The sequence below is a fragment of the Thermobia domestica genome, chromosome 4 (assembly GCF_964235325.1).
Source record: "Thermobia domestica chromosome 4, izTheDome1.hap1.1, whole genome shotgun sequence".
In the NCBI taxonomy this organism is placed as follows: Eukaryota; Metazoa; Arthropoda; class Insecta; order Zygentoma; family Lepismatidae; genus Thermobia; species Thermobia domestica.
The window spans coordinates 269,651,323-269,795,501 of NC_137457.1; positions in this window are offsets into that span (position 1 = coordinate 269,651,323).

Below are 144,179 nucleotides of genomic sequence, written 5' to 3' on the forward strand. Positions count from 1 at the left end.
AAAAATAAACGTATTTATATGCAACCCGCATGACCGTGTCACTCGGCGGGTTAACATACATGACAGGCGTTATAATGGTTTTTATCATATCACTTGAAAGCGAAAAAGTAAAAATTATCTAAGTAACAAAGTTTATTGCGTTCGGGGGTGACCGCAGCGAAGCGGGGCGGGTTAACATAAATGACAGGCGATATAATGTTAACATTTACTGCAATCTTCTATGTTTTTTATCATATCACTTGAAAGCGAAAAAGTAAAAATTATCTAAGTAACAAAGTTTATTGCGTTCCGGGGTGACCGCAGCGAAGCGGGGTGAACGCTGCTAGTCAATGTATAAATGAGGAGTTGAATTTCAGTTTAGCGTCCCTTTCAGCAGCGAGGCTATGTGAGACGTGGACCTACTAATTAACGTTGAGTCCGAACCACATGAGCTCCCGCTGGGAATCGAACCCGGGTCTCCCGCGCCAAGGGCGCGTACGCTAACCACTTAGCCACGAAGGAGCTCGTATAAATGAGGAAATGCATTAAGTTTACCATATTAAAAAAAGGAAAGAAAATCTCCCCTTAAATGAAGCAAAAGCGTGATCTGACTCCATTTTAGTAAAATTTTTCTATTAGGGCCCCAGAAATAACATATACTTCTTAAGATTTTAAGTTGTATCGGATATTGTCCCTTAATTGAAGTTGTGAGACATCGAATCGGCTCACCATACCATTTCTGAAAGAACTAAAATAATTTGAAATACTGCTACTGCTCTATTATCTGAATAAAATATTATTTCTCCGAAGATGAAGCATAAATGTATTTCGTGCTCTATATCTCAGTAAAACTCTAAGCTTCAACCCTATAAGAAATAAAAATGTTTATTGAGATTTAAAATTCTAGGAGAGGACAAATTTTTAATTTCATATTTTAATTGGGGGTTCAATTTCATATTTTTCTACGGGACCCAATTATTAATGTTGATGCTCTTTCAGGAAAAGTTCCAAGTTATGTTACTTTCTACCGTCTTGAAAAGTGTATTTATTTCTATTGGAAGAGCTCTGTCTCGTATACCAGCACCTTTTGTCAAACAAAAAGATCTGTCTCGCCTCGTAACTTTTGTCAAAAACGTCTCCGCTCGTAACTTTTGTCAAAAAACTGTCTTGTCTCGCACTTTTTGTGAAAAAAATCTGTCTCGCCTCGTACCGTTTTTCAAAAAATCTGTCTCGTCTCGCACTTTTGTCAAAAAATCTCTCTTCTCGTATCTTTTGTAAAAAAAAAAAATCTCTCATATCGTACTTTCTGTAAAAATCTCTCGTCTCGTACCTTTTGTAAAAAAAAATCTGTCTCGTCTTGTAAATTTTGTCAAAAAATATGATTTGTCTTGTACCTTTTCTAAAAAAAAATCTGCCTCGTCTCGTACGTTTTATCAGAAACATCTGTTTCGTCTCATACCCTTTGTAAAAACATCTGTCTTATCTCGTACCATTCGTCAAATAATCTGTCTCGTCTCATATTTTTGTAAAAAAAACGTCTCGTCTCTCATCTTTTCTCAAAAAATCTGTCTCGTCTCGTGCCTCTTGCTAAAATCTGTCTCGTCTTGTAAGTTTTGTCAGAAAATCTGTCTCGTCTTGTAAGTTTTGTCAGAAAATCTGTCTCGTCTTATCGTTTTGTGAAAAATCAGTCTCGTCTCGTACTGTTTGTCAAAAATCTGTCTCGTCTCACACCTTTTTCAAAAATCTGTCTCGTCTCACGTTTTGTCCAAAATGTTTCTTCTCGTACCTTTTGTAAGAAATCTGTCTCGTCTCGTACGTTTTGTCAAAAATGTCTCGTCTCGTACATTTTGTTAAAAAATCTGTCTCGTCTCGTACGTTTTGTCCAAAAAAAATATGTCTCGTCTCATACCATTTATTAAAAAAATGCTGCCTCGTCTCGTGGGCACTTCTGATTGTGAGACAATTTAGGAGCTGCTTGCAAGATGTCAAAACTCTGGTCGTATAAAATACGAGAATGGTGACGAGATGACTATATGCAAATTCTTTCATTAATAATTCACTTTCATCTGTTTTAGACTACAAGAAATATAGACCTACTGTACTTGAGATGTTAATGAAGTTAGAAGGTATAAAGTGAAGTTAACACTATAGTGAAATTAGAAGGTATAAAGCACATTCGTTATATTGACACATCAAGACAGAGTTTAAATCACAATTCTGTTACAAACTTTACTTTGAATCAGAGTTCAAGTGAGAGTTGTGCGAGCGTCCTCAACACCAAAGGATTGTACCTAGTTTAAGGTGGAGTGCGTTCACATTTCTATACGTATACAACAATTTTGGGGGGAGAGAAAATGGTAAATTTATGAATATTGCTCCCAAACAAAGACGCACCTCTTAACTTCCAACTTCAACATACATTTATACACTTTTGCAATAAAACTATACTTGTTTAATAAAAAAAATGATTGATATAGCAAGAAAATTTGATCTTATACTCCATCTGTACCTTTTCGTATATATATATATATACAAGGGCGGATCCAAGGGGAGGCTATAGGGGCTCTAGCCCTCCCCCTTGACCCTCAGGTATACACTGGATAAAATGGACTTCAATTCTGTTTTACACTGCATAAAGCGGCAAACTATGGTTTAGCCCCTCCCTTGGTCATATCCTGGATCCGCCACTGTATATATATATATATATATATATATATATATATATATATATATATATAATTATTTTTTCTTCTGAAAATATAGATGGAAGTATTTTATAATTACTTATCGTCTTTTCGGGTGCAGAATAATACTCGCTCAATACTACATAGATGTAGTGACTTGTAATATTGGAGTCCCCAACAAAAACTTCTGGGTGCGTGCCTGCTTTCAAGCATTTAGGTGTATGATACGGACATGTGAGTGGCATCGTTGGAAAGGGCTCGTTTGACTGAAGAAAATGACGTTTGAACCATGACTCTAGCTCAAATCGCAATGACGCAGTACATTTTTGAAGTGTTCATGTATAAGTGTTCATATATATACTGTATATACATGATAAAATGGGTCATTTCGAGACTCAAAAATTTCTCCCAGTCTTAGTTTTCAAGATATAAGGTTGGAATTTTTTACCCATATTACATGACACCGTTAAAAAAAAAAAAATCAGATCCCTTCATGAACCCAGGCCCGGGCCAGAGGGGCACAAATATTTCCAATTTTTTTTGTCGAAAAATATCTAGTTTTTTCCTAATTTTCCCATTTTTGGTGTATAATACGGACAAGCGAGCGGTACCATTGGAAAGTATGCTCTACCCTGAAAAAAAAAAAAAAAATATATGATCCTATGATAAACAGTAAGAAAGCAGTAGCTGTTTGAGTGAAAGTCTAAAATTTACCTCAAAAAGTGGAAAATCTAAAAGGGTTAATATACATAGTGTGCAACCGATAATCAAAATAGTAATACATCTTGTTGGACATTAGTTTGACTAATTTTTTTTAAAAAATCATTATTATTACTGAAAAAAATACTGAAAATGTTATATATATATATATATACTCGAGCAAATTCTATTGCAAGGAGGCAAAAATAACCCTAAAGCTATTTATATTCAATGTTGTTTCAAGCTGTGAGAATAATTATTTTTTTATGACAAGGGATCCACGCCCATGTGAGCAGTTTGATGAAGTTGCAAAAAAGTTTACTAGCATAGAGGTGGGTGCTGGTAGTAGTAAGGGAGAGGGAGTAACAGGATATACTAACGACTGACTGAGAGTGGCATCTGGTGGAGAAAAATCACAGCAGGAGATTGACAAACGGGAAATGGCGTCGGCAGGGGGACCAAAATGGAAGAGCCGAGAGGGCGCCACACCCCCTTGTCACTTGTTGTGGTGATGAAAACAGTATCGAACCGAACTTTTGTACTAGTCATCATGTATTTCACTTAACTGTGGCGACGTCAGTTCGCCAAACTCATTATCGTTATTTTACACAAATAGAAGGGGGAGGAGGGAACTGGACCGCCTATCCCGAGAGTCACTGGCTTTAATTTTTCAATTTAATAATAATAATAATAATAATAATAATAATAATAATAATAATAATAATAATAATAATAATAATAATAATAATAATAATAATAATAATAATGGGAATGCCATATAGCTAATTAATCGGATAAGTTCTTATTTTACAAACATTGTGAAATGTATGTTGCTTATTCTATGAAATTACTTTGAATGTATGTTACCGTATGTTGGAGAGATTTGTTTGGTCACAGTTTGGGATAGGTCTCTATGTTTGCAGATATATCGTGTAAGAGTATGCTTGAATAAAGCTATGTATTTATTTACGTGTTCAGTAAAGCAAATTAAATATTACTATTGAATAAAGTGGGTTGCTGATTTAACCCTATTGGATTTATTGTGGTAGGCTTAGTGGATTGCGCGCAGGGCATCATTAACATTTTTGCCAGCATATGCCATTAAAAAATTGCCGCCCCCTTCAGCATCAACCAAAAATGATGTCCAATGAAAGTGAAGAAAAATTCATCTACACAATGAATAAAATAATACGTAAATATTAATAATATATATATAGGGCCATGCCGTGGGGGAAAGCGAGCGGGGCGACGGCCCCGGGCGCCAATGTAAGGGGCGCGAAAAATTCGGGAGAAAAAAGGAAAAAGAGGAAAAATTACTTGGAATATATGTATGGGGGCGCCGTCGTATACTCTCGCCCCGGGCCCTGATATTCCACAGCACGACCCTGATATATATATATATATATATATATATATATATATATATATATACATAGATAGATAGATAGATAGATAGATAAATAGATATAGATATATATTGTGTTGGGAAACAGATTTTGTAAAAAAAAAAATGCATAAGATAATTTAATATGTGCTAAAATGAAGAACTATTAAAATGTTTTGTTCAAATAACTTGGCCTAAGGGACAAGATAAACAAACAAACAAGGCCTCTTAATTGTTTAAAGAGAGATAAAGTGGGGAATATAAGGAAAACATCCAGGCTGGCTAGGGGAGGACGGAGGCAGCCAAAGACTCAGTCATGTGGGTGAGAGGACACCTAACATTCATGTAAGACCTTTTTCTCTTTGTAAAATCTTAGTTGGAGAAGAATCTAAGCCAAGTATGGTCTCTCGTGTATAATATTTTGTAGTTACTAAATTTACTTTATTTCAATGTAATTTTATTGTGTTTTTACATTTTCATATAATCTCTCTCAATGTTAATAAAGTTTGCTTACTTAAGTATTCCTCCAGGTTCTTTTACTTACTTCCACAAAAAAAAAAAAAATAAAAAATAAAAAATAAAATAAAATAAATAAATAAATAAATAAATAAAATAAAAAAAATAAAACCAAAATTTGTAAATTGACAGGCAGTGGATACTCATCACTGCCGATACTATAACATTCTAACATTTTTATTAATCAATATAATAACATACTGTATAACAATATATTTTGCCGGACAATCTTGGTCTGAGAAAATTTGCCAACCTGGGCTACCCTACCCCCTACCATGTTGATCAATACGTAAATACTGCTCTGTCTACAATGTAAATCAAGACTAATTTTTTCTAATTTTGAGACAGTATTGTCAGTTAATCGGCATTGGAAATTGTATATATATCCTTCTGTTACGTTCTCGTCCTATGTTTTTGACATGTTTTGCGTGATCGTCAGAGAGATGATCTACACCAGTTACATTAAGACGTATAGATATTTTTGTGAGAAACGGCATTTTTATAAAGGGAATAACATTAAGCATTTTTTTAAAAATATGAAAACAGTGATTTTAGAAAATGAGCTAAAATGCGGACTTTTGTTGTGATAAAATAAGGAAATGGGACTCAAACTAAAAACATTGGTGACGTTTCTATTATCGACCATCATTCCTAATATATTGGGTAAGGTTAAAAAAAAAAAAAAAAAAAAAAGGACACACTAAAAGCATTGGACACGATTTAAAGTAACATTTCAATTATTGATTATCATAGGTCTTTGATTATGAATATGTGATAAGTGGGACGCAAAACCCTTTGGGGGAGGGAATTCCATTACTAGATATTTTTGAAAGAAAATTCCCTTCCTACTTATACCTTACGAGAAGTGAACAAAATGACACTATTGTCACCAGTTTGCAAGTTAACTAGAGTAATTCATATGTAATTATCATGTATTTCATACTCTTGTTAAAAATCCTCATCGTCCACCTTTGTCGCTAGCTATGCTAACGTCTTCCTAACGCCAAGACATGCTTCTAGCGTACCTGGTGGGAAATTCTCCCACACATTCTAATTCAGACCCACAACCAGACACAGAAGTTTGGGGGGGCATGAATAAGATAGGGGGGAGCAAGTTATTAAATATTCTCTTACAAGTATCTAAATTGTGATTTTTGTATTAATAATAGCATTTTGTATTGAGGTCTGGAGGGGCCATGAAAAGTTGAGGGAGGGCAGGCCCCCTGGCCCCCCTCTAGTTGCGGGCCTGTTCTAATTTAGACATGTATGGCATATATTCTACATAACCTTGCAGCTACATATTTTTAGAGAATATCTAAAGTCTGACATCCCAAATTGCCAAATATTTAACCGTACTAATCTTGTTAATTTTGCTATACACAAATGCTTAAAAAAAAAAAAAAAAAAAAAAAAAAAACTATTAGCAACACTATTCTAGACTAACTTTACTGGTAACGTAAATTCCAGTTGGGGCCGCGGTGGCTCAATGGTAGAGCGTTCACCTCTGGTGCTTGGGGTCCCGGGTTCGATCCCAGCCCCCGCCAAGTGAACTTTGTGGTGGACAAACACCGTGTGCGTGGGTTTTCTCGGGGTTCTCCCGTTTCCTCCCACTTTCTTCATTCCACCATTTCCTTCATTACTCATCATCACTGTCTCCTTTAGCCTAACCGGCATAACCGTGGGACGTAAAACTCAAAGATTTCATTTCATTTTTTACATAAATTCCAGTTATATTGGTTCAATTTAATTTTCCGCCGTATCTACGCTCTTCTGCTAAACTTGTGGAATGCGCCGTAGAAGATCTGCACATCCATCTTAGTAGATGTTTTGTATAGATCTTCTATAGCACCAGCAATGGCTTTTCATGTGCTGTAATGCTTGCTACAAAGTGATTCTTTCATCTTGGCGAAAATATCGTAATCGATAATCATATGGACTTATACGGCGTGTGTTTCAATTCCTCCCATCGCCAATTACTCAGAAGACTTTGAGCACTAGCACGATACATGATAATGAACGTTGTCAGCAAATACCGTTTGATGATGCGACAAAATTGTGATAGCAGACTGCATCAACTGTGTGCTGTGATAGACAGGATTATTCTACGGATGTTGTACGCCAAAATGAACATCACCTTTGCACTATCAGATTGCACACGGCAGAACATGAGGAAATTCAGGATTTTTTCCCACTGGATTGTTGGTTCAAGCGTGATTCACATGAATGAGCAAAGGGTTCGTCCAAGGAAGTTGTCACTTGCTTTCTAGTAGCGGTACAGTGAGTCGTAAAGTTGCTTAGTGTCCCCTTTTACACATTGTCCCGCAATTTTGTGGAAACAATGTTGCACAGGTTATAAAGCACGTTTTTCTTCTTTCTGGCATACGCCTAGTTTTACTAATTTAGTTTTATGGCTTACTGATGCTAGGCCCTCAGCAACTCGACTTCTGCAAGGAAGGAAAGGTGCTTACGCTAAGAATGTCAGTATGGGATTGTCCTGAAGGGCATCTCTACCTTCCCGGAACATTATCGCGTCACTGTTGGATACAACTCTTTGTTAGCTCATGGTCTATCCAGTCTCTGAAAGCAATCCTCCTGCACACTCTGACCACGTGCTTCAATTGTAATCCATGATTGTTATCCCACTTTCGGAAACATCTTGTTAGAGCTCCTCCTGTAGAAATCCACGCATTTACTTCACGGAAGTACAGTGTTTAACTGAAACAGACAAAATGATGTTAGTCGCCACAATTGATCGTCTAGTCTATCGTTATAATCTGCCATATACCTGACTCACGTTTCTTACGAGTTTTATACCCACACATACTTATATACATAAGTGAATACTCACGTTTGCTCATAACTGTACGTGCAAGAGTAGGGCTTTGATTGGGCTTCACAAGTATGTTTTGATACGAGTATCAACAAACTAGGTTAGAGATAAATTATACTCTTTAGAAACTAAATGGAAAGGCACTTAAGCTTTTTTGAAAAGATAAATAATACCTCGTTTATTTTTTGGTATTATGCCTGGCACGCTGAATCCACATCAAAGAGCCATTGTTCATTATATCTTTGTATTTTGGCTTTGTGCTGATTAATATTGATGCCAAAAGTGGTCGCCTTTGGTTGCAATAGGAAAATAAATTCGTAGATGAAATCTATTTCTATGGTACTGAAGTAATGTATAATGAAAAGTTACTTCTTGCTTTTATTATCATTTCTCACGTTGACCATCAATGTTGGAACTAGAAATCATAGATTTCCACCACTTTTAGCTTGAAACGTCATCCATATCAAGAAACCATTTTGTTATCTTGTGCCATTTCTGTTCTTGGAGATCATTATTTAAAGATTTTTTTATTTTAGTGTGTATTCAAAGAACACCATGGTACTGTTACTATTTCCGCGTTCGTTCACTTAATTCATTAACACTGTTGCAGTGTTATTTTTACATCGCTCAAATCCGGCTTTCTTTCAAACCAGTGACGCTGCGTCTCTGTTAATCGCAACACCGGATTTTAGTGTTGAAATAACAAGCTACAATTGCCCGTCATGTTGGAATCAGTGACACATGTTAAAATTCAGTTATATAAATCCCATTTTGTTTTGTCTTGCTGTGCGCTTGATAAAGGAGATGCGCCGTCGAAAATTACGTCTAGAGGCGCAACGTTCTGGATCCTGTGGATAGCATAGTTTCTGTCATCCCCCAGATAAAAGAAAAAATACATAAGGAATAACTATCGAAAAGGAAGTCTCCATTAAAGGAGTTAATGGACAAATAAGGATAAAAATGGATCCTATTCTTGGAACGCTGAATCCATATCAAGAGATTGTTTCTCAGCGTATCTTACCGTTTTTGCACTATGGTGACCAATATTGAAATCGGAAGTGGTACATTTATATCATTTCTGGTTTCAATTTAGGAATTAGGATGGAGGAGGAATCTGTTCTTGAGACTCAGAATCTACATCTTTTTCAGAATTTATCACTTTCTCTTCCAATTTTGCTCTAATATGTCAACAGACCTATGGACGTATTAATAGCTCTATACAAGTAGAAGGGTAAGTCAATAAGTAACTGCAATATTTTGCTATTTCTTTTCAGGTTGGCTCTACGACATTGTGTGCTCACCAGTCGCTAGATATAACCGTTGGTAGTAGGTTGCAGCGTTATCACATCAGTTCGCTTTGCGCTGTTACAAAGTAAAGATGGCCGCGCCATTCTCTGCGTGCAATAAAGAAGAACAGCATTCTGTCATACGTTACTTATGGTGGAAATTTATATAAGACTTTCAGCACAATATGGGGACAATGTGTTGCCACAGCGAAGTGCTTATCTATGGATAGTACAGTTCAAAAGTGGTCGAACGACTGTGAAGGATGACAATGCGCATCCTCATACCTCTGCCCATACTGCTCAAACTCTTTAGATGCTGCGTTTCGAGGTGTTGATGCACCCTGCATACAGTCTCGATCTCGCCCCGTTGAATCCACTTAAAGATGCTCTCAGAGGCCGTCGATTCAACTCCGATTAACAGATAAAGGATGCACTGCATTCGCATCTTGCTGCGCAACCAAACCGTTTTTGCAGAGGATATCGGATAGCGTGTGCAATGGTGGACCAGGTGCATCGGAAAGCAGGATGACTATGTTTAAAATGATATGAATAAGAACATTCTACTCTTGTGGTAATAAATAATAAAAATTGATTGCATCTACTTATCGACTTACCGTCATAGATAGAGTCCGTCTCTATCTTTTCCCACACTTACCATAGCGCAGTTTGGAAACTTAACAAGGTAAGAATATTGGCTAAATTTTATTATATGGTTGCAATTTGAGCTGGATGCACGCCTTGTATGGATAAAATTTTGGAATTATTGGCAGCAACATTATGTAGAAACGGGTTAACACACAAACATTGAAATATCCAGCTCGCTATTTAATAGGCGAAGATGAAGTTTGATTCTAAAATCAAAGACCTGTGAAATGTTCATTCAAAGATGTAAATATCTTTCCATTTTACATGTGTGCGTAATTTTTAAGAACTGTTGAACTTGAAATGCAAATTTATCCACTTTATGTGCGTTGATCCGTTTCTGCAGAAACCTGTCCATATTTAAGGAACTTACAATTTATATATAAAAAAAAAAAAAAAAAAAAAAAACAATATATGTTGGTAGTATGGCTACACTTTGGCATTTAGAAAATTCACAGCAAGAATAAAACGGAGTGCAGCAGTTTCAAACAACTGAAGATATTGTTACGTTCCATATTCTTACCTTGAAATTACCTGGTCAGAAAAACATAGACTTTACCCTTACCGTGAGAAACGTGAAAAAGAGATGAACAAAAGGAAGATGGCGACGAGAACTGTCACTTTCTTCATCATTCTTCTCAGAGTTTGAAGAAGATTTATGTCACAAATGGAGGATTCATGTTTCTCCTCCCTGCAAATCATTTCCTATCTTTTTTCACTCTTTCCTTATGGTTACAGACGAAGGGGCGCCATCTCAGTGACGTAACAACTATTGACAAATCGCTTAAGCTGATTCCCGTTTTACAGACTCGCTTTAGCCGTCGGATGTCCAAGTTCATTCACTATAAGAGAAATGAAAAAGAAAGAAGAAAAAAGAGAAAAATAATAGAAAAAATGAAGATCGTGGCGCGAGGTAGCAGTAGTAGTAGTTCCTTCAATTTCCCGCAAGAGGCGTCGAAGTCGTCATCAACTTCACTGAAGAAAACAAATGAAAATCGATTGCCGCTGTCAATTTCCGGTTTTCGGTTGTCCAGTTTCACTTACGAAATTGCTGCAGTGATTTTTTTCCCTTAGCTTTCAAGACCTCCTGCTGGAATCCATTGGAAGGGTTCGTTTCTGTATTTTCTTATTGTAACCAAACACAGAAACACAATATGGTGAGGGAAGTGCTATTAAATCTTTCTTCAATCCGTAAGAAAGCGGGAAGTTATCAGCAGCAGGAATGATGACACATCATCATCATGTATCATATTCTTCTGTCTTCGATCATCATTGTAATGGAGTCAATTACAGGGAATTTTCAATAATCTTGACTATAAACTGCTGGATTTTCTCGAGTTCGAGTTGCTGTTTATTGTGTAGAGGGAAATTAATATTAAAACATATTTTATCTGCATAATATTAATAATAATCAGTGGCGTATTTAGGGAGGTGGCTTCCGGGCTTAAGCTCCCCCCCGAAATCTTACTTAGTGTAGTAAAGTAAATTAAATATCTTGCAGAATTTGCACATTTCCAGGCAAAGCTCCCCCCCCCGAAAGTTATCAAAGCCCCTCCCGAAACAAAATCGTAAATACGCCACTGATAATAATAGTAATATAAAAATATATTCAACATTGTTTTTCTTTTTCTTTTTCTTTTCTTTTTTCTTTTTTTTTTTTTTTTTTTGGAAAGACGACTACAAATTCTGAATTTGAAAACCAGATAGCCGAAAAGTAGGTGTACAAATAGTACACTTTGTGCTATTAATTTTAATTTTTATCTTTGGAGGTACTACTTGTATATATGATAGCGGAAAACTTAAGTAAAGAACAAAGGAAGTGTATTTTGAAGCAATATTAGAAGACTGAAACTACCGAAATACTACGCACTGCATGTGTAGAATCTTTGATACTCTTCTACTGACATCTTTGATCATTTATCGCGTCAGAGAAAAGTTTGACGTAACAGGTTTATTGGCGAAATTTCACAAATTTGGATGTCCTAGAAAATTCATGATAGAGAAAAATGAGATGATGGTCCCCATCTCATACAACGGGTAGCACAGGAACAGCCATTGCCAATAATGTCACTGCAATACTTACTGAAAACGTTTTACTTTAAAGGCATATCGTTCGAGAGTGCCATATCGTTTGTTGTAGAATGATTTCAGACCGGTGCTTGCAATTCTGTGTAATCTTGCGTAACGAAATTTCTGAAAAATAAGATCTAATTGATCAGAATTTCTCGGCAGATGAGACCTGTTTGAAGTTACTGGCCCACTTGATCAGACGTAACTGTGTTTATTAGGACGACAAGTATACCCATTTGACTATCTACAAGCAAATAAACTTCCAGGTGTCACGATGTAGGTACAATCTCCAATGAAGATTTGTAGGACTAGTGTACTTTCGTAGAACTGTTGATGGTAGCAATTATCTAAACATGTACGACGTGATAATGCGACAACTCAGAACTAGGACGAACTTCAATGAACTGTTCTTCGAACAAGAAAGTTAAATTCTTCATTATGGATTGATGGTAGGGACCTACTTTTACAATATCTTTCCATAATACCGGATCGGACTACGAGGTAGTATTGACTAGTCGTCACGTTTTCCTGATGCTACGCCAATAGACTTCTTTTTCTGAGACGTACGAAAGATAAGGTTTACGAGAGTAACCACGGACAGTGGACGAAATGAACGAGTTGATATCACAAGGATCCATGGATATTGATGCAGACCGAAATTTGTGTCAGTGTGTGTCAAAGTGTTTCAGATAAGTTGGATATACGTTGAGACGTCGATGGATGATATCTCGGACACTTAAAGGATTGAAAAAGGGTTTTGGGTTTAATGGTAAACAATTAGTGTCAATATCTGAGTCACTATTGTCTGATTACTACCTTTTGTAGCTACACTAACCTACCATATACCTATCCTAAAGCTACTGTTAGAAATTTAGAAAGAACGTACAGACTTAATATTCTCCACTACAAGCTACTCTGGTGTGAGTGTTTACATCAGAGTTTATCTCTCTATCAATGATACGCTTTATATCCACCTACCAATTTCAAGCTTCTAACCAGATACACTATTTTCCGTCATGTTAAACGCCTTTGTAGTCTAAAAATAAGTTCACATTTAATATTAAGAAACTTCCAGATGCAGCTAGAGAGACCAGTGCACACTAAATTTATAATAATTATTAGCTACAATAACAATAGAAAAGGACCTATATTTAAAGGCAATACCTTGACATATCCGCCTGAGAACCTGAAGGAAAAGTCTGGAAAATTCAGTCAGGATAGCTGGTAACCAAATTGGAGCCCGGGGCCTCCCGATTGTGAAACGAGAACGCTACCTTCCCTTCGCCTGCTTGGCTTAATTTATTTTGGTAGCATCCTTCCTAGGTAGTCTTTTAGGTAGTCTTTCTCTAGACTCCTTTTGGTAGTCTTTCCCTAGACTTCTTTAGGTAGTCTTTCACAGGTAGTCTTTATAGCTTCAATTCAAAAACAATTCAGCTAGTGCCGATTTCAGTTTTCCCCAAGGTGATATTCAATACCCGGGGGAGCGGCTAAAATAGTACTGTGCATCTACTGGCAACCCACATCAAGTATGAAAGAATATTTGACTTCGAAGGAAATTTTGCAGCTTGAGGCGATGTTGGCTATAAAATAAAGATCTTATATTCAAACTATAGGTAAATAAAAAGAATAACATTCGTCGTTAGTGTAAATGTTTATTTTTATGTTCAATTCCAAGTCGGCAATTGCACGTTGAAGAATAGATAAGTACACAGTCTTATAGTGGCATAGCCCTAACCATCTTAACTTTGTGTGCTTCCATAAAATTCAGCTATGATTGTAGGTACAACTTTACGGGAAGTACGTTTTCAGTTCAATACATCACAACCGTAAGAATTTTTATATTTATTACACAAAATATATTAAAATACCCTTAAGTAGACCTTCATTATTATTGTGGAATTACCTTTCATACAGAAAATAAAGTAAGTCGTAGCAAAATTAGATACTCTCTCATTATAAATATAATTAATAATTAATTATAATTATTAAGCATTTGTTTTAATTATATGCTTTTTCTAACATACCATTCCCCATAAGAATTAAGTAATACGTACTTTTATTGAAAACAGACAGTTGCACAACGACTGCATAAATAAATGCTGAGTGACTAACAAGCTCTCTTCACCGGTTTAATTTCTCGGATTAAGTGTCTACGTTCGGTTAAAAGAGGAGATCCAGGAAAGGATAAGTACCGGATCTTACTTACTGGATTTTTAATTATTTTTAATGTGAATATCATTGTGGGTCTAATTGCAATATCTGATGTCTCAAACATATACTTTCTTGGTATTAATTTATTTTATTCGTGACGAGAATGTACAGTACTTATGCTACGGCGTGGCACACTTACTGAACTGAATTGAGGAGCCGCTCAGAGAGAACCACCGAAACCACTGCTCCACAACAGCAACTGACTGAATCAAGATCGAGAAGCAAAAGAGCGATTCGCGAGTGAGCGACATACAATATCCACGTTTCTCAAACATTTCTGCTCCCAAAGAATCACGGCTCCGAAAGAATCATGACTCACTAGAGCTGAGCCGCGATTCACTCACTGATCTGAAAGGGCAGTTCAAAAGATCTGGCTCATTCGTGAACAACACATAGCTAGTCATAATTGTTGAGACAGAACAACATTCCGTTATGCGAAGAAAGTTAAATATGATGTCTTAATATTGCCATCTGGAATAAATTGTTATCACTAGAATAATTCTAGAATCGCATAGATAAGCAAATGTGCCAAGAAACCTCCCAGTATTCCCTCCTTACGATGAAATACTTGCAAACTGGAAACCGGGTGATTAAATTACAGTAGCTCGATTACTGACAATTTCTGTAGCCATGATTTGAATCTGTATAAACACAGGATTGGTTATTGGCTGCCATGGAATCTCTTAGAGAAGAGCAATTTGAAACAATTTCGTAGACCAATAGGGCCTATTAGAAATGAAAAAATAGTAGATTTTTCTTTCATAATATACATTTAGTCACAATTCGAAGGTCGTATTTAGTCACAATCGAAGAATGGGAACTACGACTGGACTGGGAATCAAAGCTGGGGAGTGGCTTACCAACTAGAATAACTGACTATTGTATAAAGAATTGTCGGCATCTCTTTTATCATCAAATGTGGATACAGAAAGTCACTATCGAGTACCATTGCGACACTCCTTAATGCATGTATACCATATGTCCTACTGCCTACCGTATGTACTAGCAATTTTCATTCTGCATGTCTTCTGAATTCAAATAATCTATGTGGTGAGAATATCAGCGGCGTAGCGTAAGGGAACGCCGGTACGCCCGGCATCCCCTGTTAAAAAGAAAAAGTACGTATTTCATTATATATAAATTGTTTGCTTGTAATTATCACAATTATTTCCACTGCAATCTTCTGGCGCGCTCTCTCGACTTACTTTGACAATAGGAACCTACGCATGCGCGTCGCTCAGATGCATATTTTCTGTCTTTCCTCCTGTCGTACGCTATTTTCCTCGGGCTTCCAGGCCTACTGAAAGCATCCGGGTTTTCGTCTGCTTTCTGTTGAATGCGCATGCGCAATACTTCCCTTCTCACTCCTCCTCATCCCTTGCAACCCTATATTTGCTTTAGATATACGCTGGCATATTCAAGTATTTCCAACTGTATATATTTTGAACTAAGCTATAGTTTCTGAACAGAACGTACGAACCCTAATATACAGGAAATAGAACAAAACGGAAATTGTTAGTTCAACGCATTTTTGAAGCATGCCGGTTATGTAAATAAGAGTATTAAAATAGTTATGCCTTAATCGTAACTAAATGCATCGTAATTGTAATCTTCATCGTAAAGGAGCTCACAGACACAGGCATAAATTTAAAGCATTCTGTAGAATTACGGTCACCGATCTGGTAGGACAAGAGAGCCACCACTCCCCGTCACTCGCAAATCTCGGGGACATAAGGGGAACATGTTCCCTACAATCTTGTCCCCCCCAATAATCCGATTTGAGATTGTGATGATGATGATTTCTATCCGACTGCCACAAAGGAAACTGATGTCCTTTGACTTGTTTCATTTTTAAAAAAGAATTGTATTCTTTAATATTTCATTGTCATTAATTATTAGTAGTCTATTTTCAACTATTTGTTTAATTCCTGTAACAATTCCTATAATGCTATTGTGGTAATCATAATTTTGCTCAGATAAGAGTATTGTTGCGCCAAATATAGGCCTGATTGATTTTCTTTCATAGTTTTGGGGAAGTCATTATTTGTATTGTTATAAAACAAATGTCCTAAAATTTTAATGTGGATCATTGTGGATGCGTAAGTAGAAACATGTCAATTATTATTATGCATATATTCAAATTTCAGAATGTGCTCACGACACTGAAATGAAAAATGAAATCTTTAAGTTTAACGTCCCACGGTTATGCCGGTTAGGCTAAAGGAGACGGTGATAATGAGAAATGAGTGAAATGGTGGAATGAAGAAAGTGGGAGGAAACGGGAGAACCCACGAGCACGGTGTTTGTCCACCACAAAGTCCACACGGCGCGAGCTGGGATCGAACCAGGGACCCCAAGCACCGGAGGTGAACGCTCTACCACTGAGCCACCGCGCCCCCTTCACGACACTGAGTTGTAATAATGATATATACCACTATTTCATCTACATCATTTGGTATATAATATACGAGTACAACAGATTTACCTCAGAAATCTGATTCATCTACTGTAATATGAGTCTCTTCTCCCCTCCCCCCACAATAAGCCTTAAAATGTGCCCTCCTGCCGATGTTATAGACAACTCTGCTCCCCTAATCCTCCACAGCATTTTTTTCAACTTCATAAATATTTTGAACATCGTTAAAAAAAGAGGAAAGGATTATGGGAACAGTCTTACCCATCCCACGAACGTTGAAGACAGATTTGCGCTCTTGACTTCAGTATCTGGATACAGAAACAGGCCCCCAGAGTTGGTTTAAGTGCTTTGTATTTACATCTTCAAATGATATATACACTCAGGCCCATATTCACGAACGGGCGTCTGAGTTCCGGACCCAAGATGACAAATTTCTGGGCGATATATATATATATATATATATATATATATATATATATATATATATATATATATATATATATATATATATATATATATTGAAAGAACGAGATTGACGTGTGGTATGTGGAGAAAAAAGCCGCCCACGAGAAAGAAATGAAGGGAACGATACTGGAAACAATGTTCATACAAAAGTGGGGCCTAGTTTTCTCGTCACAACGGTAGTGGCAAGAAGGAGCTGAGACAATTGGTTATTAAATTCTAACGTAATCCACGCATTCGCTTCTCTATGGCCCACTAGACCTCCAATTAGGGGGGCTTCCTCCTAAATTTTGTATAACCCTATATTTCCATTCGGAATAGCTATGTATTGCTGCTTGCAGTAGTACTATATCGTACAAATGACTAACTTTGGCATCCCCCTTTCGGAATATCACGCTACGCTACTGGAGAATATGTCCTTTGTTGGGATTTTAATCTTTCCGGAGGTTTGTCCATGCCTTCATTGTTGTTCTAACATCAGAAACAACTTTCTTGTTAGATTTGAGAACTCCTCGAACTTCAGAATACCCGCAGGCTACCGAATGGGTAGGATTACATAAACCGAAATATGAATTTGTGACCGGATACAGTGCAAATAATTAAACCAAGGCGTCTACAAAGAACGGAAAATGTTACTAAAACGTGAGTTGTGGACGGGTGTATACAACGTTAATTGGAAAGCTTTTGGAAAAATGTTTAAGTAGGCCGTTAAGAAAACGACAGTTGAGAAATTTTGATTAGATCAGTTTGTCACGCATGACAATGTCCCTGGAAACAGATTGTTTCTGTAAACATAAGTCTTCGAGTTCTTAGGGCCATATTGTTTGTAAGCTACTTATTTGGAACTTTCCTTTTCTAGTACTAATGCTACATAAAAAAGAAAAAAAAATCAGCAGCATGAAGAATATGAGGCATGAATTTACAATATAATAAAGGATGCGAGGTGCAAGTATTACCTTCAGGAATCGAACTTACTAATGGACTATCCGGTTTGCCATAAGGAACAAACTGCGTCACATGGTCAGGTCAAAAGTCACGTTGCGTGCTAAAATCGAGTCTGGAAATTCCAAATCCAGATGTAAGATATTTCAAAGCACGTAACTCCGAGTAGGGCACTCTGGGTAATCCGCAGAAGAAGCATATATTTTATCATTATTATTGGTTGTACTCAACTTTTGACAATGTTCTATCCATATTTACATTACGTGCTATACATTATTTTCAAGCTCTTCGTAATGTCTTTGCAATAAGCTTTCAATAAGCCATCTCCTTATTATAGTTTTTGAGATGCATGGACGACTTCATTTTTTCATTGACTTTCTATTTACATTAACGTTAATGTTTCGTGCTATTTTTAAACAATGTTCTATTCATTTTAGGACAATTTGCTTTTGGAATATAGTTTCTACATAGCCTCTTCTATATTTAAACCGAATTTCAGCCATCTCTCTCTTTTTGGTTTTTTGAGATAAGTGGAGGAATTATTTGTTTTTCATTGATTTTCCACTGACATTAATGTTTCGTGCTTTTTTCCCACTATGTTCCATCCATTTTAGAACAATTTACTTTTAGAATATAGAATTTACATAGTCTCTTCTACATTTGAGCTGAATTTCATCCACCTCTCTCAAAGTCCGTTTACATCATTGCAACCGGATATGCCCTTTGTCCAAGATAAAGTCCAAAGACATTCCTCCAGACAAGAAACATTCATTTAATATTTCGACAAGCGTTAAGGCAAAATTTTGGGCTCGACTTTAATGTTAAGTTTCCGCTTATATATAGTATGGTAGTAGGAAGAAGTGAAGGAAAAAAAAGTAACAATATTCCTTTCAACCATTTTTTTTAACTGAAAAGAAATAAAATCTTTCCTCAATTCCCCCTTCTTCTCTTCCATCGATAGCGTCACCTCTAGTTCCTTGTCTATCCTCGATGCTTCTTCACATTTCTCTTGAGTAAGGGAGGAACGTCCCCAAAGGAATACCTCAATAAGCGGGATCTCGCTATTAGAACCTTATAAAAGCTCCCGCACTTATCCCCTGTTCGATAGATTTTCGGGATGAATCTTCTTTCTTGAACTCACTCCCCTCAAAGAAAATCTCTTCCCTTTTTTTTCAATTCGCTTTTCATCCATCTACATCTTTTACTAGAAGGATCAACATTTCTGGATATGGAAGGGGAACAAAAAAGTGGGAGAGGAACCGACAAGAAAATATAATATTAGGTCCAATATGTTCGTCTATATGTATGGATTCCCAAGTACTTTATTCTTTCTATTGTTGTTGGCAAATTAACTTAACGTGTCGAATAATAAGGTTTTCCTTTCCTATTTAGCTGCTCAAAAATATTCCTGTAAACTATTTGGGCTTTATGCAGAGTCATTTTCACATATGATTAGAGTCATACTAAAAGCCTGACTACTGCAGGAAAAAATATGCTAGTCGAACTCTTTAGTATGGCACTAATCACGCGTCAGAACGACTCTTCGTAAGGCCCTTAGAGAATTTAATACAGTATTTGAACTGGTCAAATCTCGTTCCGGCTGATTGTCTGTATCGAAAGAATGAAGGAATCAGTTTTGATTTGCTTAGTGGAAAATCATATTTAATTAAGTTGAAAGATATTATTAAGTCATGAGCAGGGATGTGTGCGAGACGAAATTGAGGAAGTCTTGTCTCGAAAATGTGTTGTGGAAGCAGCGTTGCCAGATCTAGTATAATGATGCTAGATCTAGCATAATTTGCATGTCTTTAGCATCTAGCATCTTGCTTTTAGCATCCTGCCCAAATCTAGCATAACTTTAGCAAGTTTATAAAAAAGCCGCAAAACCTGGAGATGAGAAAGAAGTTAGTCGTGGGAAGAAAAAGAACAGCAGAAATGTATCCTCTCCAATTGATTCATACAGTCGGTAAACCATACAGGCAGTCTTATTTTCCGAAGTAAGTTACAAACGGCTTTGGATTTTGTGTGTGTGTGTGTGTGTCTCCACCCAGGGTTTTCTAATCCTCTAACTGCGAGGCATGGGCGGAGCTATGGGGACCATTCTCCCACCAACTTCACTGTCTTTATTTCTGACTTCATGACCATCTTTATTCCTGAAATGAAAGGTCCGAGACCGACCAAAAATCTGCCCCCCAGCAAACAATTCCCAACTCCACTTATGCTGCGAGGTAATTTTCTTTCAAAATATGTAAACAAACACTTTGCATTCATTTATACGATACTAGCAGCGTTCACCCCGCTTCGCTGCGGTCACCCCGGAACGCAATAAACTTTGTTACTTAGATAATTTTTACTTTTTCGCTTTCAAGTGATATGATAAAAACCATAGAAGATTGCAGTAAATGTTAACATTATATCGCCTGTCATTTATGTTAACCCGCCCCGCTTCGCTGCGGTCACCCCGGAACGCAATAAACGTTGTTACTTAGATAATTTTTACTTTTTCGCTTTCAAGTGATATGATAAAAACCATAGTAGATTGCACTAATGTTAACATTATATCGCCTGTCATTTATGTTAACCCGCCGAGTGACACGGTCATGCGGGTTGCATATAAATACGTTTATTTTTACCTATGATGAACTAACAAAGGATTTGTACGTTATGGACACTTGAATGGTCAATTATCTCAAGACACTGGTAATTAAAAATTAAAGTGATATGATAAAAACCATCTAGGGTCCAAATCCTAATAACCCCCCAAAAATGAAAGAAATTGGTTCAGCCGTATTAGCGTGATGAGGGAACAAAGGATTTGTACGTTCTCTTTTATATATAAGATATACGCCATTGAGTCTGGCAACGACTGCACTAGTTTAGTTGAGTTAAAACTTTGGTGCGTGAAGTATTGAGTTCTATCCACGCATTCTTGCACTCTGCGTATTTTAAGTTACGTTATCGTATCTCAACTTCGTTTAAAAAAAAGGAAAAAAAAAAACTCCTGAAATAGTAATTATGAGGATCTAGCATAATTTGACCGAATCTAGCATAATTGATTAGGTTTTGGAATAATTCCGAGCTGTGAGTCTGACAACGCTGTGTGGAAGTAATATCTCGTCTTGTAAAATATGTCTGTGTTTGTTTTACGAACTTTGTCTCGCGTGGAATCTCGTCATGAAGATTCTGTCTTGTTTTGTGCACAACATTAGTTGTGAGCTTTTGCGCTCAACCGGCCTCTACCTCAATAATTGTGTTGAGCATGGGCCTTACAAGTGGATAGAGTGCGAGAAATTTAGTCCAAGCGATCGCAGGCCCGAAAGAAGTTAGATAGTTACCTAGAATTGCTCAATAGGTGAGATTTGGGACTGTTTTTTCTCGAAAAAGAGCCCGGAAAGTATTGTATTGTTTTGTCTCGAAAAGCATATTCGCTTCTATACTTAGTGGCTCCAAATTTACATGCTCTTTTTTTCATTTTCTATTCGCATTTTCATTAGTCGCAATTGAATAATATTTTTAAAAGACTATTATTGTTGCAGAAAAATCCTTTTTCTTTTCCAATGCTCCTGTTTTATTCAGCCACTTTTATTGTCAATACGAAAGATCGTTAATATTGAGCTTTAACTTTTTGCCCTTTGTTGATCCTTTAGGCAAATAACACAATTAAGCCTTCCTTCTTCCTATTTGAACAGTCACAATATAGAAGCTTATAAAGATACATGCCAACATAAGTATTAAAAAAGTGTTTTCATATCAATCATTATTATATGTTATTATTCTTTGACATCAGTAGTTTTGGGTATTTTAGAATGTTTTTTTTTTAATCTTTAGTTATATGTTTTTGATTCTTATCTATTTAACTGATTTGTTTGTCAGTGTGTGTTCCTGTATTTATGATGACATGAGTTTCTTTTAACTGATACGTTTTATTAATGTGAGAACTTATATTGATGATGAAATGTTTAACCATATATCTTTCTCTTCATGTCATATTTGTATACATATATGTATATACCATTGTAATACTTGATTGTATATTACTTGTCCCGAGAAGGGTACTCTACACATACACATTACAAGAACATAGTACCCTTCAACTCGCAGCCACACATGCACATCACTCTACACTTCTTTACGTGACTCCGTACACTTAATGCCGTCTTTTGCTTATCTAAGATGATGTGTATCAATCAGACTCCTTCTAAATATCATTATGGTTTCTTTGAAGCGGCTCTTACTGCCTACGCATGTGCGTACAAATTACAATTTTTCAGAGATTTTCTTATATTTTACTTTCTCTTCGAAGGAATCTCAGCTTATTGTGCATGTTCGACCTCTGAATTTTTGTGCCGAATGTATCTGCATTTGCTACATTTTTGCTTCCGGGCCAGACTGTGTATTGGTCTCATAAGCATCTTTGCATCCGACACACATTGCAGCGTATATAAGCTCACGCGTCGAGTACCTCAAGTCTCCTTATTCACAGGTTACTAGTGGATGTTGTACACTGAAAAGAGTATGCAATTACCTATGTACGATTGATACAAGGAGGCTTATGGCCGTTGCTTCTTATTCTTTGGATCAGATCCTTACCTTACCCTTTTTGGCCAGGTATTTAGGCAATACCCCTGCCTCTTTTTGGCCAGGTATCAGGACAATTTCCTTTTTTCTCTCTGTTCATTGAACGTATATACTGGGTGTTGCATTCTTATTTTTAAAAAGTTACCCGATTACATTATGAACAGAGGTTACTGAGACCATTGTCGCTTGAACGAGTAACTGGTGGGTGGATTTCTTGTAAGTAGACACCAGTTATAACCAGGGCTATTTGGTTTTCAATTGAGTCAATTTGAACATAATCTTTATCAGACTTCGGTCTTGTAAATATGACTAAGCTGAATAGACAGTATGACACTCTCGCCATAGCCAGGTATCAAGGTAACACCCTATCCTTTTTGGTTTTACAGCCAGACTTTTTGATCACGGAGAGGTATCAAGGTAACATCCTTTCCGTTTGGGTTGCAGATTATCCTAGTTGTTTGGATGAGAGACCTAATAGCTCTTTGGTTGAATTAAGTTTCTATAAATAGCGCCAAAAGCTGTGAACCATTGCGGTCAAAGGTCTGATACCTGGTATATGATTACCTATCATAATCCTTAGATCTTGAACTCCCTCCAACTTGCCTACAGTTTTCTTTTATCTTTGCAATGATATCAAGAAGCTTCTTCATCTGCAGATACGTAAGTTGTCATTTTTGTTATATACATCAGAGATTGTTTTACACAGTTCATTCACCCTAATCGTGAAACCTGTACTTGTTTGCAGGACTAATAAACACAGTCACTCTCCAAGGAACTTAATATATTTAATTTTCTGCTAAACTGTCCGCTTTGATTCGGTTACTGTCAAGTTTTTGTCAGAATAACGATTTCTAGCTTCTCAAAGTCAAGTCTTGATCGAGGCTAACGCTATCCTGTAAAGTTAAGATTTTCCAGATTGGTTTGTAGCTGCGTTGCTGTTCCTGGCTGTGATTTTGCTGTTCGGATTATAATTCACAGTTTGCACAAACTTTTAGTTAATCAGTTGTAAGAAGAGCGTTAATTCGTTATTAAACTTGTGCGTGGGCGCCAGCTTCAATAGTAATCATATCGCCGGCCGCCACATATTGGAAGATTTCTCCGGTTTTGTATCTCAACCGAAATAAAACATCTCGTTGGCAACACTGTTCACAAACAAGTGCAAGATCCACTGAGGATAGTGAGTTCGAGTTTTCATTTAAGTGGAAACCAATAAGGATTATGAGCGCGAGCGAACACCGAGGTTGAACAAGTGCGAGTGTAACCTAATAGTAATTTCCTGCAGGATATTCTGTGACGTCACAATTTGCTGCTTGATGTGTCAGGAAGCGCCACCACATCAGCTCATCCTTTCTTCAATATATTTAGAGAGTTTGTAAGCTTTTTGGGCAGCTGGCAGCACGGAGACCAGCCAAAGGGTTATATAATCGCAAGAGAGAGAGAGAGAGAGAGAGAGAGAGAGAGAGAGAGAGAGATGCTTCTTCTTCTTCTACTTGACTATCGCTCGTTCATCACCAGCAGCACAAGAGCCCAGATGGAGCGAGATAGGTAGAGGAAACATTCGGAAAACAAAGACTTTTTTAGTGATCAAGTGATTGATTAGACCTCAAGTATGGAGAAGTGAAGTGGGCGGAAGGACTTATATTAAGTATCTTTTCTATTTTCCTAATGTACCTGTACAGTCAGTCACAGTGTTATCTGTATAACAATTTTTGAAATATATGAAACTTTTTTTTTTTAATTTTCGTTAATAATTCTCATAGACGAGACCACCTTCATAACACCCTACGCCATATGTGCAATCGAAATGAAATGCACCTTCTCATTTGCTCGGGCTCAAATGCGACGGTGACATCGGATTCTCAGTAAACTCTTTAAACATGACAAGAAGTTGGCAGAAGACCTAGCGTTGATACAAGACAATGGTGACAGATAAACAAACCGTAGTCAATGGTTTTACAGATATATATTATTCGTAGATTCAAGACTTATCAAACAGAGCCAACATTGTTTCATTCTGTTTACTTGCTTCGTTCCCTCTCCCTTTTTCGATAACCTATTCAATGTGTCTTGGCTCTGAACATAAAATCCAGTTCCTACGTCACATATTGATGAGTTGGAAATGACTGTAAAACATGAGCCTCATTGAGGCTTCTGAGCACGATAGACATTGTGAATAGTGAGCTTGAGTTTACACGAATCTGAGTGATCTCCGATGGCAAAGTAGTTATACTTAGAAGGACCTATATAAAGTTATAGCTTATGAATACATCACACAAGATAGATCACTTGTTACAAGTTGAGAAGCCAACATATATAAGAAGTATAAGAATATTTTCGTAAGTAAATTTTCATACTTTATAATATTTCATATTTCGTTTATACGAATATCCTAAAGTACAGAAAGACAAACAAGTTGTTAAGATTTGTTATGATAGACTATTTTTGTGATTCATTCCAGTAAAGAATGTACGAACTCAGTAGTATAGTATCAATCATAGAGAACCATATAGTCAAGTTTTCCAACTACCATATTGCACAATCGTCTATTTTTTTGACCTAAAATGTATTTGAAGTATTAAAGTACCGTTTCAATATAAGTAAAACTTCGCTCTTCGACGCAAGGCATATTGACGCATCTAATAATGTTACATTTATGGTTGTATGAGCGCTGGAGCCACACTCAATAACATTAAGCTTATGCATTAGGATGTTTCAATTTCTTAACGTTGAAGAATACATTTCTATTGAGTACTTTTTATCTTCTAGTATCATAGTCAGCGGTTGCACTCATTTGACAGCTTCCAACCCACGTACTTCCATAACATTTATTATGGAAGTATCAAGTTAGTGGTATTTACCTAGTTTTGCTTACAAGACGTAACGATAAACATCTCTTTCAATGGAAGCACACATACTTCGGAAATCACCTTTTGAAGACAAGACAATCTGAAATCTTGTCTAGTGGGCAAAAATAGACTTTAAAAACATCCCTTGTGAGTAATTGAAAGCTAAGTGATTCCCAGTAACCTTGAAGAAAGAGGAGGATTAATTTTTGAGAACTCACAAATGTGTTCCTTAAAAAAAAAAAAAAAAAAAAAAAAAGTAATGGTGATGGACACAATTGATTTGGAATTATTTTAAGGTGGCCAAGAGAGGTGTATAAATGTTCCAAGCCCCTTTTCTCAACCGTCGTATGAAAAGGAAAGAGTCACTTCATTTTTCCTATTTGATTGCAAGTATTTGCACACATTGTTGCATAGTGCTTTTGTTTTTAATTTCGTAAATAAAATGGGACATATTTAATGATTAAAATTATTCATATACACCATATGTAATCTTTCACCATGTACACCATACGTAATCTTTCACCATATGGTGTAATTCATATACACCATATACGCCATAGGAAATCTAAATAAATTTAAGATGGATGTCGATATTTTGGATAGAAATAACTTTGAAGGTTATGGCGATCACTAATTGTTCACTTTCTTTGTATCTGAACAGTAACTGAATATTATAATTATAATAACGAATATGAACTTAAATCAATACATATAAACATTGAGAAGGTGGTGGATTTCTTTCCGTATATTCTGTATTGTAAATACGCATATTGAAGTAACACTTTGAGAACAGGATGCACACCTCATATTACAGCCGGTGCTTTTACAAGTTACGAAATGTCACTTCGATTAGTATCACTTCCGAATAAAAGATAAGTAATGCAATTTATTTATACTCACCCTAACACTGGAGACCATCCATGATCAAGCTTCATACATTTAAGTTAGGTCTGTTAATAGCTAGAAAAGACATTGCTCAACTTACATGTTGGTAGAGTTTAGAAGCTGCATTGATACTCGTATATCTTTAAAATTATTACAGGCTGTTAAAGTTGATGCTTGATAGCATGAGTGAATCTCTTGAAGAATCACTAAGACTAAATTGTTGTTTAAATACCCCAAATGTATAGTAATTTCTCTTGCTTATTATATTGGAGGAAGAAATACAACTCCATGAAGATGTTGGAACACCCATATCTCGCCGGCATGGACGAAATCTAAAACAGGAATTTCACTAACTTTAAAACTTTCTATATCTGTTGGTTGAAGTTTAGTGTTTTTTTCTCAGCATCGCGGCTATATAAATACATGAACTTAAAGTAAATAATTTGAATTTTTACAGTACAGGATAATTTGAATAACCTATAATTTACGAATAACGAAAATAACAGTAACTGAAATATTTAAAAGAAAATTCAATATTCAATTATCAGCAGTAATCCGATCAATAACCTTGGTTGTCTAGAGACAGCATGATAATATACTGTAGTAATTGGTGAACAGTCCTTCCTTCGTTTTGTTTACTGAACGTAGTTGTCAGAGGCCAGCATTTCTTAATCGTACAATAATAATGGTACGGGTTCGATTGCCGATGGAACTAATGTGATTAACTGTAGGTCCACATAAATTTCATGGTAATTTTTAATTTAGATACTGAAAAACCGAACTATCGAAATTCGTTCAAATTTCAACGCTCTTCCACTAGGACTCAGTACACTAAAAGAACAGGAATTAGTCCATTATTCTCTTTCTTCTTAAATCACCCCAAGCAGGACATTTGTTTCAATAGTCTTCTACTTAATTTTAAACAGTTTTCTACTTAATCCAATGCAACAGAGACACGAACACAGAAACTTCGAGGACAGTTAAAATGTGCCCATGCTTTACAGAAGAACTCGAATAGCCAGTGGGTATCATCACATGATCGCCAGGCTAACGCATCAGACAGGTCGACTACATCACATGGACTAGGCCAGTGAAAGGTGTTGTGTGAATAAAGAAAGCTAGAGTTTGACAGTTGAGTAGAAATCGATGTAGTCTTGCTGTACACTACTGTGGGGTTACAACCACAGTTATTTGTTCAATTATCAGTTCTTTACTGAAAGAATGTGGGGATAGCACTTCGCATGGCAAGAGAGAAAGTACGTGGGGATCTGAGCAGTACAGCGCTGAAGTAATTAATTGGGGATGAATGAAATGAAATGCATGTTTTCTAATCGAAGAAATCACAGAGACGCAAAGGTTAGGAAAGGAAAGGGTTTTACTGTACCTCAGCCATTTCGATGTGATGAGCCTCTTCAAATATCGGGTGAAGCCTTATCCTCCAATCCGTTGAGTGTTTCCGTCTGGTATCGATCCCGGACCTCACGTTCGAGAGTGAAGAACCTCTCGACCTCAGGGCAACAGCTCTTAGATGTCCTGGCCTCTTCAGAATGACACCTCTGTCATGCAATGGTTGGCGAGGGCCCAGGCGTGCCGACCGTCTCTCAATTGCTGCTACGACGACTCTTCTGAATAGGGGTCCAAAGTGTGTTTCTGGCGGCTTCTGTCACACTTCTCACCTGGAGGGTCCCGTGTCCCCTGGTTTTGTTCTACTTCCTTGCTTTCGCTTCTTCCTGGTGATCCGCACGTGGGTCACTAGCTCATCACAATTATCTTGGTCAATAGGAAAGTTTGTTAATTGCTGAAACGGCGTGGCTGAGTTTGTTTTGATGAAGTTACGGAAACTAGGAAGAGAATGGTAAGCATGAATTTGTATTGGGATGAGGTGACAACATAGGGAAGTCTCTTCTTTATTATTTAATAATTACAATTTCTTGTTTGAAAAACAAAATAACAACATACAGGGAGAATTCAAAATAGGTGCTAAGCCTGATATCCTCTACAGTAGCACGTTTGGAGGCGCTGTTGCCAAGGTCTTTGCAACAATGCAGGTAACAGCTCTGGCAACAAACTTAGAACTTTAACAAACCATACTTCTATAATCGTAATAATATTACAGGATAATTTGAATAACCTATAATTTACGAATAACGAAAATAACAGTAACTGAAATATTTAAAAGAAAATTCAATATTTATTTATCAGCAGTAGTCCGATCAATAACCTTGGTTGTCTAGAGACAGATGATAATATACTGTAGTAATTGGCGAACAATCCTTCCTTCGTTTTGATTACAGAACGTAGTTGTCAGAGGCCAGCATTTCTTAATCGTACAATAATAATGGTACGGGTTCGATTCCCGATGGAACTAATGTGATTAACTGTAGGTCCACATAAATTTCATGGTAATTTTTCGTTCAGATACTGCAATAAGGTACAGTAAATAAAGATTATTAAGTGCTACTGTTACACGAATAGCACTCCAATTGGTTCGTTCCAGTCATGGCATGGGATATGGGTCACTGATATTACTTGTGTTCAACTTTTGTCCATGTCATCCGGGTTGTCTGAGTCTCACTTCTCTGTGGTCGGAAGTACATAGAAAATAATATTATCTCTATTACTACAAACTATTCTAGCCGCTTAATGTTGATCACTATTCTAGCGGTTTAATTATACTCACTAGTCTAGCTGCAATATTTACGTTATCAATTCCCAATGTAACATTTCTTAGTCAAGATAACATATATAGAGTATTTCAAATGTAGTTTCATGTCGTGTTCTGGTCAAGATATCATATCTAGGGTATTTTATATATAGTTTCATATCGTATTCTAGCCAAAATATCATCTTTATAGTTTTTCAAACCAGAGGAGGCTAGGGAAGTCCTGGCCCCTCCAGACCTCAATACAAAATGCTATTATTAATACAAAAAAATTTGTAGGAGAATTTTTAATGACTTGGTCTTCCTAACATGTTCATGGCCCCCCAAAATTTTGATGCTGGTTTCGGGCCGGTTTCAAATATAGGTTTATGTCATATTCTAGTCAAGATATGTATAATATATAAGGTTCATGTTGTATTCTAGTCAAGATATCATGTCTGCAGTATAAGGTTCATGTCGTATTCTAGTCAAGTTATCATGTCTAGAGTGTCTCAAATGTAAGTTCATGTCGTATTATAGTCAAGTATCACGTCTAGAATATATAAAATATAGTTTCATGTTTATTCGTAAAACTATATATTGAAAAAAAAATACAATGGGATTGAATGCAGACTATACAGAATTTAACAAAAATATTAGCTGTATCTCTCTTATTCTACACAAGCATTGTAAGCCCGCTCGCTTAATCTTTTACATCCCTCATAAGAAAAACAGAAGACTTTACTTTTTTGTGATTTTTTAGTTGAGTTGAGTTGATTTGGAGTTTAACGTCCCGTTCAGCAGCGAGGCTATATGAGACGTGGACCTACTGATTAACGTGGAATCCGAACCACATGAGTTCCCCTCGGGAATCGAACCCGGGCCTCCCACGCCAAAGGCGCGTACGTTAACCATTTAGCCACGGAGGTTCTGTGATTTTTGATGCGCTTATACTTTATAGATCTTCGTGTCCTGACTCATGGCTGGTTTCTTCTCATAATTTCATAGAAGAAAAGTTGTAAACAAAATTAGAATATAGATGATAATTAGAATATAGGGATTAACTATTAGAAACAAAAAAGTGAAGAAATATATGAAATATTAAACACATAGTCTTAATTAGTACTTACGAGAACAATTTTCATGTTTATAACTCCAATGTTTTACTACTATAGTTTAAAAACGCATTTTCTAAGAAAGTTACGTCTACACACTTATCGAGTTTAAAGGAAAAATACTCAATTATTGAAACGAGTACAGTGTAAATGTTTGTTTGAATAATATTCGAACGAGTAAATAACTGTTTGAATGAATACTTGAATAAATATATAATTGTTTGAATAAACTCTCGAACCAACAAACAACTGTTTGAACAGAACAACGAATAGTATAAATATTATTCGAACAGAAAAAAATGATTATTTGAATTAATACTGTCTGAATTTCTTTACATAATTACTTAAATGAACAAATAACAGTTTCAATAATTGTTTGAATGAACAACTAATTCTTTGAATAGTTAGTTAAATGAATAAATAATTTTGAATAATCATTTGAATGAACAACTAAGCCGTTTAATAATTTTAAATAAACATGTAAATTCTGAACAACATTTCAATGGACAACTACCTGTTTGAATAATTATTCGAATTAATAAATAACTGGTTGAAAATTCACTTGAATGAATAACTAGCTCTTTAAATAATCATTTAAACAATAGGTAAATGTTTTGACAATCATTTTAATGAACAATTAACTCTATAAATAGTTGTTTGAAGAAAAAAATATGTGCTTGAAGAATCATTTAAATGAATAACTAACTCTTTGAATAATTATTCAAAGAATAAATAAGTATTTAAGAAATTATTTGAATGAACAACTAACTCTTTTAATAATTCTTGAAAGAATAAATAAGTATTTGAGCAATTAGTTGAATGAACAACTAACTTTTAATAATTCTTCCAATAAATAACTATTTGAGCAATCATTTAAATGAATAACTACCTCTTTGAATAATTATTCAAAGAATAAATAGGTATTTGGGCAATCATTTGAATAAACAACAACCTCTTCGAATAATTACTCAAGGAATAAATAAGTATTTAAGAAATTATTTGGATGAACAACTAACTCTTTTAATAATTCTTGAAAGAATAAATAAGTATTTGAGCAATCATTTGAATAAACAACAACCTTTTCGAATAATTACTCAAAGAATAAATAAGTGTTTGAGCAATCATTTGAATGAGTAATTAATCCTTTGCATAACTATTCAAAGAATAAATAAATATTTGAGCAATCATTTGAACGCACAAGTAACTCTGAATAATTATTCAAAGAATAAATAAATATTTGAGCAATCAATTGAATGAATACCTAACTCTTTGAATAATTATTCAAAGAATAAATAAATATTTGACCAATCTTTTTTTTGAGTAATTATTTGAATGAACGTCTAACTCTTTGGATAATTATTCAAAGAATAAATAAATATTTAAGCAATCATTTGAATGAACAACTAACTCTTTGAATAATTATTCAAAGAATAAATAAGTGCTTGAGCAATCATTTGAATGAACAACTAACGCTTTGGATAACTATTCAAAGAATAAATAAGTGTTTGAGCAATCATTTGAATGAACAACCAACGCTTTGGATAATTATTCAAAGAATAAATAAATATTTGAGCAATCATTTGAATGAACAACTAACCCTTTGGATAATTATTCAAAGAATAAATAAATATTTGAGCAATCATTTGAATGAACAACTAACGCTTTGAATAGTTATTCAAAGAATAAATAAATATTTGAGCAATCATTTGAATGAACAACTAACGCATTGAATAATTATTCAAAGAATAAATAAGTGTTTGAGCAGTCATTTGAATGAACAACTAACCCTTTGGATAATTATTCAAAGAATAAATAAATATTTGAGCAATCATTTGAATGAACAACTAACCCTTTGGATAATTATTCAAAGAATAAATAAATATTTGAGCAATCATTTGAAAGAACAACTAACCCTTTGGATAATTATTCAAAGAATAAATAAATATTTGAGCAATCATTTGAATGAACAACTAACGCTTTGGATAATTATTCAAAGAATAAATAAATATTTGAGCAATCATTTGAATGAACAACTAACTCTTTGAATAATTATTCAAAGAATAAATAAGTGCTTGAGCAATCATTTGAATGAACAACTAACGCTTTGGATAATTATTCAAAGAATAAATAAATATTTGAGCAATCATTTGAATGAACAACTAACCCTTTGGATAATTATTCAAAGAATAAATAAATATTTGAGCAATCATTTGAATGAACAACTAACGCTTTGAATAGTTATTCAAAGAATAAATAAATATTTGAGCAATCATTTGAATGAACAACTAACGCTTTGAATAACTATTCAAAGAATAAATAAGTGTTTGAGCAGTCATTTGAATGAACAACTAACCCTTTGGATAATTATTCAAAGAATAAATAAATATTTGAGCAATCATTTGAATGAACAACTAACGCTTTGGATAATTATTCAAAGAATAAATAAATATTTGAGCAATCATTTGAAAGAACAACTAACCCTTTGGATAATTATTCAAAGAATAAATAAATATTTGAGCAATCATTTGAATGAACAACTAACCCTTTGGATAATTATTCAAAGAATAAATAAATATTTGAGCAATCATTTGAATGAACAACTAACGCTTTGAATAATTATTCAAAGAATAAATAAATATTTGAGCAATCATTTGAATGAACAACTAACGCTTTGGATAATTATTCAAAGAATAAATAAATATTTGAGCAATCATTTGAATGAACAACTAACGCTTTGGATAATTATTCAAAGAATAAATAAATATTTGAGCAATCATTTGAATGAACAACTAACGCTTTGGATAATTATTCAAAGAATAAATAAATATTTGAGCAATCATTTGAATGAACAACTAACTCTTTGAATAATTATTCAAAGAATAAATAAGTGTTTGAGCAATCATTTGAATGAACAACTAACGCTTTGGATAATTATTCTAAGAATAAATAAGTGTTTGAGCAATCATTTGAATGAACAACTAACGCTTTGGATAATTATTCAAAGAATAAATAAATATTTGAGCAATCATTTGAATGAACAACTAACGCTTTGGATAATTATTCAAAGAATAAATAAATATTTGAGCAATCATTTGAATGAACAACTAACTCTTTGAATATTTACTTGAATGAACAAATAACTGTTTTAGTAGTTATTAGAGCGAAAAATTACCATTTGAATAATTATTTGAAGTAATAAATAACTCTTGGAATAATTATTTGAATGAGTAAATATTTAACCGTTTGAACAATTATTTAAATAAACAATTATAGTAACTATTTGAATAATTAGTTTAACGACTGTTTGAACAATCATTTGAATAAATAATTAACTCTTTGAACAATTGTCCGAATGAACCAATAATAGTTTGAATCATCATTTGAATGAAAAACTGTTTAAACTATTATTCCAATGAATAAACAACACTTTGAGTAATAACTTTGATTAAATACTTGATTCTCTGAATAACTATTACAATGAATGAATGAACAATAATAACTATTAGAATGAACAAATAACTGTTTTAATTATTCATATAAATAAATTAGTTCCCTCGTGGTGCATTTGGCCTAGTAACCCGAGTTTGATTCCTGGAAGGAGCTCATGCGGTTCGTATTCCACGTTATGTTGTAGGTTCACGTCTCATCTAGCTTCGCTGCTGAAAGCAACGCTAAACTCAAATCAAACCAGATGAAATCACGTGAATAATAACTAAACAATTATATGAATAATCAATGTTCGGATAATGAAAAAATTGTTTTTTTAGTATTATTGTACTCACGAATACGTTGTTAATTATTATAATCGTTTATTGATGGTACGACCAATGCTTATGCATATACCGATATAACTTCAGCCTTTTCAAACTTTGTTTCTTTCCAAGTTCTTCATATGGCGTCATATGACATCACACAAGGCTATTATTGAGTTACATTAATTTACATCAATTTATGAACTTAAATTTTAAGTTCATTTCCCCATTAATTTGAAGATTAAGTAAGGAAAGTAGGTGCTTTGAAGTTAAAAGAGAAAAAATCAATCGCAAAGCCTTATGGGAAGGGGGAGTAGGGAATGAATCTAATTGACCTGAAAGCCTGTCGATGAGATTTGTGATACTCCAATTAGGCGAGAGTGAAAGCTTTCTTGAGTGGATATTGCGTACGCAGAAGAGCAGAGGGTTCGAGAGATGGAGTTGCCAATGGAAGAACTGACGCCTATAGGGTATAATATTAGGGTGATCATTTTTATTCAACTGGAAAAATGGAAGGTGTCAAAAAATGTGCATGTAGTTTACAAAGGCAATTCGCAAGTACAGTAGAGTTTGAGTACAGTCTTGAAACTACGAGCCATGATAATATGAGTTTTGATAATACGAGTCTTGGTAATGCGTGTCTTCATAATATATATTATGATATGAAAGTGTTGATAAATGCGAGTATTGATAATAGTACTCTTGATAATGCGTCTTGGTAATACGAGTCTTGATAATATGACTCTTGATAATACTATTCTTGATAGTGCGACTCTTCATAATACTTGTCTTGATAATACGAGTCTTGATAGTGCGAGTCTTGGAAATTCGAATCTTGATAATACGGGTATTGATAATGCGAGTCTCGATAATAGGAATCTTGATAATAAAAGTCTTGATAATACAAATCTTAATAATGCGAGACTTAATAATAGGAATCTTGATAATAAGGATCTTGGTAATACTAATCTTGGTAATACTAATCTTGATAATGGGAGTCTTGATAATAGGAATCTTGATAATAAGGATCTTGGTAATACTAATCTTGATAATGCGAGTCTTGATAACAGGAGTCTTGATAATAAGAGTCTTGAAAATACTAATCTTGATAATAGGAATCTTGATAGTCCGAACCTTGATACGAGACGAGAAGTATAGCACCGTTTCCGGTTTCCATATTGCTCTCCATTGATCAAAACCGATAAAACATAGCAAGTAAAATAGATACTGTTTGATTTCAGAGTCCCAAAAATAAAATTAATTTCTACTTTTATTCCATTATTCAAACTGGAAGAGGTGAAAGTCCGTGATATATGATTTCAACACTGATTACCATGATTAAATAAAAGAAGAAAAGTAGTTATTGAAAAGTATATTTTTTTATTTATTTCTATTCAGTTTCTACTTCACTATTATAAATAGAAAGAACAGAAATGTTTTACTTCCGGTTCCATAGTGACTCCCGCACAACTAAAACGTAAATAGGAGGCGACAAATAGGTTTTTGATACAAATTCAGTATCTCAAGAATAGATTTCATTTAAGCTCTTATTCTTCTGCTGAGGCTGTCACCTATAAAAATTCCGGTTTCAAAATGTTGATTCCTAATTAGTAGTAATTGTAAGAGATAGAGAAAAACAATTTTTGATATGGATTCTACGTCCGAGGAACTGGTTCCATGTCGGACTTTATCACTCTGATGGAACCAGAACTTATAGAATTATTACGTTCGACTTCAGTACTGAATTCTCGTAGTATAGGTTTTCTGTAGGTACACAAAGTAAAACGAAACTCACTTGGATTTAGCTCTCGATGTAAGCATGCAAGAGCTTGTACTTTCACTTTAGATGTCTGTGGTACTTCATTTCTTGGTATCTACTAACCAAAGGTGAACTAACTAAATTTGGTGGGCAAGTAGGTCATTGTCTTCCGAATAAAGATTGCTATATTTGGTGGCCGACTTCGGCCAATGACAGGCTTGACTTGATAATGTAGTACTTTGTTTTACTATAACTACTGACCGGATCTAAACCAAATTTGCTGGGAAAGTAGCCCATCACCTAAGGGATAAAGATCGTTATATTTGGTGGTTGACCTCAGTCAGGGACAAGCTCGGATTGCCTTGTATGTGATACTTTAATTCTGTAGCCTATCATCTGAGAAATAAAAGTCGCTATATTGGTGGTTGAGCTCGGCCAGGACCAGGATCGCATTACCTTGTATGTGGTATTTTATTTCTCTGTAACTTCTGATTGGATCTAAGCCAATGTTGAGTTTGAGTTTAACGTCCCTTTCAACAGCGAGGCTATATGAGACGTGGGACTACTGATTAACGTAAGATCCGAACCACATGAGCTCCCGCCAAGAATCAAACCCGGACCTCCCACGCCAAAGGCGCGTACACTAACCGCTTAGCCACGAATGAGCTCTGGCTCTAAACCAAATTTGGTGAGAAAGTAGCCCATCATCTAAGATAAAGATCGTTATATTTGGCAGTTAAGCTCGGTGAGGGACAGGCTCAAATTGCCTTTTGTGTGATACTTTGTTAACTTCTGATCAGATCTAAACCAAATTAGGTCTGAAGGTAGCCCATCAGCTGAAAAATAAAGGTCTCGCTATATTTGGTGGTTGATCTTGGTCGGGAACAAGTTCGTATTACCTTGTATGTAGTACTTTATTTCTTTGTAACTTCTGATCAGATCTAAACCAAATTCGGTGGAAAAGTAGCCCATCATCTGAGGAATAAATATCGCTATGTCGGTGGTTGATCACGGTTAGGAACACACTCACATTACCTTGTATGTGGTACTTTATTTCTCTATAATTTCTGATCAGATGTAAACCGAATTCGGTGGTAAGGAAGCCTATTATGTGAGGAATAATGGTCGCTATATTGGTGGTTGAGCTCGGTCAGAGACAGGCTTGCATTACCTTGTACGTGGTACTTTATTTCTCTGTAACTTCTGACCAGATCTAAACCAAATTTGGTAGCCAAGTAGCCCATCATCTGAGGAATAGAAGTCGCTATATTTGGTTGTTGAGCTCGGTCAGAGACAGACTCGCATTATCTTGCGTGTGGTACTTTATTTCTCTGTAACTTTTGATCGGATCTAAACCAAATTTGATGAGAAAGTAGCCCATCATCTAAGGGATAAAGGTTGTTATATTTGGTTGTTCTTAAGCACAGTCAGGGACGGGCTCGGATTGCCTTGCATGTGATCTTTATTTCTCCGTAACTTCTGATCGGATCTAAACCAAATTTGGTACGCAGATAGCGTAACGTCTAGGGAAGAAAGATCACTATACTTAATGGCCGGGCTTGGTCAGAATAAGTCTCGATTTGGCTTTCCTCAGCTTGTACAAGGTATGTGTTATTTTATTTCTCGGTGATTATTATCCGAATCTGAACGAAATTTGCTGGGCAACTAGCCCGACAACACAGGTTGTGTTCCACAGCTCACAGCTTTGCGTGCCTAGAACTTCAAAGTTCAGTTCATCGAATATAGTAATTTGCTTGTGGCTTTTAAATTCTTCAATACACTCACAGAGGTAATAGCTTTTGTATGAGGTTCATATAGAATCAAATAGCACTCATTTCCACATTTAATTTTCTGAAATATCTTCTTATTACTTGTATTAAAAGAGGTTATGGTGGGGCAGAGACAATGTGTGATCATCACAACCATTACTTCTGCCTTTGTAGACCAGCATCAGTCATTCCTAATTCTCGTAAATCTCCGATTGTTTTAAAGTACTTAAGAGGCCTTATCACTGCGAAATTAAAATACCGCTAATTTTACAGTAATTATGTGATATCTTCAAATAGATAAAAGTGAAACATCTCCCTAGACAATATTATTTTGCGTGAGGTACCGTTATTACGACTCATTTATCTGCTTTCGATTTCCTGCCATTTAGAAAATCGGCATTTATTTTCGCGTTTCTAAGTAACTGCAAACGGAAAGCTGCTAGGTGCCTCGTCATAACGGTACCTCATGCAAAATAACATAGTCTAGGGAGGTCTTGATCCACTTTTCGATTATCTTTTATCTATTTGAAGATATCACATGATTACTGTAAAATTAGCGGTATTTTAATTTCACAATGATAGGGACTCTTAATCAACATAACTTTCTGTAGCCTCTCCAGAGATCGAACCAAGGATATGTAAGCCAATTAATTTCTTACACAAGACCATTAAAAAGTGCTCGAAGGGATTTAAATTTATTTATCTTCAGAAACCTGAAGATATATATATTCCAAGATTTTTCCCTTTTATTATTTCCAATTTTAGTTTTGCAAACGAATGCTCAATATAATGGTACTAAAAGGAAGATAAAATTATAAAAAAAAGTATAGTAAAGAGTAATATCCCAGGGTAAAAGTGTAAGATATAAGGAGATAGCTACGTAAATTGCTGTATCAAAGAGCAACTAGAAAGAGAAAAGAAAGAAGAGAAAAAGAAAGGAAAAAAGATATTCCAGTAAACTATTTGCTTGCTTTCTTTCGTTAAGACAAAAAAAGGAAGAATAATAAAATAAAAATAAAAGAGAAAAATTTTACCTTGGCCCTTCTCTCTAACTTTGTAGATGCGAATGTTATAAGACTTTCTTGTCAAGCCCGCCTTTTTTTTTTTTTTTTTTACTCGTTCCTGGAAAATAAACGTAAAGGAGAACTTGTTATGTACCTGTAATGATTTTAAAGCTTTTTAGAAAATCGCCGACATCATATAAAAGGAACAATAAATAATAAAAAAAAAATGTTCAACAAGTTCTCTGATAGACTGCCGATATTAAAGGAAGGAAAAAAAAGAAAGGTAACGCAAATATACGTAGCTATATATGGTAGAACGGGGCAAGTGAAAGTAAGTGGGGTAAAAGATCTAAAGGGAAAAAGGATAGGGGAATGTTACGTTTTTTCTCTCTTTTCTGAAAAAAAGTTAAAAGGAATTTGAGAAAACAGCGGGTAGAGGGGCATGCAAGAAGGGAATGAAGGAGAGACGTGCAGGGCAAAGGGAGGGAAGCTTTGAAAATTAATAGCTTGAAATAGGTCCCTAGTGACAAGGGACTCGCTTTCGGGGTTGAACGCCGAATACAGAAATGTTGATAGAACCCGCTTTCTGTAGTCATAGCAACGATGAAATCAAATCATGGGGACGAAATGGCATTTTCCACGTGTTTATACAGTCATTGAACGCGCATGCGCACAGGTCGCTTGTTTTTCTGCCTCTTGTCTTTCTCTATTTCTATATTCTCTTGTTCCTTTGAATCATTTCTTCATTACGCTTTGTTTCTTGTGTGCCTTCTTTGATCATTCACCATCTTTCCTCCTCTGTATACGGGCTATTATTAGCGCATTCAAAGTACAGTTGATTACAATATTGTTATGAGTAGAATATCGCTACTTCCTGCTTCCTGTAATAACTAAATAATGAAGAAGTAACGAGTACCGTAAATGAACGGTAATAAACAATAAATTGGTGAAGTGGAATATATTCCTCAGGATAAAACAAAATATTCGGTATAACGTTTCGTGCTTGTGCCCCGTAGGTAAAGAGACAAATTGATTAATGTAAATATGTGATTAGAATTTTGTGATGGACAACATTGTATCAGTGGGATTTCTCGAGATACTCAAGTTTTCTCTTACTTTCTCATTCCACTAATTCTTTAATCATCATTCACTTGACTTAATCATTATTTCCCTTAGCCTAAAGGACATAATCCTGGGATATTCGCTTGCCTTAATCATTAGCCTAAAGGACATAGTCCTGGGATATTCACTTGCCTTAATCATTATCTCCCTTAGCCTAAAGGACATAATCCTGGGATATTCACTTGCCTTAATCATTATCTCCCTTAGCCTAAAGGACATAATCCTGGGATATTCACTTGCCTTAATCATTATCTCCCTTAGTCTAAAGGACATACTGGGATAATAGGCAACAACAAGCGGTTCTTAGTATGGATTCTGAATCCGAAGAGATTCGGAAGTGAGAAAAAACTAATGTCAATTTCCCCACGAGTCGCCTCTGCTGGTACTTATTGTATTTTATCGTACTGAATGAACAATTAACAAAATGACAGATAAACATTTTTTTTTAACTGCTTCAGTCAAATCTGAGCCTGAATATAGGATTTAGATTTCTAGGCTCTCGGCATCTAAGGCCATTTAATATAGTACGTCACGTTGGAGGAATGACGTTCCTCGGCGAGCACACCAGCCGGGGAAAGTGAAGCGGCCTGGGACCTATAAGTTTGGTACTACCCCGGCCAGAGTTGGCGTGGGTCAATGAAAACTTGACCCACGACCCACTGACCCACCACCCACCATGACCCACTGTGACCCGCCGTGACTCACCACCCACCATGAACCACTCTCATCCTCTGTGACCTACTCTGACTCATCAAAATCCATCGTTATCAACTCTGAACACAATTCACGGCCTCTTCTGTACTGACTAAAAAGTTTACACTTGTAATAAAACAAGACTGCGAAATTGTCACTAATCGGAGTTTGAATTTCTAGTCAATCGCTCAAGCACCACTCTGTTATAATAACGGTGGATCTGACGTTTACAATATCAAATGGTAAAGGGTTTGTCAGGAAGAAATTGAAGCACTTCGAGGTGGGGGGAAATTAGTGTGTGCCTAAAATATACTTGTACTAAGAAAGTATTCTTGCGAGTGTTAATTTCTCAACGCATTCCAAAAGAAACTTCTATTCACAGGAAAATACAGTACAATATAGAAAAGGTTATGGTTTCTCAGTTCACAGTATTTTTCTCACAAAATACTTGAAAAATCAGTTTTTCATAGTGTATAAAGGTGCTCGGGTATCCTCTGTGAGAGCATCTCCATAAAGTATGCTCATAATTGTAATTTGTGTAATCACTAGAACACCACGTTAAATTTAAGTTAGAAATATGCATAATTGCAATTATTATGAATATTTATTCAAAGTAGTTTGCCTAAAGCAAAGAAGAGACTTACTAAAAATTAGGTACAAAGTTGAATAACACAAATAAGCCATTAGTAATACAAGTATACATTTTCCATGACTCGCAATGTTCCACCTTGAAACAAATCTGAAATCGGGTTTATTTCCTGTTGGCCTCCAGAACTTTTTCGTGGTAAAACATCCGCAGCGAAATGACGTCCATCCTTCAGCCAAGAAATAACTAGCTCGTCTACTTTGAGCTTGTCTAGCGGTGGGCCATTAACATTGATGAACAACAAGTTAGACAATGTTTGAGCACTTAGTCTATTTCTAATATCAGTCATCTGTAAATTCATAAGGGGAAATCCCCGTTCGCACTCGTGTCGTGGAAATTGATAATTTTTCTACCCGATTCTGCAATTCCTCATCGACAATCTACTTGTTAGACTTAAGTCTGATAACGATTTTTCTCGGTCAGTTTTGAAATACTCAGCAAGAAGTGTCATCTCTCTATCACCATACAACATCTTTTCCATATCGACCATGTCAGTTGGCAATATCTACTCATGGAGAAGAGAAACTTCATTTACCACACTTTCGATAGGGAATCTTGTGCACAAATGATCAATTAAAGCCTGATAAACTGATGATTTCTTATTTGTTTATAAATTTAACTTTTGTAATTATACATGAAGGTTTGATGCCATTACCAAATTTCCTCCCCCTCTAGAAAGCGAAAGGGAGCGAGGTTTCTCGAAAGTATTCAGAGGTGAATGGGAATTTCCCTCCTTCTTCAACTTCAATTACCACACTGCTGTTTGGCATGGGCCAAATTGCGATGAATTTCAATTAAATTATAATAGTATAATTATTTCCTTGATGAATTATCGATACTTTCAGTGGAAAAAGGATTAAATTTGAAAGTCCCAAATCAAAGGTAAGTAGACCAACGTAAAAAAAATAAATGAAATAAAATAAATAAAAATAAAAAAAAATAAAAAAAAATAAAATTTTCCATATAATTATGCGTACAGTCCAAACTTAAAATTTCCGTGTAATTAAGCTTACAGTACAACTTTTATGTCTATTTTATTCACAACTTTATGGGTTGATTGCCTGTGCTGTAAGCGCTCCATATAATAAACACAAGCTTCAGCAATTATTATAGTAGAAAGCAATGGATATATGAAGCAAAGCACTGTACTTTTTGTTTCTGAATTTTTTTTCTTAACTAATATCGATCGTTTTTGATTATTTTTACAAACCAACTCACTTCCAACTTTCCAAATATAGAAAGTCCCTCCCCCCATAAAGGAGAATTTTAAAAAAATGCTAGGACAGATTCTGTTTATTTTTAATAAAGAGTTAATACACTGAACTTCAGCTTCGTAAGTTTAACGGTCTGCGAGATACTAATTTTTTTTCGCAAAAAGTCGGATTCTCACTACCTCCTAAGGATATGTATTACAATGAAAGCAATATAACATCCCAGTTTGGATTAAGGCCTAATTATATACCAAAAGTGATTTCATTTGACTTTGAAATTTGACCGTGATGATCAGGCACACATAGTTAAATTCTATTTTTTTTTTATAATAATCTATATATTACAGTGATTCAAAAATGTACTTTTCCAGTAGTTAGCTCCTCTAAAAACTCTCAGTCTCGAAAGCCAAGTATTAGTATAAGCCCTATTGCTATTATTACAATTACAAATATCAAACAAAGTGCCTGAAGTTCTTTTTTCACTTGGTTAGATACTCACCTCAGGTAAGTAGACAGAAACAAATGGAAAAGGAAAGGAAATGAAGGTCTTGAAAGTAAAACGAAGACAAATTTACCAGCCTTCAGAAGATAGTGTCTACAATGCAGTGAGCAGAGTGGGTCGGTAGATCAGACTGAGTCGGTGGGTCGCAGTGCGTCACGGTGGGTGGTTGGTCACAGTGGGTCACATACTGTTGACCCACGACCCACTGACCCACACAGAAAACTTGACCCACTTGACCCACTGACCCACTCCATCTCTGACCCCGGCATTTGCCTGTTATGAATGAGACAAACTTCATTCCGGGGGGTTGGCCTGAAAAAGCGTTTTACACTTTCTCGGCCAAGTACGCCCACCGGGAATCGAACCCGGGACAGCTCACACCGAAGGCGAGAACATTAGCGACTAAGCGACACGGGGCCACGAGTCTGTATATAGATATTGATATAATGGAATTTTACTCAAACTTAGAGTGGTTTGGATCAAAAAACTATTTCTAAAATAGATGTGTCCGGGCTTCGGAGTCTTCATATATCCTTTTAGTACTTTAGTTCATGCTGTGTTGGTGTTCAGGCTGATACATTTCCGTGGTTCAACCAAAAGATTGCGGAAGTTAAACCGAAAGAGTTAAAGGACCACTGCAGTTCTTACTGCCATTGCATAAATCAATGAGCAATTGAAAAGGAAATTTTCGATTCTGAAAATGTCGTCCCTGACTTTTTTTTTAAAGAATCTTTTTATGGGTTCTGAAGTCAGGAAGAGGGAGGGAGACTATCAGAAAGGGAAACTATTTTCTCTGTGTTTATGGAGAAAGGGAGGACGTGAATGTCACCAAAAATCACCCACACTCAAAGTTTACAACCTTCTCTTTTCAACCTTTGCTATCTATGCTGTACTTCATCCTAGCATCTCATTGCAAAAGGGAGTTCTTAAGAACATCTGTGGAAACATTCGAAGGCGATGAAATATACTGTGTGAGCGAAAGATATAGAAAAGACGTTCTTAAGACTGTATGAAACAAACGAGGGGATTTACGACAGAGTTTTGATATTTTGATCCATTATTACACTGAAAAAAAAATCCGTTATCCTTACAGCGGTATATTATACAAATATACGGAATCCCTATGTTTCCTAAAGAAATCAGTACAGAATATATATTATCCATATGCTACGTACGTACTGCCCTTAGATGTTACATCATGCCGTAGCAGGATATCTGACTTTTAACAGTCTTATGTATATTACACACGTATACGTATATTACATACGTCAGCTATATGTTACATACGTCCATCTGTATGTGAAATCCTGATCGCCAATATATAGTTCTTTTGTTCTTACGGAAAGTATGTTTATTCGGAACACTTATACAGAAGGATGTATAAGATATATACGTTTGCTTACGTTAAGTCCAAAAACTACAGAATTTACACAGGTAACCTACGTTTTTATGTACGGTACATACATTTTTCCTCAGTGTATAGTTCATCATTTGATCCATTTGATGCATTACACTAGTTAACAAAGGTTTTGTTACATAAAAGGAAATACCTGTTCTTAAAGGAACTTTTTGCGCTGAATTCGAATATGCACTCGGTTTTTCTCCATCACGTACGATTTTCCCGTAACAGAGGGATTTTCGGGAAAATCCCTCAAAAATTTCCCTTTTCGTTTATTTTACACCCCAAGATCTTGTCCCCTTGCATATACTAACATAGAAATTATACCTAAGTATACTTTGATTCATATTTAACAAACCCTCCAAGTTTCGTAATAATCGCTTTATTCTTTCTAGAGAAATAAATATGTTTGTATGTATACTGTGTGTACTGTTTATTGCACCTTATAGTAATGCCTTCAGATCTCTTAAGTTGAGGTAAAACGTTTTGCTTTATTACCACAAACACATATATAAAATATAATACAATATAATTTACAAGTGTGACAATTTACAATAAACAATAATACAAATGTACCAAAAGGTCATGAAAAGACAATCAAAGCTATCACAATATATGAAACTTCCATTGGGTTACAAAAACGTACACTACTTCCTTCTTTTGTAAATGTTGCATTCTCTAACAAGACCCCAACAATAGTCCCCCATCATTGAAGGATCCCATCGTCCCTGGTACCTTTTCTCCATTGCCGTTATATCTTGGTGGAATCTTTCCCCCTGTTCGTCGCTGAGAGCACCTAGGTTAGCAGGAAAGAAGCTGAGGTGGGAGTGCAAAAAGTGGATTTTTAAAGACATCCTACAACCCAACTCTTTGTATTTCTGTATCATGTCCTGTACGATTTCTGTGTAACTCTCAGCTTTGTTATTGCCCAGAAAGTTGCGCACAACACACTTAAATGCTGTCCAGGCAGCTAGCTCAGCACTGTTGAACTTGCTGTCAAAGCTATCATCAAGCATTAATTTCCTAATTTGGGGACCAATAAACACTCCCGCTGAAATCTTAGCATCACTCAGGTTAGGGAACTTATCTCGCAAATACTTGAAACTTTCACCAGATGTGTCCATGGCTTTGACAAAGTTTTTCATAAGTCCTAACTTGATATGAAGTGGCGGTAGTAATATCTTATTAGGGTCTACCAAAGGAGCGTATTTGACGTTGGATTCTCCAGGTACGTAATTCACTCTAGGTTCCCATTCCTTCATTTCATAATGTTTGTCATCAGCTCGGCTATCCCATAAACATAAAAAAACATTGGTACTTCGTGTAACCGCATTGCAGTCCTAGTAAAATACCAACTACCTTGAGATCACAACATATTTGCCAACAATGGTCCTTGTAATTTATAAGATTTAGCAAAGTTGACATGGTGTCATAGGATTCCTTAATCTTCACTGAGTGCGCAAGTGGTATAGAAGGTTTTTTATTTCCATTATGTAAAAGGACAGCTTTAAGGCTGACCTTTGACGCGTCGATAAATAACCTCCATTCTTCTGAAACGTAAGGAATTCCTAGCTCCGCCATCAACCCATTTATATCCGTACATACGCACACATTATCTTGCATTGAGAAATAGCTTGAAAATTGAACATGCCTTTTCCTGTACACTGATATGTTCGTTTCTGCATCCAATAAGTTCCACTGCTGGAGCCTTGATCCCAGAAGTTCCGCCTCTTGTTTTGTCAGGTGCAAATCACGGACTAGGTCATTAAGTTCACATTGCCGGATGAAATGTGGCTCGCGAACACAGTCAGGGATGAACGTTGGATCCTTGGATGTACATGTTGATGTCGATGGTTCATCAAGGTCATGATCATCATCAGAGTCTTTTGGCCATATCTCTTCCCAGTTGGTAGGGGGCTCGGGAAGTGGAAGTTCTTTTGCATTCTGTTACATTTGATAACAAATATTGATAACCATTTCATGAACAAAACGAAAATACTTGGAGAATTGTATATATATATATATATGTATTAAGATATACATATACTGTACGTTTAAAAAAATATACGTTGGAAGTACATTCTATTTTTATACACGTTTCTAATTTTTACAGAGAGCAATACAAGTGTGTTGTTGACTATTGTAAATATTCATTTTTATGTCTGTGTTTGTAGTAATAAAGCAAATCGTTTTTACCCCAACTCAGGAGATCTGAAAACATTACTATCAGGTGCAATAAACAGTGCACACAGTATACATACAAATATATTTATTTCTCTAGAAAGAACAAAGCGATTTTTACGAAACGTTTAGGGTTTATTAAATATAAATCAAGGTATACTTAGGTATAATTTCTATGTTACTATATGTAAGGGGACAGGAGCTAGGGGAATAAAATATCTGAAAAAGGGAAATTTTTTAGGGAATTTCCCGAAAATCCCTCTGTTACGGGAAAACTGTACGTGATGGAGAGAAACCGAGTGCATATTCGAATTCAGCGCAAAAAGTTCCTTTAAGATCAGGTGATTTTTCTCATGTAACAAACAAAAAGTTTAAATTTGTTAACTAGTGTTATTGATAGCCATTATTTGATTTTTCTAATAATAATAATAATAATAATAATAATAATAATAATAATAATAATAATAATAATAATAATAATAATAATAATAATAATAATAATAATAGTAATTACAAGGACATTATACACATATTGTAAGAGGTCAACCAAACTCATCTGAACTGGATTAAACAGGATGGTGGTAGGCCTTGACCAGATATTCAAGCTTGTAAAATATTATGGTGCGCAGAAGTTTGATGAAACATTGTGCGCAATTCAAATTCTAAATAAATTCATTTCCTTCAACATAGATGTTGACACCTTTTTTTTTCGGCAGACAACGGTTATAGACAAAATTTATACTGCTCTAATTCAAGAGTTGAACCCGAAGACTGTTTCATTAGATAGGTCAGTGAAACTTCACCGTGTTTATTGTCTCTCAGTTTTACAGGGTGAGTCAAAAGTTCCGTTACTTGTTTCAATTTTGGATAGTGATGAATCTAAACTGAATGAAGTATAACTGAAGATACATGTTGTCAGAGGAAGCTGCAGACAGTACTTTATTCAAAGTGTTTAAATGTAAGCCATTATTTTAATATCAGAGAATTATTCGCCTCCAGATACGGCATAAAATTCTCTGAGGTATTGCTGGAGTAATTGTTGCATATGCACCTCGAACGGCTTCTTTAAAGTCGTCACTTGAGTGGTGACAACTTTCTGTTTGATATACGCTTACAATGGTTTACTGCACGATGACACATGGATAATTTTGGGATACCAATCTCGAGGTGTTTGTAACTGTGGAGAACCACAGCCCGGATTGATTGTTGAAAAATATCATTGAAATATTCTCTGAAAGAAATAGAATATCATACCAGAGGCCCTATCTTACTGAAAAAAACAAACTCGATCAATCAATTCTTACGTTGAAAGTTATCCTGATCGGAATCTGCTTTGACATATCCTGATTTAGGAAGCTTCTTTTCCTTAAGGAATATCATTTGTTTGTATGGAGAAGACTTGTTAAACCTTGTAGTAAAATCGCTTTGGATGCCCATCATTAATTTTTCCTATGTGAAACTACACATAAATTCTTCGCGGTAAAGGTGATTCATCGGTAATCGTTTACACTATTTGTAATGAAAGGATAAAGACACTAACTATTGGGTGCTTGAATTAATTCCCGCTGTTTTTTTTTATACCAGTGATAAATTGTCATTCCACAAGAACAGAAAAATTTCTTCTACTGAAAGTACTGTCTTTCGGCAGCTACAACCTTTTCCCACTTTTCGGGTAATAAATGTATTCCGCGATAGGAAATTGCGGGTTTTTGTGAGGCAATCCATCCATCGAACCAATTTTGGATATCTTAGAGAGTTCTGAAATATTAGTCAGAAAGGTCATGCTGCATGGATCGAAACAAATGGTAGTCGGAAGGTGGGGCGGGGCGTCTGGTGAATATACCGGGTGGGGTAAAACATTCCATCGCAATCCCTCTAAAGTTTATTTTACTACATTTGCAACATGTGATCTGGCATTGTCATGAAGTAGAATCACTTTGTCGTGTCTCTGGTCATACTTCGGTTGTTTTTCTTGAAGTGCTTGATTCAGATGCAGTAATTGCATTCGGTAACGATCAGCATCCATCGTTGGACCCGGTTTAAGCACATCATAATAAACCACACCGACTTGATCCCACCAAAAGCACAGTATGATTTTCATTCCATGAATGTCCGGTTTTGGCGTTGATGTTGATGGTATTCCGGGCCTCACCCATGATTTTCTGCGCTTGGGGACACGAATCCGTTTTTCATCGTAGGTTACAATGCGATGCAAAAACGACTCCCGTTTATGTCTTTGAAGAAGCACTTCACAAATGGTTAAACGTTTCGCAATATGTCTTTCCGTCAATTCATGTAGCACACAGTTTCTCACTTTCTGGATCATTACGATGTATTTAAATGCTTACTAATAGTTGATTCATCAACATGTAGAGTTTGAGACAACTGTTTAAACATCTGAGATGAATTTTTTTCCAGCAGTGCCTCTAAGTCTCCATCTTCAAACCTTTTCGGCTGACCAAGATTCACTTTGTCGCTCACTTTGTCAAAATCATTGTTTTTGAATCGTTGAAACCACTCTCTACAAGTTGTTTCCGATAGAGCATGCTCTCCATACGCCTCCACTAGCAAACGATAACTTTCTGCAGGAGATTTCTTAAGATGGAAGCAGAAGAGTAGCTCTTCCAGCAAATGTTGTTTCTCAGGCACAAAACCCGCAATATTCGAGACACTGAAAACAAATGTTCCTTTCACTTCAATCGAAGGTCAAATAGTGCTCTGATAGCCCAAGGATAGCACTTCCAAATAGATATCCAATCATAGTCCGTTGTATTACAATAAGACAACTACTACTCTATGTTCATCAACAACGAGAATTAATTCAAGCACCTAATACAACCAATGAAATACAACAGTAAGAAATACCTTCTTGAAACATATAACAGTTACATCACTATCTCTGATTTGATTTGATTTTGAATCTAGCGTCTCTTTCAGCAGCAAGGCTCTATGAGAGCTATATGAACCTACAGCTTAACGTAGTATCCTAACCGCATGAGCCCTCGCCAGGAATCAAACTTGGGTCTCCTACCACTATTTGTAATGACACACGTACAAGATAAGTACATATATCTAACGTACGTAGAGCTAATTAGGATTTCGACTCATCGAGAGAACAATTGACTGCATCTAACAAAGGTTCGTGAACATTAAAAAAATAACTTTTTTGTTCAAGGAGATTACACTGATTATCAGTTCTCAATTAGAATTACTAGGACTGTATCTCGTACGAAAATCATCTCCAAACAAAATAATGAAATACATGAGTAATCGCAGGTCTATTTCTTTCTTTTTTTTTTTTTTAATCTTATAAATACAGATATTACATGAATGCAGAGACTTGATGGAAATGTTTAAGAATTTAATATTATAACTTTATTCATTAACGAATTTCATCAGCCTGTTGACTACTGGATCCAATCCGGAATCAACTTTAGGACAGGCAAACTATTGTAGGAAGTGTTTACACATACTTGTGAAGGGCATCTGCAAACTAAAAAGAAAAAAAAATCATTTATATGAGAAAAAAATTAACAAATATATTTTCTTCAAAAGTGAAAAGTGGACACCAAGGATCAAACCCACCAAAAATGCATACGTTAACCATATAGCCACGAAGAGCTTTACAACTCAGTGATAGAACCGGTGACATGGAATTAGTTATCCCGTGACTTAGCAGATTCGGTGACGCGATCTGACACTCTATCCGAAGAGACTCTTGACCAGATGACACGAATAGTATAGACTCAGAGTGACCTATCTAGGTTCTGTAATTCGAACAGAGCTAGTGTAACCAGGAGACAACGAAATACCATCATACATATTACCACAATGTAACCCTAACTCCACTATTTGGTTGTGTGTATGTGTGTGAATATCTATTTACGCATATGCGTGACAAGATAAACTACACTTAAACTGCAAGAAATCTCAAAGTATAAGCGCATGAGTATCACGGAAATGGAAAGTTACATATACCAAAGTTTGAGGAATGTCAAAGTTTAACCAAGCTAGAACAGTAGTTCTCAAAGTGGGGTCCGTGGGACCTAGTCAGGGGGTCCGCGATACCTAAAGCTTGAAATGGGTTGTAATAAAGTGGAACTCATAGCTGTTATGAAAAAGTTTTTTTTTTTTTAGTTACTAAAACGGAAACAATTAGAAATTATACTTACGTCCGTAAATTTAAATGTTTTCCTACTTTACTAAATTTCTAACCCCAAATATTTCTAAATTACTGCTTTGTAGACCGTTATATAGGAGTTGTCTAAAAATTCCTATATAACGGTTAAGGCATTGCAACATTTGATGCCTTTCCCTACCACTTACTTATGGGAGCAGACCTTTTCTGCTCTTTGCGGTATTAAAACCTTAAAGCGAAATCGTCTTAATGTGGAAACGGAGCTGACATTGACCAGGCACGTAGCCAGGATTTCGTAATAGGGGGGGTCCGAGACATGAAATACTGTGGTTATCACATAGTTCGATTATTCTAAACTATTTTACTGGTAACATATAGGGGGGTCTATTGGTTCGTTTAGTCAGAATTTCGTGATGGGGGAGGGGGAAGTTTGATATGAAATATTGTGGTTATCACACCAGGGGCTTGATCAATTTAAACTATTTTACTAGCAACATATATTGGTTTGTTAAAACTTCAAAATTAGGACATATTAGCAAGGGCGCCGATTTCTCTGTAAATTTCGGGGTGTCCTTCAGATTCAGAAGGCATATATGAGGATTTTAAGACAAATTGCATTCAAATATGCCAATATATTGTAGGCCCTATATTTATAACAAGGGGGCCCACATGACTCTTGGGGGCCGGCCCCCCAGGATCGGCGCCTATGCATGTTAGTAAGTATTTTAGTAACAAACTATGAAGAAATCTCGAATAAAAGAATATTTATAAAAATATGTTTTTTAAAAATTACAATATCTACGTTCCTTCTTCTGTTCATCCAAACACAGGGTGCGAATTACCGGGGGGGATGAGGGGGATTTTCCCCCTCAATCACATTTTGTTCCCCCCCAAGAAGTCAGCTGAAGTATCCCCACCGGGGATGCTCGCTTTCCCCCTCAAACTATGCTTAGTATAACTCCAAATTTCACTGATTTTTGTTATTTCTTGTAAATTTAATCTTCTAGCTGTATTTCGAAATGATCGATGTAAACTGTTCCGTTTTGGTCATTTCTACTTACCACCTAATTACCCACTATTTTCAACGTTGTTTAGTAGAACTATATTATTATGACTACGGTTGTTACTTACAACTGTACCTTCGTACCCTTCAGTTCGTGATCGTTTGTGAATTTGAATGTACTAATTGCGTATAACAAAGCCACATATAGATTTATAAATGTTCTTAGCGGTTGGCCAAGAAGAAGTAAACAAATAGCTTCTTCTACCATACTTGGCGAAGTTCGGATATGTCATATTCATCCTCTATATTTGTATCGATTATCATCTTATTTTAATTTTTGTTATAACATGTTATTTCATTTTCCAGTGTACTCTTTGTTAGCACATGGTCTTCATTCCCTAGTAGGTTGTGTGTATGCAACTCAAAAGTTGCATTTAATTTGTGATAATTAGCATAGTAATCACTGCTTTTACAGTTTACGGAAATGAACTTTTGAAACTGTACTCAAAATCTGAGATATAGGTATTCTCTCGTAACTACGCTGGGGGATACGCTCCTAGTGAGCAGACATGTTAATGAAGGTGATTTTTAGGTGAATAAGCGAATAATTCAAGATTTGTTTCAGCATTTGTTAATACGACTGGTTCTCCGTGTCATTGTCCGTGTCTGTATAAGCATTTCAACTGGAGCGGTTTTTTTTTTTTTTTTTTTAAGTTAACCCTTCATTTTCCCATCTTTTCGCTGTACAGTTTGCTGTCCACGCAATTAATGTTGTCTGAAAAACTTCAGAAATTTTACTTTATTTGAATAACGTAGCCCATAGTGAATCAACTTATCTTCAACCTAACAGTAAAGTAATTTTTAAGTGTTGACTTTCCGTGCCCATCACGGAATCGATATTTGGAGAAAAAAAAAAGTCGTGATGAGCACTTAACCTTTAGCGGGAAGTAGAAGCACAAGCTCGAAATTTGAATTGAGAGATTTTAAATATTTGGCCTTCGATTTGACCTTGATGTGAGAAATCGGGACCAGCAACAATCCATTTCTTATTTGATAGGCTAATATCTAGATTTTCTTTTTAAAAAAATGTTCGGTTTAACTGATAATTTTAGTGGTTTTCACAAGACTGAAGTAGGTTTCTTTTCGCAACCTGTATGTATTAATACAAAATGGAAGCTTTCAATATGAGTGGAAAAATTAACATATGCTTGTGATCATGGCTATTGCTGGAGCCAAATTATGAACTAAATAAACCTTAGAGAGCTACGGGGACAAGAGTGAGTACAACATTAAAACACGTTCAGAAAGGTTTAGTGGGGTGTGTGTATGTCAGACAATATATTGTCGGTAGATTTATTAAATTAATAAATCTCTTATTTATTACAGATGTCACACATATATATATATATATATATATATATATATATATATATATATGGGGGGTAAGGCATTTATTGTCTCATTTTGAAATTTGAACCTTCAGACTATGTCCTTTGGCCTAATTTTATCCCCCCCAATATAGATTATCTAATTCGCACACTGTCCAAACATAACAATTTTCCTTTCACTATGACCTCAACTATTAAAAAAAAGTACGTATCCAATAATGCCCTGTAAAATATTTTATATTTGCGTTCCTTTCTCTGTTGAATCAAATGTTAACAGGACTTGCTTTCCACATAACTTTTTTGTTTTTATTATTCCGTCAATTACTGTCTGTTCCAAATGACAAGTTAAAGGAGCAGTAGAAAACCGTTTCTGAAATAACATGTTTGATAGTACAGGGAAGCGATGATAAAAATTTATTTTTATTTTAGCTTTATTTTTATCTTTATTTTTAACGCTGATTCTTCCTATTTCTTGTTTCTTTTTGTTTCGTCCTTCCTTATTTTTTTTTATTTCTGGTCTCGAAGGGGGGGGGGTCCGGACCCCCCGGACCCACCCCTTGGCTACGTGCCTGCATTGACGGTGACAAAACTTATTCCAGATTTCAATGAAATTATGGAAAAATACAAAAATTTTCATTTCTCACATTTGAAAATATTATTTATCAAGTTGATTTCCTTTTAAAAAAGAGAGAGAGAGAGAGAAAGAGAAAGAAAAGAAAAACAGATTTTCAGTCTTGAAAGTTACTGTATTTTTAATTAAAATTTCGTTCACTAGGGAACAATCATGTATCTTTGGAATAAATTACTTATTGCATTATTTTTCTTGATCTTTTTCTTGTCAGCCGTAATTCTAATTAGTATATATTTTTTTAAAATACCATATGGAATTTCAGATAGCATTGCAAGGGGGTCCGCAGATCATTTTCCAAATGAACATGGGGTCCGCGTTATTGAAAATTTGAGAACCACTAAAGTAGACTATAAACAGAGGAGATGGGATATACCGCTGATCTCAAACAGCATGTTGTTATTTTTTTTGTATAGTCTGTAAAGTCTGTATTATTTCTTAGTATGGTAAGATAAATAACCATGATATAACATTTGAAGCATTCAAGACATGATACCTTAAGAAATGTCACATCGTGAATTCAACATTTGATTATTTGAGCCTGACATTAAATTATTAGGATGGTTGTCATGGAAATCCATTGCAAACATAGCACATCTAGGAGAGCATGCTGAGATACAGAGATCACAAAAGTTTAAAGTGCTATGGACCATAGAGAGAGAAGCTAGCAGTCCTGGAACTTGAAAAGTCAAGAAGAAATGAAATCTTTAAGCTTTACGTCCCACAATTACCGGCCGTCCACATATTACGTAACGCTATTTTTGACCAATTATTACCCCTTCCCTCCCCTTTTATCACACTTTGTAACGCAAGGCCGAACCCCTCCCCCCTTCGTTACGTAGCACTTTTTTTTATTTTTGTTTCCTCACCAAATTTCCTTATTTTGGGGGTTATTAGGATAAAAACTGTTTTTAATGGTAGAACTTTTTATTACAAAATGCTTGTATTCTGAATATATTTGCAGTATTTTTCTCCAATAAATCAAAGTACGTATTAGAAAATAGTAGAACCGTAATACCCCATAAGGTTCTCACCAGTCCTAATTCTTCAAAACTGCATACTGTCATTTTCCCAACGAGGTCACACCCATCCTTTTAGGTCACCAATGATGACAAGGAGGAAATATTGTCCGAAGATGCAGGTGATACAGGATCTAACAAACTGACATCGACCCCTATTTCAGGGATCCAGGATGCTTCGTGCATTTGAAGTTCGCCAGTGTCGACGATGCAAAGTTCTCTTGCTCGTCGACCCCAGATTCGAACTGACTACACACGTGAAGGAGCAGGGACATCTCGTTTGTGACAAGTTTCCGAGCATCTTCTTTGGATTTCAGTTTACCAAATCCAAATTCTTCTTTGTCCTAAATCAGTGCAAGAATGCGAATAAACTCGATTTCTTCAGAAATATTCAAATCCAAAAATAATAATAATAATAAAAATTAGTACGAGATGAATATCCTACGAATTAGGTTTTTAATTTATTATTTTGATCTGCAAATCGTTTATCGTGCCGTCGCGAAAAATATTATTTCACGAAAAAAAAATCGTCTGTTTCACATGCGAAACTCCTTAGAAGGAAGGACTGATAATGATTGGAATCAAAGGTTTTAGATAATATTCTCAAAAATAGCGATACGAGTGGGAACACGAAGGCATTTTCAAACGGTGGTTACGATCACTAACAACTAACTCCGGAAAAGCGTCTTCCCTAAATCCAATGCTGCGATAGCAACTAAACGGAGTTTTATTGTGTTTTAATAAACGCAGGGTTCGTCACAAGTTATGCTGGTGTCTAGTGAGTCTTCGAAACCCTTCTGTATTATTCAATTTATGTAGGCTATAGTTCGCAATTTTCCAAAACAATACAAATATTTATTTATCTATAGCCCTATATATAAAAATGAAAGTGACTGTTTGTAACTTAATAACTATTAACCACCAAACCGATTTCTATCAAATTTTCAACATGGATGAAATTCTGGCCTGGGACGTTTTTTTTTATCATTTCACTTTGAAAGTGCAACTTGGGGGAGAAGGAGATATATAAAAATGATCGAAAATAACCGAAGATTGCATATAAATCTGAGAATAAAAATAAAAATTATAGCAAAAAAACCTGTGTTACGTAACGAAGACCTAAACCCATTCCTCCCCCTTTGTCACTCTTCGTAATAGGGCCCATACACGGTCTACGGTTTGTGCAAACAAGGCTGTTTGTGCAAACAGTTTGACCGTGAATGGTACTGTATGAACTGTTTGCGCAAACATTTGTGCAAAACTTTTTCACATCGAACTCGCTCGAAAATTGTTTACACGAACATGATGTTTGTGCAATCACATGGACCGTGTATGGGTATGTTTGTGCAAACACAAGGTTTATTTCCGAGTAGGAGGCCTAGTGTACATACGCTTATTTCTTGCGCTATGGCGTCAGTAGGCTTATGGCTATATGTGCTCAAAACAAGGGGAGGTAAACACAATAGAAACCTATTGTATTCGTAATAGTGAAGCACCAGCGGGTTGCACCACAGACAATGGGTAGAGAGTATAGTTGTATAGAAATACACTATTGTTTAAATGACATATGATGACAGGTAATGGCTGGTGTACTATTGTATGTATAGGAGTGACACAAAAGAGAATAATAAAAGAGAAACCTTGTAGTTGTATGTAAAGAATAATAAAAGAGAAACCTTGCAGTTGTATGCGTTAAAGAATAATAATTTAGGTGTTGAACAATAGCGGATTGTTATAAAGAAAAAGAAAAAAACTTTTTAACCGGGGTGGTGGCGGAAACGCGGACGCGGCGCGGGAAGGCGCGGGGGCGCGAACGGAAAATACCCGCGTGCGCGGGCGCGAGCGCGTGACGTCATTTGAAATTTTTATTTAAATATTGGTTTTAAAAAATAGACATGTATAGTTTTGTTAGCGATGGAGAACCGTCAGTTTGTAGAAGACATTGATGTGAAGCATAAGTTAGACGGTGAGAATGAATATCCAGATTCTCCAGATTGTACATTTGATGAAAATGAATTAGAAAGATATGAAAACGAAAATATAAAAGTTTATACAAGTGATAGTGAGGCTGGAATAGATAATGAAGTGTATGAATTTTCGCAAGATAATTCAAATCTTGAGGCGGAATCAAATGACGAAGTGGTATCAAATGTGGATACGCCGCCATGTTCACCTGATTTATCAGAATTAAGTTGGAACTGTGAATGTGGTGTTAACTATGTGGATGTGAACTGTGTAAGAGACTGCATTGCAAAATGGAAACCAAATGATTATTTAATATGCTATGCATGTTATTGGCATGATACGTGTGAATGGTCTCATGAATGTTTTTATTGTAATGAAGACGTTTTAGACATTCGTGTTTGGTCTGTGTTAGTGAATCCTCGTGTACAGGAGGAATTATTTGATATTTATGCAGAAACACATACAGTTATTACAACATTAACAAGAGATTATTTTAATATTACATTTGGTGAACTATCAGTGGATGTGAATGTACGAAAAGAACTTTTAAGTATTTTCCTTGAAAAAGACAGATCGAACGAGTATAGTGAGGTGTGTTAAGAAAACGTACTGTACATAATGTATTTCGAAAATAATTTTTGTGTATCATGTAGTGAAGAACATATTAGTGAAGTTTGTGTTTTAAAAACTTTAAGTACATACTTACGTTTTAATAATAATATTTCTTGTGAACAATGCTTGCTGCATCTTGAACATCAATGTTTATTTCATGATGATATTGGAACTTTTGCTGTAGGATATTTATCCAACGACATAACTCTTATTGATTTATTTGAAGTGTTTGAAGAACACCATAGTGAAATTTCAAGTATAAACTTTATACGCAAAGTGCGTGATTGTTTAAAGAACACTGAATTTGTTGGACAAATTATACCATTTTTCTTAGAACGTAAACATAAAATTTCACCATGTGTTAATGAATACATTATTGACATACAAGGTTTTAAGATTTCAAATAATGAATTTATTATACGTGAATTTTGTTTAACTGCGTGTGATGATACAGTAAATTTGCATTGTTTAATAAAGTCACCAGTAGAATACAATATACTTCCATTAGGTTGTCAAAAACAAATTGAATGGTTAACATTAAACTTACACGGATTAACTTGGAATGATAAATGCGGTTATACTGTATCACACATACGTAACCTTATATATCAACTTTGTAAACAAGATGCAACCTTTTATTGTAAAGGTGCAGAAAAAACACTTTGGATTAAAAATATTTTTGCACTAGCTAATGTTATTGATTTGGAAAGTAAACAGTGTCCACCATTAAACACAATGCATGCAAACGTATTTAATGATTATTGTACTTTTCATGAACAAAATATTAAACTTGAGAAAAAATCAGGATGTGCATTTCGTAATGCACAACAATTATGTTATTGGTGGAAGTTTCAACGTACTATAACATTAACTAATGCATTTGCAAAGTTGTAAAAAGGAAATGATATGTTCTTGTAAATAAAAATACAAGATTTTAAATTGTAAATAAAAAAATTTTATTAAACTAATTTACTTGTTTTTCTTTTTCATTATATTGGATACATGATTGAATACAATTTTATCATTTTGTTTAAGATTATTTTTTCTGAATAAATTTAAACATTCTTGAAAGCTTTTTTTTCGTACAATATGATGCAGAAAGTACAACACAAATTGTCCACACAAGATTGAATTATCATCTTGATATGCGGAACTATTTGTAAAATATATTTTACAATTTTTATTTAAAAAAGTTTTTATTTCTTTTGGAAATGGTAAAGCTAGGCTATCGAAATAGTATCCTCTTTGATTTTCATCAATGAATACACACACCCAGTGTGTGCCACCTGAAGATGAATTGCTTAAATTTATAATAAGTCCAGCCGGTGGTTGTACAGTTTTTGGTATTCTATCAATAGGATAAATGCCATGCACATTTGCACCAGTAAGTTTATCACGAAGTAACACTTTTATTAAATCATCCGTGTACATAACTTTTGTTTTTAAATTTACATCACTTCACTTCACTTTACATCACTTCACTTCACTTCACTTTACATCACTTTATACGCGTATATGTTGGAAGACCTAGTGGAGTATATGGAATATTCTCATAAAACGAAATAATATGTTTAAAATATTCATGACAGAGTTTTTTATAACTTTTCCAATAACGATGAATGGTGCTAACGCATAAAAAATACTTTTGAGAAACTTCATAGTATGATACCTTGCAACTCTTTGAATAATCAAGCAAAAATATTACAATATACAATGTTTAACGCACTTTGTACCAGTAGGGCGCATGTAATTCATATGCTTAGAAGTGAACAGTTATACTTCTTTTATTAAAATGATACTTTTAAAAAGTACTATCAGTATATATATTTCTATCTTTATCAATTTGAATTAAAGAATCAAACTGAGCGTAAACAATACATGTTATAGGCTCAGTTAAATTTTCAGAAAAGGAAACTTTAACATTTACAGGCGCATCACGCACAAGGTCCCAAGTACAATCATCTAATGTTGCTGTAGGTGATAGAATAAATGCATAAAGAGTATAGCTGTGTGGATATTCTTCAGGAGTAATAGTATGTGCAACATCTTTATAATATAAACCAGTACCGGAAAACAGAGAATGGTAACTTAGAAGGTACAAATTGTTTTGAAAATCGGGGGTGAGGGGACTGGGAGGAAAAGATTTTGATCCAACTTGTAGCTGCAGTTTGTTAACGTTAAAGTGTTGAAAATGAAATGGATTTAGTTCAGATTTTCCATTAAATGCCGAATTGGAAACAAACCCGATAACAACACCTTTAGGTACGTTACCCAGAAAAATATTATCAAGATTGTATGAATTAACGTTTGCAGGAATAGTATACGATCTTGTTTGTACTCTTGTAAGGGGATATTTTGCTGTTTCATGATTCATATTAGTATTGATTTCCATTGCCAAATGAGGTGCAACATCAATGCGACGTATATGTAGAGTAACATCTTCAAGTTTTACTTTATAAGAAGTATTTGCAGGAGATAATAAACAAAAAGCATCTTTACTACGATGTAATTTTATACGAAGACCTACTTTATTTACAAGTGCTCTTGGTAATCCAGCAATATCTGTATACAGACGACCATACATTTCAAACGATTTACTATTTTTAATATAATTAGCACGTTGTTGAAAACCTACATTAGCATTACCAATGCTATCAAATTGTTTAGCGGTATCTTTATACCACATACCTAATTTCAAATGTGTATCAGAAGCATCACGGGAATAATTTAATAATGTTTCAAGGTACGCACGATAAGGATAAAATCCTGATGAAGAAGTAATTAATTTATCATTTAATGAAATGTCAATTTGACTAAATAATGAATGTAGGAAATTATTTGTTGGTGCTACAACATCAGTGTCAGCTAATGGTGTATCATCAGGTTTTGTAATTTTACAACGTACGTAAAGATAAAGATATGCAGTATGAATAAATTCTCCTGTTTCACCGGGAATAAAAAATTCAATAGGTCCATCAGAACTTAATGTTGAAATTGGACGGTATTCAGCATTAAAGCAAGATTCAATTGCAGTTTGTGTCATTGGAGTACTAAATAAATCGAAATCGTTGGTACAGCATTCCACACTGTTCGAATTAAGTAGTGCCATAATGAAAATATATCTGTAACACGACTTATTTTTCTTTTTACTTTTGTTTTGCTTTTGCTTTTGTTTGTACGCTTACGTTTAGTTGGAGGTCCAAAACGAATAATTGCCGGAGCTTTACGCTTGCGTGGCCGTCTCTTACCACTTCCAGTTAATAACTGACCAACTTTGTTAGCAGCTTTTGTCTTTAATGTTTCACCAGCTTGTTTTACACGTGCACGAACAGATTCTTTAAATGGTTTATCTTCTAATACATCACCCGCTACTTGTATTCCCGTTTGTAATGCTTGTCGACCTAAAGTTTTTGCACCCTGTTTAAGAAATGGTAATGCAAAACGAAATAATCCTTGGAAGAAACTACCTATACCATGTCCCCGTTGATATACAGGTCCTGAAAAGTATGGGATACCATGTCCGTAATGTCGTCTAAATTTCATTTTTAAAATATAATTAATTAATTACTTTTTTATTAGGAGAGCGCTTAAAATGAAGTGTAACACTTAGTGTCCCAGAACGAAATGGCAAATTTCGTCCTGCATGGTCTTTTAATAGTATTTCAATACTGTTAAATGAAAACTTTGCAAGTGGAAGATAATGAATATCTTGAAATGTTAATGTTTTCACTTTACCGTATTTTACATTTGATATTGTTGCAATACGTAATAAAGGTGCTTTTGTATCACCTAGAAACTGATATTGTATGATATCAGTATAAATAAAAATTTGATGAGGATATCCAATATCAACATATGGTTGTTTAAATCCACGTTTATACAAGACAAGATCTTTATGTTGACGAAGTCCTAATTGCATTGCTAATGTTGCTGATAATAAGGCCGATTCAACACGATCACTACAATCTACTTGTACAATATTTGATATAGAAAATTTTATGTCTTTTGATATTTTATTTAATTCATCAATGATATGATGTGCAGAGTGATAATATCCACTTACAATTTTACCTTTTTGTGCTTCTTCATTTTTTATTTTATACCACATAACATTTTCTCCATCGTTAACATTATAACATGTTAAAGGAACATGTAATTCACTTATTCCTACATGCCAATCGGTTTCTGATAATTGAATATTATTTTTTAGTTGATTAATAAAATGTGTTGGACTATTTGTAGGATATACATCAGTACTTGCGTTTGATACAAGTGTAATGTAAAAACTATCATCAATACTTTCAGAAATCATTTTCGTTTAAAGTGAAGTGTTAAGTTTGAAGTTCCAAATTGAAATGGCAATTTTAAACCGTGCTCGTCTTTTAAGTTTACTTCAATCGTGTTAAAATAAGATTTTACAACTTTAACATATTGTGGTGTGTGAAATAGAAAACATTTTACATCCCCGTGCTCAATATTATATGCACTAACTTTACGAAGTACTGGTCCAATATTTTCTTGTTGTTTTACAATATCAACACAAACATTAAAAACGTTTGGTATATTATATTCTAAATTGCATGGAAATTTTGCGCGTGTTACGGTTGGAACATCTTCATTAACTGGTTTTACAAAAACAGCATCTGTAAACTCTGTTGTATTTTCATTTATAAATCCAAGTAAATGTTGTAACCCACGTGTCATTGCAATAACACAAAAATCTTTTAATTTTAAAGAATGTCTAATTCCAACTTGATTTTTATTTTTATAATATTTTAACATGCGTAATTCTTCAGGAATCATTTCTAAAATGGATGTAATAGAAGTATAGTATCCTGGTGTAATATCAACATCTACAATTTCAAGTTCATCATTAACGATGGTTTCAATTGTAATTTTTTCATTTTTACCAACATTATAAAAACTAAAAGGTACATTAAGTTGCGTTAAGGCAACATACCATTCTCCTTCACTTAAGTGAATAGGTTGTGCTAACTTTACTATAAATGAAGAAGTTGTATTATTAGTAAAAATTTCACTATAGGCCGCATCTCAGGAGGTTGCAAGTCTACGGAATTCGATCTTCGCGACCCTTCCAGCTGAGTTTCTCCACCCACTCCCGGCTGTGAAGATTTTTTTCAGGGTGGCCAGTCTTATATATACAAACACACGACTAACTCTATTTCTTGAAATGGAAGGGTCTTGGAGAAAACGAAGCAAAGGAAGGGCAGATAGTGTTAGGTGTGTGCATTGTCCATTCTCAACATGGCACTTGACACAATCTGTTTCACATTTATCACATGGCTACTGGTTCACATTTGTAAAGAATACTCTCATTTCACGATAATTTAGAACTCGTTTTAAGTCCTCCCAGTGAACTTTTTTAAGTGTGTATCCATTCGTGCTTCAAGATAAAGGATTATCTTCTCACTTATTGACAATTCATCCATAGAAAGTATCCTACAATATAGAAAAAACTAAGAATACTAACTGCAAATTTTTCGTTTCATTTGACCGAGATCCCGCCTCTATGTTGGATACCAAATGCCCAAACTCTTCCTGTTTTCCTTTTTCATATCAGACAAATACTGGGACCGACACTTAAAAAAAGCTTGAACCACTTTCTTCCTCATTTTATGTCATAAAATGTAAGCAGGTATTTAGACTTGAGATAAAAGTATACGTGCAAGATGCCAACAAAGGAAACAATGTGAAGTTTAGTCTAGTGGCATTTTGATGTCCAACAATCGCAAGTTTTCTCACCTTTCTACATATGAACTTATACATAAGAATATTAATTAAGTAGATAAATGCAAAACATTTTCTAAGACACCCCCCTTCAAAAAAAAATTGTCGATCCCGGTCGTGTGGTAAGAAAGTTCTTTAGAGAACTCTTTTTATTGCACTTATTAGACATAGCTGTCCGTCAGATCGTTGCACGGGTTTTGCTCCATCGTAAGTTCCTCTTAGTTATTTTATACTTATCCAAGGGCGTCTAGGAGAGCCGAACCCCTAAAATGTTCACGGTAGGTTTGCAAATGAACTATAATATGTAGATGAACTATAATATGGTTGGATCGAGCCTCCGTAATTTCTACCGCCCACCCCCTACATTTTTGGTCTGGCTACCGGACTGGCCTTTCCCTTTAGTTATGATTTAGTCTAGAGTTGAAGAAGTCTTTGGTTTTATGTGAGTCGCAAACTGAAACAACATAACCTAAAAAGATGAACTCGAAAAAGTTTTCTAATTACTTTTCGTTAATCATCAACAAAGCACCACTCCATAATCGAAAAAAGTAGTGTATATTATATTTAAGATAAAGAGGCATATATTTAAGATATGATGGCTGAAATTAAAAAAATATTTTTTTTTTATTGCTGCGGGTGGGGTGGTTATAATGTATGTAATTGCTTGCATTGTATTCCATTTTTAATCCTTCTTTGTTCATCCATTAAAAAGTGAGTATTTTTTAAAAAGTACTCTTAATATATCAGAATGTTAGTAAATATATAGTTTGTACGTTAAAGGGCTTATATTTAGAGTATGAACAGAAATATAATTTGATTGTTACCTTTCTGTTTCTGCTCGAGTTTTTTAATTACTGTTTTTCACTAATCTTTCAGAATGTCTCATTCCGTTTATTACTAAATTCTACTGCTTGTTTGTATGCCTGATAAGTATTTCTATTAATGTGTATATAATTTTAATCTGTGTGAAATTTGTTCAGATTCCGAGTCAAATCTGATCAAGTGCCCCTAAATTTGCCCTTATTAACCAAATGGAAATGAAAATGATCAACTGAAATGGATAATATTGGATCAAATCGCTCACGTTGGTAAATTGTTGGATAGTTGTTTCATAACCGTAATTATAAGTATCTCGATACGATATTAAAAAAGAAAGGAAGTTATATTTTGAGTAACCATTGACAATTAGTTTGAAATTTTGTTAACAAAACTAAAACTATTTTTTAAAAAAATGTTTGGAAAAACTTCCTTTAAAAACTGTAGGCAGCTGTTACACCGACAAGATAAACATTTGTTGACAATTTCCTGTTTTGACCAATCAAAAGCAAAAATTTGCATTCATGTTTCAACTACATACTATATGTATCCCAGTAACTACCCTTCAGTTTTGTATAAAGTATCCCGATTTGCATTTCCATCATTAATGTTCGTAAGTGCTGTAAGAAAATTTTGGGAACTGTAAGAATAACAGCTAATTCCTTTAGGTAATAAACCATGATGATATTCTTCTTCAGGAAGAAAGCTACGAAATTAACAAACGGGTAATCACCAAGAAGGACAGTTATCACAGATCCTGTCAAATTTTTAAGTTTAAAACTACTTTAAACTAAAATATGAGATAATAATAATAATAATAATAATAATAATAATAATAATAATAATAATAATAATAATAATAAAGTTGTTCGAGTCGATAATGAATGCTAGCTGCAAGAAGTATAAATTCAATGGTGATGCGAGGTAAATTGATTTATAATTTTATTTTCTGACTATGGAAGTATCGAGAATGAAAAAAGTGTCAAATAATTTGTATTTATTTTTTCAAACAATCTCTCCAGACTCTCCCTGTACTCTAATAAATTAAACTAGCGAAATGAGTAGCATATTTACTCTCAAATACAATAGGCTATATTCATTGATGTTTGTCAAACGCTTTTTTTTTCTCCTTCATTTTAAAGACTAACAGGAAGATGGAATTTCTCTGCTCTTTAACTGCTGGCTAGCCATGTGTCAGGTGTCACTGAAGCTTGATTTACAGCATCTCCTCCCTCCAAATGATCAGAAGGGAACATTTCTTTGGATTTCTACACAAACATGGCATTCACCATATACCTGGCAACTCTGAAAAAAAGTTTGCTTTTGGAGAATAATAAACTATCGTAGAACTTTTCAGAGCGCAACAACTATACCCTCTGCTCCCCGCTTCCTCACCCCGCACTTGTATTCTCCTCTGAAGGGGACAGTACTAGCATTTGAAGGAAGAGTAACATAGAAATCATGTTCTATCATTGAACTCATTTTGAAGACTGAACAGAATTTGTTTTAATCCATGAATTCATACTTGATGGATATCCCAACCACTTTACATACATCATATCTTTTTTTCGTTTTAGTACTTTTTCAATTAAAAATGTTTTGTTTGAATTTACATTTACTTTTTGTAATTCTTCTGTGTAAAATATTCCTTTAATTTCCTCATCATTCCAATCTTTTAATTTATATGTAATAGGATTTGTCGGAATACATTTATCAACAATAAAAATTTCTTGTGACCATTTTGGTAAATATCCCTTTTCTAATTTATGTTTATATTTACTAACACGCACATAATCACCAGGGTGAAATTTACATGTTAATTTGTTTTTATTCGTTTTATCACCGTACAACGTATTCAAAACTTGATCAACATTAGAGTAATTTACATTTGCCGGTGCCATTTTAATACTACTATGATACAAATGATTATAATTTTTTACAAATTGATCTAAGACATCTATATAACGGTATGTATTTTTAGCCGTAAAATAACGATATAATTTTTCTTTTAATGTTCTTATAAAGCGTTCAGCTAATGCACATTTAATTTCTGAATGTACACTGTAGTGATTAATTTCGTATTCTTTAAATAAACGTTTTACATGCCGATTATAAAATTCTGTACCTAAATCCGTTTGTACATTAAACACAGGTAGTTTAAAATGTTTTAAAATTTTTTTGATTGCTTTTGCCATTTCAGGACCTGTTTTTGTTTTTAAGGGAACACAATACGCATACCGTGAAAAAATATCAATACAACATAATATATACTTATAATTTTTGTTATACTTGGCAATATTTTGCATATCTGCTAAATCCATTTGTAATGTTTCATTTGGTGCACTAACATAATATTGTTTACGTTCAAACACTTTACGTGCTGGTGCATGTAATGTATATGCATCTTGAGATGCTAACCAATTTTTAATTTTCTTTTTTGATAATTTTGTTTTTGTTTGTAATGTTTTAATACTTGATAAAGAAGTAGGATTCGTATAATCATAATATAATTTTGACAATTTTCCCATTTTTATTTACATTTTATATTCTTTCCAGTTTTTAAAAATATTTGTTACTAGTGTTGGACTTTGTGATTTTTTAACTTTGCTATGTGATTTCACTATAGGAGTAGAAATAAATTCACGTGGTACATTAAGATCATCCAATAAATTTTTAAACTCGTGAATGCCTATCGGATTTCTTGAATATTTTCGTGTACGAACAACATCATTTATTAAATCAATAATATTAGAACCTGGTATTATTTTTCCTTGAATACGTACTGTTCCTGATTGATCCCAATGAATTTTATTAGAACTTGTTAACTGTTTTAATAAGAGATCTGTTTTCCTTCGTTGTGTTTTTGGTACTGATTGTAAAATGTCTGATACAAAGGGTAAAATAGAATTATTTTTTTCTTCTTCTTGAGATAATGATGATGATGATGTTTGAGGAACATCTTTTTCAATAATAGGTAATGTAATTGGATTTTGTGAAACTGATGAAGTATAATTTAAATATTGTTGTAATGCTTGCTGATACAATTTCCATTTTTCTTCAATACTAAGATTACGACGTTGTAAAATACTATTCATTTCTTCATCTAAACGCGATTGATGTGAATCTATTGATTTTATATTTGCATGCATTTGTTGCATTGCATTTTCAGGCACTAATATCATTTTACGAAATTCCGACATACTTATCTACCAAACAAACTACTTGCTACAGCACCAAGTAATGGTCCTAAAATTAATGGTAAAAATGCCCCACCTTTCTGCAATAAAATTTTCTTTTTCTTATTAAGTGCTGTACGTTGTGCAGATAAAGCACGCAAGATCTTTTTATGTCTACGTAAACGTTGCTTCTGACGCGAATTCAACGGAATGTTTCCTTTTATTGTGTTTTTAGCAACTTGTGAAATAGTACGTATTAAATCACCAGATGCATGTCGTATAATTTGTTTTCGCTTTGCGCTTTTGCATTTGCACAAAGCACGGAGAGTATCAAAGTGTTGTTTCACCTTCAACATCTTGAACTAAACTAAACGTAAACGACTGAATTACTGTCTTTTACATTTGCATATACATGCAGTGTTTCATTAGGAAAAATATTTGTACGTAATCGTAATGCATCATTTGTTTTTTGAGTTAAGTCAAATAACAAATAAGTGTGAGGTTCACGTGTTACATCTTCGAACACATTCACAACTTGTTTACTATATCGTGGCATAATTTGTCTTGCTAAATATTGTATTTGTAATTTATCACGAGGATTTTTAAATACTATAATATAATGTGCATTTAAACTTATATCACGGGCATGTTTTCCTTTTGGAAATAAATTTTGAACAATAAATATTACTGTTAATTTTTTATGATGTGCATATTTTGTAAATAAGTTTGCAACATCACCATTGGTTTCAGACATTAAATCATCTAATATTAATAATGAATTTTCTTGTATTTCAAAATTATTCATATCTGGAATACCTTCTATAAATCGAATTTCTGAACTTGCATCTAAATTTGGTATGACTGCACCATAACACCAAACAATTTCATTAAATTTCATAGTAAACATTTGATCACGTTCATTTAATAATCGATTTACAAAACATGTTTTACCTGCACGTGAAGGACCAGCAGAATATACTTTGGATAGAATAAACTTTGAGAGTTTCTATGGATTAGTGACAGGAAATATTAATTGTACAATTATAGAAAATCCAAATAGCATTGTGCGGAACCAGGGCTTCACTATCTTTTCACGTAAAGAGACAAAAACACACCAAGAGGTAAACAAAAAACGTAAACGTATTGACGATATACAAAGTGACGAACCAGTACCAAAGACAAAAAGTTTACCTCATGGATATGTACAATAATAATTTTAGCTTGGCTTATAAGTGATTGTTTTTATTTATTTATTTATTTATTTATTTATTTTTAACAGATCATTAGTAGAGTTTCACTATTTATTTATTTATTTATTCCATTGTTTGCTGTGCAAACTTATAAATTGTAAACCAAAGTATATTCATAACAACAGCTAAGCTGTGATTTTAGTCATTTCAAGCTTTAATATTTATTTTTTAACTTATTCTTAATTTATTTTTAATTTATTTTGTTAATTGTGTTAGTGAGTGAGTGTGTGAATGAGTGTATATAAAGTAAAGTATCTATTGTGTGCATTCAGTTTAATACAAGATGTTAAAGTTTCAACATCCATCAACCATTTTAATTGCTGGTCCTTCACGTGCAGGTAAAACATGTTTTGTAAATCGATTATTAAATGAACGTGATCAAATGTTTACTATGAAATTTAATGAAATTGTTTGGTGTTATGGTGCAGTCATACCAAATTTAGATGCAAGTTCAGAAATTCGATTTATAGAAGGTATTCCAGATATGAATAATTTTGAAATACAAGAAAATTCATTATTAATATTAGATGATTTAATGTCTGAAACCAATGGTGATGTTGCAAACTTATTTACAAAATATGCACATCATAAAAAATTAACAGTAATATTTATTGTTCAAAATTTATTTCCAAAAGGAAAACATGCCCGTGATATAAGTTTAAATGCACATTATATTATAGTATTTAAAAATCCTCGTGATAAATTACAAATACAATATTTAGCAAGACAAATTATGCCACGATATAGTAAACAAGTTGTGAATGTGTTCGAAGATGTAACACGTGAACCTCACACTTATTTGTTATTTGACTTAACTCAAAAAACAAATGATGCATTACGATTACGTACAAATATTTTTCCTAATGAAACACTGCATGTATATGCAAATGTAAAAGACAGTAATTCAGTCGTTTACGTTTAGTTTAGTTCAAGATGTTGAAGGTGAAACAACACTTTGATACTCTCCGTGCTTTGTGCAAATGCAAAAGCGCAAAGCGAAAACAAATTATACGACATGCATCTGGTGATTTAATACGTACTATTTCACAAGTTGCTAAAAACACAATAAAAGGAAACATTCCGTTGAATTCGCGTCAGAAGCAACGTTTACGTAGACATAAAAAGATCTTGCGTGCTTTATCTGCACAACGTACAGCACTTAATAAGAAAAAGAAAATTTTATTGCAGAAAGGTGGGGCATTTTTACCATTAATTTTAGGACCATTACTTGGTGCAGTAGCAAGTAGTTTGTTTGGTAGATAAGTATGTCGGAATTTCGTAAAATGATATTAGTGCCTGAAAATGCAATGCAACAAATGCATGCAAATATAAAATCAATAGATTCACATCAATCGCGTTTAGATGAAGAAATGAATAGTATTTTACAACGTCGTAATCTTAGTATTGAAGAAAAATGGAAATTGTATCAGCAAGCATTACAACAATATTTAAATTATACTTCATCAGTTTCACAAAATCCAATTACATTACCTATTATTGAAAAAGATGTTCCTCAAACATCATCATCATCATTATCTCAAGAAGAAGAAAAAAATAATTCTATTTTACCCTTTGTATCAGACATTTTACAATCAGTACCAAAAACACAACGAAGGAAAACAGATCTCTTATTAAAACAGTTAACAAGTTCTAATAAAATTCATTGGGATCAATCAGGAACAGTACGTATTCAAGGAAAAATAATACCAGGTTCTAATATTATTGATTTAATAAATGATGTTGTTCGTACACGAAAATATTCAAGAAATCCGATAGGCATTCACGAGTTTAAAAATTTATTGGATGATCTTAATGTACCACGTGAATTTATTTCTACTCCTATAGTGAAATCACATAGCAAAGTTAAAAAATCACAAAGTCCAACACTAGTAACAAATATTTTTAAAAACTGGAAAGAATATAAAATGTAAATAAAAATGGGAAAATTGTCAAAATTATATTATGATTATACGAATCCTACTTCTTTATCAAGTATTAAAACATTACAAACAAAAACAAAATTATCAAAAAAGAAAATTAAAAATTGGTTAGCATCTCAAGATGCATATACATTACATGCACCAGCACGTAAAGTGTTTGAACGTAAACAATATTATGTTAGTGCACCAAATGAAACATTACAAATGGATTTAGCAGATATGCAAAATATTGCCAAGTATAACAAAAATTATAAGTATATATTATGTTGTATTGATATTTTTTCACGGTATGCGTATTGTGTTCCCTTAAAAACAAAAACAGGTCCTGAAATGGCAAAAGCAATCAAAAAAATTTTAAAACATTTTAAACTACCTGTGTTTAATGTACAAACGGATTTAGGTACAGAATTTTATAATCGGCATGTAAAACGTTTATTTAAAGAATACGAAATTAATCACTACAGTGTACATTCAGAAATTAAATGTGCATTAGCTGAACGCTTTATAAGAACATTAAAAGAAAAATTATATCGTTATTTTACGGCTAAAAATACATACCGTTATATAGATGTCTTAGATCAATTTGTAAAAAATTATAATCATTCGTATCATAGTAGTATTAAAATGGCACCGGCAAATGTAAATTACTCTAATGTTGATCAAGTTTTGAATACGTTGTACGGTGATAAAACGAATAAAAACAAATTAACATGTAAATTTCACCCTGGTGATTATGTGCGTGTTAGTAAATATAAACATAAATTAGAAAAGGGATATTTACCAAAATGGTCACAAGAAATTTTTATTGTTGATAAATGTATTCCGACAAATCCTATTACATATAAATTAAAAGATTGGAATGATGAGGAAATTAAAGGAATATTTTACACAGAAGAATTACAAAAAGTAAATGTAAATTCAAACAAAACATTTTTAATTGAAAAAGTACTAAAACGAAAAAAAGATATGATGTATGTAAAGTGGTTGGGATATCCATCAAGTATGAATTCATGGATTAAAACAAATTCTGTTCAGTCTTCAAAATGAGTTCAATGATAGAACATGATTTCTATGTTACTCTTCCTTCAAATGCTAGTAGTGAAATTTTTACTAATAATACAACTTCTTCATTTATAGTAAAGTTAGCACAACCTATTCACTTAAGTGAAGGAGAATGGTATGTTGCCTTAACGCAACTTAATGTACCTTTTAGTTTTTATAATGTTGGTAAAAATGAAAAAATTACAATTGAAACCATCGTTAATGATGAACTTGAAATTGTAGATGTTGATATTACACCAGGATACTATACTTCTATTACATCCATTTTAGAAATGATTCCTGAAGAATTACGCATGTTAAAATATTATAAAAATAAAAACCAAGTTGGAATTAGACATTCTTTAAAATTAAAAGATTTTTGTGTTATTGCAATGACACGTGGGTTACAACATTTACTTGGATTTATAAATGAAAATACAACAGAGTTTACAGATGCTGTTTTTGTAAAACCAGTTAATGAAGATGTTCCAACCGTAACACGCGCAAAATTTCCATGCAATTTAGAATATAATATACCAAACGTTTTTAATGTTTGTGTTGATATTGTAAAACAACAAGAAAATATTGGACCAGTACTTCGTAAAGTTAGTGCATATAATATTGAGCACGGGGATGTAAAATGTTTTCTATTTCACACACCACAATATGTTAAAGTTGTAAAATCTTATTTTAACACGATTGAAGTAAACTTAAAAGATGAGCACGGTTTAAAATTGCCATTTCAATTTGGAACTTCAAACTTAACACTTCACTTTAAACGAAAATGATTTCTGAAAGTATTGATGATAGTTTTTACATTACACTTGTATCAAACGCAAGTACTGATGTATATCCTACAAATAGTCCAACGCATTTTATTAATCAACTAAAAAATAATATTCAATTATCAGAAACCGATTGGCATGTAGGAATAAGTGAATTACATGTTCCTTTAACATGTTATAATGTTAACGATGGAGAAAATGTTATGTGGTATAAAATAAAAAATGAAGAAGCACAAAAAGGTAAAATTGTAAGTGGATATTATCACTCTGCACATCATATCATTGATGAATTAAATAAAATATCAAAAGACATAAAATTTTCTATATCAAATATTGTACAAGTAGATTGTAGTGATCGTGTTGAATCGGCCTTATTATCAGCAACATTAGCAATGCAATTAGGACTTCGTCAACATAAAGATCTTGTCTTGTATAAACGTGGATTTAAACAACCATATGTTGATATTGGATATCCTCATCAAATTTTTATTTATACTGATATCATACAATATCAGTTTCTAGGTGATACAAAAGCACCTTTATTACGTATTGCAACAATATCAAATGTAAAATACGGTAAAGTGAAAACATTAACATTTCAAGATATTCATTATCTTCCACTTGCAAAGTTTTCATTTAACAGTATTGAAATACTATTAAAAGACCATGCAGGACGAAATTTGCCATTTCGTTCTGGGACACTAAGTGTTACACTTCATTTTAAGCGCTCTCCTAATAAAAAAGTAATTAATTAATTATATTTTAAAAATGAAATTTAGACGACATTACGGACATGGTATCCCATACTTTTCAGGACCTGTATATCAACGGGGACATGGTATAGGTAGTTTCTTCCAAGGATTATTTCGTTTTGCATTACCATTTCTTAAACAGGGTGCAAAAACTTTAGGTCGACAAGCATTACAAACGGGAATACAAGTAGCGGGTGATGTATTAGAAGATAAACCATTTAAAGAATCTGTTCGTGCACGTGTAAAACAAGCTGGTGAAACATTAAAGACAAAAGCTGCTAACAAAGTTGGTCAGTTATTAACTGGAAGTGGTAAGAGACGGCCACGCAAGCGTAAAGCTCCGGCAATTATTCGTTTTGGACCTCCAACTAAACGTAAGCGTACAAACAAAAGCAAAAGCAAAACAAAAGTAAAAAGAAAAATAAGTCGTGTTACAAATATATTTTCATAATGGCACTACTTAATTCGAACAGTGTGGAATGCTGTACCAACGATTTCGATTTATTTAGTACTCCAATGACACAAACTGCAATTGAATCTTGCTTTAATGCTGAATACCGTCCAATTTCAACATTAAGTTCTGATGGACCTATTGAATTTTTTATTCCCGGTGAAACAGGAGAATTTATTCATACTGCATATCTTTATCTTTACGTACGTTGTAAAATTACAAAACCTGATGATACACCATTAGCTGACACTGATGTTGTAGCACCAACAAATAATTTCCTACATTCATTATTTAGTCAAATTGACATTTCATTAAATGATAAATTAATTACTTCTTCATCAGGATTTTATCCTTATCGTGCGTACCTTGAAACATTATTAAATTATTCCCGTGATGCTTCTGATACACATTTGAAATTAGGTATGTGGTATAAAGATACCGCTAAACAATTTGATAGCATTGGTAATGCTAATGTAGGTTTTCAACAACGTGCTAATTATATTAAAAATAGTAAATCGTTTGAAATGTATGGTCGTCTGTATACAGATATTGCTGGATTACCAAGAGCACTTGTAAATAAAGTAGGTCTTCGTATAAAATTACATCGTAGTAAAGATGCTTTTTGTTTATCTCCTGCAAATACTTATAAAGTAAAACTTGAAGATGTTACTCTACATATACGTCGCATTGATGTTGCACCTCATTTGGCAATGGAAATCAATACTAATATGAATCATGAAACAGCAAAATATCCCCTTACAAGAGTACAAAAAAGATCGTATACTATTCCTGCAAACGTTAATTCATACAATCTTGATAATATTTTTCTGGGTAACGTACCTAAAGGTGTTGTTATCGGGTTTGTTTCCAATTCGGCATTTAATGGAAAATCTGAACTAAATCCATTTCATTTTCAACACTTTAACGTTAACAAACTGCAGCTACAAGTTGGATCAAAATCTTTTCCTCCCAGTCCCCTCACCCCCGTTAAACATTGTATATTGTAATATTTTTGCTTGATTATTCAAAGAGTTGCAAGGTATCATACTATGAAGTTTCTCAAAAGTATTTTTTATGCGTTAGCACCATTCATCGTTATTGGAAAAGTTATAAAAAACTCTGTCATGAATATTTTAAACATATTATTTCGTTTTATGAGAATATTCCATATACTCCACTAGGTCTTCCAACATATACGCGTATAAAGTGATGTAAAGTGAAGTGAAGTGAAGTGATGTAAAGTGAAGTGAAGTGATGTAAATTTAAAAACAAAAGTTATGTACACGGATGATTTAATAAAAGTGTTACTTCATGATAAACTTACTGGTGCAAATGTGCATGGCATTTATCCTATTGATAGAATACCAAAAACTGTACAACCACCGGCTGGACTTATTATAAATTTAAGCAATTCATCTTCAGGTGGCACACACTGGGTGTGTGTATTCATTGATGAAAATCAAAGAGGATACTATTTCGATAGCCTAGCTTTACCATTTCCAAAAGAAATAAAAACTTTTTTAAATAAAAATTGTAAAATATATTTTACAAATAGTTCCGCATATCAAGATGATAATTCAATCTTGTGTGGACAATTTGTGTTGTACTTTCTGCATCATATTGTACGAAAAAAAAGCTTTCAAGAATGTTTAAATTTATTCAGAAAAAATAATCTTAAACAAAATGATAAAATTGTATTCAATCATGTATCCAATATAATGAAAAAGAAAAACAAGTAAATTAGTTTAATAAATTTTTTTATTTACAATTTAAAATCTTGTATTTTTATTTACAAGAACATATCATTTCCTTTTTACAACTTTGCAAATGCATTAGTTAATGTTATAGTACGTTGAAACTTCCACCAATAACATAATTGTTGTGCATTACGAAATGCACATCCTGATTTTTTCTCAAGTTTAATATTTTGTTCATGAAAAGTACAATAATCATTAAATACGTTTGCATGCATTGTGTTTAATGGTGGACACTGTTTACTTTCCAAATCAATAACATTAGCTAGTGCAAAAATATTTTTAATCCAAAGTGTTTTTTCTGCACCTTTACAATAAAAGGTTGCATCTTGTTTACAAAGTTGATATATAAGGTTACGTATGTATGATACAGTATAACCGCATTTATCATTCCAAGTTAATCCGTGTAAGTTTAATGTTAACCATTCAATTTGTTTTTGACAACCTAATGGAAGTATATTGTATTCTACTGGTGACTTTATTAAACAATGCAAATTTACTGTATCATCACACGCAGTTAAACAAAATTCACGTATAATAAATTCATTATTTGAAATCTTAAAACCTTGTATGTCAATAATGTATTCATTAACACATGGTGAAATTTTATGTTTACGTTATAAGAAAAATGGTATAATTTGTCCAACAAATTCAGTGTTCTTTAAACAATCACGCACTTTGCGTATAAAGTTTATACTTGAAATTTCACTATGGTGTTCTTCAAACACTTCAAATAAATCAATAAGAGTTATGTCGTTGGATAAATATCCTACAGCAAAAGTTCCAATATCATCATGAAATAAACATTGATGTTCAAGATGCAGCAAGCATTGTTCACAAGAAATATTATTATTAAAACGTAAGTATGCACTTAAAGTTTTTAAAACACAAACTTCATTAATATGTTCTTCACTACATGATACACAAAAATTATTTTCGAAATACATTATGTACAGTACGTTTTCTTAACACACCTCACTATACTCGTTCGATCTGTCTTTTTCAAGGAAAATACTTAAAAGTTCTTTTCGTACATTCACATCCACTGATAGTTCACCAAATGTAATATTAAAATAATCTCTTGTTAATGTTGTAATAACTGTATGTGTTTCTGCATAAATATCAAATAATTCCTCCTGTACACGAGGATTCACTAACACAGACCAAACACGAATGTCTAAAACGTCTTCATTACAATAAAAACATTCATGAGACCATTCACACGTATCATGCCAATAACATGCATAGCATATTAAATAATCATTTGGTTTCCATTTTGCAATGCAGTCTCTTACACAGTTCACATCCACATAGTTAACACCACATTCACAGTTCCAACTTAATTCTGATAAATCAGGTGAACATGGCGGCGTATCCACATTTGATACCACTTCGTCATTTGATTCCGCCTCAAGATTTGAATTATCTTGCGAAAATTCATACACTTCATTATCTATTCCAGCCTCACTATCACTTGTATAAACTTTTATATTTTCGTTTTCATATCTTTCTAATTCATTTTCATCAAATGTACAATCTGGAGAATCTGGATATTCATTCTCACCGTCTAACTTATGCTTCACATCAATGTCTTCTACAAACTGACGGTTCTCCATCGCTAACAAAACTATACATGTCTATTTTTTAAAACCAATATTTAAATAAAAATTTCAAATGACGTCACGCGCTCGCGCCCGCGCCCGCGGGTATTTTCCGTTCGCGCCCCCGCGCCTTCCCGCGCCGCGTCCGCGTTTCCGCCACCACCCCGGTTAAAAAGTTTTTTCTTTTTCTTTATAACAATCCGCTATTGTTCAACACCTAAATTATTATTCTTTAACGCATACAACTGCAAGGTTTCTCTTTTATTATTCTTTACATACAACTACAAGGTTTCTCTTTTATTATTCTCTTTTGTGTCACTCCTATACATACAATAGTACACCAGCCATTACCTGTCATCATATGTCATTTAAACAATAGTGTATTTCCATACAACTATACTCTCTACCCATTGTCTGTGGTGCAACCCGCTGGTGCTTCACTATTACGAATACAATAGGTTTCTATTGTGTTTACCTCCCCTTGTTTTGAGCACATATAGCCATAAGCCTACTGGCGTCAATCAATAGCAATCAAGAACTCTTGCGTGAAAATTTATTGAACTTTATCGAAATTTAGCTGAGCTGTGGAAGGTAAAGAGAGAAGATTATAAAACCAGGAATCTGAAAAATGCGAGAAATTGGTGGATGAAATGAAACAAATGGATCAGAAAACGGATATAGAGTCAGTGGGGAATAAAATCAACTTTCCAGTATTGCACCAAATGTTCTTGAATCCATTCGTAAATAATTTTTATAGTCCACAGTCGAACTTATCTCAAGCTCGGCTATTAAATTTTGTTGACTAAACTTAAACTGTTTCTTGATCCAATCTTTCATTCACACCCTGTTCTTCCTTGTTGATTTCGCATGTTTTTTGCGCTTCAAAAGCACAAGCAATTACTATCGCTAAACAAACTGCTTCAGTGAACATGTTTACGCGGTCAAACTCAAAATTGAACTGAAGTTTGTGCAAACAGTTCAACCGTGTATGGCCGAGTGTTTGCACAAACATGTTGTTTACACTAACCGTGGATCGTCTATGGGCTCCTTAACGCAAAACCGAACCCCTCCCTTCCTTTGCAGCGTTACGTAATATGTGGACGACCTTTTATGCCGGATAGGCTATAGGAGACAGTAAAAAAAAAAGTCAAGAAGGGCTTATAATAGGGCAACTTAAAATTGAACATCTTAAAATAGATAGAACAATCGGAATGAAACATTAGACACTTAATAATGTAAAAAAGTAGTGCCGAAATGCATAAACAGTGTTGTAATCCATATAGCAGTGTTGACAACTTAGAGTAAAATGTATTTTCCTGAAATGGAGTTATATATTACGTAATAGAAAATTGAAAAGGACTAGAAGGAAAGACAACTACAACAAAGTCTGGTAACCCAGTGGTGCAAATTATGGATATTATATCAAGTTCAGTGGGGAGAACGGACATTGTCCCGGTTGAATCTTATATATTTGCTATAGGTTGCAACACTGCGGTACATATTTTACATATGTTGTGCAGCATTACTAGAGGGTAAGAAATATGCAAATAAGCCAGTACAGTGTCATTTGAAACACTTCAACTTTATATCATTTTAGCAACATTGTCATCCGATGACATCGCAATTTGGCTTCAGATAATTCATCTTCGTGACACATAAATACCTCCAAAATGGAAACCACGAATAATGTTGCCACCTGTGAAGCAGTGTTGCCAAAGGATAACAACTAATTTGCTGTAAATAGAACCACACTGGCTGTTCCGGGAATAAACCGGCAAACTTCACATATGTGATCAGGACTTCAATTCAAGAAAAAAAATATATCAGCGACTTTAATAGGTATTTCTATATTTGGCACTAAACTAGTAAGTATTTTCGTCTATGAGAATATATATTTTTAAACATTTGATACAGTAGTATGTATAGTACCAAGTTACCATAAAATAAGTATCGCTATTCAGAGAACTATGGAGACGTAACCACTCGACAGAATTGAACCAAACTTGGCAGGAGTATATTTGAGAACATGCAGAAGCAATTGGTGTAGAAAACAAAATTAGTTCCAATTTTCGCCACCAGAGGTAATTGTGGCGCTGTACAACGTCAAGTAAGTGCAGTGTGGATGAAAAACGACATTGGTGATCCTAAATGATAAGAAAGGCTGTAATTACCTCTCCAGGTGCTTACTCACTCCTTCATGCTTTTCAGTGATACGGGTTTGGACGCCACCATGTGCCAGAAGTGAATTGATAGTGATCCGATGTTTGCTTTTCTCCCCCATACTCTTTGCCTTGTGATCAAGGGATCTCGGGTTCGATTTCCGGTGAAGACATACGTGAGTCAGATCCCACGTTAACCTGTAATTCCCGTCCTTAGAACGCCATCATCATCTCATACGGTACTAGTCAACATGGATTCCCTTACCCAGGAACCTTTCTGTCAAAAGACCTGCCTTTGGCCACAACCTCACATCACTATCATCGTCCATAACACATCGTTACATCACGGGGTTATTAATAGGAGTACAAATTAATGCCAAGTGTCGCACGGGGGCATAATTACGGTCTTTTATTGAATATCAATATCATTTGTCTTCCATATCACACTTACCGTACTTAATACTGAACAGAAACACAATAACTTCTGGAGGCGAGATTTGACACTTATCTTTTGCTGGAATTTTGGGTGGAGCATGCAGTTTATGAGCACAGGAAAGACTAGTATTTAACTTTGATTTTGTAAGATATCCAAGAATTTTTAAAGGGACGCTTCAGCTCAAAAGCCCCCTTTCCCCTTAAATCAGCCACTAACCACGGGATATTAATACCATTGGTAGCAATGCCACGAGACCTACAGGAGAGGTAATTACAGCCTTTCTTATCATTTAGCATCATTAGTATTGTTTTTCTTCCACGCTGCAATTACTTGTTATACAGCGCCATAATTACCTCTGGTGGCGAAAATTTCAACTAATTTTATTTTCTACACCAATCGCTTCTGCATGTTCCCAAATATACTTCCGCCAAATATACTTTTGCTGGTTATTGAGAACATTTTTTTTAGTTCTCTTTTGTGTCATTTAATTTTATGAAGCTGACATTTACTTGCAGTGAATAATTTCGTGTTTGAATACTCAACGCAAAAGCTGGCAACACAGTATTGAGCACCACGTGCACGCAACGAGCTGCCAGAAAGTAGAAGTAGTATCAATTGCACTATACTTGTGTTGTCTCAACTCCAAAACTCGAGGTGTACAGAAAAATGTCAGTTTGCGAGAAATACATTCACCAGCATAAGTAACTAGGAAGTCCTTACAATTTGTTGCATACATGATATGGACAGTGGTGCTATTCAGCCAGTTCGCTAGAACCGGTTGTTAAAATATTTTTAGTTTGCAGAACCGTTTGTTATACCGAAACCTAAACACGCACACACATACACGCACGAGATATCAAGAATGATGCTCAGATATCACGAGTGAGAACTGGGATCATATGAGTAAAAAGGTGAGGGTGAATGTTAAATATAAATAACCCTATGTGAAACACCATTATTTATGTTCGAACCACCATTATCAACAATTGTCGATCCATTCCTGGATTAAGGTCTTTCCAATACTTTCTGACGGCCAACTCATTTCCAAGATATTCACAGTACTACATAATTTCGGCACACCACCTTGTGTTAGGATACTATGAAGGTCGCTTCTGACTACTTGGGGTATCCAGTAAAAAAAATATACTTTTACCTACTTTGTATGGTTGTTTCCTAATAGAATGATATTTGTTTATCTACCTATCCATCTACTCTCTCTCTCTCTCTCTCTGTATATATATATATATATATATATATATATATATATATATATATATATATATATATATATATATATATATATATATACTGCTCCACAAAACTTAAGCAGCCCGAGAGAACGTGGTATAAGTTACGTGTGGGGCCCATTCAACACTGGTTAGTGGCATGCACATACACAGAGACACACAGGCAAGACGAGCACCCACTCTATCGCATAGACAGTACCGTTGGAAGCGCGATGAACAACTTATGCCATGAGGCGTACACTACAGCCCAGTAGTGTCCGAGGCTCCAAGCATTGAGTTAGTGGTTCTTGTGTGGAGTGCATGTCTTGCAATGGCTGGTAGACAACATTTGAGTGACTTTGACCGCGGGCAAATAATTGGGCGGTTGGAATTGGTCCGATCGCAAGTGGAAATGGCGCAGGAATTCAACGTGAACAAAAAATTGTGTCGAGGCTGTGGAGTCGCTTCCAAAATGGAGGCGAAGTCAATAGACGTCATGGAAGAGGCCGTCCGAAGAAGACGTCGGCCGTCGATGACCGATTTCTCACAATTGCTGCCAAACGTAACCGTCAAGCTTCGTGCTCTCAACTGGCCAATGAGTTGTTTCAGGCTACAGGACAACGCGTGAGTCGTGAAACTGTTCGTTGGCGGCTCAATAGAGCAGAACTGTATGCAAGAAGGCCTGTGCTGTGTGTGCCATTGGAACTGGAGCACAAACGTGCGCGTTACACATGGTGGCAGGAACATGTTGCGTGGGGGGAACACCAGTGGGGGCGTGTCATGTTCTCCGATGAGTCGAGGTTCAGCCTGTCGTCTTATTCTGGTCGAACTTTAGTGTGGAGAGAGCCAGGAACACGCTATCATCCAAACTTCATTGCTGAATGGCCGTCCTATGGCGGTGGTTCCATTATGGTGTGGAGTGGAATTATGCTGGATGGGAAAACGGACCTCCATATTGTGTAGCATGGCACTTTGACAGCACAACGGTACCGGGATGAAATTCTCAATACACATGTGCGCAATTTCCCGGAGCATTTGGCCCAGACTTTCTATTCATGGATGACAATGCCCGCCCACACCGTGCACATCTTGTGTCCGAGTATCTGGAGTGCAAAAACATTACGCGTATTGCATGGCCTGCATATTCGCCGGACTTGAAACCCATCGAGCATGTGTGGGATGCTCTTAGGCGGGGAATAGCGCAGCGCAGTCCACCAGAACGAACTCTCCCTGATCTGCAAACAGCTCTCCTCGAGGAGTGGCGCCATCTGGGCCGCAAGACTTGATCAACACTCTGATTTGCAGCATAGAGGCCAGATGTCGTGCCTGTATAGCTGTTCGTGGTGGTCACACGCCATATTGACTGCCTATGCCCTTGCACAATCCAGCTTCACCTGTTGAGGTATCCTTGTGCTGAACTTTTTGGTCACTCTGTACATTCTAACTGTATTGTTTGTCTTCACTTGTGCTGCATTGTGTATCTGGACCCTCTGGTTGTTCATTATACTTGGTTCAATGTTCGTGTCGTTGTATTTTCTGCCACTTTCTTCGAGTTGCTTAAGTTTTGTGATATATATATATATATATATATATATATATATATATATATATATATATATATATATATATATATATATATATATATATATGGAGACGAACAACAAAATTCACATTTTCTAAACATAACGCTATTCTTTTCCTGCTTGTCTAGACAATTTAACAAACGAATAGAAGATAAATAAATAAACATTAAAAAATTTCAATAAAATTGAAATACTAATTTCCATTTTTACTCTCTAGGTCCACACTCTGAAACTGTTAACGAATTAACTCCATTAAAGAACTGAGTTGAGTTGATTTTCAGTTTAACGTCTCTTTCAGCAGAGAGGCTATATGAGATGGGATCTACTGATTAACGTTGGAATCCGAACCACATAAGCTTCCGCCGGGAATCGAATCTGGGTCTCCCACGACAAAGGCGCGTACGCTAACCGTTTAGCCATGTAGGAGCTCCCCATTATCGAACTGAACCAAGAAAATCGCTCTAATTATCTATTGCAAAGAAAAAGACAAAATTAAACTAAAATTCAAAAGTTCATTCAAGAGTGAAGTGACGGTTGAGTGTTTACGTTTCAATCTTATATGGCCCCACTTATGTAATCTTAATAAATAAAACATAAGGAATTCTAAAAATAAAAAATAAAATTCTCTTTAGTAATTGTTTACATTATTTAGTACAAACAGTGATTCAGCTAATCTGTCTAGTGATTTTTTTTTTTTTTTTTTTTTTTTTAGTTTATTCACTGCAAATTCTGATTCAGCTGAAAGTTATCTTCTCAAAAACTATATATATTTTGATAGAAAAGAGGGGGAAGAAAGAAAGAAGTCTACAGTCTGTGATTTAGTCTCTTGAGAGTAGAAAGAAGGAAAAAAAAACACACTTCCTGGGCATAAAAAGAAAGAAAAACGGAAAGTTTTCAGAAGAAGAAGAGGGGGGCAAGTTATGCGAGTGTCGCGGGATGTAGCTACAGCAGAATCGGTTCTAGTGGGCAGAGAAGATGCACCCAAGATTTATTCGCCGGAACTTTCCTATAAATTTTGAGCTACCGCTCTCAGAAAGATCAGCACGTTAGTTTTTTTTACGGAATTCAGAATGGAGAGGTACTTTGAAACCAAAAGCTTTTAACCTTTTGCAAAGCAAAGTAAATACTCTTAGTAGTTACTCTCAGGTAAACCCTTTGATGAGAACATACTTACTGTGGTTTAAATGCAGTAATATATTTATATCATTCTTATTTTTCTACCGAAGAATCTATGTTATGCACTGAAAAAAAGAAACGTACGTATGTAGTGTACGTAATAATGTAGGTTACATGTGTAAATCCCGTAGTTTTTTTGACTTAATGTACAGCAAAACACATAACTGAAAGGTATATTTTATACTTACTTTCCGTATAAGTGTTCTGAATAAACGTACTTTCTGTACGAACGAAAGAACCGTATATATGTGGTCAGAATCTCACATACAGGTAGACGTATGTAACATATAACTGACGTATGTAACATACGTCTATGTGTGTAATATATGGAAGACTGTTAGATGTCATACAACCTCCAAGAGCATGATGTAACATCTAAGCGAGAAAAATATGTAGCATATGGATAACGTATGCTCCGTACTGATTTCCGTAGTAAACATAAGGATTCCGTATATTTGTACAATATATCACTGTCCGGATAACGGATTTTTCTCAATGTGGGTTCCATTTACTTGTTATTACTTGTCTGTTTTTATTATTTTTTCGTAAAAAATAAATTACCTGAAATAGGGGCAGGTAAAAAGAGGCCTTTGTTGTTATATGTTAATCCATGCAATTAATAATTTATTTTCGGAGATATAGATGCAAGTCTTTTGAGAGGAACTACTTTGTTTCCAACATTCTGGTTGCAATCAGATTTTCAAAGTATCCCTGCTTTTACAATATGCAGATGAAAGGGAAGGGCGAAGGCTGAAAGGTACAGCATGAGAAAGCTAGTTCTGATAAATGTTAATGCTTTTCCATTTTACGCCACTTCTTTCAATGGACGTTACATCATACATGTTCTCAATTGGGTGTTCCCTTTTGCATATGTCGCATCTTGTTTCATATGTCTAGATCAGTTACAGATACAAACATTTGAAAGAAAGTCTGTGATATCTGCATTTCTTTAATTAACAGTCTTACAGTGTACACCACGCAAATGAGTTTGGTTTACCAGGTCACTACAGTAAACACAACGTGAAAACTGAAGTTTGCACTTTTTCTTAATGGCTCAACAATGCATTTCTACTAAGAAACGGGGCCGCAGTGGCTCAGTGGTAGAGTGTTCATCTCTGGTACCTGTGATCTCTGATTCGATCCCACCTGGCGCTAAGTGAACTTTGTGGTGGACAAACACCGTGTACGTGGGTTCTCTCGGAATTTCTCTCGTTTCCACCATTGCGTTTATTTCTCATCATCACCGTGAGCTCCTTCGTGGCTAAGCGGTTAGCGTACGCGCCTTTGGTGTGGGGGACCCGGGTTCGATTCCCGGCGGGAGCTCATGTGGTTCGGATTCCACGTTAATCAGTAGGTCCACGTCTCATATAGCCTTGCTGCTGAACGGGACGTTAAACTCAAAATCAACTCAACTCATTATCGCCGTCTCCTTTAGCCTAGCTGGCATAATGTGTGACGTAAAACTGAAAGATTTCACTTCATTTAATTTCTAACTAAGAAACTTTAGTATTGTCATGAAAACCGGCTTTTATTGTAGTCTATTTACAATTTGCTAATTGCGTGATATTTTCTCAGTATTGAAACCGGAAGCAGTAGTATATTTCTACCAGTTCCGGTTTTAGTAGAGAGATTAGAGTGAAAAAGGAATATAGTCTATTCTTGGGGTGTTTAATTGATTGCAGAAAACCTATTTTCGCTATCTAGGTCTATTACCGTTTTTACTCTATAGCGATTAACGTTGAAACCGGAAATGATTGATTTCTGCTACGTCCGATTTGAAAAAATGGTTAAAAGAAGAAGATGGTTGCTGTTCGTAGAACGCTAAATCAATTCCATATAACCGCTTCTCGCTATCTCTGATCGTTTTTGTTCTATTTAGCAAAAGCATGGTTTGTATGTATATAAGGTGCAAATCGCTCAGGCACTACAGCCCAATGACCTACCAAAACGAACCAGGTTTGCAATGGAGATTCTGGAAAGGATCGAGGGTGAACCCGATAACTTGAGAAGGGTGATTTTCAGTGATGAGGCAATCTTCCACACATCAGGCAAGGTGAATCGTCACAATGTGCGCATTTCGGGTTCCGAACCTCCATACGTTGTTCGCGAATATGTGAGAGTTAGCGAGAAAGTGAATGTGTAGTGTGGTTTGGGACGTGACAGAATTATCGGACCATTTTTCTTCATGGAGCACACAATAGCTGGCCCCGTTTATCTGGACATGCTTGAGCACTTTGGTTTTTCACAACTAATCCCTTTGCAACCAAACTTGATATTCTAACAGGATAATGCCCCACCGCACTGGTGTTTAGATGTTCGTAGGACTTCAGACCGAACCTGTCCACAGCGATGGATTGGACGCGATGGACCCACTTTTTGGCCACCGCGATCTCCCGATATAACCCCTATGGATTTCTTCCTATGGAGTTATGTCGTAGATTAGAGTCTGTGCCACACCTGTACGTGATATTTCTACTCTTGGTCACAAAATTAAAGATCACACCTGACATGTTACACAATACATGGCGGGAGATTGAATATCGACTGGACGTTCTGAGAGCTACTAACGAGGCTCATATAGGAGTGCATATATAGACAAAAAAAAAAAAAAAAAAAAGTTGTTCTTCAAGATGCCGCAAACCATTATTCTCTGGCACTTATAGATTCCATGCAATTAATATTTGTAATCAGGGAGGTTTCATGTGGACACTCTGTATATTACGATTACATGTCACTTTTGTAGAAGGCAAATGGTGTCCCAATGGTGTTCCCTCACACTGTGACGTAGGGCCTTCATATATATATATATATATATATATATATATATATATATATATATATATAGAGAGAGAGAGAGAGAGAGAGAGAGAGATTTGGTTTGTAGTTCAATATCCTCGAATATTTAAAAATCTTATTCAAATTAACTTATGCAAGCCGAATTAAACAAAGCAGAACATTTTTCTCGCGTTTTTGTTCCTAGGTTTTTTTTTTTTTTTTTTGTAAAGTTATTCGTAACTGAATAAATCACAGGTCCAATGGGAATAGTATTTTATACAGCTGGAGGCCAGTTTGGATCTACGTACAATATTTGTTTTCCGGTTCAGAAAACGTTCACCAGATGTCGCTTGAATTCAAGTGTTGACAACGACATAGCCTGGTGATACTCATGGGAGCGATGAGCAAACTGTAAGAAGAAAGGAAGACAGATTCATGACAAATATATTTTGTTCTCCTTCGATTTGGATGAAGACATCTAAATGTGATGTTTCAATCGTTTTTAACCTAAATGCTTTATCTGATCGTAAATGTATCAGCAAGCAATACGTTACGATAATTGTACAGGAATGTTCTAAGTAGTAAAAACCAGAAGGAAAGTAAACTGGTAAAGAGTAAAGACAGTGGAAAAAAGATGAGGCTAACAAGTTTCCATTTCGTCCGCTAGATGTCAACCATTGGAGAATGTTTGCTGCTATTTGACGGCAGCTATTTGAATTGTAGCATTCTACAATTATACATCTTTGTTTTAGTAATAGAAAATGGAATATGGTTGCCCATTACTCTCCATTACCTGTGAAGATGTTTGCGTATTGGCTCTATTAATGAACTCGGCCACAATAACCGATCTAGCTATCTATGTACTTACAATCTATATATATATATATATATATATATATATATATATATATATATATATATATATATATATATATATATATATGAAAATAGCTTTTGTTCAAAGAGTTATCCTGCAGAGTAACATAAGTATTTAGAAAAAATTTAGATGATTCGAAGTTTATAACTAAATCATTACAGTTTTGCCTCTGACTCTGTTACCCTTTATACAGTGGGATCTCGATGATTCCACGCTGAAGGGAATGGATAAAAAAAAATCGAGTTATCAGGTTTCTCGGGTAATCAAGGTTGGAGTTAACCAGGTGCCTACAAGAAAAATTCGAGATACCGAAGTCCGCGTTCCTCATGAAAAGTGACTAGCCTATATACCTATCCTCTTATTCAACCTTTATAACTCGAAGTTGCTAAAGTTCTTTAGATTAAATAAGGTGACTAGTAAATATACTAGGCATGAATGAAACACAATTACAGAACACATTAGCAACAATGACAGGACTGGAGATGGCGTGGGTCATTGACCCACTATCCATCGTGACCCACGATCCACTGTGCCCACCATGACACACAACCCACCGTGACCCACCACCCACTATGAACCACTCTGACCCATTGTGAACAACTCCGACCCACCAAAACTCATCATCAACTCTCACCCATGATCCACGTCCTTCTCTCCATTGATTAAAACACTTGTAATAAAACAAGACTATGAAATTATCACTAATCAGAGTTTGAATTTCGGTTAATCGCTCAGGCACCTCTCTGTTACAATACCGATGAATCTGATCTTTACGATATACAAGTAAAGTGTTTGTTATGGTCCACATTACGATGAATTTAAATTTAATTATCATTTATAATTATTTTTTTGTTGGCTTACAGATACTTTCCAGTGGAAAATAGGATGAAATTTGAAAGTCTCAAATCAAGGTAAAGTAGACCAACGTAAAGAAACAAAATTGTAAAAAATTTCCGTATAATTTAGCATCCCGTACAAATTTAAAATTCCCATGTAATTAAGCTTACAGTACAAATTTTATGTCAATTTTTGTTACAACTTCATCGCTTGATTGCCCTATGCTCTGAACGCTCCATATAATAAACACAAGTTTCAGCAATTATAATAATAGAAAGTAGTGGATATAAAATGCGAAGCACTGTAGTTTTTGTTTATCAATTAATTATTGTTTCTCAGTTCGTTTCTGAACTAATATCGATCGTTTTCGATTATTTTTACAAATCAACTCACTACCAATTTCCAATATATATAGAACCCCCCCCCCCTAAAAGGGAATTTAAAAAATGCTAAGACACACTGGCCTTATGCAGAGTCGTTTTGACGTATGATTAACGTCATACTAAAAGCCTGACTAATGAAGAGAACATATGTTAGTCGAACTCTTTAGTATGCTACTAATAACGCTTCAGAACGACTCTGCATAAGGCCGATTCTGTTTATTTTTAATAAACATTTAATATTCTGAATTTCAGCTCTCTAAGTTGAACAGCTTGTGAGATACTCAATTTTTCGAAATTAGTACTCCTCCCTGGCTAAGCGGTTAGCGTACACGCCTTTGGCGTGGGAGATCCGGGTTCGATTCCCGGTGGGAGCTTATGTGGTTCGGATTCCACGTTACTTAGTAGGTCCACGTCTCATATAGCCCCGTTGCTGAACGGGACGTAAAACTTAAAATCAACTCAACTCAATTTTTTGAAAAAATTCGGAACCCCACTCTCCCTTTAGGATATATATTATAATGAAAGCGATATGCGTATGATAACTTCCCAGCTGGGATTGAGGTCTAACTATATACCAAAAGTCATTTCATTTGACTTTGCAATTTGACCGCGATGATCACGCACGCATAGTTACATTCAATCTTTTATATAATATATTCATATAGACCTATTACAGGTGATTTAAAAATATTTTTTCCAGTAGTTAGCTGCTCTAAAAACTAACAGGCTGTATCTCAAAAGCCAAGTAGTAAGTCCTATTGCTATTATTACAATTGCAAATATTAAAATCCAAAAATGCCTAAAGTTTTGTTTTCATTAGAAACAAATTAAAAAGAAAGAAAAATGGATGCTTTGAAAGTAAAACGTAGACAAATTCATGCAAATATTTAGAACATGCTGTCTACCATACACTGAACAGAATGGGTCAGTGTGGGTCAGATTAAGTCACAGTAGGTGGTGGGTCGCAGTGGGTCCCGTCCTGTTGACCCACTAACCACTGACTGACCCATTCCTCTCTGGATAGGACTAGCAATAATGACAATTACGTGTAAACATAGCGTACAGCTTCGAGCTATCGAGGTCAAATCAAGAGAAATTTGACTTTAAACTTCGACTCGTAGAGAATCAGAGATACAAAAGTTCGAGCTACAGAGATTTTTTAAAATATGATTATGAAATCTTTAAAATTCGACTTATACAGGTAGTAATTTTTTAAATACTCGAGTTACAGAGGTTCTTTTAACCAGGAGCAGATCCAGGACGGACTTCTGGGGTCGGGGGGGGGGGGGTGAATTGATAGACTGCTACTTACAGTTACTTTTAAGAGCTCCAAACTCTGGGATGGGTTTTATTTATATATAAAATATGAAAGTTCCTCTTCTGGGGGGCCATAACCCCGTGGATCCACCTCTGCTTTTAACATTAAGTATTATGGAAAGTTCAAGATAATGTAAAAAGGTTCAAGTAATCGAGATTCCACTTTTCGAGGTTCAACTCTATCATGTTTAATTTATTTTCTCACGCTTTTCTGTGATTAGATTTTCAAACTATTCTCATTTAATCATCCGTCTCCCTTAGCTTAAAGAGCATAATGTTGAAACGTTAAGTTAAAGGATTTCATGTCATTTCATTTATTATTGTTAGTAGTAGTAATGGTATTCTGCATTGAGTGTCTCAGGGGTATGTTTTTATCCTTTTATTCAAAACGAAAAGTGGAAACGTCACTGTTTTTAGTTTCAATGCTAATACCAATAGAGCAGAAATGGCGAAATATATATATATATTAAGAAATATTGATTCAGCATCTGAAGAGTAAACCCATTCTTTGCCCGCATCACTCTACAAAAGCCTAAATGATTGAAATCCACTGTATATTCCGGTACCAATATTGATCTTTGTAAAGCCAAGCGGTAAAAACGTACTTTTACCAAAGATAAGAAGAAAAGAAAACACATATTGTTGAAACTAAAGGGGTGGGAGTACGCCCACTTCCGGACCATCCTGTACATGAAAATCAAGTGAAACCCACACTCGTCTATAGAATGTTTCCTAACAGACGTGTTGCTTGGAACCGAAAATAAATAAATAAATTATATCAATAAGTTTTGACAAAGTCCTAAGTGTCTGCTCTGCTAGCGAGTCAGGGCGTACTATACCCTGTACGGTGGCGAGCGTTATAAGGCAAGCTCACGTCAAGCCAGCAGTGTTTCTTTCAGAAAAAATATTCCAGGGACACACTTAGTATTGAGAGGGGCACATATTATTTTCACATGGTACTATTCTATTTATTATGATATAAACATATTAGTTTGGTCTGCTCGGGGAGAAGCACTCTCAGAGCTCCGAGGGGCAGTGCCCAAAAAACATGTCTGGAAGAATCACCGTCGCCAGTACCAATATCAGCTTCCGAATCCCATGGTATGACACAGACAAGCAGAGTTTCAATCCAAAACCGGGAGCTTCAGGCCAACCTGGAGAGAAGGAACTTGTTAATTACGGCTCTGCCTATTTATATCATTCGAATTCTACAGCCCATTGCGTAGAAGTACCGTGAACACGTCAAGATACTCCCATATCTCATCCCGGATCCAAAAGTATGTCACACTATCGTTTGAAATTGAAGTTGATTTTAATGTCCCTTTCAGCAGCGAGGCTATATGAGACGGGATCTACTGATTCACGTGGTATCCGAACCACATGAGCTCCAACCGGAAATTGAATCCGGGTCTTCAACGCCAAAGGCACGTACGCTAACCGCTTAGCCACGAAGGACCTCCCATTTGAAATCGAGACTAGCTCCTAACTCAGCGTGTCAGCGACCTCTCTTTCACCCTTCCATTGGGATTACTTACAAGGAAACATTCCTATTTGGTAAATTCAATTGCTGAAAATGGTTGTTAGCACTGGATTCAGCACCAAAAGAAACACAGAAAAAGACGGTGTTTAGTGGCAGACCGTATACAGGGTGGGAGATAAGTGAGGCAAAGTGCAAAAATAAAACGTAGAAAAATGTCTAGAAGTGTCATGTTGATTTTGAAATGAGTAGAGGGATTGAGGTCAAATGTTAGATACGAGGAATGCATGTGAAACTCCACTGAATAGGTGTAATGTGATCATGGAGGACATCTGAAAAGCCGCCATGTTGGAACTAGAGCAAGAAGAATATACGGGGAAGGGGCCACGTGATATATGGCTCTTGACGCACACCGTCTATTGAAATCAATAGTAGTTAATACAGTTTGAGACTTCTGTAACAGGAGACGTTCCACGCTATGCCAATGTATCAATACTGTCATAAAGGTAACGTGAATGAGGAACCTCCAATACGGTCTATGAGCACATTGTATGCTCGAGGGTTAGAAAGAGATAGAATCAAATCCTAGAACATCTAGAAGAATGTTTGCAATGTTTAACGGAATGAGAAGTAGTTCCACTAGATGAATGCTGCTGTGGTACCTTGCACAAAGACACCTCTCCCATTCAGGGTTCTAATATATTAATGACCTCCAACAATACGTGCCGGTTGTAACACTAGTGACTCCTCTCAAAACAAGGTACATACAATTGCCAGTTTAAACATGTTCACATTATGTCTATTCAGTGAAGTTCTACATGCATTCCTCATATTCAACATTTGACCTCAATCACCCTACTCTTTTCGAAATTAACATGACATTTTTAGAGATTTTCTACGTTTGTACTATCTTCGCACTTGTCACTCATTTATCTCCTATCCTGTATACGGTCTGCCACTAAACACCCTATTTTTCTCTGTTTCTTTTGATGCTGAATCCAGTGCTAGCAATCATTTTCAGTAATTCATTTACCAAATCGGAATGTTTCCTTGTTTGATATCTGAGTTAGACACCTTAGTTTCCGATTGGCTTCTCCCTAACAGAAGTCATCCCTCGGTAGGAATGTTCAAGCAGTACGGGACTGCCTCAAGTTACAGTAGAGGTACACCCTACATCATCGGAAGCAATGACTGATGTAAGCTAGATTGCATAAGCAGTCAATGTAATTTTGGAGCCCACCGAAGCTTCTTCCCCCGGTAGACCCGTGCAAGCAATATGGGAGTAGCTCAGCTACCTCCTGGGCCCATGACATGTGAACGTCATCATCGAGAGAATGTAACCATCTTTTCTCACGGTAGGCACGTCCAAGCAGTGGAGGGTTCCTCTAGTTACGGTAGAGGTGCACCGTATATATCAGATCCTACGACTAATGTAGGATGTATATTTTCACAGATATGTCCATTTGGGAGTGTTATTATCTATCTGTAGCCCACTTCCTCAAGAGGTCCTACCTCACTGGACATTTTGATGTAACACGAGTACTATGTATCCCATTCCAAACCCAAGAACACACAAAATATGCTCTTTGAGAAATCGTAATCTCTCTGGTAGGATGTTGGTTTCACCCCACTGGGGTCATTCATTAACTACCCCTCTTTAAAGTGTTGAGATACGACGTAGTGTCATCACCCGGACCAAAGAGCACGAATTAGTTGTCCATTTCGGAAGATCCGTAGCCTCATCTCCGCGGCAGTTCGCCCATTTCTGAGTGTTCTTTGTAACTCAACAAGGTCTTGATGAGGTAGCATGTACCCTATCAAATCCAATGATAGGTTAGTTGTCATATTGAAGACACGGCCGACATCTTTATTCCCCGGTAGGTTCCTTTCCTCAGTGTGACTTCTCCTGTTCATATAAGGGGCAGCAGATGAGCCCAACGTTTGCATAACGAGAGAAACGTATTTCCAGATACTTCTTGCGATCTTCCCCTCGCAATAACCAAATAATCGCAATGCTTGTGACTAGAGCAATATGCGAGGCTACAATCCCCCTTATTAAGTTCGGACTTAGATTCCGCCTTAGAAAAAAAATCTTTCAACTTTATCAGATTGGCAATAAACAACATACATTGTAGCACTAGAAGAGTCGTTTTTCTAAAATACTTCGCATCAGAATTTACCCTCGATCATGTAATTTTGTTCAACTTGATATAATGTACCGATTGTTACATGTTTCATCTTTTGACAATGCTGTTAAACAGAAATTTTGATTTAAGAATTAATTATAATTTTTGGCTATATCTAATTAACCATACTGTTTTCCGTCGTCTTGCTAGTATCATAATGAAAAGCTTGGTGAAAGTGTACTTCAGTATTCGTTTCATCTTAATAATGATGTATAATGTAATCCTGCTAGTATTAAAATTAAAAGCTTGGTTAGTGTATTCTTCAGTATTAGTTTAATCTCAATCGTAAAGTATAATGTAGTTCTGCTAGTATCATAATTTAAAGCTTGGTTAGTGTATATACTTCAGTATCACTTTCATCTTAATCATAATGTATAATGTAGTTCTGCTAGCATCATAATTAAAACCTTGGTTAGTGTATATACTTCAGTATCACTTTTATCTTAATCATAATGTATAATGTAGTTCTGCTAGTATCATAATTAAAACCTTGGTTAGTGTATACTTCAGTATCAGTTTCATCTTAATCATAATGTATAATGTAGTTCTGCTAGTATCATAATTAAAAGCTTGGTTAGTGTATACTTCAGTATCAGTTTCATCTTAATCATAATGTATAATGTAGTTCTGCTAGTATCATAATGAAAAGCTTGGTTAGTATATACTTCAGTATCAGTTTCATCTTAATCATAATGTATAATGTAGTTCTGCTAGTATCATAATGAAAAGCTTGGTTAGTATATACTTCAGTATCAGTTTCATCTTAATCATAATGTATAATGTAGTCCTGCTAGTATCATAATTAAAAGCTTGCTAAAAAATATACTTCAGTATTCGTTTCATCTTAATAGGTGGCCTGATTTTATCAATTTCAGGTTCACGAAAATTCATTTTCTCGACTTTTTCAAAAACTAAGCATAAGAATTTACATTCATATAATTTTGTTTGGCTCAATGATACCTATTGATTAGTATGTTTTGTCTTTTGTCAAACACTAAACGCTAAAAATGTTGTAGAATCAACAATACCCTTATTTTTAAATGCCTATTGTTGATTGTACAATTTCGTAACTATCGTTATTAATTAGTCTACAATTACAAAGTAATTATATCTTTCCTGTGAAGAAATAACCTCTCCAGAAAATGAAAAGAAGTCTAAGTTTCAGGTAAACACTATTAGCACTTCCTGGCATATTTTTGAATTTGGGGATGCCAGAATATTTTGCTTAAATTTCGTGCTTTCTTCCTATATTTTCTGTACATTTTAGTGGTTTATATTAGGTCAGTTTAGGTTAGTTTGGGTTAGTTTAGTGTAAGTTAGGATTTTTGGATTTGAGGGTCAGAATTATTTGCTTAAAATGCGTATTTTCATCCTATATTTTCTGTTTTTGGTGTTTTAGGCTAGGTTAGTTTAGGTTAGGTTATGTTAGTAGGCCTACTTAATAATTATCCGTACGTAATATCAACTCATTTCTCCTGTAAACATTGTTTTTTTATTATTGATTTTGGCCTCCCAGTTCCAAACGTATCCCGCACTTGTCTATATCTTTGAAAGATGAAATTCTTTTTTATAATTGAACTGTACACAGTAAGAAATACTTATACTATAACTTGGGAATTATTTGAAATTGCGTAGTGAGCAGTGAAATTTGGTAGGCTTTTCATAAATTTGTTTAGCAAAACGATAAAAATACTACTTACTTAAGTTTATGTTTTATACTTTAATTTCCTCTTAAATGTTTTCATGCATCTAGAAATTACTTTTTGTGTTTCTCAAGAGAGAGATGTTTTGAACTCCTTTCCTGAATTTATTTCTCTTCTGAGTTATTAATTATTTTCCAGCTTTTCTTCTTAATCATATACAGCTCCTCTTTAAACGTCTGTAACACACGAAACACAAATATCAACAAAATAGCGTATTTGGATTGGAATGAAGAAATGTCTTCTATCTTTCCTTTTCACTCGCACTGAAAATGATAGCAGTAATCATGAATTGTCATGTTAAAATGTTCATTCGTAATTGTAATGTTTGAATCATTATCCCTTTTAGGATTCCCAGTTTCTGAGGTAAATTTTTAGACTTTCAGTCAAATATCTACTGCTTCCTTGCTATTTATCGTAGGATCATGGTTCATACCTCGTTTGTTTTCAAAATATAGCATCCTTTCCAACGGTACCACTCGCTTGTCCGTGCTGTACACCAGAAACCGGAAAATTGGGGAGTAGTATAGATTTAGTGTGGTATCCATAAAAGAGATGCGACAGTTGATAAGAGATAGTTTATCGCTTGTTTAATTAAGGATAAGGGGGAGTATCGAAGGAGATGATGAAATAGGATTAGGAAAGGGGGAAAGGTCAATTGATTGATAAAGAACACGTGATGTGTTTCACAATGATAGATGACGAAAGGAAAGGTTGAATGACCACTATGAAGGTCACAGTGGATGGTCCCTGGAAATGGCCCCCAGGACCCAAGATTGACCCCTGTATAGGGACCATGGTTTTTAGGGACACCCTCCCCCTGTTTAATGAATTTTTTAAAAAATATGAAATTATATTTATGTGCACACAGGAATTGAACTTGGGAAAATAGGAAATAACTTTATTTTATTTTATTGCATTATTCAGCCATATTTGATTACAGTACTAAAGACGGAGTCTTGTTCTTGCACATCCATCACCGAAGAACTTAAGACATGAACTGAGGTTTTGCGCGCTTTGAAAACCCGGATGAATTGACCTTTGTACGATTAGATAAACTTGTTGAACGACGAAACATCATGTGACGATGAGTAATTTTGACCGTTGATACATGACTAAACATCATGTGACTATGAGTAATTTTGACCCTTGATACATGATTAAACATCATGTGATAAGTAATTGGGGTCATTGACGTATGACTAAACATTATGTGATAAGTAATTTGGGGCTACAACAATATGATTAAGTAACATGTGATTGATAACTAACCACGTTTGATTATGCATAAGGTGAACACGTGATGGGATGTTCACCAACAGATGAATAAACAATATATGACACTGCCACAAGTAATGTTGATTTTACGTATTGTGAACATGTGATGGGAACGCTATGATAAGATATTATAAAATAAACTGTTGACGTACTACGAAATAAGATAGATAGGGTATTGAACTTATATGATTAAAGATCCTTGTTACTAATTAAGATTGCCAGAGCGTTGAATACACAAGCGAGAGATTACCAATGATAAATAAAACTGAATTTAACATTATAGATGTTTTGAACTTTGAAAACTTGTTGTTTTCGAAATAATATTTGTTTTAATAGGTCGGTTTAAAATATTATGTGGTTTGACTACAACATGATAGCATATTGTTTACGTGTTTTTGTATATCATGTGCTTATGATGACGGGTTGTTTTTGAAATTATATTTGAAAAAATATAATGATCATGTGATATGACGTTGGTGATAAAATGTTTCCTTATATACTGGGGGTTTGAAGAGAAGTTGTTCATAGAGGCATCAACGCTGTAGAGTCGATTAAAAGTTAAGTAGAGAGGCAGATTTGAGATGGATTCTAATATTGAACCGGCATTGAAGAAGTTTAAGTCTTTAGACGCTCCGGAATCTCCAGAAATAATTATTGAGGAGGAGATTATTCATCTTAGACATGAACCGGTTTTAATTCCAACATCACCAGTGGGATCACCTTCATTATTGAGAGCATCAAATACTGGATCATTGTTTGGTACAACATTAAAAGTACCAGCAATGAAATGGACGCTGGATGTTGAGAAAGAAGAAGAAGCAAGACAATCACCACCACCAGCGATATATGTGGAGGATGAGGAAGCAAGACCCCCATCGCCGGATTTATTTATTGAAGAGGAGGAAGAAGGAAGAACAGCAGCACAACCACCATTGATATATGTGGAGGAGGAGGAGGAAGAAGGAAGAACACCAGCACAACCACCATTGATATATGTGGAGGAGGAGGAGGAAGAAGGAAGAACACCAGCACAACTACCATTGATATTTGTGAATGAGGAAGAAGCAACACCAGCACAACCACCATTGATATATGTGGAGGATGAGGAAGCAAGACCCCCATCGCCAGATTTATTTATTGAAGAGGATGAAGAAGCAAGGGTTCCATCATTATATGTGGATGCGGAGGAAGCAAGACCACCATTGACAAGTTTATTCATTGAAGAGGAGGAAGAAGCAAGACCACCAATGTCACATGTAAAGGAGGAGGAAGAAGAAGTAAGGCCCCCATCGCCAGACTTATTTAGTGAGGTGGAAGAAGAGGAAATTCTTCGTTTATTTGAGGAATTGGACGAATGTAAACCTGATACACCATCACCACAAAAAGAACCAATGGATTTATCAGTGCGACGAAAAGAAAAGTGTGAGTGCGGTTTTGATATTGTGGACAAAAACTGTGTACATAAAAGTATTTTAAATTGGAAACCTGAAAATGTATTATTGTGTCAAGGCTGCAACTTTAATTATTACAATCAGCTTGGGCATCATTGTTTGCTGGCTAACCAACTGTCATTAGAGGCGGAAGCATGGCTTATTATGTCAAGGGAAAATGTAAGAAACGACGTTTATATTATTTATCTGATTTCACATGCTAATATGTATGTTAATGAACAATTGTTTAAGAAACAATATAATGAATTATTACAAAATCCGAAATACATTGAGGAATTACCCAATATACTATTGGAAAAAGATAGAAATGTAACATTTAAAGCATAATTTTTGTATACATATTTTGTTTTGTACATATATTATTTCTTTGTATTATTATTATTTTGCTTGTATATATTTTTCTGTTAGTGAAATAAATATTTAACCAAAATTTTATTTTTGATTTTTATTTATTATTAAAAACTTTTCCTGAATAATAATAAAAATAGGTAATATTATTGGATATAAGAATTGGTATTTACAATGAGCTTTAATCCGAAGAAACTTATTTTTCAAATACACAACTTGTAAATTATAAAAAGTTATACGTTAATTAGAAATGCAATATGAAAACTAAAAACTTTTTCATATACATATGGCATAAAAATTTCAAAACAAGTTTAAAACAAAATGAAAATAAAAATACAAGTTTAAAAACTAAATGCAAAAAAAAACGCAAACGAAAAAAGTTTTTTACTTGCATGCATTATAAAATGCACAAGTAAATTTTATGACATGTGAATTTTGTCTTGTTATATGCACATGTTAAAGTTTTTTTTACTTGCATGAATTAATTTTCACAGAATACTTTAAGTATAATAATATTGTAAAACGCATTTACACAAAACAAAAACACATTTAAGGAAATAATAATAAAAAAATGAAAACAAGTAATATACACTGATAAAATTTTATTCACAATAAGATATACATACAGATACATTTGTATTTTTAATAATGTTAACATTCTTTGATATATTGTTTAATACATTTAAGATTTATATTAGTATATGCACATTTACATATTGGTCAGTTTTCACTAATTTATACACATTGTTTTATTATTTGTAATTGATTAACAGAAGAGTTTCCATTACAACTTTTTAAAATGCGGATTATATAGTAAATCTTTTTGTAAAAATAATTTGGTAATTAATTCAATGTTCTCTTTGTTTAATAAAATGTTATATAATGTCCATGTAAATTCCCAATCATCAATTTCAGTATTAGAATGCACTGTTGCAAATTGTTCATATAACTCATCAAAAGTTTGTGCGCTTACCATTGTACGCCATGCATTATAGCATAACATATTATAGTCCGAAGTAATACAATCGTGTTCTTCTATTTTGCTTCTGTTTTGAAAACATCCGTAACACAAAAGTTCTCGATGTGGTTTCCAACGGGCAATACACATTAACACACAGTGTTCTTTTATAGAAAAAGAAGAACAATGATATTCGCAGTCCTCGTATCTATTTAGGAAAATACAACGATGTTTACAATAACGATTTTTGAAACACATTTTTGTCCTTTTCCAGATATGCTTCTCTTAAATCAAAAATATGATAATCATTTAATGTAATTTCTTGATATGAATAGTTAAATTTGTTTATAAGATTTAGAATATTGTTGGTATTTATATATTTTACATGAATTTTCAAATATTATTTTAATATTTGATCACGTGTTGATTTTTTAATTAGAAAATTCCACACAACAGTATTTAATTCCTCATCGGTTTCAGTTAAACATTTATGCACAGTTTTATTTTCACTACGATTTGCACAACCTTCACAAAGTAAAGGTTCAGAAAGTTTATAATTTTCTAGTAATTGTTTTACACAAATTTCACTTACGTTATTAGGAGTACAATTACACTTTACTTCATTGAATATAAGATTATCATTAGAAATTGTATCTTGACTTGTTACTTTCTCTTGAAATGGTATTTCAGTTGATTCTCTGAAACTTCTTCTATACACTTGTTCGGGTATTGGCTCCTGTGTTGGAAATATTATGCGACATGTATCATCTTCTTCAGGAATTTCAGGATCATTTGGATTAACAAGTATAATTTTCTTTTGTTTTTCAAGTTGAAACTGTTTTTCACGTGGTGAAATATACTTAGAGTCTACAGTATTACTTTTGGATAAAAGATTAGTTTGAATTTCACCTTTTTGTTTTTTATTATGAGAAGTTGAAAATGGTTTTATATGTAGTGATGTATTTCTTTTTCGTTTTGCACTAGCGGAAACAGACGGGCTTTGACTGTACATCTTATCACGGTAGAATCCGCTTTATATCAGTATGAACCATGACCTCATTTATAATCACAAACCTGCGCAGAAGATTGCGCATTAACATATTTAATTTTTACATACAATGGATTTTGTTTTATATGTGAAAATAGACATTATATAATAAATTACATGATATATAATTATTGTACTTAAAAAACATTAAACCAAATATTACTAAACGTTTAAAGACAAGGTAAAGGATACAATGTATAGGAATATGTTTATACATTTAAAGGTTAAAACTAATATTGAGCGTTTTGCAGTGCATAAGGCTATACATTAAATATAATTAAAATAAAAGAAGTGTAAAAGGATTATATAGTTTATTGCAGATTTCTTTAAATGAAACATTTTTATTTTATGTGCAAGCAAATTAGATAAAAATAAATATATTGCAGAATGTTATGTCCACGAAGGCATAGAGTTAATGGAGGATAATATTGGATTAAACCCTGGCTTAAGGTACATAACCAAGCTATTCATCAATTTGTTTTAAGGCAAATGGGGACAAAGAATGGTTTTGTTGCAATCAGTGGTTGTTAGCACGTTAGAAAAGCTTTACGGCTACCTATGGGCACCGCAGTACGAAGTACAAAGCGTACTATTCATTGGTGAAAAACATGCTGTTATTACATATAAAAATGTTGAAAATGAAAATAAGCCGTTAAAGTTTTCAAACGTTGTACTTGCTGCGTTCATTACATTATGGGCGCGGGTAAAGCTTTACGATTTGTTGACAACTGTGACACCGATAGTATTATGTTTAGCGGCGCAATGAATAACCTAAGCTTACGTTGGGTTCCTACCTGGGAGAGCTAAGCAATAAAGTTTTGGAAGGGTGAAAACTAAATTATGTATACAAAATCAGGGGAAAATTAATTTTAAACATTTTTTATATTTTAGTACATGGAAAGGAGTGAAACAAAAGAAAAAATTTTTTAAGTAAAAGAATAAAGACATATAGTTGTAAAAAAGTATAACAAAACAATTGAAGTATATGATAAAAGTTTTAGCGAAAGTATTAGTTAAATTATAAAATTTATATAAGTATGTTTTTGTAAGACACTAGTGCATAAATATTATGTACAAGTTTAAATATGTACATGGTGACTACTACTACTACTACTACAACTATTAAAAGCATAAACACAGCAATATTTAAAGATTCATTTTTTATTTAAGAATTAAACTCAAATGTATTTGTCACGAAATTATATTATTAGTATTGACTGTACAATTGATGTAGTACTAAAACTGGGTAAACAACACCGTGGAACACTATTTTTGGGATGTTAAAAATAATAATAATTATTATTATAAACAAGTATATTTATTAACGCTTACTGTTTACTATAATTATACTATTTATTAATACATAGTTTAAGTAACACATGACAATGAATACTATTTTTATATATTTCTTATACAAAGTTAATGTCATGTAAAATAGTTGGAAGAATATACTTTTCCAATTATTTTGTATTTTAAGAAAACTGTTAACATTTGCAGAGAATTACTTGTTATTATTAGCACTATAAAAAAAGTCACTTCTTTGAAACGTATGCATACTGAAAAAAAATTATTTAATAATAGTTCACAGCAGTGCACATTACATTTTTTGTGATTCATTGATAACAGTTTCACATTATTTCAAGTTTTAATTACATACATACAACATTTTCAAGTATATGCCTTTTAAAGTCCTTTTCTAGGAATATTTTTATTAGTTCATTAATAAATTCTTCATTTTCAATTGCATTTTCATATATATTAAAAAATTGTTGTAATGTTGTAAATGTTTCTCCATGGGATTTTTGAAACTGTAGTAAAATCTCATCTTGGATGTCCATATTAGTAATTAAACATAAGACACTTGTTTTTAAAATATCCTTGTGTATGACCAGACATTCACGGTTAATACTTTGCTTATATTTGTCTGAACACAGAACACACACTAGCAAACTTCTTCTCTTGGGCTCCCACAATTGAAAGGTTTTTATTAAACATTGAATGTTAATTTCATTATTTATGCATTGGCACATGGTATCCGCCATGATTTAGCAGTACTTAGAAACAAAATTTTCAAATAAGTCTTTTACATATATACCCAAAACTAAGGTATTGAGTAGATTTCTTCATTTTAACGCTGTATTTATATATATTGCTGTAATGTCATTGAGCAATCTTAGTGGAAACGCCAACTTAAATTTAAGCAACCAATCATTTTCATTCTTGTTTATGCTTTCTGCAGTATTAGTTTACAAAAACTTTATTCTATGTAGTTTACACTATTACTAACTGGCTCAATGTCCTATTCTTTGTAACTTTAATATTGCCTTCCACGTACTGAAAACCGCACAAAACTTCGTGCAAGAAAAGTTCATCAATCATATTGAACTCACCATTGGAACACAGAAAATTCATCTAAAACAAAAGAAAGGAAAGATTTTGAGTTCTATGTAATAAAAAAAATCTAGCAAAACAGGCAATAATCAATAACTTGCTTTGAAAACTATAAAAAAACTTGTTTATTAATTATAGGTTAAAAAAAACAACCACAGCTAAATAAATGTTGATTAAATATATTAATAATAATTATGAAATACACTCACCTTCTAATTCTTAGTTGTTTTTGTTAAAAATGCCCTCGCTAATGATTATTTTGCAACTGCACACCGTAAAACAGATAAATATTTTTACTAAATTCAGTACTACTATTAGCACTAGTAATATTTATTTTAAATTACGTCAAGGACGAGTACAATAAAATGATATTAAAACGAAATATTATATTATTATATATGTCATTACATTAAACAAGTTTACGAATGTTTTGACGCAATTATGTGGTAAGTAATGCCACTTAGCGGCCTTATTCAAAAGCATTCAGTATAGTATTAAGTCGTCTGCAAACGGGTTCATAAAACAACACGTCTCTGTGCATTTTTTTTCCAATTCCCATTCTATATGCATTTTCATTAACAGTACATATCTATGTGGTATTGTTCCAATTGCAAAATATCCTAAACCCCATTCTATATACGTATGCATTAACAGTACATATCTATGTAGCCTTATTCCAAAATTCTGAAATATCCTAAGACCCATGCTATACGTATTTCCAATATCAGTACACATGTATGTAACCTTATTCCAATTGCAAAATATCCTAAGACCCATTCTATATACGTTTGCATTAACAGTACATATCTATGTAGCCTTATTCCAATTCTGAAATATCCTAAAGTCCATGCTATACGTATTTGCGTTTACAGTATACATTTATGTAGCCTTATTCCAATTTTCAAATATCATAAGGTACATTCTATACACGTTTCCATTAACAGTATACATCTATGTACCCTTATTCCAATTGTAAAATACCCTAAAACCCATTTTATAGGCATTTACGTTAACAGTACACATGTATGTGTCCTTATTGCAATTGTAAAATAGCTGAACGCATATTTTGTCCACCGCAATATTCATTTTTAAACTAAATATACCAAAAAAGGCCCTCATTCTGTACTGCGGCCCACCGTAAAATTTATACTTAAACTAAGTATAGCAAAAGAAAAGGCCCTCATTCTGTACAACGAACCACCGCAAAATTTATTCTGAAACTAAGTATCGCAAAACAAATGGCCCTCATTCTGCACTTTATAATTAAGCTTCCCCCTAAATAGTCCGTGAATATTCTTAGTATGGGCTAGCTACCCTTTAAGCATTTTTAATATCCCCTAAATACTGATTAATTATCCTTACTATGGGATAACTACCCTTTAAATATACCCTAATAGTCCTTAAATATCCTTAGTTTGGAATAACTACCCTTTAATGATTCCCTAATAATCCTTAAATATCCTTAATATACCCCCTTGACTACCTTTAGTATCCCCTAATAGTCCTTAAATATCCTTAGTATGGGCTAGCTACCCTTTAAGTATCCCCTAATAGTCCTTGAATATTTTTAGTAAGGGCTAACTACCCTTTAATTATTCTTAATATCCCCTGATTATTTCTTTAATATTCTTACTATGGGCTACCTACCCTTTAAGCATTCTTAATATCCCCTGATTATACCTTGATTAACCTTACTATGGGCTAACTAGCCTTTGATTATCCCCTAAATAGTCGCTGACCATATTAAGTATTCCATAACTACCCCTTGATTATCTTTAGTATACCCTACTTAGCCCCTGCCTATCTTTAGTATTCCGTAGCTACCCATTGATTATCTTTAGTATTCCGTAACTACCCCCCTTGATTATCTTTAGTATACCCTAATTAGCCCCTGCCTATTTTTAGTATTCCGTAACTAACCCCTGATTACCACCTAAATAGACTTTAACTATCTTAGTTTGCCCCCTTTTTTTCTGTTACTAACACATTGTGTCTTACTACATAGTCTTTGACTAATACAATGTGTCTTAGTAACTTGTCTTTAACTAATACAATGTGTCTTACATACTGTTTGAATAAATATTATAAGAATTGCAATACATTGTACAAAAGATCATAAGGGGCCATAAAATGGTAGACACAAAGGCAAATGGTTCATAATAACAGCCGTGGTCTTCTATTTTGTGTATAAAATAAGTATTGTAATAATCTGTAAAGTTAACTGAAAGGGTCCATTCGCAATTTTAAACGCAATAATTATTCACAATGCAGTATTGCACTTTCCATTTTGGTTTGCGTTAACGCAATATTTTCAGTTATTTTTATTTTAAAAACTAGGCAAGACATATACTTTTTTTCTACATATACTAAAATTATAATATAAAAATTACCATTTCTTAATATATAATACGTTTGTTAATAAGTTATTTCAAATACTAAGGACACTTGCAAATCGCAAAAAGATAGATACGGTATCGCAACGCGTCATTAGTGGTGCCTCCTAGTGGGTGTAATTATAAACATCCACTATCTTGTTTGAATGATGCTGTGACATGGGAGATGGTTTCACATCGTAAAAAGATTAAATTATTTAGTAAAAGGTAACCTTTTTTTGTACATATGTTTATGTTTTATTATTGCTTAATTTATTATTATTAAAATATATTCGTTGTTATGTGCGTTAAGCAAATGATGCTGACCTACACTATTTAAATTTATTTCCCACATGTGAATGTTAGCCAAATGCAGGTTAATTTTCTTGTTTTCCGTGTTTTAAAATCAATTATATTTAGTATTTGTTAATGTAGGTGCATAAAAATATAGCAGTAATTAATTTTAAAAGCGTGGCAATTGGTTCCCATGCGTGCGTGCATTTATACGGAAGCATGTTTATATTTATTAATTTCTAGCCGTAGCAGTCGATTTCCATGTGGAAAAACGTGCGTGCATTTATACGGAAGCATGCATGCATTAATTACATTTATTAGTTTTAAACGTGTAGCAGTGCAAGTCCATTCGGAAAAAATACTTGCATTTATACGGAAGCATGCGTATATTTATTAGTTCTAATCGTGTAGCAGACGGTGTACATGTGAAAAACGTGCTTGCATTTATAGGGAAGCATGCGTACAATAATTACATTAATTAGTTTTTAAAGCCGTGGCAGTCAATGTCCATTTATATAAAAAAAACATCCGCGGCAACAAGTGTGCAGGGCGGGGCAGGGCAAAACATACGCGCAAACAAGTGGTTCAGGGTAGGGCAGAGCCGGTGTGCATTTCCAAGCAATTATTCAGTATTAGCAAACGCGTAGCAACAAGTTAAAACAAAATAATAATTATTTTATACATTATTATCAAAGGTGGATAATGCTGCGTTAAGTTAGGTTATACGGTAAAGGCGCGTTACCGACGGTTACGTTACCATAGGTGGCGTTAGCAGGTATAACCAGTTTAAGTTACTTTAGTAATGAACCATATGGTTTTCCAGTAATGGCGCGTTAGCGACGGTTACGTTACAATAGCTTTGTAAAAATCATGTGGTTTCCCAGTAAAGGCGCATTAGCAAATATAAACATCTTAGGTTACCTTAGTAAAAACCATGTGGTTTTCCACTAATGCACATTAGCAAGTATAGCCATCTTAGCTTAGCTTAATAATGGATAGGCAATTTAATTTTTGTGCTAGGCAACTAATTTATCCGCGGAAGTTATATATAACACAAACTATTTTATAATGCGTTCTTAAATGTAATCTGGTGGGCGTACATACAATTTTAAAAAGTGCAACCAACTTGTGTTAGGTGCACACAGTAATTTTTATTTTATGTTCGCGTTAGTGCAATTGTAAAAAGTGCAACCAATATGTGCTAGGTGCACACAGTAATTTTTATTTTATGTTCGCGTACGTGCAATTTTAAAAAGTACAACCAATATGTGTTAGGTGAACACAGTGATTTTTATTTCGCTTTCGCGTTAGTGCAATTTTAAAAAGTACAACCAACATGTGTTAGGTAAACACACTGATTTTTATTTCGCTTTCGCGTAAGTGTAATTATAACAAAGGCGTAACCAATATGTGATAGGGGAAAATGGTATTTTAAAATTATTTCCGTAAATGCTTGCTATAATTAAAAAATTAGTCTTTGTGTAAGCGCACAACATGAATAGCATTTTAAACAAACGCGTAGCATTAATGCTAAAATATTATTTTATTTAATCTTCACAAATATTAAGAGTTTAAAAACTGCTACGGCAGCAATAAGTATTTCAAGTGAACTGAAGTTTTTTTGGCAATTGTGTCTGGGCACCTCTACTCTAATTATTTGAACATTTTATGACAATCATTAAGTTATGGATTTTGTGGTGGCTGTGTTTTTCAGGGCTGCTTTCTATAAATTTTAAAGAGTTTTTTTATAAAAGCTATATATTAATTTATTGTATCCTAACTGTAGTGAATCTCCATATCATTTTTCTTGAATTCAAAGTGGGTAAATGGTATCTGAATTAATATACAGGTTATACTTTGTCATTTTTACCTTAAATAGCTGGATAATTTCGTGTTTTCATATGAAATAGCTTGGCCCAAAAGAAATACCTAGTTAATTATTCAAGACATTCAATGCGTGTTCCCTGCTACAAGTAAATTTTACTATTAACAGAAAAAAAAGTTTTGAAATTCTTTTAACTTTGCTGCATAAAATTTCTTGAAATTCTTAGGTTCGGTCATTTTTTTAAGAACAGACTAAATAGTAAACGACAACCTTGTTCTAATTTTTATGTATGCGAACAAGCAATTATTTCAATGAGTTTCTTTTACCCTACAACTATGTATATTGGTCCAAAATAAGAAGAAAACAACGTAAATATCATCAAAACTCAAGTGTAATTTAAAAAACTAGAGGGAAACCATATTAGTTGTGGTAGACATTGCATTAAAATTAAAAAAAAAAACTTTTTATTGCTGGGGGTTAACTAAATAGTGTATCGTGCTGAAAACCATAAACATTGAAAAGCGTTTTTTTAAAACGTTGCTCTTAATAAGATATTTATATGGATCATTAGACAATATATTGCAATATAAGTTCAATATAACCAGGAAACAAAAAAATTAGTCATTTATAACCTTTGTTAGGTAGGTTTAAAAAATTCAAAGGAAAGAAAACTCAAATTTTCCCATTTTACCCAAATATATACATTTATTTACAATATATTTATATATATATTTATTTACAATTACTTACAAAAACTATATACCCAAAATTACTTCCCCTTCCTCCCACATTTCTTTGTCTTCTTTTGCCATTTTTTCTTCTTGATGTCTTTTCCTAATTTCTTTTTCTTCTTCTTCCTGCTGTTTTTTTCTGATTTCTTTCGCCCGCTCCGCCAACTCCCACGGTAGTCCTAATATAATTTCTGAATTTACTTCTTGTTTAGGTTTATTTATCATAATTTCCAATAAGTACACATTTATACATATATCGCATGTATGCCATTTTTTAGGGTTTTTTTATTTTCCGGACAAGCATATGACAAAAAATATGCTTTACGACTGCCACGGTTTTTTATTTTTTTACTGCAGTACTCATTTGCCGTGTATGCTTTAGATTTAAATTTGTCCATTTTGTGCAACCCTTGGGCGTGGGTCAATGATGATGATGAGGGGGCAAATGACGTGAACAGCTGTGCTTCCATTTTTCTAAAATAAAAAATAAAAAACTGTAATTATTATCAATTATAATTCTTTTTTTCTTAATATACAAAATATGTATATATTTCTAGCTCAAATCTAAGTTAATTTATTGTACCTAAAATTTTTTCATATGTCTATTTAAACTCTCATAAAGTTAAACTTTGTGCCGGTTCATGTCTCATATAGGATTGCTACTAAACGGTTGGTTAACTAAAATTAAGCTGTCAGTAATATGTTTGTAACTAACATCTACCACGTAAAAAGATTCAGGCGCTAATATTTTAATGTTCGGTCCTAGCATTCCCCAATGTTCAAGTTTCGGTTATGGTAAACTAATAGTTACGTATACCCACGGTGCTGAACGAAGCTAACATTGTACAAAAATTCTTTTGTTTTTTTTTCGTGAAACACTTCGGAAATTACTTGCCAATAAGCATACATGTAATTTCTCACAAAAATAAATAAATATTCTAAACGCATGCTTAAATTAAGCTTCCATGCTTTTAAATAAAAAAAATCTGTAATATTTATTCTCACGTATAAAAGTCAATCAATCATATTTCCATAATTAATGCAAGCAAACCCTCTAGTGAATTTGTTCCCCTAAAATAGTCATTAAGGCTCTCAACTATTGTTATATTCCTAGAAAATTCTCCTAACGTATCCTTCATCTTGGGCTCAATTTCTAATGCTTTTACCTAACATACACGCCTTTAGTGCAACGGTTCCAAGTTGATTTTAGAAATATTTTAATAAACAAACTCCAACAAAACAAACTTAAGGAAATACGAATAATTAACACTAAAAAACTTGCTTAAGTTCAATTTCAAGATTTTAAAACACTTCTAAACCTCAGAAGTAAATCCGTCTTTGGAAATCCTTAACCAGAAAAAATCTATATAGGCATATATCTTCTTATGGTCAATAAAAATGGATTATAACTAGTAAAATCAGTATGAGGACTATGTTAAACTTTACTACCTCCAAAAAAAAAGTAGGATAAAATAACCTCCAAACGTTCCTATTTAGCGGAAAATTCTAAATTTTTTACGTAGTTTTTTTCTTTCTTTTATCTCAAATTCTTTTGAACACACACTGTATTTATTTATTTATATCAATTATGCATCATTAACTATTTTAAAATAATAACCACGCTAATAAATGGTATGTTAATTCACGCTTTTAATTTCCAAACGCAAACTAATACAATCAAACGCCCGCGGGTTTAATTCCCAGCGCAGCCGTGCGCGGTAGCAGCAAACGCGAATGTAATTTCTAACGTCCGCGGGTTTAATTCCCAGCGCAGCCGTGCGCGGTAGCAGCAAACGCGAATCTAATTTCTAACGTCCGCGGGTTTAATTCCCAGCGCAGCCGTGCGCGGTAGCAGCAAACGCAAATCTAATTCCTAACGTCCGCGGGTTTAATTCCCAGCGCAGCCGTGCGCGGTAGCAGCAAACGCGAGTCTAATTCGTAACGCTTGCATTTGCGATCAAAAAGTACATTAAAAGTATTAATTTAATTCCTAATAAGTAAAACATTATTTTATTTTTCATCCAATGGTAGTTTATAGTGTAATACAACAACAATTATTTATTGCCCACAACTCGTATGTCATGTTTTTTTTCATTTGCTGTAAACGGTATTATACTTCAATTCCCAATTGCTTACACATAACGTATTCATTAAAGCCTGTGCAAGCACGCGCAAATTCAATTTGCAATACATAAACTAGCGCTCACATCGCTTTTAATAATAGCTAAAGCTTAGCATAAATAAACACTCCGGGTAAGACTATAATGTCACATTACGTGTTTTACTATCTAACGTCCGTGTAAATAAACTAAAATTCACAGTATAATTGTTTTTTTTATAAAATACTATAGGATACAACCGCTTCCTTCTCACCCCTCAAAAATAATCCGTTAAACAATTTTCAATACTATTCCAAAAGTCAAACAACTCAAATTATTTTCCTAACACTATTTACACAAAATCAATTATTAAAAAACGCATTCGCTTCATATGTTTACGCTCTATACTTCAATTTTAATTCCACCCTCAACTGAACAAACACAATATATATATATATATATATATATATATATATTAAATGCAATAATACATACATCTATTTCTTTCAAGAAATACTTATTATTTTAATAGTATTACTATAATAAATTGGTGCTAGTCGTAAAACCTTTAGGTAAAAATTCTGAAATAGGATTTAGTACACAACAAACTGTTCTACAATAACAATAAGCAATCTCTCTTTAATTTTAAGGTAATGTATACTATTATTTATTTCAATAAATGTTATATTTCTTTTCTTAACCATTAGTTAATAATTAAAGGGGTACACATGTCAAATTTTCTCTGTTGTTCCTATAATATTAAAACATTTTAATAGGCTCGTATGTTCTAAGTAAAACGAGTATGGGTTAAATAACTGCTTTGAATTAAAATCTTCATTAATGGAAAAAGTATACGTGTACTACCTAAGAATACTAATAATAATAATAATTTCCTATGTTAGTGAAACCGTTCGCTTTGCGTAAATTATCTAGGGACTAATGCAAATCTAGGGGTAACTAACATGTTTCTTTCTTAAAATAATTTTCTTTTAACGACAATTCATATAATTGGAATATCCATTTCTATATTACAAAAAAAACCTTTTCAAAGATATAACACTCATAATACTAAAAAATCAATGTAAATCCATGTTAATCAAAAAATAACTACATCTCATTTATGGCTAAGCAAATAACGTACACAGCTTTAACGTTAGGGCTCAATTCTAAGCGTAAAACTCATGTAGGTTCACACTGTATGTGTTTTGTGCTTGCTTAACAATCAATCCGTAAAATAAGTTGCTCCCACTAATTTATTAAAAAGTATAAAATGTTTAATTATAAACAACCTATGTTAACTGGGCGCGTCAGTAACTAAGGGTACACCGGTCTTTTGCAAAACAAAACAAAAAATATTTCCGCGTAAGTTGCTCCAATAATTTATTATAAGGGTATAAAATGTTCAACCGTAAACAAACCTATGTTAACTGGGCGCGTCAGTAACTAAGGGTACATGGGTCTTTTCCAAAACAAAACAAAAAATTATTTCCGCGTAAGTTGTTCCGTCTAATTTATTATAAAAGTATAAAATGTTCAACCTATGTTAACGTTCCTCATAAATTTTATTATAGTTCCCGTTCCCCTAATAAACTCGTGTGAATTAAATCCCAACCACCAACTATAAGTTTACGTTTCACATAGCCTTACTGTTAAAAGACGCTGTAAATATGGTATTATTATACAAATCTTTCTTGTGCAGTGGTGTAAAATTTAGATTCAGCTGTAGGTTCACATAGCCTTACTGTTCAAAACACAGTAAATATTTTATTATACATTTTTATTGTGTAAAATCCGTTAAGTTAACTATGCAATTAGTTGGAAAACTTACGTTTTTTTTCCAAGAACCAGGTCAATCAGCAATCAATGGATGTAGCACATAAATCAATATAATGCAACTAAAAGTAAAAATAATAGAGCAATTGTTGTACAAAGAATTATATATAAGCATTTGATTAATGGAGGGGGTGGAGTTACTTTATACATACATTATAGGACAATTATAACTTTGGGTTAAGTTTAAAAGTTTATTGAGCTTCAATTGGTTAGAAAATATCACATTAAATCAATGACGTATGGGGAGCATTTAAATACAGATAGTCTGTTCAAATTTTAACTTTGGCTAGTTTGTACAATAGTTTATTACAAATAAAGTCATTAAGCACATATTTTCTCAAACATGGGGGGGGGGAAGCCGGAAAAGTCCATGTATATTGCGGGTAAATATTGAATTTTTTCTTTCTTCATTTCCCAGTTAAGTTGCATTGAATCAGATGAGTTTCTCATAAGTCAAGCTATATACGGCAATTAAAATTCTTGTTGCTAAACAAGGTCATCATAAGTTAAGCTAATATCACAGGGTAGGCGGGTAACAACACATGAGTTCGTTCACTATGAAACATTAGCTTATCTGTCTAAATAATCTCTAAACTTAATTTCAACTTTGGTTCATGTACGTACACCTCGTGATCATTCTATGATTAACTCTGTCATGGCAATCGGGCAAAACAATGTTCATATGACGTCATAATATCGCCAGTCAGCATCTCTATCGCAAAAGTCAGTCTCGTTTCAAAGCATGTCAAAAAAAGATCACTACAGCCAGTGCTCCAAACAACGTTCCAGCTTTAAAATAAAGTTGTTTCCTATTAAAGGCTTCATATAGATATAATTTCATTCAAGCAAAATTTTAATATAATCATAAATATTTTATTCGTAAGGCTAGGGGTTCTGCATAAGGGTTATATTTTAACAAAAAAAAAGCTTTTTAACTTCTCACACCTTGTTCGAGTTGAGGTATTAAAATATGCTCACATCTTTTTAACAGGTAGCTTCTAATGAAGCGTAGGGGCCATGGGTTCTGCGGTCATATTTTTACCAACGAGTAATATTTTACATATTACAAACCATTACATAAGCTGGAAGGGGGCATTTCCAGGGACCATGCAGCCATTTCCTTTTATTCGCTCTCACCTTTTTAGCAAGGAGTATGGCTTACCATACGAAACAATAAATATATGCTCACATCTTTTTAACAGGCAGCTTCTATTGAATTATATATATGGTCACATCTTTTTAACAGTTAGCTTGTAATCACATCTTTTTAACAGGTAGCTTCTAATGAAGCGTATGGGTCATGCAAACGGGCTTTACTATAGGAAATATTCGGATCTTGCATAGAAACTATACCACAGGAGGTTCCTCTTTTATCATTACAATTCTGCAACAAGTCTATGGAATTTTTTTTAAAAAATATTTGTAGGTTAACACAGTTAGTGTTCTGAGCTTCCTTAGCAATCAATCCGTAAAATAACTTGCTCCGACTAATGTATTAAAATCATATACAATAAAAAACAGTCCAATTTAAAAATTAGTGAATATGTCATGCATTTAGTTCGATAACTATCGTTTATTTCAAGTTGCAAGTCTTGCAAAACAGTATAATGGTACTAAAAATAATAAAACGTTTATTATACAGTAAAATATGTAAATATGTATAAAATAATCCAAATTTTTTAACTAGTTTATTACAGTTAAAGTGCTTAGGAAATATTTTGTTAAGCGCATAATTTCTCATAGTTTTACATATAAGAGCTCCTCTGTGCTTAAGTGAATAGCGCACACACCTTTTGGCATAAAAGGTCCGGGTTTAATTTCACGTAGGTCCACGTTTCAAATAGCTTTGGGGTGGGGGCGCGGTGGCTCAGTGGTAGAGCGTTCACCTCTGGTGCTTGGGAATCCCAGGCTCATTCTCAATATAATACAGTGTTCACCTATTGTGTTAAGGGTCCCGGGTTCAATCCCATTATAATACAGTGTTCACCTCTGGTGCATGGAGTCCTTGGTTCGCACCAATTATTTTAACATTTTCATGACAAACATTCACTTTGGATTTATTTTTTTATAAATTGTGGTGAACAAGCACAGTGTGCGTGGGTTTTCTCCCACTTTCTATATACTTTTAAGAGCTTATTTTAGCTCCCATATTTAGTTCAAACATCTTAGATTGTTCAGAGTTTGTAAAAACAAACGATCGAATAAAATAATCACCATATCCTTTAGCCTAACCGGCATAACCGTGGGACTCAAAGATTTCATTTCATTTCAAATAGCTTTGCTGCTAACGGTACAATCAAGCAATTAATCCACATATAAAATACAAAATTTCGTTAACCTTAGGGTAAAAATGGAGGAAAAGTACATGTATATTTCAGCTAAATACTGGCTTTTTTTTTCTTTCCTCAATTTCCAATTAAATTGCATATAATCAAATGAGTTTCTCATGATTCAAACTATATACGTCAGTTGTAATAGGGCAAGCGTTCAATAACCCATCAGTTCTCGTGATTATCGGTTTATTTTTTTCTATCGTCAATATCATTTAAACTTAGACACATAAACTCGTGATCCATCTGTGATTAACTCTATTAGATATCACTCATGCTTGTCAATAATAAAGGTTTTTAACCTTGCACGTGATTGTTATTCAAAGTTCTGATTAAGTTCAAATCATACAAATGTTTGTAGATGATTGCAAGCAAGCGTTCAATAACCCATCAGTTCTCGTGATTATCGGTTTATTTTTTTCTATCATCAGTATCAATTAAACTCGTACACATAAACTCGTGATCCATCTGTGATTAACTCTGTTAGATATCACTCATGGTTGTCAATAATAAAGGTTTTTAACCTTACACGTGATTGTTATTCAGAGTTCTCATTAAGTTCAAATCATACAAATGTTTGTAGATGATTGCCAGTAATCTGTGATTCGTGTAAATAAGTAAAGTCTATAATCACTTTTATCATTCTGATACGGTACAAAGTTAATCTTGACGTCACTAAAGCCACGCCAAACGGCTTCTCGCTCGTTCATTTCAATTTCAACGGCTCTCAAGGAAGGATGTCCATGCATGTTACTCTTCAGCTCACAAGTAAGAAAAAAAAATAATTTTAATAAATATTACCCTTTTCATAGTATACTTGTAGGAGGGGGTAGGAGGGGAAGGGGCTTATTTTTAACTTTTCACTTTGATCAAGTCGAGGAATGCTCACATCTTTTTAACAGGTAGCTTCTAATCAATTATATATGCTCACATACTGTTCGTATAGGTCCTGCATAGGGGCAATGGGTCCTGGGAGTCATTTCCAGGGGCCCTGCAAGGCAGGGAAGGGAACCATTTCCTTTTATCTGCTCCTACCTTTTTTAACATGGAGTATGGCTTGCCATACGAAACATTCTCACATCTTTTTAACAGGTAGCTTCTAATCAATTATATATGCTCACATACTGTTCGTATAGGTCCTGCATAGGGGCTATGGGTCCTGGGAGTCATTTCCAGGGGCCCTGCAAGGCAGGGAAGGGAACCATTTCCTTTTATCTGCTCCCACCTTTTTAGCAAGGAGTATGGCTTGCTATATTTTTCACTTCTCACATTCTGTTCGTATGGGTGCTGCATAGGGGCCATGGTTCCTGCACAGGGGTCAATCTTCAGGGGCCATGGGTTGGGGTCATTTCCAGGGGCCCTGCTCGCAGGGAAGGAAACCATTTCCTTTTATTTGCTTTTTAATAGGTAGCTTCTATTGAAGCGTAGGGGCCATGGGTCCTGCATAGGGGCTATGGGTCCTGGGGGTCATTTCCAGGGGTCATCCATTGTGGTCCTGCACAGGGACCATTTCCAGGGACCATCCAATGTGACCTTCGTAGTGGTCATTCAACCTTTCCTTTCATCATCTATCTCCAGGAAAAAAAAACCTGACCCTATTTCATCATCTCCTTCGATACTCCCCCTTATCCTTAATTAAACAAGCGATAAACTATCTCTTATCAACTGTCGCATCTCTTTTATGGATACCACACTAAATCTATACTACTTTGGGGAAAACCGGGAGTATTTTTGAATTTTTCAAAATTTTTGCGCCCCCTATGGCTCGGACCTAGGTTCACGTAGGAAACTGAAAATTTCTTTATAAAATACGTAGTTATGTACACAATGCGTGTGCAAAATTTCAATCTTGTACCTTGAAAACAAAGGGCGGAAATTTTTTTTGAATATCTGAAGGTGATCCATTATATATATATTCTGAACATTTACTGCGTCGTTACTATTTGGTCTATGACTATTGTCTTTAGTATAACGCGTCCTTCCGGGAAATTCGGAAAAAACTGAAAATTTTTCTAAAAAAAAAAAAATCATCCCTCGGAATATTTGCACTCCTTGGGCCCGGGCCTGGGTTCACGCAGGGATCTCAAAAAATAAATAAATAAATAAATAAACTCAAAGGTACACAAAATCCGTATCCAAAATTTCAATCGGATATCTTGAAAACTAACGGTAAGAATGTTTTTTAATTGCCTTAAGAGAAAAAAAAACAATGTCACGCCCCTGCGCCTTGATTGGGACCACCAATTTGACCATCCCGTTCGAAAACGCATCTCAGGTATTGGAATATTCTTTGGTCCATATTTGACTTGACCAATAATAATAAAAAACTGGGTTCAATACATGTTATATGAGCTTAATAAGTGTTTATACATAACACTTGTTTATACACAAATTCGTACCAAAAATCCCAAAAGGGTTAAACTATTATTTCCATCTATTTCATCTTTCGTGATAATAGAAATTGTAACCGAATTGAAATTGGACTCAAAGGACTTTTGAGGACGTCATGGTATTTCAAAAAATCATTATTACTACACAAGGCACTCCATTTTGCATATAGGAAATTACGTTCCCATTCAAGGTTTTCCGATTATCTTCTACCAAATGGAAAACACATAACTCCTATAATTGTATATTTCGTAACGTAATTGATTTAATGGACTTTCATAAATGTTAAATTCTGAAGTATATCTCTCAGAATTTACTTTCTGCGATAATTTTAAATAGTTATTTATTTTATCTTTATACACGATATAATACACTGTCATTTCACACAATTTTGGTTATTTTGGGTAAAATTGCATTATTGTGAAAATACATGAGACTTGTCTAAAAAGGGGGAAGGAAAGCAGCATATTTTTATACGTATGGCTTACTAGAACACCTGAAATAGTATTGTAAATGACGTGCCTTAAGAAAATTTAGTTATCGTATTGAATGGTGGAGTTTAAAGTAATTCATTATTTCTCACTCCCAATTTTAGTAGAGAAATACATGTGGAAATGTTATATTTCTTTCAAATGCTAAACTGATTCTAAGAAACCGCTTGTCGCTATCTATTACCGCTTTTGTTCTATACGAATAGACGTGTTGAAATTGTAGATATTTTGTTACCGCTTCCGGTTTCAATATAGACTTAAGTGTCTTCACTATAGCGAAATTAAACTACCGCTAATTTTAGTTTTTCTGTAATATCTTCAAAACAAATAAAAATATTCGAAAAGCAGAAACGTAGTGAACTAGACAATATGATTTTGCATGTGATACCATTATCACAACTCATCTATCTGCTTTCGATTTGCAACTGTAGATAGATTTAGCATCTTTTGTGGGTTCTGTAAATAGCGGCATACCAAAATCAGATATTACAGAAAAATTCTAAAATTAGCGGTAGTTTAATTTCGCTCTAGTGAATACCCTTAGCAAATGAAATTGAACATATTGTTGAGACGTTGAATTGATTCAAGCTGGTGCAGATTCAGTGGAAAAATCAAACTGAACCGTGATTACTGTAACGCACTTCCTCAATGATGTGGAACGGACATGAAAAGGCAGTTATATACTATTTTTTAAAGAACACATATTCAGATAAGTTTTGTTGCTATGTTGTTCTTAATCACGAATATCACCAGTCATAACGAACTTAAATATAGAGGTAACCAAGAAAGTTCTGTCGCTTTTTCATTTACCATCTTCGAACATCGATACGTCACCTAAGACGTACCTGGAAGATCAAAAATAGTCCCATCAACATCGACGACCTTCTGCCAACGTTCTGGATTCCATCGCGGTGGAACTTGGTGGGACGTGAAGCGAAGAAAGTATTAAAGTGCATTTTGCACATCTACTAGGGATTTGAGCTGGCGTCCTCTAAGGTGATTGTCCAAGGAATGGAACAAGTGATAATCGGACGGTGTAATGTCCGGGGAGTATGCAGGTGCACTAGTGTTTCCCATCCAAGGCGTAGAATCGTGTCCCAGGTCATCTTAGCCACGTGGGGCTTAGCGTTGTCCTGTAACAGGAGGACCCATTTGCGATTAAGAAGTGCTGACTCCAGAGTTATGAGTTTTTCTTGAACTCGGCTCAACTGCTGACAGTGCACAGTTGTATTGATACTCAGACCAACTGTTAACAGTTCCCGATGCACGATGTCGCGAGCAGTCAAAGTTTTATCTAAAAATCGTTGGACATACTAATATAAAGGTAACCAAGAAAATTCTGTCGCTTTTTGTGGAGGTCTGCGTTCAATTGGTCCTCACACCGTGAGTTGAATGCAAATGGAGATAAGGCGAAGATCAGTTATTGGTGTGGGTATATCCAATATGCTACCTGGTTATGGCAGTTCAGTTGAACGTCAAGTGCTTCCTCGTGGCTAGGTGGTTACCATACGCGCCTTTGGCGTGGGAGATCCGGGTTCGTTTCCAGCGGGAACTCATGTGCTTTGGATCCCACATGAAGCTGTAGGTCCATTTCTCATACACTCTCGCCAAACTGAAAATTAAATCAAAACAAAACAAATACTTCGAACGAATATTGTTTCAAAAATCAATGTAATGGACTCATATAGAGGTATTTAGAAAACTATAGATAGAAATAGTGGAAAGTGGGGGAATTGTGCGCACCTAAGCTAAATACGTTCGTGTGGTGTTGACAATGAGGACAAAGAAATAGCAATTACCTGAATAGGTTCTTTCCCCACTGTACTGCTATACAATAATACTAGTTTTGGTCTATAATTAAATATAGGGAAATTATACTGCAATAAAACAAGTTATGTATGTGCTCGCAAGGTTCCACGCTATGGGGTAATTGGGCGCAGAAGTCTGGGTAATGGTGCGTAGCGAATCTGGAGATCTGAAGGTTAATGAAAACACGAATGCAGTTGTAATTCAGACTTTATTAACATTAGTCTGAAATAGTAGTCGAGTAATAAGAAATATGTTGATAATAGATCTTTTTTTAACGAACGCTTTCACTAACTTCCACTTAAACTTAGGTACACGAACTGGAAGAATATTGCAGAATTATAGGAATGATGCACCTAATTTGAACGTCCGGGCACACAAAAGTCACACACATATCTTTGGCAGTATCATAGCTAGTGCATTCTGCGTGACTCCAGAATGCACATATTACGCATCTGTACCAAAGATGTCACGTTCTCCACATATAAGTTTGTTTCTTCCGCAAGAATCGAGCCGTAAGAGTTGATATCTATATCATCTGCACCATCAGAGCTGCATCATCTGCACCATCACAGCTGCATATGTCTGAAAGGCCAACATCGGATTCCCTAGATGACACCGAAAAGGTTTCAGCTCTTTCGGTGTCAAGCTATAAAATATTTTACTGAGAGTTAACACATAGTCTCTTAGTTCTAACTACTTCTTTGGAAAGGACTGAATGGCTGCGTAATCTTGGTACTGATGGCCAGTTTAGTATCAAATATTTTCTCAATGTTGATTCTGGTATGTTGTAACATCTTCCTACTTATCTAGTTTTTTATGCCATCGTTCTGTATTGTATCGACAGCATTTTACAAAATTTCTTGCGAATAGGAATTCTTTGTTGATTTCCTAATGTACTTGCCTGGCATCTGTAATGAAAAATGATGAATAATGAACTTAGAACTTGTTCCACAATATTTGAATAGGTGGAAGAATCATGCGCATTTGTGCGCACCATTACTCCATACGTGCCGTCGAAATAAACTTTATTCGCAACAATGGGACATTGAGCGACAGGGCAACCTCATTATAGTATGTTCTACAGGAAGGAGTTTCTTTTCACACTATACCTACTTTAATATTATAAGTTGCAAAATGTAGGCATACCTAATTATTTTCCACAGCTCGTAAATAACAACAAACGTAGGAATTTTCTTTTCATCTCGTCTAGCTCACTCCTCATCAACACTGAATGCACTGGGTCGTATCTGCAGTGTTTCGCTTGGAGACACCTAAGAAGCAATATCTCACTAGAGTCGCTAATGATATTGCAAATATGAGAAATTGCGGTGCGCACTATTCCTCCACTTTGCCCTATATATTGAAAATTCAGTAAATCTCAGTTTTATTTGCAAATTAATGTTAACCTTTATACAAAAGAATCGTTTACATGTTAATAATTTACATACATCATTATTGTTTCAGGTTAACTAAAGAAGATAAATCTATAGAGGAATGTATGACAACTGGAATCATAAAATCTGAACTTTTGAGACGATGTGACTTCCTTCATAACTGGACAAAACGTCACAATTACCAAGAAATCAGCTTTCTAAATTTAGATTCGCAATAAACTTCTTGTAAACGAATAAAAAAAACTATCTACAACATAACATGAAATGAAATGTGAAATATTGTTCTTAGGAGAAGTGAGGTCTCCGGAGAGAGAATGGGGGACGCCCTGGCTCCCAAAAATGTTAAACATTCAAAATTTCAAAGTTAGAACTACATTTAATTCTGTGTGTCATGGAACCAAAATGTTTTGTCAACTGCGATACAAAACTACGTTATATGTCGATCCTAGGGAGGAATATTTCTGGGGCAGGGGATGCGAACGACCTGAACCACAACAGCAAAACAAATTTACAGTTTACAAGATCTAACTTCGAAGGAGATGAAGTAGAGGGACACAAAAACTGAAGACGTTTTAATAATATCTACAACATACAGAATATACCCAGGTGAAAGTGATCCCGGAAAAAGGGAACATAACCCTCGGACCACAAACATAAAATCAGTTTGCGTCTCACACGATATAATTCCTAAGTAGAGGAAATGCATAGTGAAATATTTAAACATTTCTGATGTCTCTTGAACTTATCTCGTCTATTCAGCTGAGAAGTGGTCCCAGGGGAGGGGAGGAGGACGCCCTGGGACAGCACTGCAAACCAATTTTATAGAATACAAGATGTAATTTCGAAGCAGAACGAACAGAGAGTGCAACAGCTGGAGAGTCCAAGAGCATGTCTTATTCACCCCAGTGTGAAGCAGTCTTAGGATAGAGGAGGGGACTTCACTAAACCTGAAATATTTGTAAATAATGTATATAGTATGTAATTATGTAAATATATAAAGTAATTGTAAATATTTGTATTATATGTAAATAAATTTGTACATATGTAGGCGTAAATATAACTTGTAAATATTTCCACTATATGTAAATAAATTTGTAAATATTTAAACATAGATTTTGTGTTCTATTTGTTAAATTATATGTAAAGAGAAACTGTTTAAGATGCTGTGGATATCCCGCGTTTATAAAAGACGATGAGGGTTGAAATTGAAATATAAAAATAAATTGTGGTTGTAAAGCGGTAAGTAACTGGAGTACCGTGCGTGAACCCTGGCTGTTAGTGTTTTTTGAACAAACTTTTCGTACATTGTGTGGCCTAAGAGTCAGACTTACAGAGGCAGAAGTTCATCCAGAATTTTGTAGGGGTGTAAGAGAGAAATTTGCGTGGGTGCGAAGTTTACAGGAAATAAAGGAAAGTTAAATTTGCATAAGTGAAAGTCTTTAGAGCACAGAGACGACATGCTTTCAATACCGAAGTAGAAAAGAAGTGAAAAGAGGTAGTCCTCAGAAGAAATTCCCCCATCTTTATCTCCGTTTAATTGATATTATAGTCTCATTTAAACACATCTCTAGAGACTGTCAAATTATGAAATATGCAAAACGCTTGAGTAAGGTTGTATCAATTCCTTGTCAAGAGTGTATATAGTGCTATGTTTAATCATAGAAGGCTATGATGTAAAACAGTGTGTTAGCTTAAGTCTTCCAATTAAACGATATTATTGCTGTGCGCTTTATTAATGAGGCGACGTTTCGGGGAAGAGACTGGAAGATTCTCGGATTCCCAAGAATGCTGAAAATCAAGATGTCAAACTTAAAATTGCATTTAACTTGCCCTTTTGTGGAGTGAAGGTATGTCCCGCAAGAACTTATCTTTGTTGTTATTAGGTGAGGTAAGATTCTGGGAGATGGATGGAGGTGTCCCCGGACCTTCAGAAAGCTGAAAACTGAGATTTGAAAATTAAAGTTGCATTTAACTCTCCGAGTGATATAATGACAAATACTTTATCAAGAACAGGGATGCAATTGAGGGTATACGAAAGTATACTCTATATGTATTACCCATTAGTACACTTCATATCTTTATAGTTCAATGCGTACTTACATATTCACCTTAAAGAACCGCGAACAATCCTTACGGAAATTGGATTTCGGTGAAAATGACTGAAACCGTGATATGTTGTAGATTTTGTAATCCTGAGAAAAAATCTCAATGAGCACAACCACTGTACGAAATGAGTAGGAAAATTGAGTAGAAACATGTAATGTCCTTCTTTGCATTAAATTCTTTTTCTTTCTTTTCTTTTTGAAGTACTTAGAAATAAAGGGAAATATGTATTTGTGTGTGAAAATGCTTTCGGGCAAAGAAGGCCACGTGTTTTACTAGGAGGTCAACAGATACCAGCTCGGTAATTTGTTAATTTGACAAGGACCTTGCCGTGGGGGACGAGCGGGGTGACGGCCCCGGGCGCCGAAGTAAAAGGGCAAAAAATTCGAAAGAGAAAAGGAAAAAGATAGGAAAAATTGCTTGGAATATATGTATGGGGGCGCCGTCGTATACTCTCGCCCCGGGCGCTGATTTTCCACGGCACGGCCCTGAACTCCACATAGTTATTTCGATATTTCGACCACTGAAACTTGCGCGAGGAAAATGGAGAGAAAAAAACAATTTGTTTTGGTTAGCATCTGGAAGCAAGTGACGATCGTCTTCAATATCTTATTGGAAATGTGCGCAACAAAAATCTTGTTTCGACGTATCAACCCCGTCGAGAACCAAAACTTTCGACAAAAATCGTGAAATTAAGATTTGCGTAGGGTCTATGTTAACAACACAGTAAGAAAATTAATGCAATGTGGATACATGCATTCGTCGGACATATCTGTTCGTTCAACGAAAGCTAAAGAACTTCTTGAATGGACGACCAACTCTCGAAGCTGTTGACAGCTAAAACTTATTCTATTGCGTCTATTAGTTAATAAGATCCCAGCATTCATATCAAGGTTTTATCTATTCCGTGAGAGGAGCACCATAACAGTTGATTAAGGGATTTCTGGGCTTTGGCATCTATGGCTATTTAACCCGTCCTTCGGCGAGCACACTATCCGGGGAAATGGAAGGAAAGAAGCGGCCTGGGACCTATAACTTAGATACCATCCCGGAATTTGCCTTGTGTGAATGAGGAAAACCCATGAAAACCTCATTCAGCATTTGAAACTTTTTCGACCAAGTGCTCCCACCGGGAATCGAACCCGGGACCGCTCGCACTAAAGGCGAGAGAGTTAGCGACTACGCCATGCGGGGCCCCGGCCATAACAGTTGATAATATGTTGTATAATGAGTGCAAATTAAAAGACTGTGATGTCTAGAAACGCATTAGTGTCATATATAAGTGATTTATTATAATAATACATAAAGTTTTTTCTATATAATTAAAAGGGAACAGAATGGACATTTAAAATTATATTTTCAAAGCAACTCTTTGCGTATGCGGAAGGTGGAAAAAATAACCTAAGCAGCCAAAAGTGACAGTAGCCTATGGTCAAGATTGTGTGAAATAGAAAGCAAATTTTCCCATCGAAAACCTAAAATCTAAGTTACCTCGATGTGTGCTTCTGCAAGAAATGAATATAAAAACCTTTGGTGACATTATAAGATGATGAATTCTTTTTTTAACTGGACAAAGAAAAAAATAGCAGCAATTAATATTTCATCTTCCAGTTTAATCACAATATTTTCAGACATTATTATTTTCGAAATTCAAAAAATATAAAATCAAAAATTTCCGGAAAGCAAAAAAAAAAAAAAAAAAAAAAAAGGACACAAAAACAATAGTGCGTATAAAAATACCAAATTAAAAAAAAGCATCATTCTACTTCGAACATTCGAGCTAGATTATTCAACAACCAGAGCTTGGAAGTAACAATGGAGTAGCCTGTGGGAAGCGATCACCAGGACATTAATTACAAATTCAGAAAAAAAAGAGAGTAAGTATAAATTAATTGCAATGTATGGGTAAAACTATGACAACGAATATTCAGTTACCATCTCACATTTTTTTAGTATTTAAACTTTTCTTCTTTTGTGTTTTATTTGTGTATTTGACTTATATGTAATTGTTTCTATTATTCAGAATATTAATTGATTTCATTATGCAAACAAACTTTATGCATTATTAGAATAAATCACTTAATATATGACATTAACATTAGAAAAATGGCTGAGAAGATGATATCACGAATTATCACCAGAGTCAAAGAAAACATTTTTAGTGCATGAGAAGAACAAAGTTTGAAAAGAAATGAAATATTTCAGTTTAATGTCCCACTATTATGCACTTTAGGATTAAGGAGACGATGATTAAAGTTGGTTTAAAGGGACAAGTTATGCCGGTAGATGTCACTACAGTCTTTGTATCTCTTTCATATATATTTTTTAGCTTCCACGAAAATTGACGATTTCTCTTACAAATTTCAAACTACAGACTTTAAATTTTTAGAGAAGGAACTTTATAACCTATCGAGGGCAACAATCTATGCCGATTTTTATTTAGAATTTTCTTCATTGTTGAAACCGCTTAATTGTTGAAATTGGATATCCAAATCTTTAACAATATATTGTTTCAACAATGAAGGAAATTCTAAATAGAAAAAATCGGCACATATTGTTGCTTTCGATAGGTTATGAAGTTCCTTCTCTAAAAATTTGAAGTCTGTAGTGTGAAATTTGTAAGAGAAATCGTCAACTTTCGTGGAAGTTACAAATTGCATGAGAGAGAGAGACGAGGATTGTAGTGACATCTATCGGCAAAACTTGTTCCTTTAAACCAACCTTAAAGCAGATAAATGATGATGGAAGAATTGGAGTGCCCCGAGAAAACCCACGGAGACGATGTTGTCCACTACAAATTGACTTGGCTGGAAATCGAACCAGAGACCCTACGCAATACAGGTAAAAGTTGGAAATATTACTTCAACTATCTAATAGATGAAAAATAAGGAAAATGCATGTTTAAGTGTTTGAATGCGAAGAAAAGGTGGATTTCTAGCTTTTTCAATTTGTCTTGGATTTCTATAAAAGAAAATCTATTTAATATTAAAAATATACACGTAAGCTATTTTCATTCAAAATAATGTACTTTCTCATTACTAAAAATGATTATTTTAAAAATAAAGTTTAGTGTAGTTTTTCGTCATATGTTTATGCTCTCTACACAAAATGAGACTATAAATGAGGCGCCTAGTATCAAAATTCGCCATATCCATTTCGCTTAGTTTCGAGTAATCTCGCAAAACGTGCAGTGAAGCTCCATATATACACGCGTACAAAGTCCCATATTTGAACTAGTTTTTTTTTAAGTATGAAATATTAAGCTTTTAAACAAAATTTTGTTTCCATAGAATTCTTTTAGATCAAACATATAACAAACAAACTCAATTTTGATTTTAAAAAAAAGTGGATTTGGTGGTTTTTAATAGGGCTACTAGGCGCCTCAAATAACTATGATAAACTTGAAATCAACCAAAATGGTACCCCGATTTGTAAATTTCTGTTTCTTTTACGCCCGTCCTCAACACTGTTACACCCCATTTCAATTTGATATTATTTCAGTATACTCTTTTAAAAATAAGGTTTGAATTAAATTGTTATAAAATAGAGACTATTGTTTTATTGGTATTCCGTATATTCTATAGTTCGTCCCAGCTACCATTGAATTTGACATTTCTCTAATGATTTGACATTAATGACGATAATGCGAAAAAAATTTTACGCAGGTTTACCTGATTTTGCAGGAATTATGATGACATTATAACATATATTGGAAGTGCACACATTTGCATGCAAACAAATACACTATAATGTATTAAACACGGTCTACATTTTAAGATGGAATTTTAACCAACGTAATAAGTTCAAATTTCAGCGTTTTCCTATAAGGTATTATTAATCACAACAAAGGCGCACTCGCTGGCAACTTTAAAAAAATCATTTTCTTTATTTAGTGGTTTCTATGACTACTAAACTCGTCTCGGCAGGGACACTAATACAAACGAATCAGAGACAGTTATGCTCTTCAAAAGGACTCCAACCCCAATAGAATATGGTTCGTAATACGAGCTGAACGCCCGAGATCACCTAGTCATTGCCATCGGCGTCCACTATGCAGTCAACCGGTTCACCTCGAACCCTGAGGCCACCTGCTCGGCTCAGTTCAACTGAGCCGATGGCTCCAGCCGGCTCGGTTGTCATGAGCCATCCGCTCGGTTCGGTTCGGCTCGGCTCAGGTGAGTCATCGGCTCGAACCGGCAGGGGGTTTGGACGAGCCATTATTCATTCTATTAGAGACAATGAAAGGTGATTTATATGTAGAGTGATGGCCGGTTGCGATAAGCCATCGACTCAAACCGGCTCGGTTGCGATGAGCCATCGGCTCGTCTCGGTTCGGTCCAACTGAGCTGATGGTTCGAGCTGGCTCGGTTGGGTGAGCGTTGGCTTGGCTCACTTCTTGGTGCGGCTCGGTGGTGACTGTGTCGTGAACCGAGCCGCTCGAGCCACTAACAACATTAGCATCCACTATACCACTGGGGAAGGCAAAAATATACTTAAGTTCATTAACAAACATTTTTAAAAGTAATTTCCTCGTTTTAGTTACTAACATGCATGGGAATAATACAGAAAATGTATTCAAGCAAAGGAGAATAATGGAAAGAGCCTTTCTTTAATACATATACTTAAAAAAGAATGTTTAAAAAACGAGAAAAAAGTGAAAGGGATTTAATAGGAAAAGGTAGTGATTTACAATATTTCCCTGAGCAGCTGCGAAAATCAATTGGGATCTCGTGTGTTCATTTTGATCCACATTGAAAGCGGAAATTCACTGGAAATCCTTCGTTATCGACTGAATATTAATGAGGTTCCGACGAAGAGACGAGATAAAAAAAAAAGAACTTCCCTAAATAAAAAGAAAAAGAACTGTGGAAATTTGGCACTGTGAACAGGATTCTCCAGCTGGAATGGATTGCCTTTGAATGGCGAAAAATGTAAAAAGTAAGGGAAGAGTATATCTATAGCAGTCTCTCTCATATAAAGGTAACCGACAGAAAAGAGCTCCTGAGATGGAACAAAAGAGGATATAAAAATAAATACAGTGTTTCCAGCCACATAAATGAATGTCTAATCAAAGTTGCCAACTCTGTTATACAGCCAGGGCCATAAATTGCTTGACACTAATAGTTATTTAGTTTTCAATTGACTAGAGTAGGAACGGCTGATTAACGTAAAGAATATATTATAGTGTGGTTCGTGAAAAAATATGTACGTTAAAAGAAGTAGTTTTTATAAAGGATTTAAACCTTGTTACATTTGTAATTAAATATAAGTTTACAATAAGTAGTAAGTTTTCAACGATTGAACGTGTGTTTGTACTTCAAAAGTGGGTTACATGACTAGAATTCGTCGGTGAGAGGGCGATGTGGCGTAACTTGAAAATGTGATTTTGGGTTTATGACCACCGTCCATCCATAACCTGTTCTATCAACTATAAATAGTTTCAAAAAGAATTCCATCTCTTAACGGGAGTATAAATGTTCAGAAAATGATGTATGTTGAAATGTGCAACATCGCAGATCATTGAACGAGACATTTTAAGGTTAATGAAAAGGGACAAGTTTTGCCGATAGATGTCACTACAGTCTTCCTATCTCTCCCATGTATTTTTTACCTTTTACGAAAATTTAAAATTTCTTTTATAAATTTCAACCTACAGACTTCAAATTTTTAGAGAAGGAACTTCATAAGCTACTAAGGGAACAATCCGTGCCGATTTTTTATTTAGAATTTTCTTCATTGTTGAAACAGTTTCATTGTTAAAGATTTGGATATCCATTTCAACAATCAAGCCATTTCAACAATGAAAAAAATTCTAAATAAAAAATCGGCACGGATTATTGCCTTCTATTGCCTTCGATAGATTAGGAAGTTCCTTTCCTAGAAATTTGAAGTCTGTAGGTTGAAATTTGTAAGAGAAATCGTGAATTTTCGTGAAAGATAAAAAATACATGGGAGAGATACGAAGACTGTAGTGCCATCTGTCGGCAAAACTTGCCCCTTTAAACCAACTTTAAATTGCTCTCTAGTAAACTTATAAAAATCAAGATACGCCACATCGCCCATTCACCGAATTATCCAGGTATGATTGACTTATTTGGATTTTTATGTCTAGAAGGATAATGTAAGATAAAGTTCTTTAAAAACAGTCACAGATCTAGAGCATTTAAAAAAGGGTCTATTACTATTTAATAAATTATAAGGGTCTAATCAAACAGTATTAATGATAAACCTAGGTAATATGTGGTCAAAAAATACAATTTGTGCATTGTAGATGATTTAGGATACATACATTACTAACTTGAGGGCACGGTGGCTCAGTGGTAGATCCTTTATTTCGGGTGTGTGGGGTCCCTAGTTAGATAACTGGCCAAATAATTTTGTGGTGGACGACATCGTGCCCGTGGGTTTTCTTGGGGTACTCCAATTTCCTTCCACTTTCTCATTCTACCAATTTTTCATAATTATTCACGTGCTTTAATTGTCGTCTCCCTTAGCCTAGCAAGCATAAACATGGGACGTTAAACTCAAAGATTTGATTTCATTACATTTTTGATTAGAACTTAATATTACAACACAATTTTAATACAACCATAGTTCCGTAGTTGATAAATTATTTGTTTTAATTGCATTTTTGTCAGTTTATCTCACAGCTCAAACTGTATTTTTTATTTTTCTAATTTAACGTTCCATAGTTACCACTCCGAGACTAAGGGAGGCGGTGATGATGGTAATGAATGAAATGGTGGAACGAGGAAAGTGGTCGGAAACAGAACTCCACAAGAAATCATACGCACATGGTGTTTGGTCACCACAAAGTACACTTGTCACGATCTGGGATCGAACTAAGATTTGTTTTTTCGATATTCCATCATTATTTTCATTTTACCAACACTTATATTGTGATTCATTCGCATCTGCTTTAGAATACGCGGGATTTAATTGTGACATTAAACTCTCATTTTTATATTTTTTTATTTTCTTCAGATCGTAATGTATGAAAAACGTTGAAGAAGAACAGATAAAAAAAACATCATTATTTAGTCTTTAACGTCTCACTGTCATGTTTGTGGTAGATTGAAGGATGTAAAGAAATAAAGAATAAAGGTATTACGACAATTGCAAGGAAAACACTAAGTTATCATGTGTCTTCCTGTTTCGCCAAATGCCTTTGGCTACTAAATTATCGAACACCTGGAAAGGAGGGCATGTTCGGCGAATCAGGAATTCTTGTTTGGTCGAAAACTAGTTAAAGGAAATTTATATTCAGAAGGAGATGTTTTCCAGCAAAGTCTAGATTTTTTGTAGCTTGATTTGTGCAGTGTTTGCCAATTTTCATGAAAGGTTAGATTGATTGAGGGAACAAAACACTGCGTTTAGTGTTAAGCGTAGAAAATATTTTATTTTCTACAAAATTTTAAATTAAAAGTAAGAACTTTTCATTAATTGTTATTCCTTATTAACTGAATTTAAGACAGAAAGAAAAGAGAGGGAACCAATAATGGCTTTATTATACCATATAATTTCGGTACTTTTGAGCTCACTCGTGGCTAAGCGGTTAGCGTACGCGCCTTTGGCGTGGGAGACCCGGGTTCGATTCCCGGCAGGAGCTCATGTGGTTCGGATTCCACGTTAATCAGTAGGTCCACGTCTCATATAGCCTCACTGCTGAACGGGACGCTAAACTAAAATCAACTCAATTTCGGTACTTCCTTGACAAGATAAAAGGATTGTGTGCTTAAAAATATTGTAATGGTGGCCGGCCACGATAATTGAGCTTTCAATGTTTCTGCAAAGGCACAAAATTAATCTCACATAAGAAGAATGAAACGTATACCTTTTTAAATGCATAATACTAATTCTCGTTGTAGTGGACTAGCCAGAAAAATATAATTATTATTGATAATTTTTAACTTAATCTTGCTTTAACTAACAATTTAATAAAATAAACGAATCTTTCTCCCAGCACCTAGTATAGTAAAGGGTGAAACCGAAAAAAATGGTACAGAAATGTACAGAAAAGTTACATTTTCAGTTCATGTCTGAAAGAATAAATATCAGAAAAGAACTTCTGTAAAAATAATAAATAAATAAATAATAAATAAATAAATAAATAAATAAAATGCCATGCCTATATTGCAGCCATTTCTTAAATATGGCGTGCATTTTATATAGGTATAAGGAACATTTCTTTACAATGTTACTTTACTGCAGAAACCCTCATATCAGAAATTCAGTGAAAAATTCTATGTAATTTTTCTGTTCGTCATCCTCTGGAAAATATGTTTGTTAGCTAGCAACACTGTATGATAAATTTGGAACTTTTCAAAAATTCGTATATATATATACAGGGTGGTAGGTAACTCCACCGAAAAACTTTCGGAGGTGATTGCTTTATGAAATGGAAGAAAGAAAGCTCTTATAAACATGGGTCGAGAAACGTCACCTTTCAGAGTTATGAAACGCCGAAAATTCGAAAAATCACGTTTCAAAACATCCTGATTTAGAAACTATAGGACCTATTCCAAGAGGTTTAAGGAATTACACAGGAACTAGTATGCGCTCTATCTAAATGTCCATGTTTTACCCTCCTCCGTTATCCGCGAAACGAATTGTAAAAAGGAAGTTGAAGTGTAAGAATACTTCTTTAAGTACTAGTGGTGCGTTTGTTTCGCTGGTACCGATGAATTCTGAAACATGGATATTTAGACAGAACGCATAATAATTCCTGTGTAATTCCTTAAACCGCTTGGAATAGACCCTATAGTTTCTAAGTCAGGCCGTTTTGAAACTTGATTTTTCGAATATTAGGCGTTTTATAACTCTGAAAGGAGACTTTTTAGACTCATGTTTATTAGTACTTTTTTTGTTTCATTTCATGTAAGGAATCACCTCCCAAAGTTTTTCGGTGGAGTTACCTGATATATATATATATATATATATATATATATATATATATATATATATATATATATATATATATATATATATATATATATATATATATATAAATGAAAGTGACTATGTTTGTAAGTTAATGACTTAAGCCACCGACTGATCTCGATTAAATTTTCAACATAAATGAGTTTCTGGCCTGGGATGCTTTTTATCATTTCACTTCGAAGACGCAACTTGGAAATATATAAAAATGATCGAAAATGATCGATATTAGTGTCGAATCCATAATTTTCGGGGTTTGCTGAGATGAATAGTGACACTTTCGATGTCATTTAAATCCAAATTCAGCCCCGCACCTTGGGAGAGAGGGAGGGGAAATATACAAACAATATGACCAATATTAGTGTCGAATCTATGGTTTTCGGAGTCGCTGAGATGAATAGTGACACTTCCAATGCCGTTTAAATTAAAATCCATCCCCCATTACTACTCTTAAGGGCGGATTGTGATAGGTAAAAATCATTGAAAATTACCGATATTAGTTTCAAATTAATCGTTTTTCTGGTCCATAAGTTGATTGGTGATAATTTTGGTGCCCTTTATGTCCAAAATGACACTATTCTTCCCATGCGAAGAACGAGTATTCTGCTAGTTATTAACTAAATCAAACTTAGCCCTTAAAATAATAATGATTCTGCAAAATCTTTTAATATGGCAGCAGTTTTAAAGAAATATATTTTTTCTGACGGCTTTGTGTGAAAAGATTTAATGAAAATTAACGGAAATATCTACAGTCAGGGGTGTCCACAAGGGAGAACATGACGCCAATGGTGTCATTAAAATTTGGGGACCACATTGTTTTAATTTAAAATAATTATTTTAACTCAGACAAAAAAAACTAACTAAAAACTAGTTACCAAGTCAATTACTACATTATTATACCATAAAGCGAAAATGGTTAACCTACAGCAAATTTAAAGATGCGGTTTGCTACGTGCATTGCATGCTATTTGCATCACCAAGAAATCAGACCGTATGATCTACAACGGGATACAAAGGATGGATAGGAAAGAATGCTTCTAGAGATATAGAGGTCCACGAAGTATCAAAACGGTATTTCGAATGTCAAATTGCAAGAATACAAATGGTTAGCAGGAAATCGAATTGGTTCAAGTCTTATGATACAAAATAATGAACTTGTAAATCATTATCGAGAGGTAATGAAGGTTGTTCTTGACTACTGTAAATACTTAAACAAGGAAATGCTGCTGGCTATTCGTAAGATAGACTGTATGACGGAAAAGTTAATGAAACTATTTCGACTCTTGGCAAAACATAACCCAGACGCTCGAGTCTATTGTGAAAAGATACATGAGTCTAGACGAAAAGATAGGAAGATGGGCTCCAACCTTTTAAGCTACAGAAACATTTTTGACCTCATAGATGTTATGAACAAGCTTGTTGTACTATTACGCAATGTATTTTTTTCCTCAAAATACTACTCTATCATTGTGGACTTTACATATGACGCGAGTAAAATAGAAGCAACGGTAGTCTTGGTTCGCTACATGCAACTTGCGATGCAAATTTAGAAGCAAAACCGGTGGAACATTTGTTATTGGTTTTCACAAGTGGAGATTCAACTGGCATAAATATACCTAGTCGTGTAATCAACTCTTAAAAACATTTTAACATCAATCCGCAAGACATGATTGGTCAAAGCATGGACGGAGGTGGTACATGAGTTGTATGTGTGGTGTTAAGCGCACAGGTTTGCATTAGTTCTTAAAAGATCTAGGGATGGGCACGAGACAAGATTTGAGGCTGTCTCATCTCGAAAATGTGCTGTAAAAGTGATGTCTCGACTCAAAAGACGTATATTTTTCTATTGGAAGAGCTGTGTCTCGACTCGAATTTTCTCAGGAAAATTCCGTCTCGACTCGACTTGTACGCATCGCTAAAAAGATCCGTGGATATTTGTGCAGAAATGAAGAATATGTTTTCCTTAATAGAGGAGCTGTACGTTTCCTTTTCTGGTCATCTCCGACAATCCATACTTACAGACAACTTAGAGAAGCCTGAAAAAAAGACGAACAGAAGAAAGATATTAAAAAGGTTGGATACTACTAGATGGAGAAATGAAAACGATACTCTAAGAACTGTGTTGTCCTGTTTTGACACGATCAAACAAATTCTTTATGAACTGAGTACAAAGATCCATATGGCGATACTATAGCTACATGTAAAGGTTTGATCAAACAACTTATTATGAAGTTGTTGGTGCAATGTATACTTCTAATAAGATATTTAAAGTTCTTAACCCTGTGACGATTTGTCTTCAAGGCACAACAGTTGTTTATAGAATAGTTTATTCAGTGATTGATGGAATAAAAAAGAAGCTTAGTTCACTAAGGAATGATGAATCGTGGAATAATATATGTTCGGAGATAAATACATTTGATGAAAAATGTGAAGCTTTAAAATAAGAGATGCATCTTCCAAAAGGGAATCTTGTCCTTTACGATCGTCAAGAAATCGTGTCATATAAACCAAAAGTAAAAAAGTTCTACAACTATAAACACATTGGGCCTTATGCGAGTCGTTCTGACGTGTGATTAGTGCCATACTAAAGTGTTCGACTAACATGTTTGCTGCGGTAGTCAGGCCTTTAGTATGACTCTAATCATACGTCAAAACGACTCTGCATAAGGTCCTGAGTATGTAAATAAAAACGATATTTAAATTAACGAAGTCAAGACATTAAAATAAATGTGTACATGCCCACAGTAAATAGAGAAAAGTAAAATTATTTGTGATCACAATTACTAATCATCTAATCCTCTAAATGTATACAGTGCCTTTAAAAAATGTCTCAACAAACATGGGCCAAAAATGCCTCTTTTTACAATTTTACAGTTATGCTGAAAATGAAAAAAACGTCTGAAAATGAAAATACATGTTAAAACGTCTTAGGTTGAAAACTATGGGACCTATTACAAAGGGCGAAGGAATTACACAGGAAGAAGTATATGTTTTATTTAAACACCCATGTTTTACAATCTTCCAGTACCGGTTGAATGAATTATAAAAGAGGTTGTTATTGAGAAAACTTCTTTGTAAACAGAATATGTTGTGTGAGATTTCATAACTTTTAAACGTTATACACACTGTATTGACTGTTTCATGATAGAGAATTGATATACATAAGTAATTTTCGATTACTAACAGAGACATGAAATGAGTTTTAAATCCTATCTACTTGAATACTACTAATAATGTTCCTTTAGTAGTTAAAAGTGTATCGCCTTAAGGGTTCGATTCCAAGAGGGGTCACTCGGTCGAAAAGGTGTAACAGCTTTTTCAGGCCAGCTATAATGAGTGAAGTTGTACCTGGGTTTTCCTCATTTATACCAGGCAAATGCCGGAATAGTATCTAACATACATGTCCCTGGCTGCTTCCTATTCTCCCCATTCCTTTCTTCCTTTCCAGGATAGTGTGCTCGCCGGGAACGTCATACCATATACGTGACGGGCTTAAGAGTCTTCATCCCGGCGAAATTAAAATACCGCTAATTTTACAGTAATTATGTGATATCTTCAAATAGATAAAAGATAATCGAAACGTGGAACAAGAGCGCCCTAGACAATATTATTTTACATGAGAAACCGTTATCACGACTCACTTATCTGCTTTCGATTTCGATCCATTTTGAAACTCTGCATTTATTTTTGCGTTTCTAAACAGCTGAAAACGGAAAACCACTAGGTGACTTGTGATAACGGTATCTCACGCAAAATAATATTGTCTAGGGCGCTCTTGTTTCATATTTCAATTATCTTTTATCTATTTGAAGATATCACATAATTACTGTAAAATTAGCGGTATTTTAATTTCGCCGGGATGAAGACTCTTAAGATTGTAGAAGCCGATAATCTCCACACATCTGTATAAATAAATGAAAAATGTACAATTATAGAAATTCCTTGAGGATGGGGAAGTCAGGAAAATTATAAGCAAAATTAAAACTTTAATTATATGTTTGTTTGAAAGTAAATAAAAGGTGAAAATCACGAAGTAGCAAGGGTACCGATCCTGGGGGGACCGAGGCTCTCCCCCAAAGCTGATGTGGGACCCCTTATTTTATTTAAGAATATACAATATTTGGCATAATTTGAATTCAATTTGTCTTAAAATCCTCATATATGCCTTCTGCATCTGAATGGGCCACCCCAAATTTACAGAGAAATCGGCACCCTTGTGAAGTAGAACACTTAATTTGGAAGTTTCCTGGAAAGGAAAAAAAAAACTATTCTGTACTTAACAACATCTAAGTGGAATGTAAGGCTCGACGACGGTGCACATCAAAATTGGCAACATTGCACAAATTAACCGGAACAATCCCTTTCTGTACATAAATTCCCCTTTAATTAGATTTCGGCCAAACATGATTAGGCGAAACAGGAATTCATGTTTCGCCAAACGGCCAACTGCCCACGTCTGCGATAATTTCATAGCTTAAGGCTTTCGACGAAACAGGAATAAGCGAAACAGGGAGTAACCAAGTTATCAACCAGTAGCGTCAATTACCCGCTTCGCTGGTTTAAAATAAGAAAAATCAGTAATGTATTCTATTAGTAAGTCACATTTTACTAGTACTGAAGTATTCTCTGATATCAGTCATTTTCGATCATTTCTATATATCTCTCTCCTCCTTCTCCCCTAGGTTGCACCGTCAAAGTGAAATGATAAAAAATCACCTCAGGCCCAAACCTCATCTATGTTGAAAATTTGATAGAGATTGGTCGAGTGCTTCAAGAGTTAATAACTCACAAAGATAGCCACTTTCATTTTTATTTTTATTTATATAGATTAGTATTAGCATGACCCGGATTCAAACCACGCGTCCCTGAGACAATAGCTGAGAGCTTCACCGCTGCATCATATTGTCAGTTGCATTAATAAAAGCAAGGATTCCCATATTTAAATTATATTTTTGTGAGTATTGGAAAGCACAGAATAATATTGGGATGGAACAGATTGCGTGCAATCATTGCATGGTGTATAAAGAGCTCACTCAATACAAAACCTTGCAAAATCAGATGAAACGGGAAAGCAGAGAATAATATTAGTACAGATTACATACAATGATTGCATAGAATAAAAAATGCCTTTATACAAATATTCTTCAAGAGATAGTATAACACTTCTATAGAATTCTTTACGTTTGAAAAATCGCGAACCGTTCTTTTGTAAGACAGTGAATGCCATTTGTTTCTAATTATCACTCACATTCTCTGATCCGTTATCGTGAAAGAAATCCTTTTATTTCTTTTTCTTTTGTTAGGTGAAATGGGGGAAGGAGTCTTAATAGGAAACAAATTTCTTCTCTTCCTTTTTCCAGAGACTCAAAAGAGAGGATACGAAGCAGAGTTGCCACTTTAGATTTCAAAGAATATCACATTTTATTATCGGAATAAATAAAAAGTATTCAAATTCAACAAACCACGATTTTGTTCTGTAGATGAGAAAAGACGGATAATTAATAACGGTGAATGTTATTAATAATGTTATTAGAGAATTGGTGAAGTGATAAGAAGGAAGTAAATGAGATAATCCTGAGAAAATTCATGCACACGATGCTTACCACTATACAAACTTACATGACCTTAGATTGAGTTGAGTTGATTTTCAGTTTAACGTCCCGTTCAGCAGCGAGGCTATATGAGATGTGGGCCTACTGATTAACGTGAAATCCGAACCACATGAGCTCCCGCCGGGTATCAAACCGGGGTCGGACATAAGATTGAACTAGATAGTAATAGCACGAATCAAAGATGGCGTTGATTAATGAAAACTTGACCCAAGGGGCCACTGACCCAGCACCCACCGTGGCCCACGATCCACAGTGACCCACTCGTGAGATACTCAATTTTTCGCCAAAATTCGGATCTCCACTCTCCTCCGCTTAGGATATGTATTATAATGAAAGCGATATGATAACACCTCAGTTGGGATTAGCGTCTAACTATATCCAAAAGCCATTTCATTTGGTTTTGAAATTTGGCCCAGATGATCACGATCACATAGTTACATTCAGTTTTTTATTTATTCATGTATTAGAGTTGTTTCAAAAGTATATTTTTCCCAGTGACGAGTTCCTCAAAACACACACATGTTATGTTTCGAAGACCACGTAGCAAGTCCTATTGCTATTATTACAATTACAAATACCAATATCAAAAAATGCCTGAAGTTCTTTTTTCATTTAGACCCTAGATACACTCATCACAGGTAAGTAATTAGAAACCAATGAAAAAGTAAGAAAAATGGAGGCCTTGAAAATAAAACGTGGACAAATTCACCAGGGTTCAGAAGATGCTGTCTACAATGCACTGAGCAGAGTGAGTCATAGTGGGTCGGTGGGTTAGAGTGGGTTACATCCTGTTGCCCCACGACCCACTGATCCACTCCATTTTTGGCACGTATCACCTGAGTCCCTTGTGACATGATTTTTGTCCTGATCACCTAGAGTTCTCGCTTTTCAGACCTGGCCTTACCCGGTAACCCAGAGAAGAAGCAGTCGAAATAATAATATCTCGTATAAGTTCTAGAACATTAGTGCATGATCTTATAGTAGGTTAATGATGTCAATTATCCGGGATCGAATATTCGTGTATTAGAGTTCCGATACAACATTTCTTAATTAAGTTATTATGTCTTCAATATTTTAATTATGATTGCATGTTTATTAATTTTCCCATATTAAAAATTATGTTGAACATAGACTAAAAAGAAAGAAAAAAAACTAATAAAACCCTTTTGGGCTCAACGACACATCTCACATTCTTCTGTACGATAAGTTTCTAGAGGTTTGCTTGATTAGACTCTGTGGTATTTTTTCATACCAAAAACACGTACAGTTTCTTTTCTGTAATTTTCACGTACTTATAGTATGATAGATATTGCAGTTTTCTTTCAGTGTAATGCTCTAATACACATGCTCACACAGAAGAGAGAGAAAATGATAAATTTAGTGAGAAGAGAGGAAGGAGAGAAAATACTATTTGTTCCAATTAGCAGTCTCACACGTACTCTTCATGTGTATTGACGAAGTTTTGTGCTCTCCGGGTCACTGAGTTAGACTGGGTCACTCTGGGACTGGTGAGTCATGAGTATGACGGATCTTCCGGGTTGCGGGTTATAAACTGCGCCATAATGGCTTGTTCCATCACTGGAACTAGGAACCCCTTTTACAATAGAGGTGAGATTTTCAGCTAGTGTTGCTCACCATATCCATGAAAAAACGGGGGAGGGGGGGGTATAAAAAGTTTTTGTGAATAATTGGAAAGTATATATCTTTGTCGTACTTTACAGGAAACCGCCGAAATAAATACTGAATGTTATGACATACAACAGTATGAATACAACTTAAAGGTATTGTCACGACTGAAGGGTGTTCAAATTGTCGCTTAGAAAAATAAAGCCCACTCTAGCAGAGCGATTAGGTATGAGGAAATCGTTTAGGAGAAGGTTCATCTACTCGTCCGTTCGCCTATACACAGTTATCAGTGTAAAAACGGTAAAACAACAAGAAAATGACTTCTGATCTGGATGTAGTGTTTCAAAAATATGTTCTTTCTGTGATTTTATGCCGAGCTCCCTCATGGTTAAGTGGTTAGAGTATGTGCTTTGGCGTGGGAGACCCATATTTGATTGCCGGTGGGAGATCATGTGGTTCAGATCCTATACTAAACTGTAGGCCCCAGTCTCTTATAGCCTAGCTCCTGAAAGGGGTGCTAAACTAGATTTAAAAAAAATCACTTTTATTTCTTTAATGGGGTGCCCATGGTAGAGCGCTTAGCTCTAGTGTGTTATGTCCTTGGTTCGATCCGCGGCCAAGTAAGTTTGTGGTGGACAACCTTGTGTCCGTGAGTTTTTTCGAGCTACTCTAGTTTCTTTCCACAGTCTCATTCCACTAATTCTCCAATCATCGTTCATTTGTGCTTTAATCATCTCTCTCCCTTAGCCCAAAGGGCATAATTGTTGGAAGCTAAACTAAAAGATTTCATTTCATTTTTCTCTCTATTCATCGAAATAGAGTTAAGAAAAAAGATAGCCAGAAATCGTTTCTTGATGTAGATTCAATGTTTCAAGAGCATATTCCATCTCTGCGCTTAAACCATACTAAAATCGGAAGCGATAGAATTCTACTACCACTTCTAGTTTCACAAAGAAAGTATATTAAGATTTAAGGAGAAAATGTTTTAAATGTAGATTCTGGGTCCAAGAGTAGGTCCAATCTCCTCATTTATTCCCATATTAAAGCAGGAAGTGGTAGAGTAGTGTAAATATGGTTTTAATATTGCTCTGCATAGAGAGAAAGCAGCAATAAATTGATTTATTTTTAATATAAATTCCGCACCCGAAGAGTAATTTTTATATCTGGCCTTCTATTTGTTTATTAAACCCGGAAATGGTAATTCTATAATTTCTAACTAGACATTTTTTTTTCTATACTTCCGAAGTCTATCATAGTTTGATATATATATATATATATATATATATATATATATATATATATATATATATATATATATATATATATATATATATATATATATATATATATAGGGTAACTTCGGCAAATAACGCCACTTGCTTTACAACAACGGAAAGGTGTTGGAATCGTAACGAAATACATTTTGAACACAACTAAACAATGTTCTTGGCAATGTGCTACCTGCTTTACTGGTACACAAAACTCATAGTCATCGTACATGTTGTTAACCCGTAACTCTTGTGATGATTGCGAACTTCTTAACATAACAGCTGCAGTCATATGGAGCACTACTCGTTGGAGCTAGACAACAATGCACAACTAGCGTCACAAAAGGTTCAGAATCCACATTTAACAATGCTGTCAGAATCATATAATTCGTGAAATCAAATCTTGCACTCAATACATTGAATCCAGTTTTAAGACACCTGAGATCATAGTAATATCCTCCACAGTCCCCACGGAGCATATCTTCAGCCTTCGTCTTCCTAGAGGATGCTTGGTTATTCGTGCCGGAAGAAGTGAAAGGGCCGGCAAGGGTAGCTCTTGCGAATAGTTCTAGTGCTACCAATACTCCTCTGGCAGTAAGAGAAATCCCCCTGGGATGAGATTTGCTTCTAGTTATTTTAACTGTGGGCAGAAGCTCGTGGAAGGAGTGAGCACTCGGTGGTGTTGAAGGAGAGTTAGAGGCTGGTCATGTGCTTGGAGGTGTTGGTGGATGTTGCTGTTGCTCTGAGACATCATTTGGGGGAAAAAGCGACATCGGGTATAGCATTTTTGTTAAAAGGATGCGTTGTTGCGCTGAAGCCTGAAATTGTGTTCTGAGTTGTTGCTGAACGGAACCATGCCTGTGAAAAAGTTTTGGAAACTGTAGCTTCCCAAGTGTTCTTCCGGGATGCGTTCGTCGATAACTGTCAACTGCTTCAGAGCAGTACAATTTTAACGATTTGAAGAAGCTCTTGTCGAGTGGTTGAAGTTCATGGGTGCAATGTGCAGGCAAGCACAGCAGTTTCATATACATGGCCTCAGAAGCATTTAAAATAGTAATATCAAGATAACTATGATGGCAATCTACAATAAGCAGTGCTCGGCCAGGGATCCGATGTTTGTTGAAATTTTCCAGAAATGTACTGAATTCTTTCTTTGAAACATAGCCTTTACGTGTCACTGCATAGATGTTATCTGGAGGAAGATCATCACCAAACTATTTTTTCATACTTTCCCTTGTATCGCACCATCGGAGGGATCTAATTTGAACCTGATAAATTAGTCCACGCAATAACAATCACAGTTTCACCTTTTTCGCCACGTGTTACATTAAGTACTCGCTTGCTCCCTTTCTGTTCCAAAATTTTTAGGCTACTGTTGGACGTTAGTTATAGTCCTTCATTTAATCTGTATTGTAAATAAGTTCAGGATTGTCACAAAAGGTTCATTGCATCAAATGTATTTCTCAATAGTGTATACAATTCGTTCAGTATAGTTATGTTGAAACGCATTAATTTACCTTAGCTCAAATTCTCCACCTTTCTGCACACGATATTCGAGTGTCTTGCCATGAAAGCATAAAACCAGACTTTTCCGGCTCTACCACTACGACAGAGAAAAACAAACTTTTAACACTAGTATTAGTTTCGATTAGCGATTAGATGGAGTGACTTTATTTCCCAACGCAATAGTGGCATTATTTCCAAAAACAATAGACTTTGTTTTGGCCATTATTTCTATACCAAGAATAACGGTCCTCCATAGTTTATGTATATCATAATATTATGCAACTACGGCCCTATCAACGCATACGTTTAGTAATAGTAAAATCTCACTTTTACCCAAACAATACGCCTACCTCGTTTGACGCACTAAAAATTTTCGAGTTGTTTCCTCTGCTCCGCGGCTGTCACGTCAACATTTGTTTACTGGTTTCTCTGTACTGACGCCTGGTTGACCTCTTGTCTTTGTGTCTACAAAGACAACAGGCATCACTGTTTATCACACACTCATAAGCGGTCACCTTACGAACCACGTGTTCACGCTAGCACTGTGGAAAACTTTAAATGGCGTTATTACCCGACTGGCGTTATTTTCCGAAGTTACTCTATATTATTCCGAAGTTACTATATATATATATATATATATATATATATATATATATATATATATATATATATATATATATATAATTTATCCATTTAATACTAATAGGGAAATATTTTAGGTAGAATTGCTAATGTATAGTGCATTGTTTTGGGTTCTATTTGCGGTGGAAATATTACCTTCAGATACAGAGATATGATCAAGGGAGGGGCTAAACACAAGTTTTCTGCTTTATCCAGTGTAAAGTAGGATTGAAGCTCATTTTATCCAGTGTATACCTGAGTGACAAGGGGGACTTATAGTCCCTAAAGCCCCCCCGCCCTTGGATCCGCGCCTGCTCGGATACAAATCCGCGTAGAGGCTCGGATTCCATAGTAAAAAATAGGTCTCATATAGCATCGGTACTTACAAAGGGACATTAAACTTAGATCAATCGCCGTCTACCATACTCAAATTCCACTTAGATCCAAAAATGTAATCTTGTTTTACCCAAATATACAAGAACGAATGGACAGCTAGATAATTCTCTTATCCATAAGCTCAGGAAATTCATCTCTTATAGGCACAAAGTTTAATCTAACGCAAGAACTTTGCATGGGTTATGGTAACTCAATGTTAGAACACTCACACCTTGAAGCGTGGGATCCCCTTTTCGATGCCAGCTTCCGACAAGTAGCCTTTGTGGTGGACAAACACAGTGTTTTGGGGTTTCCGTGGAGTTCTCCTGTTTCATTCCACTTCCTTCATTTCACCATTATCCTACGGTACATTAGCCTCGGTGCATAATCCTCGGTCGTTAACTCAAAAACTCAGAAAAAAGAAAGAAAGAAAAGAAAGAAAGAAAGAAAAAAGAAAAGAAAAAATGAAATCTTTTACGTCCCATGGCTATTCTAAAGAAGATGTGATGATGAGAAATGAATGAAATGGTGGAATGAATAAAGTGTGAGGGAACGGGATAATCCGGGAAAACTGACGCACACTGTGCCCACCACAACGTCCATTTGACGCAACTGGGATCGAACCAGGGACCCCGCGCGAGCGCTCTACCACTGAGCCACTGCGGCCCCTCAGTAAAAGAGATTTTACTACTGGGTCACGACGGCCCCTAAAAAAAAAAGACAGAGAGAGACTGAACTATGACTTTTTTTTTTTTAAAGTGTTTAATTGGTAGAGATTTAGACCTAATGTCATTTTTCAATAATTCATAGGTTGATCAAAGCCGCGCCCTTACCGCTAGACCAGCGGGAAGGGCAATAATTGAAACGTGGAACTTGTGTGATGGTGGATACAAATCAATTGTACAGTCAGCGACAAAAATTCTTTCCGTTTGGTAAAATTTATTTTGGGAATAACGATGGTATGCATGCAACGTACCGAAAAATTACGTTCTTTTTTTTAATTTACTGAAACTAACTAACTAACTAACTAACTCTATGGCCTATGGAACCCGGAAGTTCAATGCCGCGTTCACAAAAACTCTCCACTGACTTCTATCCTTAGGTAATTGGATCCAGTTCCTACTTTGTATTCCTATCTCTGCGAGATATATCTTAATATTGTCCTCCCATCTGCGCCTAGGTCTTCCTAATGGTCGTTTTCCGATTGGTCTTCCAGTCAAGACTTTGAAAGCGTTTCTACTTTCTTCCATTCTAGCTACATGACCTGCCCACCTAAGCCTCCTAGACTTGACGACCCTAACAATGTTGGGTAAACCATATAAATTATGTAGTTCCTCGTTATGAAGTTTCCGCCATTCCTCATTCCCGTTCCTCTTGGGTCCGAATATTCGTCTCAGGATCTTGTTCTCAAATGCTTTCAGTCTATGTTCTTCCCTCAAAGTAAGCGACCATGTTTCGCAGCCATACAAAACAACAGGCATGATTGTCGTTTTGTATATTTTAAGCTTCAAACTTCTCGACAGAATTCGCGACGACAAGAGATTTTGAACCGAATAGTAACACGAAATCCCTGCTTTTAGTCCACATTTAATTTCTTCTTGTATATGATTTTCGTCTCTTAATATTGATCCTAGATATTTGAAACTATCCACTTCATCAAAAGTATTATTTAATATTTTAACGCATCCACAATTTGCCGTATTACGGTCCCGACGCACTTCCATGTATTTAGTTTTCTCTGCATTTACTTCTAAACCCATGTCCCTGCAAGCGTTTAACAAGATCTCTGCATTTCTTTCTATTGTTCTCCTATCATCCCCTATTAAATTACATCATCAACATATGCCATAACCTGGTGAATACCGTTCAACTCTAGGCCCTGGTTGCTATCTTTGATTTTCCTTATAGCGTATTCCAGAACGAAGTTAAATAATAATGGCGACAACGCATCTCCTTGTTTCAGGCCATTTTCGACGTGAAAGCTCGCGGACAAAAATTTTCCTACCCGGACTTTACTTTGGGATTCATTTAAACATATCCTAATTAATCTAATTAGCTTTCTCGGTATTCCAAGTTCTGTAAGAACGTTGTATAATGTTCCTCTCCTAACGGAGTCGTACGCCTTTCTAAAATCAATAAATAGTTGATGTACCGGGGTATTGTATTCCCACTTTTTTTCGAGTATTTGGCGAATGGTAAATATTTGGTCGATAGTTGATCGATTTCGTCTAAATCCGCACTGATAATCTCCAATAATTTCATCTGCGTATGGAGTCAGTCTTGCTAACAGAATATTTGAAAGAATTTTATAGGATGTTGACAGAAGAGAAATGCCTCGATAATTATTACAGTCAGTTTTGTCACCCTTCTTGTGAATTGGAACAATGATTGCTTCTTTCCACTCTTGTGGCAATTCTTCCTTGTTCCAGATAATGAGTTTGTGTATCTTGTTCCACAATTTTTCGCCTCCAGCTAAAATTAACTCAGCCGGAATTTCATCTACACCCGGAGATTTGTGTTTCTTTAATTTCTTTATAGCGGTTTCCACTTCTATTCGGTTGGGTTCTGAATATACGGTTCTGCGGTGTGTATCACCTTTTCTCCACGCACACTAGTTTTTGGTTGCGTGTTAAGCAAATCGTCAAAGAAATCTTTCCATCTATTTAAG